We start from the raw sequence: 118,929 nt of genomic DNA, 5'->3' as shown, positions 1-118,929 counted from the left end.
GACAGGAAGATGTAAAATAAAGAAGAGAATATAATACATACATAACATTTTTATATGTAATTTATATAACAATATATAATTTATATATTTTATATATACATACACACATATGAGATAAGTGGGAAAAAAGTTCAACATAGGCATAAATGGAGTTGCAGAAGAATAGAAGAGAGAGAGATAATGGAGCAAAGCCACACTTGGCCAGGGAATAACTCATACTTTTCCATTAAAACTGCCTAACTTAGTCCATGGAACTTTTTATGTACTCAAAAATGTCAGCTATTATCATTGCCATTCTTTTATAAAATGAATTAAAATGTTATTCTTTTGCCCTACCCCGGTCCTGTGAAAAACTTACACTACTGGCAATATCACTGGAGTCCAAGTGCACTAGGCTATTTTTTCCCCAAAGACCATTCCTGAGACATTCTTTTTTTTTAAATTTTATGTTATTCAACAGCTTCACTGAGATGTAGGTTCCAAACTATAAAATTTCCCCAATTAAAATATGTAATTGTGCTTTTAGTATATTCACAGAGTTGTGCAACCATTACAGTAACCAATTTTAAAACATTTTCAACACCCCTACCTTCTAAACTCTGCTCCCCTTAGCTTTCAACCTCTGACAACCCAACCCTAAGCCGCAGGTGACCAGTATTATACTTTCTGTCTTTATAGAAGGATAAAAACCACATGATCATCTCAATAGATGCTGAAAAAGTATTTGACAAAATTTAATATCCATTCATAACAAAAACTCTCAACAAAATGGGTATAGTGGGTACATACCTCAACATAATAAAGACCATATAGGACAAGCCCACAGCCAACATCATACTTAATAGTAAAAAGCTTGAAAGCTTTTCCTCTAAGATTGGGAACAAGACAAGGATGCCCACTCTCACAACTTTTATTCAGCATAGTATTGGAGGTCCTAGCCACGGCAATCAGACCAAACAAAGAGATAAAAGGCATCCAAATTGGTAAGAAAGATGTTAAACTTTCATTATTTGCAGGTGACATGGTACTATACATAGAAAACTCTAAGGACCGACCAAAAAACTACTAGAACTAATAACTGAATTCAGAAAAGTTGCAGGATACAAAATTAATACACCGAAATCTGTTGCATTCCTCTATACTAATGATGAACTAGCAGAAAGAGACATCAGGAAGACAACTCTACTTACAATTGCATCAAAAAGAATAAAATAACTAGGAATAAATCTAACCAACGAGGTGAAAGGCCTTTACTCTGAAAACCACAAGACATTCATAAGAGAAATTAAAGAAGACACCAAAAAATGGAAATCTATCCCATGCTCATGGATAGGAAGAAAATTGTCAAAATGGAAATCCTGCCCAAAGTATTTTACAGATTCAGTGCAATCCCTATAAAAATACCAACAGCATTTTCTTCAGGGAACTAGAACAAATTGTTCTAAAATTCATATGGAACCATAAAAGAATCCTCAGAAAGAAGAACAAAGCAGGAGGAATTATGCTCTCTGATTTCAAGCTCTACTACAAAGCCACACTAATCAAAGCAATTTGATACTGGCACAAGAACAGACCTATAGATCAATGGAACAGAATAGAGAGCCTAGATATAAACTCATGCATATATGGTCAATTAATATATGACAAAGGAGCTATGAATATACAATGGGGAGCTTCTTCAACAGCCCGTGTTGGGAAAACTGAACAGCTAAATGCAAGAGAATGAAACTGGATTATTGTCTAATCCCATACACAAAAGTAAACTCAAAATGGATCAAAGAGCCAAATGTAAGTCATGAAAACATAAAACTCTTAGGAGAAAGCATAGGCCAAAATCTCTTGAATATAAACATGAGCAACTTTTTCCTGCATGCATCTCCTCAGTCAAGGGAAACAAGATAAAAAATGAACCAGTGGAACTACATTGAACCAAAAAGCTTCTGTTCAGCAAAGGACACCATCAGCAGAACAAAAAGGCATCCTACACTATTACACTATGAGAGAATATATTTGTAAATGACTCATCTGATCAGGCGTTAACATACAAAATATGTAAGGAACTCATATGCCCCCACACCCAAATAATAAAAAACCCAATCAAAAAATGGGTGAAGGACCTGAACAGACATTTCTCCAAAGAAGAAATTCAAATGGCAGACACATGAAACAATGCTCCACGTTGCTAATCATCAGGGAAATGCAAATTAAAACTACAATGAGATATCATGTCATACCAGTTAGGATGGCCACTATCCAAAAGACAAGAAAAAACAAATGCTGGCAAGGATGTGGAGAAATGGGAAACCTTCTACACTGTTGGTGGGATTGCAAATTGGTACAACCACTGTGGAAAGCACTATGCAGATTCCTCAAAAAACTAAAAATAGAAGTACCATTTGACCCAGTAATTCCATTCCTAGGAATTTACCCAAGGAAGACAAAATCCCTGATTCAAAAAGGTATATGCACCACCATGTTTATCACTGCACCATTGCAATAGCTAAGATATGGAAGCAACCTAAGTGTTCATCAATAGATGACTGGCTAAAGAAGAGGTGGTACATATTCACAATGAAATATTATTCAGCCATAAAAGAAATCCTGCCATTTGTAGCAACATGGATGGATCTAGAGGGTATTATGCACAGTGAAATAAACCAGGTGGAGAAAGAAAAATACCATATGATTTCACTTATTTGTGGAATATAAAAACAAAAAAAACAGAAGGAACAAAACAGCATTAGGCTCATAGACACTGATAAGTGACTAGTGGTTACCAAGAAGGAGGGGAGTACGAGAGGGGAAGGGGCAGGGGGACTGTTAAACAACTGTGATGTACATTTGATAATAACAAGTGAATGAATGAATGAATAAAGTACTGTCCAAGAAAAAAAAAGATGCATTCTGTTACGGATCAAATGTTTTTCTCCCCCACAAATTCATATGTTGAAGGCTAACCCCCAGTTTGAGGGTATTAGGCAGTTGGGCCTTGGGAGATAATTAAGTTTTGATAAGTTCATGAGGGTGGAGCCCCCATATAGGATTAGTACTCTTATAAGGGACTATCCTATGTGAGGATAGAGCAGGAAGAACATGGCCATCTGCAAGTCAGGAGGAAGGTTCTCACCAGACATGGAATCTGCTGACCATGAAAAGGGATCACGTAGGCAGCTGGATGTAAGACTTTTGAGCTCAGAAGACTGGAAGGCCTCATGGTATAAATTTGACACAAGGTTTGTACTTTGTTATCACATCGGTACCATTTAAAGCCATAGGCATGGATAAATCCATCCAGGAAGAAAGATGAGAAGAGGGTGATACCCTGAAGCATGCCAACACTTAGGGCTGGCTGGAGGAGACAAACAGTAAGGCAGAAGAAAGAGCATGGCAGGCCATTTTATTGAAGTCCGCAGAGACTTACTACGCGTCCAAGACAAGGAAGTAGTAACTACAAAATACCACTGAAAGAAAGGACAAGGAAGATGAAGAATCGAATGGAAACAAACAAAAAAGTCTATTTTTTGGCACCTTGAAAGCATTTGATCACTGTTTGCTCAGAACTCAAGCTCCAAGAGTAGTGTTTCTCCTCCCTACGTATAGTTTCCACATGTCCTTTTACACACACACATCCTTCTAAGTGACTAAGTCTGGGGATGTTTCAATTGTTACTCCTTTTGCTTATCTGTGTTTTCTTATCTCTCTGCAACAATCGGTATTATGTAGTAATTTAAAAAACCCATTGGGTTAGAGGATAACATCTGCCTGTTGCTGAGCACATCATGGCCAGCAGGGCAGCATCACTTAAGGGCCCGTCCTCCCCTCCCTGCGGTGGATGGCGAAGCAAAGGCAGTCGTAATACTGATAATTTGTGCTGCTTATTCTGCATTGCTTTGTGCCGTGCTACCGAGCTGGGAGTTTTGACGGAGGCTGAGGCCCTGTGGTGTAAATCCAGGGGCAGAAAGCATGAGGGCCCTTTACCATATTCACCTGGAGGCTGCCTGCAGGCTTCGATTGCTAAGTGTGCTTTTTCATTTAGAAGCGCTTTTCATACTGCATCTTTGTCTCTCTCTCTCTTTCTTAAAATCCTGGATCTCTTGACCAGCCAAAGATGAGTTCACTGTTCCCATCAAGGACTGGGAGAAATAAGGGGTGGGATTAATTGGGCCTGGGGGCAGGGCCCGGGGGGCGGAGCTAAGGTGGAAAAAAGGAGAGCCCTCTAAATAAAGGGCCGGCGCTGGCTGCCCAGGAGCACACCTTCGTCCTCGTCCGTGTGTGTCTTGTGAGGAGCAGAGCCTGACCCGGGGAGGTGATGGATCCCGAGGAATACAGAGAGCGAGGTGAGCCAAGGGGTCCTGGCCCTCTGTCCCACAGCCACCCCTGCGGGAACTGCTGCTGGCGTCAGCCCTTGGCTTCTGCGGGGTCATTCGGAGCCTTAGATTCACCTGCTGAGAGGTGACTCCAGCAAAACCTGCCCTGAGAGAGGAATGTGAGGTCAGTTCAGAACTCCTGTCGCCCTCTCATTCTCTCTCCCGTCCCGCTGTCACAGAGGCTGTGCTGCCGAGTCACGCTCCCCCTTTTTCCCTTCTCACACAGAACAGGCGACTGGATTCCTGATCTCCTAAGTGGCAAGAGGGGGGTGATTCATATTCTGTAATTGAAAAGCACTTTCCCTTCATATTCTGTCATCACTGAGAAATCTTTTATTTCTTTGTATTCATTTCCCTATGTGTGAATCTCTCAGTGGGGGTCTTTCATTTACTCATTCATCCCTTAAATGTTTAGCAAGCAGCTATTATGTCTCAAGGCTTTTGTGATGAGCAAAACTAAATAGTTAACTTATTTTCAGGCATGGCTCTCCTAAGAGGGGAAGTATATAGTTGCTTAATTTCTCTTTCTATAACTTTCTATATGCTCATCCCTACGGGTAGCTTATATTGCATAAAATTCCTTTGCTGTAAGTTATCATCCCAAGTCTAGTCCACCCAGATGTAACTCTCTAAGTAGTTAGCAGCCTTTACACTTAAGTGTGTATTAAACATTTCACTGCTTTCCAAAGGTACTTTTGGCTGAGAGCAGGTTCCTGTGGACATTTATCCTGTATGAGGAACACAAATCGATTTCATCCGGCCTCTGGATAAGTGGAGCGCTCGCATGGGTGCCGAGCCACTCACTGGAGACATGGGGCTGTGGGGGTGGGGGCTGGAGGGGTGCTGAAAGACTCCTTTACGGTTGTGTTTGGGGCCTGCCCTGCTGGTGCGAATTTTGCACAAGCTTGTGCAGAGGAAAGAGATCTGGTTCCCACTCCTCTTCTCTCTTTTACTGTCATTATTATTATTTTTGCAGCAGGGAAAGGACCACAGGGAGTACTGAGGAGGAATTAGAGATACTGAGAGAGACAGAAAGAGAGATGAAGCCACAGACACAGGAAGGGAGAGAAAGAGAGACTCCAAGCAAGAAACAGAGGCACTGAAGCCAGACCCTCCCTGCAGAAATGAAAGAATAATAATGTGCAGTGCCTTCAGAGTATTTGACCTGGCTGTTTTTCTTCCTTATTCATTTAATAATGTTTTTCTGAGCATCAAAAACATGCTCTAGGCACTGGGGTTTTGGTAGAGGCAGAGGCAAGGAAATCAAGGGATTAGGCCGTGGCTTTGCGTTTTCCCAAGAAATACTAATTGGTGCAGGGTTCTTAGTCTCAGTCTGTGGTTGTGCTTTAGGGATTCCATAAACCTTGGAAATTTTGAACGAAATTTTGTGTATGATTAAGCCTTGGGTTTAAATCAGATTCTCAAAGAAGTCCATGGGTCAAAAAAAAAAGGCGAGGAATTACTGGCTCAGTGGGAATGGTGAACAAATAGCTTTTCACCTTTTATCAGAGGCTGGCCTGGGAGCCTGCCATCTGTGCTAACAAGAATAGGTTGGGGGTGTGCATGTGTACGTGGCACTTTTTCGTAAAAAGAGCCACAGAGTTTCTACTGAACGTGTAGATGTCATAGGTGTTCTGTTTTTGAGAAGAAAAGAAAGGAAAGAAAGATGATCACGGTTGATATGGAGAAGGAGAGGGGAATATAAGGAGATACCTTACTTTGGTGCTGGCGTTTTATGCTTTGAGATCACGCCCTGTTCATCTGCGTGCTCCACACCCACCATCAGTCATTCACTCCCTCACTCAGGTTTTACATTCCGAAGATGAGGCTTATGGGGGCATCAGACCCTGCACACCTCAGCCATGAATCATCTCCTCCCTCACCAGTCTCCTGGCTGACCCGAAGGGGACTGGCATGCATTGGCCAGGCCCACTGAGGGCACATGAAGCTGGCTTCTCTGCCTTCCTCGCAGGAAAAGAGATGGTGGATTACATCTGCCAGTACCTGAGCACAGTGCGGGAGCGGCGGGTGACTCCAGACGTGCGGCCTGGCTACCTGCGAGCGCAGCTGCCTGAGGCTGCCCCTGAGGAACCTGACGGCTGGGACAGCATCTTTGGGGACATTGAGCGCATCATTATGCCTGGGGTGAGAGACAGTCACTGCGACAGTGATTCTGGCCTTGGGGGCATAGAGAATGGGATGTAGGCCTGAGGAAAGACCTGCCTTAGGTAAGCCAGGGGTGACCCTGCACCACCTCACACCAACAGCCAAGCCTGTCTCCTGGGCATGTAGAGAGAGGATCGGGACTGTGACTGAAGTTAGGTTTGTGACGCCAGGGCTGACCTGCAGTGGTAGTTAGGGAGCTGGAGGGGAATCAGGACTGTATCCCAGGGCCTAGTCTGACAGAAATGTGGAAATCTAATGGGATGAGGTGGGAAGTGAAATTTGGGTCTGAGGGGAAAGGATAACTGGAGAGCAAGATGGAGAGAGGAGGCTGGAGAGAGTCGCAGAGCCCCAGTGGGCAGAACCAGGGACTCTTCTGCAAATCCTGAGACACACCAAAGGTAGGGAGGAGGCTGAGAGCACATTCCCCCGTGGGCACCCTACTGTCAGCTTGGGAGGCTCAGGAAGCTGGGCGAGTCCCTCTCCCCCATAAGGTGGGAGCCATGTCCATCCTCTCCTGGGGGAAGTCTCATGATTGAGCTGCTTTGCAGCAGCAGGAAGGGGCTTTCCCTGAATCATCGTTACTCTCAGTGACAAAGGGCACATGTGGTGACAGCACTGGCAGGGCCAGAGAACAGACAGAAGCTGGCTGATTCCTGAGGCTTTAGCTGGAGCCATCTGCCATGGGCTGTGCCGACGTACCTGGCCACAAGGGATGAGGAGCTGTGCCTCAGCACTTGGGCTGTGAGTGCACCGGTCATTCTGCCACAGCAGGGCTGCCTTTACCGACCTCCATGCCATGTGCCAGGCACTGTACTAGCTGCATTACAGGCTAGATTGTTTTAATCACACAGTGACTCTATGATCCCTGTTGTACAGATGAGGAAACTGAGGCTCAGGGAAGTTAACTGTCTTCACAAAGTCACAGATCCAAGATCATAACCTAGGCCAGTCTTCCTTGACAGGCTCTGCTCTTTTTACTGCACTGATGTTCTACCAGTGAGGGACTAAGTCCCCTAGACTGAGCCACGCGCCCAGGCTCTGCCCCTTCAGCTGCAGCCCCATCCCACAGGCTGTGCTCCCTCTCCCTGCTTGGGGCGCTGGTGTCCTGACTGCATGTCCAGAGGCTCCTCCCCGGGCCGACTTGAGATTTGCTTCCAACTTCCCCAGAGAGCTTTGGACCTAAATGTGACAGAAATATGCCTGGGGGCAGGGATGAGAAGTTAGTCAAACTCAGAAACTGGTGGCAAGTTTGTCCAAAGCCAAACACTCATCTCTGTGACCATGCAGCCTATTTCACAAGCGTCTTTCGGAAATTTCATAATCGTAAAGCTTTACCCAGAAGGCGGGCTCCCTGATCAGATTATCTCCTGGATGTCATTCTGTAAAATGTAATCTGCTGATGGGCTAACTGTAGTTGGTAGTGAGAACCGGAAGCAACTGTCAGAAGAGGTGGAAATGAGCCGATTCATTGGATTGAAAGAAAATCCAGCAGTTGCTGGGGTGCAGTGAAAGGGGCTCATTGCTTGGCAGAGAGGCCTGTCTGCTTTTGATAAGTGTTCATCTAGCTTATCTTATCATATTTATCTTACAAGAACAGATAATTGTCTCTCAATAGGGCCAGGAGGTGGAAGCCCTTCTCGGGGTTTCCTAAATACTGTCACTAAGCACCTCGATAATGAAGACTCAATCCTCTATTTCATCTCACAGGCTGCACCAGGCTCTGAGAGCTGGCCTGAAAGCAGTGGGCCCTTTGCTTTCACATTTGGCCAGCACCTCACTGAAATCTAGATTAATTTTTCCTTCCTGCCACCTCCTAGACACACAGAGAGGAAAAACTGTGCACTATTTCCAACCCTGCTTAGAAAAACCACATCAGCTCTGCATGGGGGAGAAGGCAGCACGCCATCCTGCTGGGGGCTCGAGCTCTGGACTCAGACAGCCTGGGTTTCTCTCTTGGTGCTGTCATCTGTCCTATAAGACATGCGTGATCATGGGATGCCGCCTCTCCCTGACAGCCCCAATTCTCATCTCCAAAAGAAGGATAATGGTAGACTTACTTCATTGGGGTGCTGTGAGAATTAAATAAGGTATAAAGCATGGAAAAGTGGAAGATACTGTTATTACGTATGACACATTCTTCCTGGTGCAGATTCAGGAAGAGATCTGATTATCTAATCATCAAGTCAGCATATAGGATGTGTCTGTCACCATGTGATTAACTTGCCATTCTCACAGCTTTACGTTTTGCAAAATTTCCTCCAGGCTGATCCACATAATAATCCCGGGAGACAGGATTTATTATACAATGAGGAACTGAGGTCAAGAGTGGTGCAGAGTTGGACCCTGTTTTTATGGGGTCTGAATTGTATACACATTTTGAGATCCCCTGTAAGAAAATAAAAGTGTGTATCTCAACAGAGACCTATGCAAATACGGGATCTAGTTGCTTTAGTTCATTGGCTTCACAGTAAATCTACAAAGTCACACTGGAACCTGTCTCCGTGGGTTTAAATGTTCTGCTCCTTCTACCATACACAATGTCCTTGCTGATGAGGGATAAAAGGAATTTGTGCGCACGGAATGTACCTTGATGATACACTAAGATGCTATCTAATGAGTTCTCAGTAGGGCTGGAGCACTTAGAAAGATAGTGAGTGGGTGTTCCATAGGCTTGGGGACAGGATCAAACGGGGCTGAGGAACTGGGGAAAGGCTCATGGAGAAAATGAATATTTGGTAGCTTTCTCAGAATTAACAGCTTTGGGAGGGCCATGTCTGTATGAGAAGTTCTTCCTGTCAGGGAAACAGCATTGCCCAAAGGCATGAATGCAGAAATGACCAGGCCATGCTTGTAGAACAGTGAGATGAAGCTAGATTAGATCATCAGTGAAGCCAGTGAGTCACTGAGGGGACTTCAGAGACCTGTTATGGAAGGTCCTCTGTGTCCATCGGGCTCCTCCTTACAATCAGTTTAATCTGATTATGGGTTCAGGGGTTAATTTGGAGGTAGGGGTCTTGTGCCCTTGGCCTACCCCTTCTGCTCTCTCTACTTTTTTCTTCATCCCTACTGGGGAGCTAAAGACAGCTTTGAACCCTTTCACACTGACTGTCTACAGGAGCTGCTTGCCCAGAGAGCTCATAGATCCATAAAACAAAGGATGCTTTTTGCAAGAAACTGGATGAGGCAAGCAGCCTACTCTTCTGGAGCTCATAGTCTCCCCTTCCATTTATTACTGGGCTTGGGTGGCATGGGGGATAAGCACTGGAGCCTAATGTGAATGCTACCCAGAATCCACAATCCTAATTACTACAGCAATTGTCATTCTGCATATTCCCTTCTGGTCTTTGCATACATGCCAATGTTCCACTGATCAACAAGCTTAGAATAGGAAACTGTGGTCGGCAAGAACACCATGAATATGTCTTATTTGTATGGAGTTGTGTAACTTATTTGCCTGTCTTAAAACTGTCAACCCATCTCTAGAGTGGGTGCTCCCCCTTGCCAGGGAGGGTCTCTGGTGGAGGAAAGCCAACTGCCATGCCTCTTGGTGCCATCTGTGTACATGCTCTGCCTCCAGGTGGTACACTGGCAAAGCCCCCATATGCACGCCTACTACCCAGCTCTCACCTCTTGGCCATCGCTGCTGGGAGACATGCTGGCTGATGCTATCAACTGCTTGGGGTTCACCTGGGTGAGTAACAATGGCTGTAGCTGTAACCAGTGGTGATGGGGGACATAGCAGGAAGTGACATATCTGGGGCAGACATACTTGTCCTGGTCTTTGAACAGGGTTCCAAGTTAAATATCAACAATGACTACTTTCTTGGAGCTTAGGCTCTATATAAATTATCTCTTCTTATCCTTTAACCCTATGGATTCATTAGTATCAGCCCCATTTTGTAGGTGAAGAAATTGTGCCTTAAGTAGCTGATCTCTCCAAGATCAAACAGATTATAGAGGCAGAGATGAGATTTGGACTGTGATCTGGTTATTGCTACAATTTGTGACCCTAACTAAGCACTTGGGCTTCTATGGGTACAACTTCCACCGTGGTCCTGTCTTTGAGAGGTTAGGGATATGCCCTAAGACTTCCCTTAATAACTAATCAGCTTTAAATTGTGTCAGAAGCCTCCTAGAACAGCTTTATATATTTCACCTGAATTGTTATAGGGTGTGGGAATGGGGGTTGGGAGGATTGGGGGTGAGTAAAATTGCTGTTTCTTCCAGGAAGTAGTGTTTTGTTTCTTAGTCCTTGCGCTTCCCCTCTGGCCTTTAGATTGCTTCTCGGCCGGTACTTCAGGGACTTGGGAGTCAGATGAACATGACCACTTCTTGGGCTGTTTCTCCACAGAGCCTTGGGGCCCAGGGGAATCTACCTCACTGAGGGCAGTATGAATCCAACGCCCCACATTCTTTTCCCCTTTTTGGCTTGGCAGAAGATGGGGTGGAGATGGGGCAAAGGGCCTGTCAGTGACCCTTCTCCAGGGATAAGATAGGTCAGGTTCCCATTGATACCGTCAGGGCCTGGGCAGGGCCAGGGCACAGACACGATGTATCTCCAGGGCTGGCGTGGCATGTTGGTCCCTGGGGCTCCCAGGATGAAACTGCTTTCCTCCTTTAGGCTTCCAGCCCTGTGTGCACGGAGCTCGAGATGAATGTCATGGACTGGTTGGCAAAAATGCTGGGACTCCCAGAGTACTTCCTGCACCACCAGCCCGGCAGCCAGGGGGGAGGCGTCCTGCAGGTGCCTTCACGAGCAAAGCTCCTTCTAGCGTGGTGGATAAGTAGTGACAGATAAGCCAAACCCTTGCCCGGGCAGTTCTGTTCTCGGGGGATCTGCCCACGCCACTCACACCACCACCATCCCATCGCCACCATCACCATCACTAACGACACCAGTCCTGAGAGCTGGTAGCTCTGCCGCGCCCCCATTCCCACTGCTGCTGCCTCTCCTCTCTCCGTTTCCACAGCTGCCCCTGCCATCGCCACTCCTCCTGTCTTTTTTCTCTGAAGAAGATTAAAGAGTCAACACATGATCACATTTCTGGTATTACTTGACTCGGGTTCTCACTTTATAATCTGACAACTTCCCTTCTGTGTTCCATTTCACACCTTGTGGTAAGCAGATAGGAGAGGCAAGTAGGCCCAGGACATCCTTGGCAGTGAGAGAAAGTAACTCCAATTAATTTGGGTATCTGTCAAATGATGGTTCTTCCAATATTTCTTCTTTTGTCAAGGTCAGGCCGCCTAATGGGGCTTGCTGGGTGCCTCCCGTAGCCTGCGCGTGTTGCTAGGTGCCTTTGCATCTCTAGATCTTGACGAGCAGGAGGGCTTGATTCTGAGACTCTCCACAGTATTGAATTTTACTGTAATGTGTAGTTTTCCTGGTTTTAAAATCAATAAGGTAGAGATAATAATAATATTTTTCTCAAAGAGTGGATGTGATGACTAAATGAATTCATCTATTAGATGAAAATATCCATGCTGCCCTGAGATGAGAACTGGTAAGTTTGCTGGGCCCGTCTGCTAGCTAAGTGACCACTCGTCTCACTCGCAGCAATCCGACAGCAAGATTAAACTCTGAACCTCACAAGGAAGACAAATCACTGCATATTGTGGCCACTTCTGGGTTGTTTGTTAGCAAATAGTTGGGACTTCAGATATTATATCTGGAAGGACATAGTAAATGTCTGCTATACATCATCTGGCTTTTCATCTCAGTATCTCCAGGATCTTGCAGGTAAATACTATCACCCCCAATTTTGAGAGGAGTGCACTAAAGCTCAGATAGGTTAAAAATGGGCCCCAGGTCACACAGCCGGTAAGTGGAAGAATGAGGATTCAAACCCAGGCCTGTCTAAGTCGAACTGTGCTTTCTCCTGTACTCATCCGCCATGCAAACTTGGCTTAGTCCTGTATCCTCTCTGAACATCACCATCCTCATCCGTAGACCGATACTTTTATCGCAAGTATCTCCGAGAGGTTTCATGAGGTGCAAAAGGGATGACTTACTATGAATTGCTATATAATTGGCAGGAGGTACTATTGTTATTTCTGTTCTGCTGGCTTCCGTTTTGTGGAGTAATTTCCAGCCACTGAGTATCTTGTGGAATCTGGCCTGTACCCCAAGCTGTGATGCTTATTGCCAGGCTTTAGAGCAGGGGACTATCAGCTGCTGGTCACCTGGAGATTTCAAGAAAGAAAAGCACCACAGACTGAGTGAATGATGAGAAACCATTGAGATTCCCACGAGGCGGCTAAGGTGGCCCCCAGGATTCCCATACTCATGGCCAGAGTGAAGTCCTTTCCACTTCTCATTTGTATACTTGATACTCCCACTTGAAAGGCAGCTAAAGGGATGTTCTCCATTTTCTAAATGAATATTTATATTATCTTATGTAATATTATAAATGTGATCCCAAGGGCTCAGGAGCTATTGGTAACAAAACAAGACCAGAGTCACTGGGTTCTCAGATGGGGCAGGACCAGCTGTCACTGGGATATGCCTGTGGGAACAGACTCCGTTTCCATACCAAATAAACTGGAAGTTCGTTAAAGGAAGTTGTACATGGGGAGCAGGCATACAGATAAACACACTTATATCTGGCAGGGACCGAGCATTCTCTTTTTGGTCCCTGTGGCTTCTCTAATAAAGATGCTGCTCTTAGGTGAAAATCTGCTTCCATGACTTCCCTGAAAAATTAGGGAGAGGGAAGTGTCCCATGAATGCATAGGGTGTAGTGAGTGGAGAATTCATAGTAGGCACTTGAATTTGTGAGGAAGAACACTCCCCTCTGCAGGAGCTATTCCTTAGGAATAACACACACACACACACACACACACACACACACACACACACAGACACGCACGGAGGTTGCCACTGGTAATCCTTGTTCCACTACAGAGTACAGTCAGTGAGTCCACCTTGATCGCTTTGCTGGCCGCAAGGAAGAACAAAATCCTGGAAATGAAAGCATCTGAGCCTGGGGCAGACGAGTCCTCCCTGAACGCCCGGCTCATTGCCTATGCCTCTGATCAGGTGAGTTGCCCAACACAGACCAAATCTTCAGGCCAGGGCTTAGCTTATGGAGTCTTAGTCCTTGAATAAGTTTCTTCTAGACACAAATAAGTTGGGATTTAAGGCAGGTCATGCTGTGGAGGTTGTCTCTAGGAACCACGGGGACGGACAAATGTAAATGTTATGTTTGATTCACTTAGTTTGGCTTCAGCAGTTGCTGTGGAGTTCTCATTCCAGGATGAGTCGACTAGCAGGTCTCTGTGTTCCTTCTAGGCTCACTCCTCAGTGGAAAAGGCTGGTTTGATTTCTCTTGTGAAGATGAAATTTCTGCCTGTGGACGACAACTTCTCACTCCGAGGGGAAGCTCTTAAGAAAGCCATCGAGGAGGATAAGAAGCGGGGCTTGGTGCCTGTTTTTGTAAGTCGGAATGTGTTCTGTGCTTAAACAATAGAACGTGGAGGTGAGGAAGGAATCTGGGCAGAATCCAGGCAAGTAACATGCTGCAAACAAAAGCAGAGAGATCCTCAAACACGATGTGTTACGATTTATGAGTTGCTATTCATTGGGCTAGGCAATCAATTTTGTGGGTCGTAATAAGCATTACAAAAATAAGTAGATCAGAAAATATCAGAGGGTATTCTTGTAGCACAGAGTATCTATTGTTTTGTGGAACTTTTATTTCAAATACACATGTATATATATATGTACTAGGTTACTTACTATATAGAATGTGTTTCTTACTGTGGGTCATAAAAAGTCTTGTGTGAAATGCAGTGTTCTAGTGGGATGGGCAGGATAGAAAATATCTGTGGTTAAGTCTTTTTTTTCTGGCCCAGTGTATCTCACGAGCCCACCTTCCCACGTTAACTTCCTTTATTTTCCTCCAGGTCTGTGCAACACTGGGGACCACCGGGGTGTGTGCATTTGACTGCCTGTCGGAGCTGGGCCCCATCTGTAAGTGTCTGCCCTGTCTGGCTAGGAAGACAAGTAATGAATGTGAGAATGTTCCCCAGAACAAGAACCTGAAACTAGCTCTGTGGAATTTGCTCACCCTTTCTTGGTCACAGCAAAGGCTGAGGTATGGGAAGAGCCACCAAAGGTCACAGGTGCTTCGCCCAGGCAGCCAGGTCAGTGCTTTCCCCAGCACGGACCAAAGGTTAGAGCTGCTCCTCTGCATCCTGGCCTAGTGGGCAGCAGTGGGAGACTTGTAGCTTTTCTGCCCTCTCTCCTGTATGTCAAAGTCTCCTCGCAGACTGTATGAAAAGCACAGGGTGAATGAGGCATAGTGGAAGATTGTCTACTCTAAACTAAGACAAGGAAAAAGGCAGGGGAGGGGAAACCATAGGGAGAGACAAAGACAGAGAAGAAACCCAAGTGTTCAAATTCCCCAAGCACCAGACCCACTAGAAGAGCCATCCCCTCCCACTGTTTGTTTGTGTTAGATTCATTAGCATTGCTCTCTGGACCAGTGGGAAGTTGGTTTTTTGCCAGGAAGTTCTAGCTCGAGGCCTTAACCCTCACGTCAGTGAGAGAAAGAGGCCAGGGTGCAGCTCTGTGGACCTTCTCTTTAGGAGGTGGTGAGGCCTCATTTAGCCCCAGCCCTCACATTGCCATGGCCCACCCCCCAACGCCCATCTCCACATACCTGGACATCTCACTTAGACAGAGCAGGCCCACCATTCCCAGCTCTGCTCTGGCAGCCCTCCAGCCAGCGGGGCCAGGTGAGAGGCGCCTTGCAGCTGGGTGGCGGCAGCCACATCCTACCCCTAGTCCCATCTCCCGGCCGGGTGACGTTTGCCTCCTCAGGTGCCAGTGAGGGGCTGTGGCTCCACATCGATGCTGCCTATGCAGGCTCTGCCTTCCTGTGCCCTGAGTTCCGCGGCTTTCTGAAGGGCATCGAGTATGCCGATTCCTTCACCTTTAATCCTTCCAAGTGGATGATGGTGCACTTTGATTGCACTGGGTTCTGGTGAGTGTGGCAGCCCAGCTCCCAGCCTGTGGGAAAGCCATGCTTCCTCTGTGAGGCCTCAGCTGCTAATGCCCATTTGGAAACCCACAGGGTCAAGGACAAGTACAAGCTGCAGCAGACCTTCAATGTGAACCCCGTCTACCTCAGGCATGCCAACTCGGGTGTGGCCACTGACTTCATGGTGAGTGGCCAGAAAGGGGCAGCCTAGTGGTCTCTGAGGTGGAAACTGGCTTCCTCTTGACCCCAGCATCTCCTGTACACTGGCTTCCACCAGAAATGGGCACGCTGTGAGCCCAACACATCATACTGCCACTGTATACCTTTGGTTTCAAGATGTGCCTAAGGATACAGAATGAAACCCAGAAAATTGTTAAAAACCCTAGAAAATGAGACCCACCTCTGAGGCAGTGTGCACGCTGAATACTTGTGGCATTGTCTACCGCCTAGAAATGCCTTCCCCACCCCGAGTGGGCCAGTTCCCTTCTGCCTCATCTTGGATAATCTTTTCTGCTTACTACCCAGCGGCAGGGCGGGGTGGAGAATTTCCTTGGATGGGGAACGAGGCTCCTTGGTTTAATCACTTTCTTTTGTTCCCAGAGAGGCACTGCGTGGGTGCGGGTGGAGCGTGGGTGCTTTCCCTGGCCTTCTGGGTGCCTTCTGGCAGTCCTAGCCTTCCCAGCGAGCTCGCTGCACCCCATTCTCAGCCTGTACTACCTCTTGGGGGAACAAATTCTTCAGATTTACTCCTCAGTTTGAGGACGAGCCTTCCTTTTAATTGTAGGGGAGACAGGGATGTAAACAAGTTAAATCCACGTGGCCAAGGGGCCGCAGCAGAGCAGAGTGAGAGGAGCCTGGTCTGGAGTGCTCGCCAGCCTTCGTCCTTCGGGAACTCAGTGGGCTGCCCTGACCTCGGCTTCCTCATCTGTGAAGTGGACTCAGTCACCCTGGTTTCACAGGGTATTGTGAGGCTGACATGGGAACATGCCTATAGATCATTAACATAATACTGGGAATGTGGCAAATGGTAGGAGTAATATTCGTAAAAGTTCTTTTAACTGCTGAGATTTGCTATAGCGAAGTGGTTAACCATTTAGGTGCTAAAGCCAGACAGCTTGGGTCTGAATCCTGGCTCCTCCATTTATTATATTTGTGCAGCCTTGGGAAAATGGCTTAAACTCTGTGTCTAAACTTCCTCATTTGTCCAACGAGGATGATGATAATAATACCAGCTTCTTAGGTTTGCTGTGAGGATTAAGGGAATCAGTATTGAAGTACGGAGAGCAATGCCTGAAGTGTGTGAGAGTCACTCTTTGGGAAGAGATGTTTCTGTCTTTCCTCCTTGGGCAACTGAATTGTCCTGCCGTTTTAGTCCTAAAGTAATATCTCCATTATCTCTTCATTTTATTGGTTATTCTTCTGTAGACCAGCTCAGACTTGCTTTAGGTTTTTGCAGCTTTTGAGTGGCATTGCAAGCAGCAAGCTTGCAGTGGTTGGGGGATGCTCCAAAGGTTGATACAAATAGAATATTTCATTCATCTCCACTGCCCTGTGTGGTGGGCTTTCAACAATTTCTTAATTTAAAAAAAAATGTCTACACCTTCCCAAGGGGCAGACATCTTTAGGAGTAATTCTAGCTTTCTTTCCTGAGTGTAAAATGGTGCCCATTTTCCTGTAAGTAAATTAGGATCTCGGAAACATAAGAGCATTTCTTACCTAAGTCTGTTTTGGATTTCATGTTTCTTTTTGTGTTTGGTGTTTTTTTTGGTTCACAACAGTGTCTCAATATCTTCCTGTGGTTCATTCCCATAAGTTTGGAGATTTTTATGGTGCTTTCTCTCTTCTAGATAACTTATAAAATATTAAATTAAGCTTAGCAGTGGTCCAGGGGAGCCTTACTCTTTGTACTTCTACATCCAGAAGGTGCTGCTGTCTGCTTTTCCTTTCCCTCCCTGTAATCCTAGGGGCTTAACTGTCAAGTCTCCGAGAAACTTCTACAAAACTGAAGTCGCTATCTCTGGTGTTCCTGGGGGTCTTCCCTGTTGCTCTGATTGTATCCCAAGGTCTTTATCACCCAGGAGCTGGCTGTAGCTTTAAATAGAAGCCCAGCTACATTGGAGATGAGCCAGAAATAGAGGCCCATCCTGGGAGAGAACCCTTAGGGACTTCACCCACGGCGCCCTGGAGCCACCTAGAATCAGGGCTTGATTCTTAGACATCAATCAGGGAAGCTCCTTGCCCTCCCCTCCCACCTTTCCCAAGAAAGGGGCACTGTCTTGTCCTTGGCAGGGGAGACCTGCAAAACCTTGAAAGGACACAGAAGGGGCTTGGGAATGCCTCGAGTTAAAGAGCCATGTCACCCTTTATAAGACGAAATCTCCCATTTCAACAGAAAATATCACCTAGAACTACCCCGCTGGGTCAGTGTGATCTGGTTTTGGAATAGTGACAAGAGAAACAACTGGGGATACAGACAGAGTGTGAAGAAATCAAAATTAAAAGCATCTCTGCCTCTCATTTTAGTTTGTTGGGCAAAATAAAGTAGTTAGTTGGCCACAGCCATGTAGAAAACCCTGTTTTCAGGGAAGGCCCCTGTTATCCAGTCATTCTCCCAGAGCAGCCAGCTAACTAGGGTGGAGTTGCTTGCCTTCCCTGTTACAAGGATTTTGTCCCTCGTTCAGGTTTTGATGCCCTCTGCTGGTAAAGGAAGCCCCCAACTGGTCCTCGCCACTAGGGTGTTTGCTTGGAAATCACACGCTTAGTGCTTCATGTGGGAGAGGCACTGTGCACCAGCAAAGGGGTAATGTCATAACTGCTGGGTGTGGAAACTAGGGTGAAGGATGAAGGTGAGCACATTCCCGAGGATTTAGCAATCCTGTGGGTGAGTTCGATGGGACAAATATTTATTTCCAGCCAATGACATTGTAGTTAAGCTTTCTGACATGTGAGGAAGAGGTCACTAGAAATCACATTGCTTATCAGGATGACTGCCAATGTTTTCCAAAACTTTTGCTCTGGTTTCAGATCTGAGAAATTGCTTTGAAATTTTCAGATCTGTGGTGCCCACAACCTTGAATTTTGAGGTCTGTTGAATTTGGTCACCAGGAATGAAGGGCCAATTTAGTCTGGCAGGGGCCGAAATGCAGATGCTCACTGGAAATCTGAAAGCTGAAGGGATGCCTCCTGAGGGCACAGGAATGTCACAGGAAAAAGTCAGTACAAGACAGTGAGATTAAAGAATGACCATCTTGGTTCTAGGCAGAAACACCACTGACATTAGTAGCTCACATTTTTATCACCTCAATAGCCAACTTCGTGTGAAGTGCTTTGCATTGGTCCCACTCCCGCCAGGTCCTGGGCGGTGCTGTTCTGTGTCTTGATGCGCCAGTGAGGCAGCAACGCCTAAGGCCACAGCCAGTAAGGGGGGCAGCTGGGGGACAAACCCAGGTTTGCAGGTCCAGCATCTGGGCTTTTGATTACTAATAAAGGAAGAAAGAAAATAAATGAAAGGGCAGCGTGTGTGTGCAGGGTAGGAGCATACCCTTTTTAGAATTATGCTGATTGTCACAACTGTCTAAAAATTTTAGTCATTCTTACGGTTATGCCTGATTACTGTACTTTATATTTTGGGGGCAAACAGAAATAGGACTTTATGTTATGCTGTTCAGTCTAGCCTCTTTCAGAGAAAAAAGTGTATTGCTCCCATCTTGAATAAATATTAGCCTGAGATGAAATGCTTAAAGCAGCATTTAAAGCAAAGTGTCTTCTTCTCGGTTCAGGGTCTGGGCTTGGTCTCCCCTTGCACTCAAGGGCCTATTGGCCACCGTCGCCAATAGGATTTGGTCTCATGATGGGGAAGCCTTTGGTAACTTGCTTTTTGGCTGCTCCTTAGCAACAGCTTCAGGAGTCATGGTGATACTGTCCATCCCTGGAGGGCTGTGCAGGCAATAGATGATGAATAAAGCCCAGGAGTGAGTGAGGGAGTACCTTGTTAGAGACAATGCCCCTTGTCTCTAACCGCGGGCACTGTGTTCCTCTGTTCTAGCACTGGCAGATCCCCCTGAGCCGGCGGTTTCGCTCTATTAAACTCTGGTTTGTGATTCGGTCCTTCGGGGTGAGGAATCTTCAAGCGCACATCAGACATGTATGTAGTGTGCAGGCGGTGGGCTGAGCCCATGCTTGCATTGTGTCTTAGAGGGGAGGAAGGCTGGTTTCTGTTTGCAGACCAGCCCAGGGCACCTGCAGTATGGGCTCAGGTGTCTAGGCCTGTTCTTGGCCTCTGGGACTTGATGATTACTCAGGGCGGCCATCTGTTTGTTAGCTAGAGGATCAATGAGCAGCAATGGCACTGAGAGCTGTCTGGGGTCTGTCCCCCTTGCCTGAGTGTCTCACCAATCCTTGGCTGTCATCGAGCACTGAGGAATGATGGCCCAAGAGCTTGACTAATAGAGGAAGAAAGAAAATAATGAAAAGGGCAGCGTGTGTGTGCAGGGTAGGAGCATATCCTTCTGAGAATTATGCTGATTGTCACAACTGTCTAAAAATTTAAGTCACTGATATGGTTATGCCTCAAACATGGCTTTCCTGGCTTGGACATGTAGACCTACCAAGTCTGGAACAAACATTGTTGCATTGTGTCAATAGGTATTTACCGGAGCGTTCTTGGGGACGTGGTTGGGCACAGTCTAAACAGACCATGCAGTGGAGAGAGAGAAGGGCACGGGTGAGGTTTGTCCCACTTGTCTCAGCATGGTCAAAGACAGGATTAGCTAAGTCCTTTGACTTCTCTTGAAATAGAGGATTGAGTCTGAGAACCAGATGATAGCATTACTTAGCAAAATATTTCATTGGATGAAGAAATTTTTAAAAAGGTGGAAACAAAAAAGGGATAGTCCTGTCCTTGTTAAGTTAATGATCCTAGGTAAGAAAAAAAAAGGAAATAAAAAAAAATGATATGACTTCAGTGAAAGATTAATATGATACAAAGCTCAAACTTTAAAAAAAATTAGAATGTGTGCAAAATCAAACGGTGAAGGACATTTGGCAGAAGCCAATCAGAATTCTGTTTCAAAGGTGTCACTGGTTTAAACCCATTTAGCAGTGGGAAAGTTAATTCATAATTGTCCCTTGCCTGATTATTAATCTCAGTTCTCTTTGTATTTACAATTCCAGGGTACTGAAATGGCTAAATATTTTGAATCTTTGGTCAGAAATGACCCTTTCTTTGAAATTCCTGCCCAGAGGCACCTTGGCCTGGTGGTTTTCCGTCTAAAGGTGATGCCGTCTCCCATGGCCTGTGGGTGCTGTTATCTGGGGCTTGGGCGGCCTTTGGAGGTGCAGCTGCTGGGCTTCTGGGGATGCTTCTGGAGGATCTGATACCGATTTCAGTTCTCTTTATTCTTCAAACAGGGTCCTAATTGTCTCACAGAAAGTGTGTTGAAAGAAATAGCTAAAGCTGGCCGTCTCTTCCTCATCCCCGCCACTATCCAGGACAAGCTGATTATCCGTTTCACCGTGACATCCCAGTTCACCACCAGGGATGACATCCTGAGAGACTGGACTCTTATCCGAGATGCTGCCACTCGCATTCTGAGTCAGCATTGTACTTCCCAACCTAGCCCTCAGGTCGGGAACCTCATCCCCCCACCCGGGGGCCCCAGGGCCTTGGCCAACGGAATGTCCTTTCAGTCTGTCGGTGAGGCAGGGGGTGACCCAGCCCAGGCCAGGAAGATCATCAAGCAACCTCAGTGTGTGGGAGCCGGTCTTGGGAGAAGGGAAGACAGCTGCCGTCCTGAAACCCTGCTGGACCCACGTGATGACTGCTTTGCAGAAGAGTCTCCAGCGGTTACCAAGCACACGCTGTCCTCCTTCCTGTTCAGTTACTTGTCCGCGCAGAACAAGAAGAAGGCAGTGCGTTCCCTCAGTTGTAACAGCGTGCCTGTGAGTGCTCAGAAACCACTGCCCACAGACGGCTCTGTGAGGAATGGGGGCTCCTCCCGGGTCAGAATCTTCTCTAGGTTTCCAGAAGAGATGATGATGCTAAAGAAAAGTGCCTTCAAAAAACTCATCAAGTTCTACAGCGTCCCCAGCTTTCCCGAGTGCAGCTCTCAGTGTGGGCTCCCGCTGTCCTGCTGCCCCCTGCAGGCAATGGTTTAGGCCGGAGGTTTCGGCCAGGATGTGTTTCAGGGAGTCTCTGAACCCCTCCGAATTGTGTGCTGAATTCGTGTGCTTATGTGTGTGTGTGCGTTTTTCTTGGGAGAGAGCCCCTAATTTTTATCAGGTTCTCATAGGGGTTCATGACTTATAATGGCACAGAAGGTTCTGGCAGTCTGGTCAGAGAGAAAAGGTCCAGGGTAGTGTACTGACAGGCAGCTTCTGTGGTGCAGCTTGTGATATTCAATATAATGTAGCAATAAATTGTGCTTGTCCCAAAAAAGCCTCTCTTGTGTGATTTCATTGACCACTGAAATATTGATTAATTAACAAAAGCATATCCTGCAGCCTAAATGCATGTACTATGGATTCTGATTTTCAGGATGCTGCAGGTTTGAATTTAACGGTGAGGAAATGAGTTTGGAGGAGCTGTTGGTACGAAGAAGGCAGGTGCTTGAGTCAGGCACTGTGGCTTAGCACTGATAAATGAGGACACTGAAGCCCTAGGTCACTAAGCTTGTAAGTGGGCAAGCCCAGGTCTCCTTGTCTTCAACAATGCCCATGCTATTTGCACCATGCTGTACTATTCAAGGTGGTACTTGAGCAGAAGCTCACAGTCCAGCAGGACCCTCTGGCCCTTAGAACATGTAAATGTGGCCCTCCTTAGGTTTGGAACTCGTGCATTTTTTTTTCCTGGACTCTGTAGTCAAATAAAAGCTGTACTCATAGCCTGCCCATAGTTATTTCATAGGCCCCCAAAATGATTTTCTTCAGATCACAGTTTTATAGGAAGTGCACTTGAAGTCGGTTATAGTAACAGTGTCAAAGGTAAACAAAGCTGGGCACTAGTTAACAGTGGTAAGGACAGATACTAATCAGTAACGTACTATTGCAGCAGGGAAAAGAGTTCAGCATAAACTGGACTAAACTTTGATCTCTACAAAGGTGACTGGACATTTTGAAGGGTGAATGGGGGAGTGGGGAGGGGCCAGCAGGGGCCCAGTAGAGTTGGGAAGTGAAAAATTACAAAGCGTGGGAAGGGGGAGTTGGTCGATGTGAAGCCCATGTAGGTTTGCTAAGTGGTGCTGACCAAAGTCAGGCCCCCACCTCCCCCAGAGGCTGGGGGACTGCGGGCAGCCTCAGGTGTCAGCTGGAGCCAACAGTAAATTCGTTTGGCAGCCTTGCGTTTTCACAGGCAGGCACTTAAAGGGGCACAAGAGTCATGCATGCTAGGGTCATCGTCTTGAGCCATTAGAGACTGTGTGAGCATCTATTCATGTTTCTATGGGCTGAGGTTGAGGCCTAGTTAACAAGAGGGCTGGGAGGAGCCTGGCTACAGTTTGGTCAAGGAGAGAATCTTTGTCAAGAGCTTCAAGTTTCATGTTGACCCTTTTTGTCTATGAGTGGTCCCCAAACTTATCTGCATACGGGAATCACCTGGGAGTCTTAAAAAATACTGATGCCTGGCCTACTCCCAGAAATCCTGATCTAATTGGTATGAGGTGTATCTGGGCTTTGGGATTCTGACAGCTCCCAAATAAGTCTAATGTGCATCAGTGTGTGGAACCACTGCTCTAGGGTCGCTTGCTTCTCAAAGGGCGGTATGTGGACCACAAGCACTGGCACTCCAGGTGCTTCTTCCGCACATTTAGGGTTAAGAAACACTGCTCTCAGCTGGTGGTTCTCAAACTGAGCCGGCACCAGAATCACCAGGAGGGCTTATTAAAACATGGACTGCAGGCCCAGCCCCAGAGGGTCTGATTCAGTTGGACTGGGGTGGGGCCCAATAATTTGCATGTCTGACAAGCTCCCAGGTAATGCTGATCCTGCGCCTCTGGGACCACAGTCTGAGAACCACTACTCCATGAATATGTTCTCTCTTCTCGTATGTGCTAGGTGGGAGGTAGTGATGCAGTGAGCTGCGTGACTTTGTGACTTAACCCCCTAGGCTATGTTTTTTAATCAAATAAAGAGGTTGGACTAGACACTGTCTAGGACTGTTTTTACTTTTGCTATACAGCAAAGGATATGTGTGTATGTAGTAAATAGAATGTTCAAGAACAATTGCAGGCTAATGATGAGACAAAGGGCTGCTTGATGCTGGGACTCTCCTGGGGTCTGCACTTGGTCACTCCAGATCTAAGATCTGAGCCTTAAGAATTAGCGATGATACAGCTCTGAGGCACTGAATTACACTAAATGAGAACACATGATGTAACTCAGGATGATTTTTCTCTCTGTCAGTGGTTTCCAAAATGAGGCCCCCGACCAACAGCATCACCTGGGAGTTTGTTGGAAACATAAATCTCAGCTCCAGTTCCAATTGTGGGGAATAGGTCCCAGCAGCCTGTGTTTTAACATGACTTCCAGGTGATTCCAGTGTTCAAGCCTGAGAATCACTGCTCTGTGTGAACTAGAAGACTCAGATCATCTGTTTAGCTCATCCTTTCCAATCCTCTACCACCCATAAAAAAGATTGCATGGGGAACCAGATGGTTATCAGGGTTGCTTGATGAAAAAGCAACAAATAATTATTGCCTCCTATGTGCCAGGCACTGGGGTTATAATTATAAGCCAGGACAGAATCTCTGCCCTCATGGAGCTCACAGCTTCACAGAAGCATGACATCTGTGTCAAGGAAAATTGACGTCCACAATGGAACATACTGTATATACATACATCCCACAACATGGTACTTTATGCACTCTGGGGAGACAGCACCCATGTCAACTGGAAGACATATGCTGGCCAGGCAGCCCATCTCCCCTTGAACAGTGCTAGGGTGATGCTAAGTGGCACCTTCTTCCTTCTTTGCTGATTCTTTACAGAGTTCCTGCAGCCCCACCAATAATGACAAAATATTATTGTTGAAAAGTGAAACCACATGGAGAGGACTCTGGCCTCCCTTCTAGAGCTCTTTCCAGTTGGCTTTCCTTGAAGTTCTGATCTGACTTCCTAGACACAGGCTTGGAAAACTCCATCACACTAGTGCTGAGTTCATCTCTTGGTCCATAGCAGGCACCTGCTACATGCTTGGCAGAGTGGATGTATGAATGAGCAACACATTAATAAATCATCGCTTAGGCTGGGTCACTGCACTTGGTTAACCTTGTCCATTTTTATACTGATTCTCATTAACCTCCATGTCAGATGTGACATTTCCTAGTTTTAGTCCCAAGTTATTTTGGTCTGTAGCATCAGATCTGTGCATTGATTATATATTTCCAAATAATACATTTGTAATCAGAGAACTGTTGAATGATTCACATGTATATCTGCATATGTTTTAAAAAAATATCCATTTGTACTTTCAAATGATGAGTTGTACCATTTCATATGTTGGCATTTACCTATTTTACTATATATTTACAAAAAATAATGCCCTCCCTCTAACAAGCTTAGTTTGAAAATACAAACAGTAAGTGCAAATTGAAAAATAATTATCTCTAAATCTTTTCACTTGCAAAGGCTCAGGTGTAATTTAGAAAAGTCTCCCCTTTTGGGAAGCATGAAGAAAAACTGCATCTCACCATCTTCAACCACATTAGAGTTGGATTATATCAAAAGACTTTACTAGGTCCATTAAGTTTTGTCTGGAAATATGTGCTCTCATGGGCATATTCAGAGTTTCAGACTTTTATTACTTATGGCATTGTAAATATCCTCAGTCATAGGCACATACATTGCTGCTTTGTCATCCAAGAAATACAAGGAGTCTTTGATGACTTCAGGGTTAAAGCCCTCCTCCACGAGGGTCACTTTGCGGTATTTAAAAGTTCCAGTGATATCAATTGTGTCCTGAAAAAACATCAAACAAGGCACATTGCTGTAGTGTTTTGCAAACAGATTATGTTGCAGGGCAAGAGGCGGGGCAGGGAGGCAGGGAGCCCACTGGCATCTCTGGTTCACAGAGCTCTGAAGCTAAGTTTTGTACAGTATCCACACAGCTTGTTTTCAGAGGCACTCCTAGGGGCCTTCTGCAGGGTTTTTTTTCATTCCCTTAAGGTTTTAGGATCACCTGTGGGCAGTGAGGGGCAGCTGACAGTGAAATACAGAGCAGAGGAGTCTGTTGCTTGGTGAGCTTCAGGAATTACTGGAATACCCTGATTAAGGGTGCGATGGGGATAGGATCATCTATATACTGACAGCTCTGTTTTCTCAGTGTGTTTGTCCATTAGACTGAAGATTTGCTTTTTCTTCAGTTAACAGGTGATGATCTGAGGGTATCTGAATTTTCACATCCCTCAACAATCTCACTGTTAAAAGAAGTGTGTGCTATGAACATCAACAGAAATAACTCTACCTCAGGAATACTGGTAATCTGATGCTTCTTTTCTCAAGTTTTCAGCTATAGAATCATAGATCTCAAAGTCCAAAAGTGAGAGTGTAAAGCTAACCAATGGGTTAATGTTTGAGAAATAAGAAAAGCATCTCTCTAGTGGCAAAAGTTAAACCTTTGGCAGTTTCAGCTGGCTAATGATGCCTAGTTAAATTTCACACTATACAAACGTGTAAGACTTCAGTGGATTTTTCCATTATTTAAAACCAGAAACAAGAAGTAGAAAGGTGAAAGCATTTCTATTTTAAGTGTCTGTCATACCTCTTCAAACACAGATTTTGTGAGTTCTTGGCTAATTCTGTTGCTGAATGAACTGGCCAGTTCAGGAAGAAAGAGATTAGATTTTGGTTTCTGCTAGCTATAATTTCTGATATCTCTGCTGCTTTATTGAGCTCCCTGGAAAAAGTAGTGAAAATGGCCAGTGTGGTTGCTATGGTGTAAGGGGAATTGTTCGTAATGACAAGGGTCTCTGAGAGAGGATAACTGAACTCGATAGCAAGAGGTTGCACCTGTAGTCTTAGAAATCGGGGCCTTGCGTAACTGGGCAGATAATCAGCAACATGCTTAAAGAGTTTCTTTCCATCAAATTCATGGTCATCCTTCATCTTGATGGAAGCCATGCCGATTCGACCCTCGTGACCTAGAAATAAATGAGATAAAATGAGACATGCTGTAGCTATTTATTTTATGATGTTCTGCTAGTTCAAAGAAGTGTGGACTGGGACAGCAGTACGGTATGGGTTTCTTTTGGATAGTTGGAGGTTTCATTTCAAATATATGTTGAAGCTATCCTAAAGTGAATGCAATAATAATAAAAATAATGATAATGATAATAATAATAAGTATACATCAATTGAATCTGTGACATGCCAGGCCCTATATTAGCACGCTTTATGGACCTTCTCATTTAAGCTTCCCAACAACCTTATGAAGAGGTATAAATGTTAACTCCACATTAGAGATGAAGAAACTGAAGCTTAAAGGCATTAAGAGACTAGTTCAAGTTCATGCAGCAAATACCAGGCAGGATCAGGAATCGAATGAAAACAGCCTGGTTGAAAACATCTGAGGGGGAAACAGGACAAACTGGTGGCTAACAGAACTTTCTTGTCTTTGTTATATTTGTTTATTTTTGACGTCAGTGAAAAGTCCTTGCTCCGCTGTCCTGAGTGCCTGAGTTCTGGTCGCTCTTTGCATTGCAATATCAGGTGTGTTGTGCTTCTAGGCACAAAAACCACCTTTGGGACTTACTTATTTAATCAAGGTTCCTAATAGCTTGGCCTCTGTATTACAGAGAAGCCGTGGGACAGGAGGGTGAAGGCAAGGTGCAAAGGTGAGCTGCTCTGTGCCTTCCCACTGATGCCCTTAATCCCGAGGGCACATGCTCTCCTCAGGGAAAACAGATCCCAACAGCTCTTTCTTCCCCATCAGGCAGTGCCTTTCAGTGAAGAGAAAAATTACCAGTTTTCTTGTGAGGAAAAGGTAATTAGGTATTAATACGTCTTCTACCTGATCCAGCAGACCCAGCGGGAGTCTATATCCACTTCCCTAAACTACTAAGCTGTAACCACAGAGGGAGAAGGAGCAGCCCATGGTCACCTGGGTCCCAGGTTTCGAAATCTCTCCCATGGTGATTGTGTGTTTATCCCTCACTCTAAAGAAGGCAGAAAACAAGAGGAAAAATTAAAAGAAAGGAAATGCATCCTGATATGATTTGCCCCTTATCTGAAGGAGCGAGGCAGGGCACTGGACCCATTTTCTTAGGGGTCCCTGGTAGCTCTCTAGCAGGTACCTGTCTCAGGAATCTGAAATGTCATCAATAAGCTCCTTTTAGAATTACATCAGAGGCTGATGCAACAGAAAACCTTAGTGTCAACTGGCTCCTTGTTTCTGGCTCTGGCAGAAGCAACCAAAAGGCTAGTGGGTCCTGTTGGGTCTCAGGCCTCTGCCCTGACTCCCAGAGGTTAGTTTAGGGCTATTTCAGCTTCAGGAAGAAGGTTCCAGTCTACAGAGGTTCTGGCCAAGGGGTTCCCTAAAGCTGCACTGTCCAATATGGTAGCTACTGGTCACACGTGTCTACTGAAATTAATTATAATCAAATAAAATGAGTATTTCAATTCTTCAGGTGCATTAGCCACATTTCAATGGTTAATAGCCATGTGGTGGCTATTGGCTACACATTCTGGTCAGTGCAAATATGGGACATTTTCATCATTGCAGGAAGTTCTACTGAGCATAGAAAGTTCTAGGTAGTAGCGGGACGGTTCTGATGTGACACCTAGAAAAACTGAACTCCGCTGTAGGCCCAGACCTGTAAGTTCCTTCCTGATCCAAAGCTGAGATCTGGGAAGGTCTTGCTCAGCCCTCCGTTCCTAAAAATCACCCTGGCGGCTTGATGCTTTACTTTAGATAGACTTTCCATATTTCTAGGCTGGAGTGGGGCTGGTCTCTGTGCATGGGAGGCCAGATGGCAGCAAGTGTAGCTTTGAGAATCACAGAATCCAAAAGCTGGGAGAAACTTTAGAGTTCACCTCTAACCTTTCATTGCTGCAAGAATTCATACAGGATCCCAGGTGGACATCCAGCTTCTTTACGGGCCTCAGTGGGACATTCCCTATCTTAAGAGGCAGCCCATTCTATTGTTCACCCCTTTGGTTACAGGAGAGCACCAGGCCTGGTCATTTCACTGCCTGGCCATTTCCACCCGTCGGATTTTGTCCTGCTCACTGGAGCAACACAAGCGTATCGCCTTCTTGCCCCACCTGTGTCCTAATCATTTGCAAACTGTTAGCCTCCTCTCTGTTCTCTATCCGTGCCTCCCAAAACTTACTTGTCATTAGACTTATTTGGGAATTTAAAAAGACATGAAGAGTCTGAGGCCCAAACCCCAGAAGTTCTGATCCTTTAGATCCAGAGTTTAAAAAGTTTTCCAGATGATTCTGATGATTGGCCAGATTTTCAGAATCACTAGGTTTCAGTGCTTCCCAGACCTTAGTATTTTTTAAAAAATCGTGTTAAGACACACATTAAACTCGTCATTTTAACCATTTTACAGTGAACAACTCAGTGGCATTTAGTACATTCACACTATGGTACAACTACCACCAGTATCTACTTTTAGGTATTTTACCCCCAAATAAGACTTTGGTGTTTTTAAGAATCATTGGAGGGCTTGTTATAACACAGCTCCCTGGGTCTACCCCACAGATTCTGACTGAGCGGGTCTGGGGATGGCCTGAGACTCTGACTCAGCAGGTCTGGGGATGGCCTGAGATTCTGACTCAGCAGGTCTGAAGATGGCCTGAGATTCTGAATCAGCAGGTCTGGAGGTGGCATGTTAAACAAGCTCCCCATGATGCTGCTGAAGCTGGACCAGAGACCCCACTTTGAAAAGCCCTGGATTAGGCCCTTCCATTCCATTACCCAGGTTCTCTCACCTTCTCATACATATTCTTTTCTGTTGTTACCCTTTTAAAATTCAGCACTGAGAAGTACATGCCAGGTGGGGCCTGAGAAGCTCTGCAGGGCATGATGGCTGACAAACATGACATGGACCCTTGTATTAATTCAGCCTAAAGCCCAAACACAAGAAGTATTCTGCACTCCTCACCCTCTGCGACCTGAGAGGTGGCTACACTTCCTTTGTACCATTGTCATAGGGTTCGAGAGGAACAGGCAAGACAAAGTCTCCAATATTCTTTAAAAAACTAAAAAATTGGATATTTAAAAAAAATGAAAACAAGGTCATGTGAAACCATCATAGCTCAGGGAAAAGGGACTTGAGTATTTCATGTTGATTCAGGGTGAGAATCCCAAATAATGAGTTCTGGGGGGAATAGCAGTGTCCCTAGCACCTTATATTTGAAAAGTGATGTGGAGGTTATAATCCTGGCATCTATAATTAAAATGATTTTTTCTCTTGACTGTTCTCATATATATCTGGTGCACACAAAACATATGCTTAGTATTTCTGTAACTGAAATGAATTAATTATCTTGACAATCTTAACTGCAGGACTGGCAATAACACTAGTTTCAGTGATTTGCTTGAAGTCAAACAGCCAGAGGTGTAAGAACCAGACCTGAAGTCAAATGCTGGCACTCCCCATTTGGCAGCAGCCTTGCAGACGACAGCTTGGTGACGCTACTCTATATGACGATTCTGAAATTCAGTATGCTGGCCTCGGGTAAAGGACCTGCTTTAAAATAGGAGTCTAGACAAAGTCAGCTCCTTCCCTGGTTTTTCTTCTTGCAACTGCACTTGGTCATATTTGTGAGGCCAAGATACCATTTCCCAGCTATCAAGTGTGACACGTATTTTCAGGAGGTGTGCCCAATACAGCACGGGACCCTGCATCTAGGAGAGATCTGGCTTGCCCAGGAGCCCAAGAACAGCTGGGGAGCTGAACTACAGATCAGGGCCATGTTCAGACGTATTGACTTGGCTGACTTATAATGGAACATAAGCCAGACTCTTTCTCCTAGGTGTCTGACAGTGATTTTTCAGTTGGCAGGAGAAAGTGATGACAAACTCTGCCGTGGGGTTAAAATTATGACCAGTTGCTGTCTGAGTTTAGGCATAGATTTATAACCTCCTGTGCCTACCTGGCACGGGCACGCCGTAAACATTCACTTCTTGGACAAAATCAACCAGTCCCACAACATCAGCAACTTCAGTGGTGGCCACGTTTTCCCCTTTCCACCTGGAAGAAACGACAAAGTTCGCAAAGGTCACTGGTGGTTGCTGGCCCAGGCTGTGTGGGGTGGCTGCACTCATCTTCTTCACCCTGGGCCTCAGCCTCCCCAACTTAGTTGTGGGGGAGGCACCCCGTTTATGGAACAAAAGACAAAGGCATAGACCTAAATAATAAGATGTGGAATTTCAATCTTACCATGTGAAACATGATACACAGACTGATGCTGTTCTAATGTGAAAATACAGGCTTGGCCTAAGACACGCAATGGGAATAAAAATTAAACACCTGTGACTTTACGCTGTGTTAAGGTCTCTCACTTTCTCATTCACTAAGTTTGGTTGCTATTTAATTCCATCAGTGAATTTCTATTTAATAGAATTTTATATGTCTACTTGAGGTTCTCATGGCATTGAGGAAGCTTTTCATAAGAAATAACATACTTTCTATCCAGGAGCTACTTTTCCACTTAAAAAAGAGTTAAAATATCTTACATTAAAAAATTCTTTAGTTCTCCTAATAGTATTTTTTTATATGATGGCTGACAACCAGGACATGGCCCCTTATATTAACTCAGCATAAAGTCCAATATGAGATGTATTCCACACTCCTCATGCTGTGTGACTTGAAATGTGGCTACACTTCCCCTTGTGTCATTGTCATAGAGTTGGAGAGGAAGAGGTAAGAGAAAGTCTCAAAATTCTTTTTAAAATAAAAAAACTGGGTATTCTTTAAAAAATAAACAAGGTCATGGGAGACCAACATGGCTCAGTGAAAAGGGACCTCCGTATTTCTATTTTGATTATAGTTGAGACTCTATAGTAACATGAAGTCCACATAATAATGATATGAATCCTGAGTCATGGAATATTTAGATGGAAGGGACCCCGAGGGTCATCAAGATCCTCATTTCATGGGTGAAGGAATCAAGGTCAAGCAAGGTCCCACGACAACACAGCTGGTCAGGGGTAGAGGAAAGCTTGGGGCTTGGTTTCCCTTATTCAAATCCATGCTTTCTACTATTGCCAGACAACTTCCATCCCTTCCTCTTTCATTCATGCAAAAAGTAATTGTGGGTGTCAGGCACTGTACTAGGTGCTGCAGGGGCTGAACAAGCAGACACAGGGCTTGGTCTTGGTGGGCGTCTACACAGGAGGGAAGCATTTAAACCAAGTGTCATGAAGCTGGAGGGCTGTGCTGTTGTAGGGACTTAATTTCAGGGTCTATTACAATGACTTTCTCACTTCATCGTGCTGACCTGAGGGTTCTGTGAGAAACCCTGGATGGGGCTGGAGAGTGGGAGGGAGGGGACTGGAGGGGCCTCTGAACCCCTCCTCTCCTCTTCAACTAGATCAGCTCCGTGTTAATTTGCATTTGGTTTTATCTGATGAAAAGCCCCATGATTGGAAAGAATGTGAAAATCTCAGACTGTCCTATGAGTGACCAGTAATAACTGAGGATAAATGAGAGGATTTGGATGGACTGAGCTTTTTAGGCTCCAAAAATCAGACACAGATTTTCTGCCTTATTCTCATCTGGTGTTGCTCAGCGAAGTTAACTGCGTTACAGAGTGACACCTCATGCATTTTGCTCCTTATTTTCTGGGGACATAGGAGGTTGAATTGGCACACCAAAGAGATAGAAGGAAATGGAGCACCATGACCGAAGTGGAACGCGATTCCAATTTAGAAGTAAGCCAACTTGTGCACGTGTTTGTTTGGCTCTCTAATTCAGAGAAACCAACCGGAATGTATCTCCAACTCTGTCATGGAAGTGGATGAAATTTTCATGGTCAATCATTAAGAGATCTCCACTGTTGAAATAGAGGTCTCCTTTCTTAAAGACGTCTCTCAGCTTTTTCTTCTCTGTCTGAGTCTTTCCTCCACTATAGCCACTAAATGGTGTGAGTCGTGTTATTTTGCAAACCAGGAGTCCAACTTCGCCTAAGACATAAGAAAGCAAATTGTTATTTTATGTGCTAGCAGTAGGCAAATTTTATTACTAACCTTCTCTTAAAACTGATGTCATACAACCCACATGACAAGGTGGCTGCAAGAAGTGGCATTTTCCACACACATGTACGTGCATATCCATATACATCGTATACCACATATTACACAAAACACAGAGGACCTTATTTTATATGGCCACACATTTGTAATTTTTTTAATGCTAATTCTTTACTGAATAATGATTTACATGCATAGACAAATGCACAGTAGTTTAAGCTTAAAGGTAAAGACCCTCTAAAACTAACGATAGCTTTGGAACCATAATCACATATCCCTTTCCGCAAATCCGCCTCATAATCAAGAAGTTGTTAAGCCAGGTTTCAAACTGTAATCTTCTTACATGTGGTGGTAAATTAGCATCTTTTGGAACTTCGGTAATTATTTCTGAGGATACTTAAATAAACCTGTTTTCTCCCACTCTGATAAATTTTACCAGGTATTCATGTTCGCAATGCTGTTAGTTCTTAACAGTTAGTTGGTCAAGGTAAGAAAAGGCACATGTTAATTGAACAAAAATCCACTGTACCTTTGGGAACTTTGATGCAATATCCATTTCCATCACGGACAGGTTCATCCTTCTCCACGTCATATTTAATAAGCTCATATGTTATGACTTTCTGACACAATTAAAACATACCATTTTGAGTACAAATTTTTTCACTTTTTTATTGTGGTATAGTGTACATAGAATATACAAAGTACATATACCTAAACCATATAGCTTGGTGAATTTTTACATATATACACACCACTGGAACTACCGTCCTGACCCAGATAGAAAACATTGTCAATACCTTCCAAAGTTTCCTCTTGCTTGCACCCAGCTTCCTTCCCTGGGGCTCTGAACTGCACCTAGCCTGGGTCTTCAAGGTTCGGGGTGGTACTGGTTAGACGGAAGCCAACTAGACAAGGCTGACCGCCTCAGCAGCGGTTCCAGTGGGCAGGAGGAAACTGATCTTCAGTCTGGAGCAGTGCTGCCCAGAGTTCTCTCCAATGGTAGAAATGCTCTCTGTACTGCTCAATAGGGCAGCCGCTAAACAAGTGGCTACTCAGCACTTGAAATGTTGCTAGTGCAAATGAAGAACCAATTAAAAAATTTTATTTATATAATTTAAATTTCAGTAGCCATGTGTAGCTCATGGCTACCATATTGGACGGCCCAGGCGTGGAGGGAGCTGTGAAGTCTGTATAGATTTGGCTTTCATTGCCAGAGATTCCTTGGACTTGAGAAGGCCTGGAGATCAGGCCAGAATATAAGGAATGGAACGGCAGTAACTGCTATAGCTAACAATTACTCAAGGCTATTATCTGACAGGTATTGGGCTGTATCCTCTAAGGATTTTCTCATGAATTATTTAGTTTAATCATTCAATAACCGTTTTCTCTCATTAATACTGAGTTTGGGCCAAGTATTGGCCTATTTCTTTTTCCTATCTCTGTTTCATAAATGATGGAGCTGAGGCCGAAGGAACATCAGTGACTTGCCTCAGGGCATTCGGTTAGGATGTGAAGGTCCTGGCACATCCTCCCTGGAGCCAGACCTCTTATGCGCATGGACTACTGTCCTCTGTCTGCTGCCAGTCACTCCCTGGGGACATGGACTGCCTGGGATCTCTGGTGTGACTGTTTCCTGGCCAGGCAGGATGGGCTGCCAGAGGCACAATGACAGCGGTACCTGCTGAAGCCAGTGGAAGCTCAGCACTTGCTGGATATTACTGGAATTTGCAGGCCAGGTGGTCATCTGGAAGGCTGACTGCCTGAACACAGAAAATGCAGAGATATTGCCCAGAGTTCCTAGGTGATAAAATGACTGAGAGGGAAAAGAGACTGCTGTGTGAGCTGGTTTAAAAATAAGAACTGTCTTTCTGGAAGAGGTATCAGGTGAACACAAATGTTCACAAGATTCTAGAATCTGGATGCATCCCAGATCTCTTGAAGGTCTTCATAGTGGTTCTTCACCTTGGCTGCACAAGCTTTTGAGAAACACTGAAGCCTGGGCCCTGCCTCAGCATGAAGCTCAGGGGGTGGGACCCTGCACCTGTACCTGTGACACCTCCCTGGGTGATCTGAGGCCCAGCACAGCCAGGGGCAAGCACCACGCCTCACAGCACAGCCAGGGGCAAGCACCACGCCTCACAGCACAGGGGAAACTTAGAGAGCTGGAAGCCTTCAGGCGTTTTGTCATATAGGAGTATAAATGGGCTCAGGAAGACTTCCCATAGGACTTCACTTTGCCGAGGGCCAAGGTATAATGGATTGTTATTAATAGAAATTAAGATTTTTAAATTAGGAGGACCTCTGTCATCCCAAGCTAATCACAGAGAATGAGCAAAACCTCTTGGTGGATGGGCCCTGGCTGTGATGCTGTATGAAATTCTGATGAGAATTTTAGTAATAACATCATCATGACACAGCTTTTGGGAAACCTCTGTATTCTGAACACTGGGTACATGGGCTCTCCTTTTTCAAGGTACTTACTTTCTGTAGGTAGTTTACTCTTCCAATAGCCCCGATTTTTCTCGTATAATTCATAAAGCCAATATTGCCTTCAGTGGAACCATAGCCCTCATAAATGTGAATGTCCCCAAATCTCTTGATGAATTCTCTCCACACATCTCCTCGCAAGCCATTTCCCAATGCCAGTCTCACTTTATGATCACGATCGTTTGGTTTCTGTGGTAGGAGGAGGAGGGGATCAAACAGAACCATCACTGGAGCCTGTACTTATGTATTAATAACTGCCTTTATGTTTGTGTGTTTATGTTGGTTACACATTCTCCCTAGTGCACCCCTTCTCTGTCACCCACACACATGACCCCTCGTCCCCACCAACACATGTAGTATGGGCTGACAGCCAGGACTCTGAGTGAATAACCAAAGGACTTGGCTTCCCATTTTGATTTTTAAGAGGCAAAGTGCGATAACTCGGCAGAAACAAGAGATGCCAACATTTAATCCACATCCAATCTGAAGCTAAAATAATGTGTTGATTATTTTCTTGGTGGGGCAGGTGAGTATCAGGGAATAGCCAGAAAGGAAGGGCCACAGGGGAAAGATCAGACCCAATCTGAAGCAATCATCTTCAGTTACCAACAAGAGAACTGGGAACCCAGTGCAAGGAGAGAGAGACAATCATTTTCTACAGTCATTACAGAGCAATACTGGTGGGGCCTGGGGGACGGGAGAGAAGACTCTTATCATGTCCTCATTTAGCAAATAGGCCCAGAGCTCACAAGGGCAGTGGCTGAACCAAGACAATGAAACTGTCCCAGTGGGGTGGGAAGGGGCAGAGAGGGAAGAAGCCGGCTCCCAGTTGCCTCAGGTGGCCTGGGAGGAAAATGCTTTGTTACACATAAAAATCACAAAGGAGAAGCTTCAGTGCAAGAGGGAAAGGAGTCCTGTGTCAGCACGAGAGATGCAGTCACATCCAGGTCGCTTTCCCTCCTTTATGAGGCCTCTACAAATACGTCCAAACCTATGATGATTTTAATGATATTTGTTATTAATAAGGCTCATTATGCCCTCTAGGAGATCACAGCCTGGTGGGAGAAAAGGGCAAATAAATAAGTATAATGTTACTTTATAAATTCTGAAATTCCATGACCTTTAATAGGAAACAGAATGGAATGGGGTTAAGAGCCTGGTACCTGGGCCTCTCCTCTCATATCTGTGTTAGTTTGTTTGAACAAACTACAATTTGCTTAAAAGGGTGAATGATCTAAAGAGCATTCCTACTCTGTGAATCACTGTGAAGTGATGTTCAAAAAGAACTGCTTGAAGAGAGAGGCTGGCAGGTCTCTGACAAGGGGAGGACCTTTGCTGTGGCCGCTGGAAAGCAAACCAAAACAAACCTGGAACTGGCTTCCACGTAGGAGCCCAGGGGCCAGTGGAGCAGCAGATAGGCATTTCATTTCTGATTAGGTCTTGAGTCAAAACTCAGGTGATGAGGCTCCTCCGGGAGGCCTAACCAGAGAGGTGGACAGATACTGGCCACTGGTAAAAGCTGGGCCCCTTGCACAGTCTTTCTGAGGAGGAAACGTAGAGAAGGACTGCTGGCCTCTAGCCGGTGGTTCTTAAGCAGGGTGCTCACGGGCATACCTGAGGAGCCTTTTGAGCCTAAACGAACCTAGGTATTCTGACTGGGTGGGAAGTAATCAGCTCCCAAGGTCCATAGATCACTGATTGTACAAATCTTTCTCGACTTACAGTGGGGTTAAGCTCTGATAAACACATCATAAATTGAAAACATTTAATCCATCTAACCTGCCAATAGCATAGCTAAGTCTGGCCTACCTTAAACATGCTCAGAACATTCACAGTAGCCTACCGTTGGGCAAAATCATCCATCACAAAGCTTATTTAATTATAAAGTGCTGCACAGCTCATGTAATTTATTGAATACTGTAGTGAATGTGAAAACCAGAGTGGTCGTAAGTGTACCTGTTATTCACCCCTGTGGCCGCATGGCTGGCTGGGGGCTGGGCTCCCCGCGGCTGCCCAGCACCACGACAATCTCCTGCCACAGCATGACGCTAGCCGGGGAGCAGATCAACATTTAAACTTCACGGGATAGTTTCTACTGAACACATACTGCTTTGACACTATCACAAAGTCAAAAAATTATGAAGTTGAAATGTTTTATGTCCAGGACTGCATCTGTATTCCCTTTTATAATTGCCACGTACGTCTAAGCAGGGAGATACCTGTCTGGCTACGAAGGCCAGTCCTGCTCTGTGCTTGTTGTCCTGATGTGCTTATTAATTCCACCCCTTTCACCTGTAAGTGTCTCCATTTGGATTATGTGGATTACGTACTGTAGGTTCACCCAGTCAAAGCACAGGTCCAGGCCCTGCAGGTGATGGAGGGAACCTGGCCTCTCAGGAATTTACAGTCTAATTGGGAAGATAGAAGTTTACTACCCAGGAGACGAGGAAATCACCTAAGAGGGGGTCTTAGGTCACCCTCTATGACCTAAGAGGTTCCTTCTACATGGAAACCAGTTCAAGGTTTGTTTTGTTTTGGTTTCCAGTGGCCCCAGGGAAGGTCTTCCCCTTGTCAGAGAACTGCCAGCCTCTCTGTTCAAGCAGTTCTTTTTGAAAATCACTTCAGAGTGATTTCACAGAGTAGGAAATAACAGACAATGTTCTTTAGATCATTCACTCTTTTAAGCAAATTGTTGTTTGATCAAACAAAGATGGTCAAACAAAGTGAGAACCGTCAGCTTTTCAGAAACACCCTTGCCCCCCACACTCCCATCCCTTACTGCCACTCTGGGAATAAAACATCACAAATATTTGAAGAATACTTACTTTCACTTAAAAAGTAACCACCTGGCCTGGGACTTAGCTGCCCCCAGACCTGTGTGTGAAGCTCCAAAGCACTCCAATGTGTAAACCCACGACCTTACTTATTCTATCTGAAGCCCACAAACACCCTCTTAGGTCATTTCCTTGTCTCCTGGGTGGTAAGCTTCTATCTCCCCAGTTAGACTGTAAATTCCTGAGAGGCCAGGTTTCCTCTGTCACCTGCAGGGCCTGGACCTGTGCTTTGCAGGTAGGGCAAGTGTGGCAGTAAAAGAAGACATGACCTCCACCAGGAAGCCCTCAAGGTCTCTGCTCAACAGTTAATGGCTGGGACATTGGCACAGGGCAGGGCTTAGGGCACAGGAAGCTGCAGGTGCCCCGGGTGACTGGGCAGCAGGCCAGCCTCACAGGTGCAGCTGTCACCTGGGGTGGTGGGGGCTGTGCTCAGAGGCACAACAGCATGGACTCACTTTTCATCATGAACAGAAGTATCTTATTACACCAGCAGGAGGGATTAAGGCCCTAAGCTGGACATGTTTGTGGACACAAACTGGGAGGACCTTCTGAGATGTGTCGCTTGCCAGTGGCTGGGAGTTCTGGTGCGACTAGAGTTTTCCTTTCCCACAGGGGACACAGTGTCCCTCATCACCAAAGCCAGTCCTCGAGGGAACCGTATTTTAGGATGAGGGTCGCCTGCTCAGTTTTCTTTAACAAGGATTAAACCTTCTATTCCACAACAGGGGTGAGGTGCAACACGTGAGTGCACCTCGGAACTTACATGACTGGGATTTACTGACTGAGGAAGGGTGGGATGTCGGGGTGTCCGCGGAGAAATGCAGGGCACCAGGTAATTAGGGTGAGCAGCTTGAGAACAAAATGGGAGCTGACTCCTGCACACTACGGGAAATGAACCAGAACCTTGCATTATAAACAGGCACCCTGGGAACCAAGGCTCAGCTGTAACAATGGAAGACACGTGAAATGGATAAAGGGTATTTGTCAATAATACTGTAAAATCACTTAAGTCAATAGCTTTGCTACCTAACCCCTCACTCAGCCTTAAATGAGAGTGACTGACTCACTGGAATGTCTTCTCTTACTTCTTCCTTTGTGCACAAGGAGCAGAATTTTCATCGATTCACTCAATGACATGTATGGAGTGTGTATTATGAGCTACACATTCTGAGCGCTGAAAATAATGATAATAATTTGCTGATTATCCACTAAGTGCCAGGTACTTTGTCACATGCTTGATGTACATTATCTTGTTTTGTTTTGTCCTGAGAGCCCCCTATGAGGTAGGTACTATTATTTCTCCTGTGGCTGATGGGAATCTGATTTGGACAGGTTCACTATCCTGTTCAAATGGCAGAGATAGGATTCAGGCCTGCTGACCCGAATCCCTGCTCTTAAGCCCTACATTATATTCCTTAAGCCAAATCTGAACAGCTGCCCCAAAGGTAGCTGGGAGTATTCCTCTCTCTGGTCCTCTGCTGTACCACAGGGGCTATTAAATATGGTTAAGAAGAGGAAGGAGAAACATAGCGGCTTCCCCCTCCCTAAGCCTGCCCTCGAGCCTCCTGGTGAGCAGTGCGGCATCTGTGGATGGGTGTCATTTGGCTTACCTGCTAACCCAAGGCAGGAGCTGCCTCCCTGCAGCCCACCACTTGGGGATGGAGGGTGTCAGCCTCTCCAGGGACAGCCTGCTTAGGCAGCTCTGAGGGTGACCCAAGTTCCTGATTACACTGATCCAGAACCACTAGTTCTAGTTTTCATTCATACTTTTCATTCATACTTTCCTTTGAGAAGTCATTCTGATACAATCTTTCTTGAAGCTCCCTTTAAATTCATTCAATCTGGGCTTCCTATCATGGCTTATTTTGTTTTAAACTGTGATAAAATATACATAACACAAAATTTACCATCTTACCCATTGTACAGTTCGGTGGTATTAAACATATTCACATTGTTGAGCAACTATCACCATTATCATCTCCATAACTCCTTTCATCTTGGAGAACTGAAACTCTATACCAATTAAACAGTACCTCCCTATTCCCACCCTTCCTCGGTCCTGGACATCCCACCATTTTGCTGTCTCTGATTTTGACTACTCTAAATACCTCATATAAGTGGAGTCTACAGTATCTGTCTTTCTGTGATTGGCTATTTCACTTAGCATAAGTCCTGAAAGTTCATCCATGTTGTAGCACGCTGCAGAATTTCCTTCCTTTTCAAGGCTGAATAACATTCTATTGCATGTATATACCACATTCTGCTTATCCATGCATCCATCCATCCATCCATTCATTCACCCATGGACACTGGGTTGCTTCCACATTGTAGCTATTGTGAATAATGCTACTATGAACATGGATCAACAAACATCTCTTTCAATTCTTTTGGGTATATACCTAAAAGTGGAATTGCTGGATCTTATAGTAACTTAATTTTTAAATTTTTGACGAACTTCCATACTCTTGTCCCCAGTAGTGGAACCATTTTACATTCCCACAAACAGCACACAAGTCTTCTTATTTTTCCACATCCTCACCAACACTTGTTTTGTTTTGCTTTTTATGTATTTAGTTTATTTTTTATAGTAGCCATATAAGTGGAAGATAATCTCACTGTGGTTTTGATCTGCATTCCCCTAATGATTAGTGATGTTGAACGTCTTTTCCTGTGATTATTAGCCATTTATATAACTTGGAAGAAATGTTTATTCAAGTCCTTTGCCTATAACTGAATTAGGTTGCTTATTTTTGTTGTCTGTTGACTTTGTGTGCTCTACTTTGATGAATTCACTTATTTTAACAGGTTTGCTTTTGTCTTTTTTTTTTTCTACACTGGTTACAGTACCTTTGTAGTAAGTTTTGAAATCAGAAGTGTAAACCCTCCAGGTCTGTTCTTTTTCTTCAAGATTGCTTTGACTGTCTGGGGTCCCTTGAGATTCCACATGACTTTCAGGATGGGTTTTTCTATTTTTGTGAAAAAGTCTTTGGGATTTTGATAGGGTTTGCATTTGATAGTGAATGTGTAGATCACTTTGGGTAGTAGGGGCATTTTAACAACATTAAGTCTCCCAACCCGTCAGCATATGTCCATTTATTCAGTCTTCTTTAACTTCTTTCAGCAATGTTTTGTAGTTTTTATTACTCAAGTCTTTTACCTCCTTGGTTAATTCCTAAGTATTTTATTCTTTCTGATACTGTTGTAAGTGGAAATGCTTCTGTAATTGTCTACTCAAATTATTCAGTGTTAGTGTATAGAAATGCAAGCGATTTTTGTATGTTTTGTATGATTTTTGTATGTTTGTAGGTTTTGTATCCCATGACTTTGCTCAATTCATTTCTTCATTCGAATAGATATTTTTGTCTTTAGGGTTTTCTCGGTATAAGATGATATCACTAAAAGAGACTTTAACAGAAGGTTTTCTGATGTAACTTTCATCATTTTTGCAAGTATTTTTGACAGGAACCGGAACTCAGGGTGAGGGAAAGCAAGGGAAAATGACTTCCAAATTTACTTTTAGATTAGAGGTCAGCCATGAATTATACACCAAATCATGATATATTTTGAACGTATATAACCCCCACAAACTGTCTTTGTCTTCCAGCATCTCAGAAAACATTCTGAGACAGTAGAAAGGGGTAGAAGGGCGTGTATGTGTGAGTGTGAGAGCCAGAGAGAGCGAGACACAAACATGTTTACTTTCCTCAAGTCTAAAGGTAGCTCCCGTTAGAATCAATAGAAGTAACACATGCTCCCAGGAGACTGCTAACTGACAAGGGGGTGCCTGTACAGCAGAGAGGAAAAGCCAAACAGAAGGGCTCCATATGGATCTCTGGGTTTTAACAGACAGGCATGCAATCTTGAGGACCGGACGGAATAATAATGTGAAAACAGATTCAGTAATGCCATCAAGAGAAAGTGCTGTGGAAAAGCACTAAACCCGCTCATACATAATTAGCTAATTGGGACCCTCATTAAGCTGCTGAATCTGCCCCCCCTAAGTCAGAATAATGTATGCTAAGCCCAAACATCTTGGGGGAACACACTGCCTCCCTCAAATGACTTATACACCTTTCAGGGGCAAGAATTTAGAGGGTCATTCAGCAAAATATGTTGATGCCTGGAATGTGTCAGATATAGATCTCAGTGCTGGCAGTCTGGCAGGAACAAAACCCCTGGTACATGGCGCTTTCATTTAACTGGGAGAGACAGACAATAGTCATATAAACCTGCACTACATCCGGAGTAACCCATGAGATGGATGGTGAGAGGCAGAGTGATATACTTAATAATTATAAGAAGGAGCCCTCTCAGATGAGGTGACCTGTGGGCAGAGACTGAAGGAAGTGAGGAGGGAAAAAACTGGGGTGAGAGCATCTTAGACTTCTTTATACACCACCTAGCAACTGTTATGTAAGTTGACCATAACAAGTGCTTAGAAAGAGTGATTTACCAACTTGGTGATCCTCTAAGTCTGTTACTTATGATGACTGAAAAGATTAATGGAAGCAGAATCCGAGTGCTTACTGCATTATCTAGTTGAGTGGCTCTCAACTGGGGCTGATTTTGCCTGCCAGAGGACACCTGGCAATGTCTGAGGACATTTTGATGATCAGGACCTGGGGGAGGGGGAGGGTACTACTGGCACATCCTAGGGAAGGGCCAAAGGTGCTATTAAACATCCTACATTGGGCCAAAGAAGTCCACATGGCCAAGAATGAATGGGCCCAAAATGTCAGCCGTGCTACTGCTGAGAAACCTTGATTTGGTGCCCAGACACGGAGCCAAATCTCTGATGAGAGCTGAGGGACCAGGCAGGAGCAGCTCTTCCCAACAACCTCGTCAAGCCTCCAGCGATCAGCAAACAGCATAGATCCAAGGCCCCTGGGGTGTCCTTGGAGCATCCTTCCAAGCTTGGTGACCAACTGAGTTGGGTGGTTTCAAAGCCACATGGGGGATTTACTCATAAAGCAACACTTCCTGCATGCCTTTGGTATGACAGGGCAAGGAGACACGATGTGGGCCCGGCCGTCAAACACTTTACAGCCTAGGGAGGATGGGAGGCATGAAGACAAACACCTGCAATCTGACAAGGGCCACAGGGGGTACAAATGCAATGATGTACGGGGTGGGAGTAATGCCTTTCATTGAAGTGACCCAGATCGGTTTAATATACGAGGTATTGTCTGAATGGGGCTTTGACAGTGTGTAGGCTTTAGACAGGCAGAGAGGGAAGTAGAGAGGATCTTCTAAGTAGAGGGTAAGATGTGAAAACAGATGAAAAGGTGTGGAATAATAATAACAGTATTAAGAGCAACTGCCCTCTACTAAATCCCCTCTGCAGGACAGAGGTGGTGCCAAGTACTTTATCATGACAATTGGAGCCTAAACTGAAAACTGATACATATAAATCAGACGAAGCCTAGCATGACCCAAAGTGACTTGAATTTCGCATATTATCCATTTCAAAAAGATACTGAAACATGGGCAGTGTTACCTGGGGAGAGTTGCATAAATACCGAAGCAGTTCACCAATATACTGAATGACAGTGACGTTATATTTTCTGCAGTCATCCCAAAACTGGCTGGCTGAAAATTTGGTCCGCAAAACAAGAGTAGCACCTACAGAGAAGTATATGTAAAATGTTGATAACAAAATGGTACAAAAAAACTTCCTTGATTATATTTGTCATTTTCGAAAGGTAGAAATTTAAATACCGACTATATTCGCAAACGAATGTTGGGTACCAATAATGTTCAATTCAAAACATTAATAGGACATGGTTTGGTCCTACAGAAACTTCCAATCTAGTGGGAAGACAGGTATAAGAGTCTTCCTAATAAAAGTCAGTGCACAATAAATAAGAGGTTCAAATGAAGCCCTAAGGTAATGTGAGCTTGGGAGAGTACGTGTACATGTGTGTGCATGTAGATTAATTCTGCTTGGGAGCGAGGGCTGAGTAAGGCATATTTTGGAAGAGTTAGGATTTGAATTAGGTCTAAGAAGTGAATATGGAGAAAGAGGAGGGAATTCCAGAGAGAGGAAAAAGCAGGAACATCAAGACAGGACAGTCCACAAAGTGTTGGAGGGTAGCCGAGACTCAGCTGGCCTATGACTGGAGTGGTACAGAGTGGGCGCGTCATGAGAGGAGAACCTGGTGAAGCAGTGAGGGGTGCAATCACGGACAGCTTGGAAGTACCAGGTGCAGGAGCCAGATGTAATTTTCTAGGCAATGGAAACCAGGGTCTTGAGCAAGCAGGAGGATTCTTCTTTGATAGGTGAGGTATGAATGCTTCCCAAAGATGCCCATGTCCTAATCCTCAGAACCTGTGAATGTGTCACTTTACATGGGAAAAGGACTGTATATGTGTGACTAAGTTAAAGATCTTGAGATGAGAAGATCATCCTGGATTATGTGCGTGGGCCCAATTCAATCACAAGGGTTCTTGTAAGAGGAGGGCAAGATGGTCAAGAGCAGAAAGAAATGGGATGATGGCAGCAAAATGTTGAAGTGACGTGTTTTAAAGACAGAAGAAGAGGCCAGGAACCAAGGAATGCAGGCAGTCTCTAGGAGCCAGAAAAAGCAAGGGAATGATTCTTTCCTAAAGCTTCCAGAAGAAAGGCAGCCCTGCTGACACCCTGATTTGAGGACCTCTGACCTTTAAAACAGTAAGACAATAAAATTGTGTCATTTTAAGCCACTAAGTTTGTTGCAGTTTGTTACAGCAGCAATAGAAAGCTAATACAATGGGTAGAAATAATGTGTTGATCATACGCAACCTAACTATAGGCATGAAATGTAGTCAAATAAAAAAACTCACAAATATTTTTCATGTTATTACATACAAAAGCCCAATGTTTTAGAAGAGGAAACTTGTTTAAAATACGATTTTTTTTTAGCATGTATCTGTGGCGCTTCAGCAAATAGGTGAGTGATGATTTGTCCGTTTGGGAGCCTCAGAGTCACCTGTTCCTTATGCACGAGCACCCTGACCAGGCCCAGGCACTTCTTGCTCATTTGGAGGTTGCTAACTGATGCCAGGTTACGTATTTTACAGCTGATCAACAAGCTAATGAGGAACAGAAACAGAGGCTTGGGCAGTCATATGTAAACATGCATAGGCATATGTGTTATGACATGTACATACACAATTATTTTAAATGAAATGCCACATGGGAGAAAAAATAAGTTGTTGTTGTTTTTTTTTTTTTTTAGCTCAGTTAGTTAAAGAGAGAGCTTCCGGGAAGAGGTGGCTGTTGGACTGAGCCTTAATGTATACAAGTAGCACAAATCCTACTGAAAGGACAGAGGATGGCAACTTAATTTGAATGGTAAGGTTTCAGAAGGAAAGAGAAGAGATGGAAAGCCTGGTATTTTGACATGAGCTGAGGAGCTGTGAGTTCAGGGGAGGGTAAAGTAGAATGGAGACAACTGAAAGAGAAGTTTAGGGTGCTGACGAAGATCAAATGCAGATTTCTGAAGATGGAAATGACACAGAAGAATTATCTATGGACCCTAAGAATCAAGGGTCCTAACCTGGATAAAAACTGAAAACATCTTAAAGTTTCCTCCTTGATAAAGCAAACAATTATAGCATTATATACCAGACAAGCAGGCAGGAGAAAATGTAAGTTATTTTAGATACTTGCAGTGGGTGAACCAAATAGCCTTGTTAACATTGAAATAAAGGTGCCTGGCACACAGGAAAGTAGCCAAATTTTGTCTTATTTTTCCTGATGAACACATGTGAAAGTGAGCTGAACTACAATGCCTTATTGAGAGAAAAAGCTTACCAGTTACCAGACATCCGTGTAGGCCAATCATAAGTGCAGCACCGTGGTACAAGGGGAGCGTCGTATAGATTATATCACTTTCTTTGATTCCAGTTACAGTAGCAGTGGCGCATCCGTACCACACGCGAGAATGATTGATTATTGCAGCTTTTGGAAGACCTTTGCAAAGATACAAGAGAAAGCGTGAGTGAGCCAAGAGCCATCATTTAGATATGTGGTCTGGGAGAGAGATCTGGCTCAGGAAGATTCAGCAGCTGGGAATTTGCACAGCAGATGGCCATGATTAGTCAGACTAGGAGTTGGCGCATTTTTTTCTGTGAAGACCTAGATAGTATATGTTTTAGGCTTTGCAGGGCCCTACATGCTCTCCTGCAACTATACAACTCTGCTATTATAGCAGATAGAGGCCAAACACATGAAAGAATGAATGTGGCTATGTTCTGATAAAACTTTATTTTAAAAAACCAGTGAGGGGGCTGTATGTGGCCCACAGGCCATAGTTTGCTGACTCCTGGATTAGATGGTTATTACAGTAGTAATTTGAAGAGAAAGGAATGTCTATAGAACTTCTGCTCCGTGCCTACCACTATGCAAGGTATTTTCAAAATTTCATTTAATTCTCAAAATTTGCTAATCCACATATGAGAAGGCTGAGATTTAGAGAGATTAAATAGCGTATAGAGCCCATCACCTTCATAGCCATCTTTATGAATTTCTTACGTATTCTTCTAAAGCTTCTTTGAATATAAATACAAACAAATATGAACATTTGCTCATATATTCTTGGCCTGCCCCTATTTAAAAAAATGTGCACATTCTTTTGAGCTTTTTTCTCCCTAAAATAACAGTGTATCTTGGAGATGTGTTCATATTTGTACACAGAAATTTCCCTTACATATTAATTCATTTATTCTTTTTCGTTAAGCTGCATCAAGTCTCTTATATGCAAATTCATTAACATTATTTTGCCATTTCACATGATAACACAGTGAATAACCTAGTCCACATGGCAGTTTACACTATGAATGATGCTCTATCTGTAGGATAAAATTTGCTGATGTAAGATTGTGGGGTCAAAAGATATAAGTCTTTCAAATGCTGGGCATAGAAGCCACAGGGCATAAATCTGCAAAGAAGTAAAAAGCTAACCTTCTCGAACAATATGGGTTCTCTGTCACTTACCAACTTTACATTTCCCTGTATGGCCCCGGAAGATGACTGGTTAGCCAGAGACGGGTAAGATTCCTCAAGGGAGGAAGAACCCAAGACAGGCACAGTCGCAGGGGGGCCATCAGGTGAGAAACTGGGGATCAACAGACGTGAGGCTTAGAACCTCACCCCCCCTGTTTTGAGAGAAATCTTCTGCATCCGTGGATGTTTTATTGCCCTTGTCTAGCTTGGATTAACACATAGTCTACAGGCACACACCTGATCATCTACATTTGCTCTCTTACAGCACTAAACTATGTTTTCTACCTTTATCTTGCATCTACCTACCACTTCAGCATTTTATTAAAAAAAAAAATAATAATAATAATAATAATAATAATAATAATAAAGGGAGAAATGTGGGATCCACATATAAATCAAGTATAAAAATCAAACAAATATTCATATTTGACCTGATTGTTTATAGTTCATAATGAGTGATCAAAACCGAAAGTTTCTGTGATGACTGCCCTTGTACTGTTCACCATGTAAGAACTTATTCACTATGTAAGAATTTGTTCACCATGTAAGAACTTGTTCGTTATGCTTCCGAAGATTGGAGACTGACGAGAATTGGGCTTGGGATGGATTAATGATTGTGCATTGAACATTGATTCCCCTATACAGAATTTTATTGTTGTTAACAACCATTTGATCAATAAATATGAGAGATGTCCTCTCAAAAAAAAAAATTATAAGTTTTTGTAATTTTGATAGCTACTGCCACATTGCCGGCTTTAAGGGCTATCCCCCATTCATTCTCCCACTACCAATATGTGAGTGTACGTTTTCCTCCAAACACTGAGAGTGTGCTCTGAAATGCTGGGATTTCTGCCAATTTGAAAGGTGAAAAATGGTATCTCAGTGTAGTTTTAGTAGACTAGACTAAATACATTTGCATTTTCTTTACCATAATTTACGTAAGTGTTTTTTGTAAGACTCTGTTAAAAGGGTATGCTTCTATTATTTCCCACAGAAAGTCAGTTTAGTTGGGGAGGGCATGAAGCAATTACTAAGGGGCTTGGGCTGGAGTTTAAGTTCTGATTAGGTTAACTGGCTTTATGAAGAGGAAGACAGTTGGCTGGGGACTCAAATCCTGCAGTACTTGATGGTACCCTAGCTGGGCATTGGCAGAAAAACAGCAATTCCCTGTAAGGCAAAGCAGTATGGCCAGTAAACTACCATCACTGTAAACACAATTCAAAGTCCATTTTCTCTGGCAGTGAGCCCGTGGCACTGTGTTAGTATGAACACCTCATTCTACACTAATATCAAGAAATAGAAGAAAGTATCAATAAGTCAGTTGTATTCACCACGGAAAGGAATCATTCGGAGAGTGAAAGCTCTGAATTACACTTTTTAAAAAAGAAATGCACATTCTTTGCTGCTTTGAAGTATTTTCAGATATTTCCTAATTTATGACTTTGTATCAATGAGGAAACAAGAATAATTGGTAACAATTATATAACTTTGTGCTAATGACTGTCATGGAGGAACAGGGAAAACATCTTGTTCTCCAATTGCTGAAATAAGTTCTTTTAATTAATTCTTCTAATTAATGTGTATAAGAGTAACAGCAAATATTACATTCAGAGATAAGGAGAAAGGTAAAATGAAAATCAAGACATTTATCTTTCTATTAAACATAAATTCTGAATTAGAGGATTAAATGAAGAAATGTTCATTCCTTTTTTCTCCCTAAAATGGGCTTTACATTTGACTGCCAAAATCTGCATTGTGAAGAAGTTCTATACTTGTCTCATTAGCATTGAGACTAGAATTTCCTGTCACTAACCAAGGACTCATTTCATCTCCATTATATCCCAAAGTTTACAGTTTGATTTTACCACCTTATTAAGAAATGAGGGTAAAAATCCCACACATTGAGGTGAATCTGTATTAGTGGATGCAGTTGATTAATCATGTCATTCCACCATTCTGTTCACATGGCAATAAACAACTTTTGACACATCAAAAAATGATAGCCACTATGCTTCGGGCAACAGTTTTAATATGTGTCAGAATTCCCTCCTCATTTATTCCCAGCCTCGCCTCATTTACTTAATGAAAATGCTCAGCAAGAGTGACTGTACGAGAGGAAGTTAAACTCAGGTCCAGGAACCAGGCGATCAGATGGGTGCGGAGGGCCTGTTGAGGTGAAGGAGAGAGTGCCTATAGTCTGGTGTGGAGAAAAAAGGTGCAAAGGAACCGTTAGTCTTATCTATAATGTTTGATTATTTTACAAGGAGATGGCATGCCATGCATGTATTACCTGCTTAAATTAAAATTTAAACCAAAAGAAAGATTCACATGTTGCTTTGCAATATTAATAGTAACAATTAGCATGCTGGTGCTGGCTTCCTGTCTTCCACTTAAATATTATTACATCTGCTAACATTTTCCCTGGCCTAGAGCAGCAGACACTAAAGATGTGTTGAATGGGAGAATTCGGAGGAATTGGGGCAAAGCGATCAGTTGTATGAGCTGTGGTATCCGCCAAAAGGTGAGTCCTGACACTTCTACTTATCTTGGGAAGTTCTTAACCTCTCAAGCATCAGTTTCTGAGTTTGCAAAATGGGAATAAGGTTCGGATCGATCTTAAGGGTGGTGGGAGAATTGTAGGAACCAATGAGCACATGGGAGAATGCCTAGGACAGCCTATCTTTAATATTGCCTGGCTCATATAGCAGCATTCCAGTAACCCTTAACTGGCCGTGGTTTTCTTAGTGGCTCATAAAATAAGAGTGCCGCTTACACTGAAAGGCATGCTAGATTTGGAAAAATATGATACTAAGCTCTGAGCTAGACTGATCCTACACCCATAGCACCAAACAACTCCAAGTCAGCCTGCATGAGAAACCAATCATCAAAACATTTATATAAACATAGCCCATTATTGCCCTATAGTCTGTCATTTCCATTTGTTATAGGTTACACTTTATATGAACTGAGGATATAATATAATGAAAATACAACAATCACTAAAAAAATTCCAACAACCTATTCAGTGCCAATTTCATCCATCAATATAACTATTTTTGTAGTTCTTGGTTAACCTCTTTCTCTACACACCAACTAGGGGGAGATAAATGTGACTTGGAGAAACCCAAATGGGATCGTATGCTATGAAATAAGATCAGTTCCCTCAGGCAAAGAGTTAAATCCTCTGAAGTATTAGTTTTCTGATAAGTTTTGTCAAAGAAAGAGAACATGTGAAAACCTAACCCAACATTTAACTCCTTCAGTAGAGGTCCATTTCTTTGAGAATCCTCTTTCTTTTTACCTGTGGTTCCAGAAGTATAAATGTATATGGCAGGAGTGGATAAAGTGACCTCAGATCTCCATGACTCGGGGATAGGATCAGCCGACACTTGGTCCACTTTGTCTAGGAGAGAGCCGACCCCATCCGTGTTGGAAGTTCTGCTCACGTAATAGATGGCTACATCATCTTTTTGCAGGCTGGGCAGCACCTCTTCAATAGCTGCTTGGAGTTCTTAGTAAGAACAAAAATCCAAACAAATTAAATTGGCCATTAAAGTTATGTAGAGCAATGAGCTTCATGGTAATTTTGTTTTCACCATAATTTTGCCTAAAATGTGTGAATTATAAAAAGTGATGCTTTTAATTATGCACATTTAAAGACGGAATTTGCTACATATGAAAATATTTGAGGGATGGTTGAGTTTTGATGATTTCATGAGCAGCAGATGGTGGGTTGACATCTGTACAAATGGACATATTAGTAAAAACCAGGATATTTAAGTTTATAACATGTGCAAACCAGTATGCATCTCAAATACTTCAGAAATGAATTTGTTTATTCCTAATATGTGCCCCACAAAACTACTGATGAAAAAAATTTTTAAGGGAGGAAACGACAAACAGAAGTAAGGGAGCCAGGGTAACTAATAAACATAGAAGCAACTTGCTATAACACATTTTTAAAAGCTTATCAGTAGTATGTAGTTCCCTAAGGAGGTTCAGAAATTCTGAGAAGTTCCAAACTTCACAAGCCCATTCTCTGGTCTGAGGAAAAAAAAGGACAGATAAGCATGTTTTTCAAACTGTGGGTCACAATATAGCGATGGATTGTTAAAGACATTTAAAATGACCAGTATTTTAAGAAATTAAAATAAAATGCAGTAGAAAATTTCAGAGCATACACACGTACTAAGAGGAAAGCACTGTTCTTTTTTAAAACTGTTGTTTCAGTTACATGGGTGTGTGAGTACTGGGTCATATACAAATGTATTTTTTTATTGTAGTCAAGGTCAAAAAATTTTAAAGGCACTGATTTAATAGGCAAACCACATGTCATGCTCACTACTTGGATTTTTGTGCCCCTAAACCATAAGATGAGATGGGCTTTAAGCTTCCTTGTCTTGAATTGTGATTACTTGTATTGTGATTATTTGTAACAGGTAACTTTATAGCCCAGGGAATTACCTTGGGGAGGCTCTTCCTAATTCATCTTATATGCTTTGTTTCTCTGATGTGTGCATATGATGAATCAATCAAGACAAGAAATAGCACCAGGGTAGATGCATTAAATTTTTTTAAATCATTTGAACCAAAGGACTCATTCAATTGGTAAAATATAGTGCAAAAGAGTTTATTAGGAAAATCAACAACCCTCACCCCACCCTCCTCACAATTAAACCTTCTGCCTAGGGTCAATCAATTTCAATTATTTTGGCTGCTTCTTCTAGCAAACACCTCTACATTATGAAATAACGTGTTTTTCCTGCTACCTCGTGACCTATCAATTTTGTTCCCATCCCCCATTTTACCCCTGTCCACCCCCAACAGTTATTATCTTCACTTTCTGCTGACTGGGTTAATAGTATTCACATCTATTCTGAGACCATAACTGTCTTCCCAGCTTTGTTTATGGGTTTGCTCCAGAAACCCTAAACCAATAATCATGATCAATAAGATTATGATTATGTATCATCCACTGCAGAGCCAAGTAACACACTTTAATCATAATTTCTTTCATGAACAGTTTGCTCCTGGAGTTTCTACTGGCTATCATTCTTTAATGGACCATTTGCCCCAATTCTTTTTTCAACCTCCATCAGATCAGCTTCTCTTCCTTTTTGCCCCAGGAACTTCGGTTCTCCTCTACTCTTTTATTCTGAAGGGTTGTTCTCTAGTCCTTCAGCACTTTGGTAATGTTAGAAAGCACCATAAAACCTAAATGTGATTTATTCCCACCAGGAGGTTTAAAACATTTTAATAGTAAAGTATTAACAAAAGGCCATGTGGTAGAAGCTGCTCAGGCTGAGGGGGTGTCAATTGATAAAAGCCTGGCTATACCTATATGAGTTTTTTAAATGTACCAATAAGATTAAGACAAATGTAAGGAAAAGATATTACTGGCTTAGGCGACATCCTGGCAAGAATGTGAACCCTGTAGTACTCAGCCAATGAGGAATCAGGGGAGGGACTCAAGCACTAGGAGATAAATTATTGGCTCCAAACTCCGCAGGTGTGCCTGTCCACCAGACACCCGATCTTATAAGACCGTCATTAAAGTCTCGCTCCGTTGTTCTCTCCATGTTTTTCAAACTGTGGAGTTTGCATTAGGACCAGTGAGTGTGTTTCTCACAATTTGGGGGCTCATCCGGGATTCTCTTGCCTGTGCGAGTTGAGGGCCCAAGCAGAGTGGGAAGAGCTGGCCCGCTCTGGGCATTTCACCTTTGCACGGAAGCCGAGAAGACCTGAGACTTGTGCGAAGACAGTGTGACCGATGCAGGGGAGAAAACGCAGGCACCGCAGCAACTAGGCAACCTCGTGCACGAGCCAAGGTAGGAAAATTGGGCTGTAAGTACTGCCTTGGTGGTTGGGCATTTTTCAGAGGTCGAGTGTGTGTGGCTGAGACGTGTCCTAGATACCAAGCGAGTGTGGAGTCCAACGGTGCGGTTCTCCCGCGAGGGAAATGGCTGGAACGAATCTCGGGGTGTGTGCAAGAAACTTCCATTCTGAGGGGTTGAGTACACAGGGAATTCAGACACAGGGACCTCTTGAAAGATGGAAAATACAAATCCTAGGCCTAGAGAAGCAGGGGAAAAGAACCAGACGAGATCCCTTGAAATTCCCCCAGATAGCCTCCTGGGGTGTAGGTTAAAGTACTGGGGAGAAGCCTCCTGTATCAGGTTAAGGACAAACAAGGTAATCAAATTTTGCTGTTTTGTCTAGATTAAAATTAGATCAGATGAAAACTGGCTTTGCCAGGTGTAAGTTATTTTTTGATAGCAATAAAGTCTCCAGTTCACCTAAGGAAAGGGACTACGCACTCTGTTGGTTACCAAGGGCGCTTCCCATATTTCCCCTCAACACCAGAGAAGGGAAAGCTAGGGAGGAGGAACTGCAAGAGACTTCCCAGGACAAGTCCAGGTGTTGAGGGAATGTTGTGTATTTTCCTAGATCCTTGTCCCAGCTGCAGCGGAGAGTTGAGGGGAGGAATGAAAGTTTTGTTTGGAGTTACTTGGAGAGAGAGAAAGTGCCTCGGCAGGGAGAGGCGCCCTGGGAGGTTGAAGAGAAAAAGTTTTAAGTTAACAGGTTGCATGCTTTGAGGGTGCCAGCGGCCTCAGAGAGAGGAGTGACCCAGGGGTTGGAAGTTCCCCTTTTTAAGGATTCTTTAAGAGTGTGGCTGGGGGCTGGGGGTGTTATGTATTCTTTGATGAGACATTAAATTTCTTATCAATTCTCCAGGTAATTCTGCAAAATTAGCTTAACACAAGAAATTTACTGCTTTAGTCTCCTTCCAGGATAGCAGCTTCCTGGTTCGGGAGCATATCAGAACTGTCTGCCCTTCTTCCAAGCGGGGCAGAGTTATTGTGTGTTTGCTAATGAATTAGTTGAGAATCTTGCTTTTTGACTTCCTGGGTATTAAAATGCAATCTTTGAGATAGAATCCTTCCTGCCTTTTGCTATGTTGTTTACTGGCTGTGCCTGCATGCTGAATTAATTGCCTGGGTTGCTGACTACTTGATTGGGGTCCGAAGGAAAAAAAAAGAAAAAGAAAAAATTCATATAAATAAAGTTAAAGAAGAAAAGAAGAAGCTGGCCCTGTATGATTAACATAATAAAGACAGGCTATGCTGAGGTACCCTTCTTTATTTGGGGAATATTCAGACATTCCAGGCCAAGTTGCTCCTGTCTTTTTGAGCTTTAATTAATTAATTCTGAGTCTTTTTAGTGGACTTCACTGGCCTTTTTCTCTTTCCACCCCACTCATATCCATTTAACATCGGGACCCACTTTCTTGGTTCCCTCCCTGTGGGTAAAATTGTAACATTTCCAGAATATCCTGCCTGGCTTTGGTACATCTACATATCAACAGGCGTTCAGAGGTGGAAAGAAGTATAGCTTTCGTTCATTTGCATCTTTCCTCAGGGGTGGAGAGAAGTTCATCTCCATATCAATGGGTAATTACCTTAGCAATGAAGGGCTTACGTACCTGAGAGGTGAGGGGGAGGGCCGGTTTTTGGCTGATGCTAGAGCCTGAAAGAGAGAAATGGCCCCAGACTACAGCTTGGGAGCAATAAACGGATTTTAAACTTTATATCTCCCTTTAAGTGATTTCAGTTTTTAGAGGTATTTTGCCCCAGGATTTCCTCTCCCCAGACTTAACCATATAAGAAGGACTTAGAGTTTCCCCTTGCCTTCTGGGGAGTCCACCAGGAATCCCAAGGTGTTTCCATTGAGAGAGGTCCCACTAGGACAAGGGGAAATTTGTTAACGCTCCCCTCACGGGTACTGAGGTGAGAAGTTTTAAACATTGCTAGTAGATCCTCTTGGCCTAGTGGATCCACTAGATCAATTCCTGGGACGTAATATATATACTTAGGTTAAACTGATGTACATCATGAATATCCTATTCCCTGGTGGTGAGGGGGGGGGGTGATCAGGAGAGCTGCTGTGTCCATTTTGGGAACAAAGACACCCACTGGGCCAGGGTGTCCAGCCAGCAGAACAAAAGTTCCCAAATGTAGATCCTAGATAAGATAATTATCTGGAGGATAGAACTAAAGTGCAGGATCTTTGAGGGCTAATTATAAAGGGAATTAGAGAATCAGTCCCAAGATGTCAAAATGTTTCTAAAGTGTTTGAAGTCCAACAAGAAAAAGAAGAGTCCCCAACTGCATTTTCACAGAGATTCAGGGACCAGATGAGAAAGTATTCAAGACTTGACCCAGAAGCTCAAGTAGGACAGGGTCTTTTAAAAACCAATTTTGTAACCAAAAGTTGGCCAAATATTGCTAAAAAATTACAGAATTTAGATAGATAGAATGAGAAACCTATAGAGGAATTATTTAGAGAAGCTCAAAAAGTGTTTGTTAGGAGGGAGAGCCAGATCCTCTCCAATGGACCCCAGGGGAACTGCAAATTCTAGAAGAACTGAAAGCAATCCTTAGTCACTGCCCCAGTCCTGGCACTCCCATTTTTAGAGAAGCCATTTCACTGGTTTGTTACTGTTGAACAAAGTTCCCTGTAGAGGTTTTGACCCAAGCCTGGGGAGGAAAGAAACAACCAGTGGCCTGTGTCTAAACTACTGGACCGTGTCTCTTGAGGATGGACTGAATGCGTTCAGGCCATTGCAGCCACGGCCTTACTGGTAGAAGAAAGCAAAGTAGGAAATTAACTTGGAAGAACCCTCACAGTCAGTACTCCTCACCAGGTTCGGGTCATACTTAATCAGTAAGCTGGGCGCTAGTTAATAGATTCTCAAATTTTAAAATATGAAGCCTGATCTTAACAACAGACACCTGTCTCAATCCAACCAGCTTCTTATGTGCAGGGGAGGCTGAAGGCCAATCAGAATTGAAGCATAGTTACATAGACCTCATAGAATATCAAACTCGGAGTAGTCCATACCTTTAGAAAAATTTGGACAGAAAGAGGTCTCATAAACAGTAAAGGAAAAGAATTAATTCATGGGAAATTAATCAAGGAGGTTCTGGAAAATCTTTTACTTCCAGCTGAAATATCTATAATGCATGTGAATGATCACCAGAAAGGAAATTCTTATGAAGCAACAGATAATAGAATTGCTGATGAAGCCACTGAAGAGGCTGCATCTGAAGATGAAATTAGACTTTTAAAACCTCACACCTAATATCCCTAAAACTTCCTTTATCCCAAAGTTTTCTTAATAAAAACAAACAAACAGAAATTAAGAAGCTACAGGAGGTGGGGGCATCTTGAGATGAGAAAGGGAGGTGGACTTTACCAGATGGGAGAGAAGTGATCAGCCGACCTATTATGAGACAGCTGATAACATGTCTTAGAGGAAGCCACTAAGGTCCCCAGGCAATGTTTGATGCTTTGACACCATTGCTAAAAAGATTTGTAGGCGTTGCGTGCCAAAGAATTAAGAAGTGTATGAAAAAGTCAGTACCTGGAGAGAGACCCCGCCCAAGCAAGACCATTCCAAAGTATCCAAATTGACTTTACTGAGATGCCAGAAGTGGGGATGCTTAAATATTTATTAGTGACTGTTGACCATCTCACTGGATGGGTGGAGGCCCACCCATTAACAACTCCAACAGCAAGATCAGTGATAAAACTACTTTTAGAGCAAATAATTCCTAAGTTTGAGTTAATAGAAAATGTTCAGATTTTACTTCATTTTACTTCAAAAGTACTACAAGGAATGATTATTATATGAGCTACCATATCTGGGAAGGGCAACAGACTTGCCCACTGTAGAAACAAATGATCAGTTTTTAAGAGAATATGTGCTGGCCATGTCTTCTAACTTATCTTCTCTCAGGCTGAAAGGACTCCTCGCCCAGACTCCCCCACTTGACTTCTTCACTCACTGCATCCAGCCTGGGGACCTGGTGTTAGTAAAATCCTGGAAAGATCGACTCCAGCCCAGCTGGGAAGGCCCCTACCAAGTGCTCCTGACCACAGAGACTGCAGTGAGGACAGCTGGAAAGGGTTGGACTCACTACATCAGAGTAAAGAAACTGACTGAGGGATCTGGGGACAAAACAGAGAATTGACTGGTGTCCCAGGTGGCTAACCAACCCTTAAGACTGAAACTAAAAAGAACCTAAATGTTAAATTTTATCCTCCTAACTCTATTTCACAGGCAAGTCACAGAGAGCCCTAGAATAGGAAGGAACTCCTGGTTATCCTGTCAAACTCATAATCAATATTACTAAAACATCAAGCCCCCAAACCATTAGGTTTGATGCTTGTTAGGTTCTCTCTTGTGGTGACCTAAATGACCAAAGACAGCTTTCTAGAGATAATAAGTATCTCTGTCCTGAATGGACAAATGTTAATAGAATAAAAAAGCAAGTGGGCCCCCATGTCCAGGGTGGCGCAGTGTTTGGTGGACTACCCAGTTTCAAGGGTGGGCGGACCTTCATGCAGCAGAGAAATCTTTAATAAGAAAGCTCCGCTTAGCTAAAGGAATTCCTCCTGATTATTGCCAGGACAGACAGTGTAACCCCCTCTTATTAACTATACATAAACCTCAAGACTTAGACTCAGACCCTGTGGAAAGGTTGGATCTTAATTTAATCAAAGACAAGACTTCACCCATAGTGGCCACCCCTGATCCTGAGGGAAATAATGAGCCAGAGCCTCCCCATAATGACCCTAGACTAGTTAAAAGATCTAAAACAGATTCTTGAAATAGAGATAGATTATGGAGACACCAATGCCTGGGTAGAATGGGTTAAATTTTCAGTCCTAGCTTTAAATAAAAGTGATAGTTATGCATGTGCTGCTGGATGGCCACAGGTGTAGGCGGTCCTGGTCCCTTTCTGTTGGGACACAGACCCCACTGAGATGAACTGCGTGTTGGCCCTGTACCAGGACAAGGACGCTTGAGGAAATGAGACTTGCAGGGGCTTGTCTTTACTCTTTCATGCACTAAAGAAGTCAGACCCGAGGGCAATCCCCTCTTTTTCCATAGGGAAGATGAATCACTCCTCATGCCTCTCTAGGCAAGGGGAAGGTTTCACAACTCCTATGGGGAACTTACTGACTTGTCCCACATCCTAAATGTCTTTAAAGAGGGCAACTTCTTGAAATTCCTCATCCCCTGAGTGGATGTTTGGTGGTACTGTGGAAAGGGGAACCTGCGCTGCTCATTGCCACCCACCTGGGCTGGGAATTGTGCTTTAGTCCAATTGGCTATTTCATTTACCCTGGTATTCCTCTCTACACCCAACGAAAAAAGTTTTCATAGAAAATTGCAAATCCTTACAAGGATTATTTGATTTGAATGTATACATTGACTCAATAAGAATCCCTAGGGGAGTCCCTAATGAATTTAAAGCTAGAAACCAAATAGCCGTAGGGTTTAAATCAGCACTATTTTAGTGTTCCACCATCAACAGAAAAGTAAATTTGGTCAGTTGCATTTACTATAATCAACAAAAGGTTTTTATTAACTATGCCAGGCATGCTCTTCAAGTAGTAGCTAGCCAATTAGACAATACCACAGGATAGCCTGAGAAAAGAGGATAGCATTAGATGTGATGTCAACAGAAAAAAAGAAGAATCTTATGTTGAGAGAAAAATGTATTTTTATCCCAAATAATACTGCCCCTGATGGGCACTATTACCAAAGTCCTATAAGGACTCATCACTTTAGCTAATAAAGGAATTAGCTGCAAACTCTGGCATCATGACCCTTTTACAAACTGGTTAGAAGGGTAGTTTAGAAAATAGAAAGGTATGGTTGCCTCTGTTTTAACATCCCTTGTTACAGTTGCAGGAGTTGTAACTACTGTAAAATACTGTATAACCCCTTGTGTGAGAGGCCTGACTCAGCAGAGGCTTATAGATGCAGTCATAAACAAATACCTATGACATACACCCGAAATAATCTTCTGTTATTACAAGATAAATTTGATTATGAAGAAAAGAGTAAAAATCTATTAGAGAAATTTGAAAAAAGACCAAGAGTGAGCTGAAATACATTAATGAGAATAAAACCAGAAATTCTTAACTAAAGAGGGGGAATTGTTAGAAAACACCATAAAACCTAACTGGGCTTTATTCCCACCAGGAGGTTTAAAACATTTTAACAGTAAAGTTTTAACAAAAGGCCACATGGTGAAAGTTGCTCAGGCTGGGAGGGGGTAGGAATTGATAAAAGCCTGGCTATACCTGTTTGAGTTTTTTAAACCTACCAATAAGATTAAGACAAATGTAAGAAAAAGATATTACTGGCTTAGGCGACGTCGTGGAAAGAATGTGAACCCTGTAGGTCACAGCCAATGAGGAACCAGGGGAGGGACTCGCACACTAGGAGATAAATTATTGGCACCAAACTCCACAGGTGTGCCTGCCCACCAGACATCCCACCTTGCAAGACCGTCATAAAGCCTCACACCACTGCTCTCTTTGTCTCCATGCCCACTTATTGAATTTGGACCAGTGAGTGTGTTTCTCAGAGGTATAAAAATAATTACTGTTATAAAACTGGACTGATAACATCCCATCCCATGCTACTGCCTTGGGCCAGGTCCTCATTATTTCCCATCTTGACCATTGCAATTACCTCCTAACCAAGCTCCTGCCTGTAAGTTCTCCCCACTTACAATTTGTCAGCTACACTGCTTCACAGCTACATCACTGTCCTTTAAAATCCTTCAATGGCTTCTCATCCTCTGTGATAGAATCCACTCTCCTTATGCGCCATGTGAGGTCTTGGGCTCATTCACAGTCTAACCCCTGTGGACTTTTCTGATGTCCTCTCCTACTGTCTACCCCTTGGCCCCTTTCCTCTAGCCACACTGATCCATGTGAACTGAATATACCTATACGCTCCCCTCTCATTACCTTTGTCCAGGGGGGGTACATGAGATTGGAATGCCACCTCTCCCCCCGGTTACTGGGAAAACCCTGGTTCACCCTCCTTGTACTAGTCACTCAGGTTCAAGTTTTGGTAAAGTGCCTCCCTTTTTAGAAGATGCTGTCTACTCAGTGCCTAAAGCATGTGGATCTGCCTTTTAAGAGTAACAGGGACAATCTCTTATTCTCCTTGATGAAGAGCATAACCTTGGGCTTTAGTAAGAGCTTGGGTATGAAAAATAATACAGAAAGTTGTCTGAAGGGTGTAGATTAGACCTGTCAGTTCCTCATTAGTCTAGGTTTAAATTGTGGATTGAAATAGAACTTTAGAGAAAGCAGTACATACTTGGGTGATGGGAAATCAAGTGATTACAGCACTTTCACACTCCTAGGCCTTAAAATCTGTCTTAGTAAAAAGAAAAACCAAATGAAGGTAGTTTATGAAGCTTCTATCCTTTGTTTGTTTTTGATGAAGGGAAGAAGGGAAATTTCTGAACACAAAGATCCATTTCTAGAAAGTAGGGAGAGAGAACGAGTGGTGAGCTGAGTCAGTCTTTGTTACCAAGGTGTCAAGATGCTACTGACTGAGAAAAAGAGAAATCCTGCCATTTGCAACAGCTTGGATGGACCTAGAATGATGCTAAGTGAAATAAGCCACGTGGAGAAAGGGAAATACCGTAAGATTTCACTTACATGTAGAATCTAAAAACAAAACAAAATGAACGAAACAGCAATAGACTCATAAGGACTGAGAAGCGACTGGTGGTTCTCATGGGGGAGGGGTTGGATGCATGGGTGAAACAGGTGAGGGGATAAAGAGGCACACAGTGTCAATCATAATATAAATTAGTCATGGGGTTGAAAGCACAGCATAGAGAACATAGTCAACAGTTCTGGAACATCTTTCTATGTTGAGAGCAACTACACTAGTTGGGGTGAGGATTTAATGTAGATGAACTGTTGAATTGCTTTGGTGTATACTTGAAACCAATATAATATTGTGTATCAACTATACTTCAATAAAAAATTTTTTTAAATATAAAAAAGATTCTATTGGCTGAATGTGCAGCTTTAACAGGAAAAGCTTTGAATCTAGTAGCTTGTTCTCCTACCAGGTTGCCTCATTGAGGGGGTAACTTAGTTAAATAGAACACCCGAGGATTGTTTACAAATAAGTTCTGAAAAGGAGGCAGTGAAAGGAAATGTGTTTTGATAAAAAATTCAGGCTGACTGAAATGGTTGGTAGATGAACAAATCAAGATTGAAGGCTCATCTTTCCTTCATAGGGAAAGACAATTGAAACACAAACTGGTTCAAACAGCTCTTGGAGACAGGCTGAAAATAAATTTTTCAAATTTGTGACTGGGATTTTGCATTTCTATCACTGACAGTTTGGAATTATAGTATTTAACAACCTATTGCCTATTCTGTACACCAGCACAACAGGTGTTAGAATATCCTTCAGACAGAGGCGTGCATATGCCCTCTCCTCCCTCCACACAAGTCGCCCCGAGGTCAGGAAGATGCTTTACCAAGGTTAAGTCCCACCAGGAGTAAGTAAATCTTTAACAGGTAAATACATATATTCATCTTAATTTTATGGAGTTACATAATCTCTTAATACTATTTTTCATTTTTCTCAGTTAAACTTCCTGCTTATGTGAACTTTTGCTTTCTGAAGAATCTTGGAATCAAGGATAATTCCTAGTCATGAGTTTCCCAGGTCCCACCAGGCCTTACATAATTTTATCAGTTGACATCCATAAGCAACCATGTTGCCTATGTATCAAATATCTACTTCCCTATTTCTCAGAGGCTGTGTGAAGGTGCTTTACAAATACCAGCCCCTTACACTCATTATGCAGAATGATCCAACTCTATTCTTCTTCAGATTCAATAATATTAACAGCTGATTTAGAGTTTATTTTGTTTTTACCTCTTCCCTCCCTTCTTGTTTCTAAAGAAAATGAACCATTGGGAATTTCCAAATATGCTAGCAAAGGACTAGTTTGTTTCTGAATGGAGATGTACGACCACACTCCTCCCTTGGGAACCTTCAGTTATGAGGACAAGAAAAACAATGTTAGAGACTATCTTTAAGCTAGTTCTCTATTCAGACCTCCGGCTACTTGGCTGGGATCCCAGCCCTGACTTCCCACCCACTCACTTGATGTGGGTTTCTGTTCTCCATCCTAGGCATAGATCCCCCCACATGGTCCCCACCCATCCTGGGCTTGTCACCAGCTCCCTCTTTGGCAGTGACATCTGGAGAGACCACAGCTCTCTCCTACACCCCCTGCCACAGGTAAACTGGGAGGTAAACAAGTCTGTGGTAGGGTGTGGTGGGCTTGAGGGAGATTGGGTCTAAATGGATTTTCTCAAATAAGGTATATTCAAATTTTTTCCACCATTTTTCATGCCTGCATGCCCAACCCAATGGCTCTTAAGCTTCAGAAAGAAAAAAAAAAGCCTGCTACAACCAACCTGGAAGGTGGAACTCATTAATTTGATAAACATTATTGAGTGACTACTATGTGCTAGAAACTACTAGGGCATTATTCAAAGATAGAGAATTCTAAGCCTTAGAGACAAAGTGTTTCTGTCACAACTCATCTCAGTTACTGCCTGGGCTAGAGCTGTGGAGGTGAAATTATCTCTGTGCCTCCACCCTTGACTGGAGTTGGCATTGGAAAATTCTCTCCTTCCACAGAAGTGAGGCCACGGCTGTGGGCATTCTTTGGAGTCTCTGAGTCCCTGTTTTCTCTACAGTAGAGTCCCTTCAGTGAACAGCTTAAAAAAATTACCATTTCTTAGGCCCAGTCTGCTGTTGTCTTACACAGTAAAACTCTTTAAGGAAGCATCTCACTGTGTTACGAAGCTGATGAGAACTGCCTCCCTGCCTCCGGCTCCTCTTGCTTGGAATGCCACCTCCCCCATTGCACCTGACCAGCCCAGCGGTCAATGGCCTAAGAAGGAAGCCTTCACCCTCTGCTCTTTTTCCCACAGCCTTTTGCACATCTCTTAGCACACTTACCACATTCTTCTGGCTGTCACAGTCATGTGTATGTGGCTTAGTTCTTTTACTGGACTGTGAGATCTTTGAACTAATTCATCCTGTACCTTATGAGGACACTCTAAACATTTCTTGATGTGGAATTACACTGTCTGCTTTTCTCAATCTAACCTCCAAGGTTTGTATGACAAGAGTTTGCCTTGATCTGACACTAGTTTTATTATGAAGTTCTCCTGTTTTAGAACTTTCCATGATGTAATACTTTAGAAAAGTTATTAGAAGCATTTTCATTTATCATCTAAATGCTTTCCAAATGTATAGCCTTTCTCAAAGGTCAGTTTACTGCTAGAGTGCCAGAGATCCACTGCAAAGTCTGGTTTAAATTAGACTTCAGTGTTGGAATTCCATTATACCCTTCACATATACTGACCAAACATAATGGTCAGTGGCAGAGGACTCTTGTCTGGGTGGGTTGTATTTCTGACTTGATTACAAAACCAAAGTCTATTATAGTCATTTAAACCAAATTTTCTTTGTCAATAAAACTCCCAGTCTTTGACCTCCCTCACAGGGAGCCTGGGATACTGTGCAGGTAAACAGTACTTAAACCCTCACCAGTGGTACAAAGATCACTATTCTAACAACTTTTCTCCAAACCAACTTGTCATGAAACGGGTTTAAGAGTCTTCTAGTTACTAAGCAGTGTAGTTGTCTCTTCCCAGGCAATTGGAAATTGATAGGAATTTTCTTGAAAGGATCATCACCTTCAAATAACTTGGCTGCCTTTAAAATTGTCCCCCTGCTTGTAGGCTTTCATAAAAAGACTTCATTTTTTGGATTACTTAATCCATGTAAGTTTCCTGATTTCCCACAAGTGGCCAGACCTCTCATCTTTCTGTGACACTAGGCAAACTGCTCAGCTTGCTCCAGTTTCCTCTCTTATGAAGGGGTGGGGGGAGCTGATGGGTGCTTAAATCCCTCCAGCTTTAACACTTGACGTTCACGTAGAAGTAGCATGTTGTAGGGAAAGTCATGGGCTTTGAAGCTGGACAGACTTACGTGGGAATTTGAAGCCACAGTTTCCTCAACTGCTTAACAGGGAGTAATGATACGTTATCTCTTAGGGTAATAAAAACATCTAGCATAGGGCATGGGACAGGAGGGCATTACAGAAAGGTGGGCCTTCCTGGCTCCCTACTCCTTGATGTCCTTCAACCCACACCTGGTCAGGCCTCCTTTTGTGACAGCGAGAAGCATCTCCTGGCATTTATTCAAGAGTTGAGACAAGCTTTCTGGGAAGTGAAAAACAGCAGCCGTGTGGGTAACAGGTTCTTGGTTTCTTCGTTTCTTCCTGACCTGGTATTCACTAGAGTATGAAGTTAGCATTTCAGGCTCCCTGGAAAGTGGCAGGAGGTGACTACAGAACCAAAGGTCACTACTGATATTGATGCAATGGGGGCTCAAAAGGGCACTGCAGCAAATCCCTGAAGTCTTCTCCTTGGAGATCAGGTGGGGTCACCTTCTCTCTGTTAGTGAGAATCCACGGAGGCTAACAGCACTCGAGAGCTGGAAGCAGCCTTGAAGACCTTCTGTTACAAGGGAGGAAACCAAGGGACAGAGAGGGAAAATGACTTTCCCATGGTCAACAGCCAGTCAAGCAGTCTCCCTGGATCCTCTGTAGTTCACACTATAGACCCCTGCTTTTTAATACAGATGTCAGTATTGGTTAAGAGCTCGGCCTCTGGTGTAGATATCCCTGGTTGAGCCCCGTCCTCCCAGCTCTGAGACTTGGGGCATAAGGGCAGCACCTCGCTGGTCTCAGTGGTCTCATCTATAAAGTCCAAAAGTAAACCCTACCTGTTGAGGATTTAAGACACTATGTATGCTGCTTAACACAGTGCCTGGCATGGTCAGCTTGCACAACAGGTGGTTTTAGTGATCATGTATTAGCGATTGGAGAAAGGGTTCCACCCCCTTCTACTACACACTCGTTCCAATCCAAACTTTCCTCTCCAACCCCCTGTGGCGGGTTCTGTGAAGAGCGGAGGAGACCAATGCGGGGGAGGGGGGGAGCGAAGGGGCGAGGGAGGCGGACGGTCCCCGGGCTCACCTGGTGAGACCAGTAGCACCTTGGCGCCGCAGCACTGGAAGCAGTGCAACAGGGACTTGGCGCGGATGTTGGAGTTGAGGCAGGCCATGGCACAACCCAGCTTGGCCAGGCCCAGCCACAGCCACACGTAGGCTGGTTCATTGCCCATGAAGAGCGCCACGCAGTCTCCCTGGCGGAGGCCGAGGTGGTCGCGCAGAGCCCGCGCCACTTGGTTGCTGCGCCGGTCCACCTGCGCGTAGGTGAGCGTCTCGTCCTGGAAGAGCAGCAAGGGCTTGTGCGGAGTCTTGCGCACTTTCTCCAAAAAGACCTGGAGGACGGTGCGCACCGGCCGCCGCCGCGCATAGCTGCGCACCCGCCGGGCCAAGCCAGCTACCCGTAGGAAGTAGCCCATGTCTTGAAAGAAGTAGGGGCAGCAGAAGTTCACCAGCAACGGTAGGAGCAGGAGCCCCGCCAGGGCCGTGTAGACGGCGGGCAGCATGAAGGTGGCGGGGTCCCCTGTCCCCAGAGGGGCAGAGGGCGCACTGCGGGCGTGCAGCGCGGCGGCGTGGCGGGCGACGAGCGGATGGCGGGCGGGCTGCGCGGGGACGCGCGGCGAGGCTGGGGCGACGGCGGAGCGCCTGGACTGCCAGCACCGATGCGGGCTCTGGGGCAGGTGGAGTGGCGCGTGGGCTGCTGGGCGTTGCGGGCGGGACCGGGTGGCTGATCCCGCCCCCTCGTGGGGTGCCGCCACCTGCGCCCGCGGCCCGCCCCTGCGGTCCTCCCGCGGCGGGGAAGGCTGCTCTGCGGCTCGCCCGGGCCCCGCCTCTGCTCTGCGCGGGTCCGGAGGTCTGGGGTCAAGTGTGGACGCTCCCCTCTTGTGCCCAAGTACTCTAAACCTTGGAGCCAGTTTCCTTATCAAAATGGTGATGATAAAACTCACTTAGAGGATGTTGAGATCAGTGGCGATGGTGCTGGCGTAGGGGTATTGTTATTGCTAACGCTAATAGAGTTCTAGAGATGACTTGTTATTGTTAATAAAATGCGTTATGAATGCAACACGGTCCAATTATTTATTATAGCGGATACCAGGCGCCACTGCCAAATCAGAACCCCATCTCTCCTTCCTGGTCCCAGGGGTTTTCGCCTCTTTGTTTCTCAGATTTGCATATCCTCCCCGCGTCCTGCCCAGCCCCAGCCTCCTAGCTAGGCGGCCTCCTATGGCAAGGATTTCAAGGTTGAGCAAAAAGCACCAGCGATTGTGACCTCCAGCTCATTCCAGCCCCCGGGCAGCGGGTAGGGACTGGGCAGCGGGTAGGGACAGGCCGCTCTTGTCTGCGTTGGTCCTGTCGGGCCCAGCTAGCCCAGATTTGGCGTTGAGGTAGACGAAACTTTGCCTCCTGATCAAGCTCTGGCGATATTTTGATTTGTGTTAATATTTTATTCTAAGTGATTTCCCTCCTTGTATGTTGAAGATTCTCAACTATTGTCAGCCCAATTCAACATACATTTACTAAATGGTGCCGTCAGAGAAAAAAAAAAGTACAGCACAGAGAAAATAAACATTACTGTCATTTCTCAAAGTCTATTTCTTTTATTGTGATCCTTATTTTAATTTCTCTTGATACTCTGTGTATATAGAGCGAAGAGTCGCTGCTTGCAGCTAAGGAGGGTCAGGATCTAAGTACAGCAGTATTTTATTTTTTTGCTCTCCTGTCTTCCTGTGTCTATTTACCTTCTTCTTACGCTGTAACAGCCAATAATGACTGTCTATTCCTTGCCAGACACTCTGCCAGGGACTTCTCTGTATTATACTTTTGGAGCCTCACAGTCACCTAAGGGTGACACTTTCATACTCATTTACGGACAGGAAAGGGATGCTTAGGGATGTGAATTAAGACAGTAGTTAAGTGATGCGCGGGCTTTGAAACTGGCATCTGTGGGTCTCAGGGCCCACTCTTAGCAACAGTGTTAGACTGCCCTCCTATTCCCTGAATTTCTATCCATGTTCCCTTTTTCCATTAGCAATGTTCTCTTTTCCGTCTCACAATCTTACCCTCCCCCATTTTCTCAGCCCTCTCTTTTTATCCCTGGGACCTGCTCAAGCAACCCTTTCTTCCCCTTTTCAGGACTCATGGTCCATCCAGCTACCACCTAGCAACTGGTTGCATCATTTCCCTGGGGAGGAGTTGGGGGCCCTTGTTATCCCTAGGGGGAAGTCTGCAGGGTTAATTAAAATAGGGGTCAGGAGAGGAACTGTTCTGGTGGGCACCTGTTCTTTCAGGTTGAAGCTGGGAGTCAGCCCTCCCTTTCCACCCCACAGCCACCCCTTCATGGCCAGTCACTTCAACAGCCTCCTAGACGCTCTTGTCCTGTCCCTAAACAGCTACTCTCCAGAGTGCTACATTCCCCAAAATGCCTACTTTGTTCTCTCTTATTCTGAAGGCATCAGACTTGTGTATCAGCTGTTTTCAGTCGCAAGCCAAAGAAAACAAAACCCAAGCCAGCTTAAGCAGAACAGGAATTTAAGCAGTGACTGTGCAGTCCCGGGGTAGCAAAGGCTTCAGGTGAGCCTTCCTTCACGTGGCTTACGTGCTGCGGCCTGGACCCAGTTTCCCTTTCACCGTTTCTCTGCTCTATCTCTTCTTCTCATGTAGGCGCTCCCATCACGATCCAGAGATGGCTGCCAGCCCTTCAGGGTTACATGCTTCCTGCTTCAACTTCAGACAGAATGTAAGAATATTTCTCTTAGGAGTCCCTTATTAAAAAAAAAAATCTTTGATAAGGCGGTGTGCCCATTCCTGGACCAGTCTTTGTGGCCTGTGGAAAAGAAATGCAGATTGCTTTAAACCAATTATGCTCAGCCATGGAGCTGGGTGTAGAGTCAGTCCCATATTGTGGAAAATTTCAGGGTATTTAAAAAAGTGGTGGGGAAGGAAGGGGGGAAAAAAACAAATACTTTTGGGGAGTCAATTCGGAAATATTTGTTATCTACCTACCTACCTACCTACCTACCTACCTGCCTATCTTGGAACTCTTCTTCCCAGTGGTTCTAGCTTAGGCTTATCATCTTCCTGGAAATATTGCTGTCATCTTTCATCTCTGCTGCTCAGTGATCTTTAGTGCCTCCCCATCGTTTCCTATGTCCTTCCACTGACGACCTCTATAGACAATCGTTGCATTTGTACAGCATACTAGAACACACCTGCGCTGGCGCTTATAACAGGTGTTGGGTCCTGCCTGGCTCCCTTGTGGAGGGAGCAGGTCAGTAGCTTCGCACATTGGTTGTCCATTTTATGAACATTTACTGGGAAGCTCTGGTTTAAAACATGAAGTTCACACTTTATGTTCTGGTTCTTCTGAATTTGACTTGAACTCAATTAACAAATATTTGTTGAATTTCTACTATTAACGGAATATCATCAGGCACTAGATATTTTAAAATGAACCAGAACTTAATTCTAACTACTTCTTTTCAAAATGCTTTGTTTTAAAAGATGGGTCTACACTCCTGGAAAAATTCTCTGCACATTCTCTTCTCTATGGTTTTGTTCTTGTGTCTCTCAGACACCCCTGACCTCTCCTCCTCTGAATCCCAACTCCCCTTTGAGGCAGTGGTTCATAGATGTCTGGATTTCTCAGCCAAGCAGCATTTAGAAAAGTTAGGAACCCTACATAAAGTACCAACGTTAACATTTTTCAAGTAAAAATGGCTCTCCCTAACCAACTAGAGTGACATTTTTAGACCTAAAAAGGAAAGTATAACTCAACTTAAAAAAGGTTAAAAAGGTTAATTTTGTTATGTGTATTCTACCACACAAATATGTAAAAGGCAAAAATACCAGAAGTCCTTTTCAAGAAATTATAGTCCTTTTCAAGAAAGAATGAAGAGAAGATTATACCAAATATAAAAAGACAGAAATTAAATCATTTTTGAGTGCAGAAATAATACATTTTTGGTTTAGTATTGTATAGAAATGGTTTCTATGCAACTTTGTCCACTTAGAAATATAAATTTAATTCTGAAGCATGAAGTAATCCGAATCTCAGGCTTTGATATAACTGAGGATTGTTTCAGCACTAGTGTTTCGGAAAATACTGAGAAAACTTGGACTGGATCACTGACAGAAGAACCAAGCCCCACTCGGAGGTCTTGCAGTGTTGAGGCTTTTATTTCACACCGGCGGGCTCAGAGGGGAGTAATCTCCCAAAAAGTCTGAGCCCCGAACAAATGCAAAGGGAGCAATATATATCTTTCTGCTTCCTTTTCTGTAACATTCCTGCGTGCCCAGCAAGTGAGCTGGCAAGGGGGAGGGAGTGAACCTTGGGAACAGGTGCTTGGCAGAGCAGGAAACCTAGGGTGTGTTTTTTTGTTGTTTGTGTTGAGGAGGGGTCGAGACAGAGGGGAGCCACCCCCTAGCCCTCCTAAATTGCTGTCCTTGTAAATCTCTATCACTCCACCCTGTGAGGCCCCTTTAAACACTTTGTTTTAGGGGGCATCATCTCCCTGGTTTATGACAGGGTCATAGTGGCTCCGCATATACATGAGCTGTATGGAGGAAACGCGTTTTCTGATAAAGTTAATGAGCCAGTTAAATATGCAGGGTCTCACTAATAGTCTAAGGAACAGCAGAACCGCTGGCCCAGCAAGGCCAGTTAGAAGAGTTGTTAACCATGGGTTCTATTCAAACTATCCTTGGAACTAAGACTTTTTATTTTCTAACATTTTATTTTTACCCTGGATGTTCTTTTTTCCTTTGGCCACAGAGCTCCTAACTATGCCAGACTTATTTGCATAAAAACAACAATCTTCTTTAAGGGCTATACATAAGCCTCCCTGTGACATGAACAGAAGGTCCAGTACTTTAGGATTTTGCAACACCACTTCAGCCAGGGAATCAATTTGATCTTGCAGCTGAATCATGGTGGTTTCAAGGTGCTCTAAATCTTGATCAACTTCCTCTGTTAGGGCAGCGAGCCCTAAGTCTCCTTTTATTAGCGCCACTGTGCCTACTGCAGCTGATCCGGCTACATTGAGCTCAACTAGAGCAGGGATCAGCAAAGAGGCAGCCTGTTCCTCCTAGGAAATCTCACCGGGGGGAAGGAGGCAGCTCCCTTCAGGCCTACTATGTACTTTATAACTTTTGTACAGTTAAACATTGCAGAGAGGTACTTTGGAAGTGCAGGCTGAGACGAGTTCAGCTAGGAGAGACAGGTAAGCACAGCAAAACAACTTAACAATTACTCAATAGACAATAGAAAGGGTAACTTTTTGAGAAATAGTCCAGTCCAGGGGTGCAACAGCAGAGAGTCTAATGCCTAGAATAAAAGACACCACTCCGACGAGAGCCAGGATCCATGGTGCACAGGTGTCCATTAGTCAGAGGGCGATCGTCGGGTGTGGAGGCAGAGAGGATCTGGAGGTCTGGCTGGGCCTCCCACTGATATGCCTCCTCGTAGGCCCTTTCACTCTGGAATGACGGACCCCTGGAGAGATGCCTGCAACCTTGAGGGCAGTAGAAGTAGTTAGAACAACAATGTGGGGGGCCAGTCTACTGAGGTTTGAGGGGGTCTTTTTTCCAATCTTTAACTCACTCGGACTGAGTCCCCAGCCTGCAAGGAATGTACTGGGGATCCTGGAGAGATCAGGGCTCTTCCTATGGTGTATTGTTGTAGTTTGTTTAGGGTGGCTTCCAAGGCTTGGAGCTGTTCTCTTGCTCTCTTATCTCCTATTTGGTGTAGGTTCCCTGGGACATCTCCTAGACATGGGGGAGGGCATCCATACACTAATTCAAAAGGGGAAAAAACCTTGAGTTCCAGGTGTGCAGCGAGCACTCAGGAGCGCCAGGGGCAGTGAATCTCTTGGCAAAATTTAGCTAGGTTCCTTTGAGGGTGCCATTCATTCACTCTACTTTCCCTGAACTCTGTGGCCTGTACGCAGTGTGAAGTTTCCAGGTAATGTTTGAGGGATTTAGTTAACATTTGCACTACATCTACTACAAAGGCATTGTCACTGTGGATGGTGGACGGTAGGCCAAACCGGGGCACAATTCCTCTCAGGAGGACTTTGACTACTTTCTGGCTTCATTTTGTTCTGGTTGGGAAGGCTTTGACCCAGCAGAGTATGTACACACAGCAGAGTATGAACAGAGTATGTTCCTAGGAGGTATCTGGGTCCCCTGCTTCGCTGGACATCCGTGAAGTCAATCTCAAGGTCTTCAAAGGGGGCAACTCCTGTTCTTTGGACACCAGGTGGGAGTTGTGGCACAGATCGAGCATTATTTCTGGCACAAGTTACACAGTGTCCACTCACTGCTTGGCACAGCGCTGGCAACTGGCTCATGTAGTATTGCTTTTTGAGGAGGGCAGGGGCTCCAGTGCAGTTTTTCCCAGGTGGGTGAGCTGGTGGTATTTGCTGACAAGGTGCCTCCTGGTTGCAGTTGGGACAAAGATACGTCTGTCTGGCAACATCCACCATCCGTTTTCAGTTAAAGTGGCTCCTTCAGTTATGGCCCAATCTTTCTCCTTTTCAGTGCACCTGGGTGGAGGGGCCTCTACCCAGGATGTTAGGGCCACAGTGAGGGAAGGAGCTCTCCCTGCCTCCTTACTGGCTGCTGCTCTGGCAGCTTCATCTGCCATTTCCTGTGCTGTAGGGTTGTTTTCCTTTTGATGTTCTTTGCAATGCAGAATTGCTACCTTTATTATGTACGAAGAGATTGAAGGGCTTTTTTATATCTGGCAGGCCTACGGCTGGTGCCTGTTATGAAGCAGTTTTTATTTCCAGGAAGGGGGCTCTTGCCTTTTTTGTCCAGACAGTGGCTTTCAGTCTGGTTCCCCCAGGAGGATGCAGAAGGGCCTTGCCATCGCTGAGAATCCGGGAATCCAGATTTTTGCAGAACCCGGCGGCTCCTAGGAATTCTTACCTGCCCCCACCTTGTCCTGGGCTGGGGCAAGGAGTTAACGACCTTTTTCTTCTCTGGCTTTAGTGCCCTTTCTCCCTGGGTGAGGAGGAAGCCTTAGTACTGGACTTGCTGTTGGCAGATTTGTGCCTTTTTTCATGAGGCTCGGTATCCTGAGTCTGACAGGAGTTGCAGGAGGCCTTTTGTGCCTTTTGCACAATTTTCCTGGATGTCACTGGCAAAGAGGAGGTCATCTACGTACCGCAGGAGGGCGCAGCATGTGGCATCTCTCAGAAAGCTGGCAAGGTCTGCGGCCGATGCCTCTCTAAAGAGAGTGGGTGAGTTCTTGAACTCTTGTGGAAGCCGCGTCTATGTTAACTGCATCTGCCACCCCGTATCCAGTTCAGTCCGTTGAAAGGCAAATAAGAGCTGGCTTTGTGGGGCCAGCCGGAGGTAGAAAAAGGCATCTTTAAGTCTGGGCAAGTGAATCATTTGGTAGACTCTGGGATCTGGCTGAGGAGGGTATACGGGTTTGGAACCTCTGGGTGTAAAGAAACAGTCACTTTATTAATGGCTCACAGTTCTTGAACAAGTTGGTACTCTCCTCCTGACTTTTTGAGTGGTAGAAGCCAGGTGTTCCAGGGTGACAGACATTCAATTAGAATGCCTGCCTCTCTGAGTCTGATCAGGTGTTCCTGGATGCCTGCTCTCACCTCTTGTGAGAAGGAATACTGCCACTGTCTTTGTGGCTCCAGAATAGTTGCAGTCTTTTTCACTGAAGGGGCCTACAGAGAGAGTGACCACAGAGTGTTCTGCCCCTATGTCAACTATAAAAGTCATGTTTTGGCCCCCCACTTTCATTTCGACCGTGGGCTCATGGGGGCCGAGTGTGAGAGAGCCCGGTCCTAATCTGAGTCTGCTCCTGCCAGGCCAGTGAGCCTTTCCCCGTGAGGCTCCTCCCGCCAGAGACTGGGCCTCGGGGCTTTGCCTCCGTTGGGGCACTCATTCTTCCAATGCCCTTTTTCTTTACAGTAAGCACACTGGTCTTTGGCTAAGGGGGACCTGGGCTTCCCCCCTCTTGGTGGCTGGCTTCTCTCTGCCTTCTGCCCATCTCTCTCTTTCAGGGCAGCTGCCAGGAGGCTGGCCTTTTTCTTCATTCTTTTTTTTCAGCATCCCTGTCAGCTTGAACTTCTCTGTTCATGTATACTTTGTTGGCAATTTCAATCAGCTGAGGGATATGCATCCCAGCAAAGCCCTCAAGCTTTTGGAGCTTTCCTCTGATGTCTGGGGCAGCTTGGGCTACAAATGAGGTATTTACCATCTGCTAGCTTCCTAGTGACTCAGGGTCAAAAGGGGTGTAGATGTTTTAAGTTTCACACAGTCTTTCATGATAGTCCCCAGGAAACTCTCCTGGTTGTTGAGTGACTGAAGAAACTTTAGCATGTTCATAGGCTTTTTGGACCCAGCTTTGATCCCCTGGAGGAGGGCATCCTGATATTGGTGGATCTGGTGCTGTCCCTCAGGGTGGTGAAGTCCCTCTTGCGGTGCTCCTCAGGGGCAGCAATTTCAGCCTATGCACCCCCACCAAGGACCCTGGCTGCCTCCTCTCTTCCATTGTGAACAGGGTGTGGAGAATCTGTTGACAGTTTTTTGATAGATTGGCTGATGAATTTGGAAGAGGGATTACATAAGATCAACCAGGGCTTGTGGCTTTTCTGACAGGGTGTCAGTTGTGAAGAAGGGTTGATAGTAAAACACGGACTGGCCGAGCTGGATGGTCCCATATTTATTATGTCTTTCAGGCTCCCGCATCTCTTGCACTGGCATCTGAAGGGCACCTGCTCCCGGCTGAGGGTGCAGTCTGGCTGCTGGTCCGGGGCGGGTGGGTTCACTGGTTCTAGAGTTGGCAGGGAGGCTGACGGTGGTGGGGTATCAGGGACCCGGGGATGGGTGCTGATGGCCTTGGAAGCAAATAAGGCGGGGGCAATATTAGCTCTTCCTCTGGGTCACCAGTAAATTTTGCAGAGGCTCAGGCTTCTGTTGATTCTTTGCAGGGTTCTTTGTTGAGGCAACTAAGACTCTACCCTGTCCTTGCCTGTTGCAAGCGAATCGCACTCAAGGGGGAAGAGTCTGGGCAACTTCTAACCAGGAGTTAAAGTATGGGACCTGATTAGGATGACCTGAATCTCTAGGGATGACCCGCCAGGCTCAGAGGATTGTTAGGACATCTAGGGTTCCTTCTGGAGGCCACCCTACAGTAAAGGTGGGCAATACAGATTCACACAGGTTTTCAACCTGCCAGGAGTTAATTTTACTCAGTTGTTTTCTGAAAATCTCTTCCTGAAATCCTTGATTATAGTGTCATGGACTGTTGGTTTACTATGCCCTGACCCCAGGACGTGTTCGTGGGTGGCACAGCGACAACAGGCAAGGGAGAGATGCCTCCTCTAGAGAGCAGACCAGCCAGATGCCCGTCCGTTCACGCTCCTCACGGAGACTTTGGCCAGCCTTTGGCTAAGGTGCACCTGTGTAAGTCCCGGGCCAGGTCAGCCGAAGCTGAATCACTGATATGCCGTGACGGCTGACCGTGAGAGCGGTTGAGAGCCCACGCAGATTCTGTAGCACAGGCTGTGGAAACAGATTCAGGGCAGGCTGAGTGACGTTAGCCACCTTGAACACCCACACACCCACACACACACACACACACACACACACCAGAGTTTAAGCATTCCTCCCCTGGGAATGTCTACCTGTGACACTTCTAAGAAGTCTCCGGGAGGAGATCAGGCTTCCCTTTCACCCCAACAGGTGGGACTGGCTGGGTCAGGTGCCCCGGGGACTTACCGGATTTGATGTCGGAACTGGGTCCTCACTTGCCAAGGCTCCCTGAGTCCAGCTGGAACAGCGGAGCGGGCCGGCCCAGGGCAACCAGCGGGTGGGGGTGGGGGTGGGGGAGACTGCTGAAAGATCAGGCAGGGCGCGCCATCTCCGTTGCTATTTCCCCTTCCATCACCGCCCAGCCATTGCCCCAAACTGGTGGCAAAAAAGGGCCACTGTGGTTGGGTTTCCTGGTCAGGGAACCAAATGTTACAGAAAATACTGGAAAACCTGGACTGGATCACTGACAGAAAAACCAAGTGGCTCTCAGAGGTCTAGGAGTGTTGAGGCTTTATTTCACACCAGTGGGCTCAGAGGGGGGGAGTCATCTCCCAAAAAGTCTGAGCCCCAAACAAAGGCAAAGGGAGCAATATATATCTTTCTGCTTCCTTTTCTGTAATATTCCTACGTGCCCAGCAAGCGAGCAGGGAAGGGGGAGGGAGTGAACCTTGGGAACTGGTGCTTGGCAGAGCGGGAAACCAAGGCAGTGTTTTTTTGTTGTTTGTGTTGAGGAGGGGTTGAGACAGAGGGGAGCTACCGTCTAGCCCTCCTAAATTGCTGTGCTTGGAAATCTTCTCTATCACTAGGATCTCTGATATGGAGCTTCTCCACCCCTGTACCCTTAGTGAAGCTGCCTGACCTTCACTTCCCCCATGCCCCACCTCCACTGAGGCTGTTACCGTCAGGATTCGAGGCCCTTCATGGCCAGTCACTTCAATGCAGCCTCCTAGATTCCTCTTTTCCTTAAACTCTGTAGGCTAAGGAAACCTAGGTCACCTCAAATGCCCACTCTCTCCTGCCCTATTTGGAAACACTGTAGAAGTTCAGGGGGTGCATGTGGTTACTGGGAGTGTACGCTGACACATTCTAGCCTTGGCAGCTTCTTCACCCCTTATCCATCTCTGCTTTCTTAGGGAAGGCCTCCCAGTGGCAGTTGCCAACTCCCTTCAAAGTCCCCAATCCAACCTCAAGTGTTCTTTCAAAGCAGGTGGTTCCCTTCCTATATGGAGATGAAGTAGGCTGCTGGTCTCAGACTTTACAGGCATCAAAATTACCTGGAAAATGTACTAAAACACAGCTTGTTAAGCCCCACCTGCAGAATTTCTGATTCAATGAATTTTGGGTGGGGTCAAAGCATGCATATTTCCAAGAGGTTACCAGACAGTACTGATGCTGCTGGTCCAGGGATTGCACTTTTGAGAACCACTGACTTAGGCCAGCATTTTCCCAACTGCTCAGTAGAGCCCTCAGGACTTCTGAGGGGCGATGGAGAATTCCTTGCAGAGCATGGGTAAGGGGCTCTGGGAATCCCTACCCTAGCTCTAGTCAAAGCAGCTCCATGTGTATGTTTTACATAGTGAATTTGCAAGTAGGTTTCACAGAAGAAGTGTTCCAAAAACCTTAAAAAAAAAATCCTCTAGCCCATTCCAATCTATCCCTTGTACTGAATTTATAAACCCACTCATCTCTTGATTATTCTGTGCCTATTAGTTTCACCTTCTCAACTGGCATTCAACTTCCAGGAATGAAGTAATGGAAAAGAGGAGACCAAGTCAGAGGATCGGGGTTCAAGTCCTTGTTTGTTACATATTGGTTAAAGACCTTTAGGAGTTACCTGAGCTCTTACAGGCCTTGTGTTAATTTTTTAGGCCTTGTGACACCTGGTGCATAGGGACTTATTGTCAACAAAAATGTATAGGTTATGAAGCCTACTGGTTTTTTTTGACATTATTTAGTACAAATAGGAATTTTGTGACTGATTCATTCAGGTGTTTCTAGGAAGGTTTATATTTGTGCTGTCTGCTGTGAATCACATTTCTTGATATATGGGTGGCTGCTCTCCTATGGAATGGCTACCACAGTGACATTTAGGTTTAGATGTACAGACTGTATAGGTGTTCAGTGAGAGGCACGGTTAGAGTTTGGTAGGATGCCACAGGCTGAGATTGGCCTTGCTTTTGGAGAAGGAAGGACAGGAGAGGCTGGCAATGATTGGTTGTTGGCATCAGACATGAAGGAGCAGGGCCCCCTTTTTTGGGGATCCTCTTGTGCTTGGCAACTAAACAATGAAAACAAAATATGATTTAAAAAAAGGTGTTGGCCTCTCACTGGTTCTGATCAGAATGCCTGTGATTTGGTGTTGAATTCTGAGGGAAAAATCCTAGTGACATGATCATTGCTTTTAGTGCATATATGTGTGTTCTCTACTTGTTCAACAGCCCTCTTCCCTATCAACATTCCACTACAACCCACAACTCCCAGACTCACAATGCACCCTTCTTCATCCCTGAACATGTTGCTTAGCTCTTGTACCTATGGGTGGAAAAATCCTGGGGTGAAATACCTCTGAAACCTAAATCAGTCAAAGGGAGAAATAAAGTTAAGAAACCCATTTATTTCTTACAAGCAGTCACCCCCTGACCAGGCTGCAGCAGAAGAGAGCTCCACCCAACCTCTCCAGTCTAGATAAACCTTCTCATGCCCCTGTAATTACCTATTGATATGCAGATGGCCTAAAACTTTCCACCCTTTGGAAACACTGATTGATATGCAGATGCTCTAAAGCCAGGTGAGAGATTCTGGGAATACTGCAGTTTTACCCATAGCCCAAACCTCCAGAAATCTCGCCTCACAATCTACATGTTCTCCATCTTCCGCAATGGCCCCTGTGCAAGAAAACTGGAGCATTGTACCCAGGTAACAACATAAAAAAGCAGAAGCAGAAAAATCATGGTAATCCTCAAGCTGGAGGCTTCAGCGAGGTTCCGAGTCCTACGCAGATTAAGTCCATAGCTCACGCATTCCATAGGCAGACAGTAGCTGAACAGCTGGGGAGTTCAGAGCAATCATCATGTGGTGGCTGCAGCCAGGGGGTGCGTCCAGGCCCCTAGGACTGTAGAAGAAAATAACTTTAAGGGCGATATGATACATGTTTTAATGACACCAACATAGGCAAATGTTGATCAGGTACATGCAAGAGGGTGATCCTATGGTAGGACAGTGGCAGGAATGAGATGTCGTCCTGGTCTAGTATACCAGACTTTTACCCCCTCCCTGTGGGAGTTACAGATGGGTCAATATAAAGGGCTTCAGGGGGCACATGCACTGGTCATAAATATAAAGGGAAACCTACCTATAAGATGCTTTTAACTCCTGGATGTTTTGGGTACACTACCATGATCTTTGGGGCTACACTGGTGTTACTCCAGGACTACACACGAGGCCAGCTTCCAGGTCTTTTCCCCAAGGTGCCAGGAGGACCAGCTATCACTGGTCTATGAGTTGAAATGTTCAGGTCCATGAGTTGAAATGTTGAAAAGCCATGTCCACTCAACAGTGTCTTCAAGGTTTAATGCAGTTGGGGCTGGTAGCAGGATGTTGCTCTCCTGGCCATATCCTGGCTTCAATAACGCCTCTTTGGTTTGCACCTACAGTTGTATAGAGGCGGCAAAGTGTGTCAGTATATCCACAAGGTTCAGGGCTCCTTTTTGGGGCTTCTCATTCAAATGCCATAGCACTGCCCTTAAGCAAATTGACCAGCCCTGTAGACTGCTGCTGTTTGACTTCAGGCCAGATTTCAACAAACCATTGTACCTCTCTATCATTCCTGGCCCAGTAGGGTTATATGGTACATGAAACTTCACTTAATTCCTAACTGCTGTACCCATTCTTGTAATGCATGTACAGTAAAGTGGGTGCCTCGTTCACTCTCAATCACACATGCTGGCCACAGGCTGCAAAGAGGTACTCTAGACTCCTCTTGGGGGTTTGCTGATCTGCCCGATGTTCAGGAAAAGCAACCAATAGGCCAGTAGCTGTGTGCACATGTCATGTTATACTGATATCCTTCTCCTATGGGCAGAGGCCCAATATAGTCTATCTGCCACCTGACAAGGGGTATTGGCTACTTTGCTATTGTCCCGTGTTGCTGTGGGGCTTGGTCTAAGTTCCTCTTAGAGCACACAGAGCCCTCACCTGGGCTCTGCTGACTTTTTCAAAGGTCAACAGCAAGCTCTACCAATGGGCTACAGCCCACATTGTCTTTGGCTCTGTGTGCAACAAACACTGATATAACCATTGGGCTACATCAGAGGCAGGCTTTCCTTCTAGCCATGCACCTGGGTCAATGTGTCTGCTTCATCATTCCCTGGAGATGCCAAAGGATATACGGTGACAGTCTTAGTCTCACCAGAGGCCCACAGGTCTTGACACAACTCTTGCCCTCAAAGGGGCTGGTGACCAACCATCCAGTTGGCATGGTACCATATTGGTAGCCACAGGGTCAAACCCTGATAGACAGCCCAGCTGTCAGTGCACACAACTATAGGGGAGGGCTCTTGGGTGATCATGAGCCATAGTGCCTGCAACTCAGCCCATTGGCTGCTGTTGCCCTCTCCATCCTCCATCCATATTGTCTCAGTCTTAGGATGGAAAGCCACAGCCCTCCACTACGGGGGCTGCCCATGACTGGAGCCATCTATGTACAAAGCATCTTCAGGTCTAGGAGCTTTTCCCTCCTGATAAGTACTCACGGCTACCAATGGCTCAAAAGCAAGTTCTTCTTGCTTTCCACTGGTATATGTCACTGCCCCTTATGAGCATTGGAGTTCTCCACTTAAGGGGCTGGTAGAGCGAGCACTACACTGCTGGAAATCACCCTGTATAGGCCAGTGTAGGTGTCTGTGCCAATGGTTGGTTGCAGTAAATCCTTACCTGTCAAGGGGCCATAGTCCTCTGTCGACCACCTCCTGTCTTAGGTTGGTATTTACAATTCAACCATATCTTACCTGTCATTGGCTGCCATATTTGATGTTAAATCTCACGATTTATAAGTGGGGGGCTGTCTGCAATTTCAAATGATGCAGGTCTCTTAAGGCTTGTTGGATGAGTTTCCACATGCTGCAAAGGACACAAGGCCCTAGTAACAGCAATAGAAGACATAAAATGCCTAGGGTTACGAGAGGTGTGACTGTGCCAGAGACTATTCAGGGGCTCTTTGAACATGTCTTTTATCTGATTTAATATATCAGATGCAGTTTTGGCTGCAAATAAGATATGATTTAAATGGTTCTGTGGTGACTGGGGATAGAACTCCCCCTTTTTTGTTTTTTCCAATTGAGCTTTAAGGGTGCCATGGGCACGTTCCACAATGCCTTGGCCTTGTGGATTATATGGTATCCCAGTTTTGTGTGAAATATGGATTACATGGCTGAGATCGAACATGTCAAAAGATAGACATAACTTGAATATATATATAGGTTTTAACAAACTACTAGTTAAATTGCATACACACATTAACAGAATAGGAATACAGATGCGTAACAAAGGCAGACTTACAATTACTAGTTATATCTAATGAAATTAAGAAAACCAGTTAGATAGCTCAGGCATTTGTAAAATTTTATTGACAATATGATGGATATCATCTAATTGATTTTGAAGAGTTTGAGAAAAATCAGACAAATTGAAACAACACATTCTTGGAAACTGTTCACATCCTACATGCTCTTTTAACAGCAGACAGTCCACAGCAGCGCGATTCTGAAGCACTGCAGCTCACACTTCTCCCAGTTCTTGGTTGAGTTCAGATAATACAGAAGCAGTCAAATTTGTTGTTTTGCTATAGCACAGGCCAGCTTAGATATCTCTTTCTGCATTCCAATGAAAAGTCCAGGGACCGGCAGGAGGAATGCAGCTGCAACTGCAACTCTGAAAGTTTCAAGTTTTCATGACAATCAGATGGCAGAGCTCGGGGACGCCTCTTGCTCTTATATCCAGAATGTAGAGCAGGAAGAATGCGTCCCACCCCACAAACACCTCAATAGTGTGAAGAAATGGCTTGATATGTTTTGTCATTACACAAAAATACCCAACCATTTGGAAGTCTGTACCCAGAAGACCATTTTACATTGATTGTAGAGTTACAGTAAGAGGGTACATGAGTACAATCAATACATACACAGTCAGTAATTATAGCAGTACTAACAGGTAAATTTAATTGGGCATCAGGAGTAAGCGTCTTAGGGGGAAGAGTGATATTTCTGTAACATAAACCATTCAGTAATAAAGTTTGGCATTATTCCCTTTGATAGTGCTTTCCAAGTAAATATACATCAGGTAAATAAGCCAAATTAGTCAAATAGTTTCCTTGATGAGGAGAAGAAATTCCTCTGACATGTTCCAGGGGCCCTCTGGAAAATATCAGAGTTAATTAGAGGTAAAAATACTTTTTAAAATTTGGTCTTGGGAAGTTGTCAAAAGTTTTTAAGGCACTTGCCTAAATAGAATTATAGTTATTAAATAACACTTGTTATTTAACTAGAATGATAATAGAAAGTTTAAAAGCAAATGCAGAAGGTTACATAGTTGTTAACACTTAGCTTAGTCTTTTTAATATTAAGATCTCATTTTCTTAAATACTCAGACAATTCATTGACTTTAAGATAAGAAACTGTTTTAATAAACAATTAGAAAACTTTTTGCAATCTTTCAACATTAAAGGTAGACTAATAAACTTTTGTTCTTTTAACAAACAAAAATTCTAGTCTTGCTATGTACTTGATACCAAGATTTCTTTGCTTTAATCTCACATAGCATGACTATATCAATCTTTTATAAACCTTTTACGATTTTCCTCTTACATTCAGTGTTTTCTTTCCTTGAACAAACAGCTGTACTTTTGAATAGTTATCTTCTTTTACTTTCAACACAATGCATTTTTATTCCTTATACCTTCTCTTATTAAAACATACATTCTTTAGCATACAGAAATGTTTTCCTTATTATATTAAGTAGTTTCACTTAGAACTTAAAACCATTTGGTAACTTAACCTTCAGTGAGCACTGAAAAATAGACCATTGTAAACTGTTACATCAGCAGTCTTCAGATTGATACATTTATGAACATATTTTATCATTTTTGAAAATGTGACTTACAGCACAATTTCTCATTAAGCACAAAATATGTCTATATAACTTAGCAAACTTTAAGAATTTTGGTTACCGCAAAAATTCTCAGGCTGTTTGCAGATATATACACTGTTTTACATTAATACAGTATTATTATTAAGATGTTCATTTGCTACACTTGTTTACTTATTTTTAGCAACCATGCCAGATTACTTATAAAACTTTTACTAAACATTAGACAAAGTCAAGCTTTTCTTTAAACATCTTCTTGAAATATTTAACAGGTAATATCAAATTAAATGACTTTAAGTAAACTTTGGCAGCTGATAACTGTAAGGACATGTCCATTTCACTTAAACTTAAATAGTATTCATGCTTAATATTTTTTATTAAATTTTATGGAAGTTTTAGAATGCCCAATTTTCACAAGCACTTGTTTTTAAATCAATTTTTATTAATACCATCTGGAGGTAGAAAATATTTTTTATTTACACACTTAGACACACAAACATACAGACTGAGACATAATGACTACAGTTAGCAACACTTTTCATATAAAAACAGATACACAGACAAAATGACATAAAGATTTGAGTTACTAATATTTAATTGCCTTCTTTCTTCTTACTTTATTTGATTAAAAGTACTTCAGTTTTCAAGAATACACTCTAAGGGCAAGCAGTTTACATTACTGGGTTAAGGTTTAGACAGCCCCAGTCTGGGGGGCTGGAAATAAAATGCATGTACAATTCTAGCACAAGTTATTGAAAGCTAGGCTGTATTGCAAAAGAGCTATTCTATCTCAGGGACTCTAGTTTAAAACTTGTCAATTTTCAAAGATAATGATGAGCCTAGTAAGTAGAATAGATTTTCACTAAAAGAATTTAGAAAACTAGTTCTATATTGTAGTAGTTCACAGGACTTTTAACTATTTTCCTTGTGGCAAAAATATATTTAGCTGCATAACATTATATTGCATATCTCTTTCAGGGGCTAAGCCTCTCTAATCAGAGAGTTTGTATTGAGGTTAGGTTTGTGTGCAGAAGACAAGACACTTCTTTTTTAGAGTTTAGGGATTGAATTACTCTCAGTTTTCCTAGTTTTTTCTGCCTGAGCTTTAGTCATTTCTTGAGAGCCCCCTGCCTGTCTGATAAGAGTAGGGACTGTGTGACCTCTCACTGCTAGAGCCTTGATTCTGGTTACAAGCTTATTTCGCTTCCTTGGGGCTGCGGACAAGGAAATTCCTAGCTCTAGGATGACTGCCTCTAAGGAAAGGAGATAATAGAATAGAGCTATTTACATGTTGGTTTGAGGGTGTAGCTTGATTATTTTAAGGGCTCTATTTACATCGTGTTAGCTGCAGGACTATCTCCTAAGCTGCGAAAAACAGCATCTTTTAAACGAAATACCTTCTTTGGGGAACCAAGGACATACTTGTTCTATGAATTCTAAAAATTTTGTTAACTGTTGTCCTACTTTTGTGCCATGCGTTCGCCAGCACATGCTTAAGTATCTGTACAAACAGGACTTGGTTGTTTCCGGCTCCCATGATACTCTCAGAGGTTAAATGATTCACCGCCCCTTACCCGCTTCATGCGCGCTGTTATCTCCGGCGGCTCTCACGTTCTCCTCCATCCATACTTCAGGTCCCTGTTTGGGCACCACTTGACGGTGCCTGCCATCGAAGTCGAACAGTCTGAAGGGGAGGCGTGGAGCTGAATAAATGTGCAACTCACTCTGAGAGGATGCCCTGTCAAGCTGGAACGAAACGTATAGCTTTTATTCTCCTCTTTTTATACACACTCAGGAAGGGCAGGTTAACCAGGGATCAAGGAACATGTGCTTGAGTGTTGACATACTTTTTTACAAAACAAGCAGACTCTGTCCTCAGGATAGATCCTATCTCAGCACACTCAGACTCAACATCTAGGACTCGTTATTATTCTTAGAGAACTCCCTAATCCCTGACCGTTCTTTCACCCCAGTCTCTCAGCTGTCCTCTCTCAGTTCCCTTTGGGTTTCAACCATTTCCAGCACACAACATAATGATACATCCCCAGTTCATGGCTTAGTGTGTCCATAAGTGCTGCTGTTGAGGGCACAGCAGCATGCAAAGGGGGTGTGACTTTATTCAATTCCCTGTAGCCCACAGTCATACTCCAGGAGCCATCTGGCTTTTTTACTGGCCACACTGGGGAATTAAAAGGACTATGAGTGGGCTTTATGATGCCCACCTTCTCCAGCTCCGGTAGAATTTCTCCAGTTTCCTTGTGCCCTCCAGGCAATTTACACTGCTTAGTATTTGTCACCCACTGAGGTACAGGCAGAGGTACAGGTGGGTGCTTAGCATGTCCCCTCAGAACTGCCTTTATCACACGTACTCTCAGTCGAACTCACCTGCATCAGTCTGTAACCATAGGCCCTACAGGATATCCACCCCCAAAATATATTCAGGGTTGGAAGAAACGTACACAGTATAGTCCTACGGTAAATGCCCCATCTCCAATGGGATTTGGGCTTTCTTCATTCTAGTTGCCTTACCCCATAGCCATCTATCACAGCAGGGGTCCCAGGAAAACATTCAGGGTTGCCCTAAATCAGAGAACATTCAGCTTCTGTGTCCACCAGCACAAGGACACATTGTACATTCATGGGGGACCAATGAATTGTTAATTCTACATGTGGCCTCTGGTCACCACCACATCCACCAAGGTGGGGGCGTTCACCCAGCTCCGCAGTCAAACTGCAATGCTCAGTCATTCTCCTGTGGGGGTGAGGCCCAGGCGGAGCCCGAGTGCTGTCCCCCAGGAGGTCTTGCAGGGACACAGGCAGGACATGGGCTTTGCCTCTGGCTTCTGTGTCCTGGAGTTACGCAGATGGAACTGCTGCTCTGGCTTTAATTGGTGCCACAGTTCTAACAAGATCCTGTTGGGCTGCCCATCAAGTTTTCCTTTTACTACCCCTGCTTTTATCAAATCAACCCCTATCTGGGTCCTTGAGACATTCATGGGCCTTTTGTGCCTCTCCTTCCAGTCGTACCCCATACTTCCTTCCATGCTCTCATTATTTCAACCTCCCCCAGATCTGCTAAAGCACACGTAGCTTCACTTGTGGGTTGCCCTGTGTGTGGGGGACAAGAACAGTCACTAGGGACCCGAGGAGAGATGGGGGAGCTGTATGCAGGACCAGATGTCTCATTCCTATGGTGAACAACTCCTCATCGGGGCCCTGGGTGTCCATATTATAGATGATATCTTTCATGCCCCATTCCTGCAACACCTGCTGGAGCTGAGCATGTTTTCCAGCTAGTGGGTTAGTATGGTAAATCATCCTGATTAGGCCAAACTGCCCTGATGGCTGCTGTCAGCCAATCCAGAAGCACCCAATTCCCTGAGGTGTGATAGGCACTTCGCAAGCCCTACTGGAGAGAAGGGTGCATCGTCAGGGAAGCAAGTCTACTCATTTCAGAATTTGACAATACAATGTTTTCTGCCCCAATATCCCAGAGATGTGCAAAAGCCATGTAGGCAGAGATTCTGATGGCTTCTGCTGATACCAGACGCTCATGTCCTCCAGCTCATCCTGGGTATAGGGGTGGAGACAAAGTGCTCCACACCCTGGGGATGGGGGTTGGGGGGGGGCGGCTCCTCTCTCTCAGGAGTCAGCGGTTGTTGTGTTTTTACTTTCTTAATTATAACAGAAGGGGCCTTTAGTACAGGAGAGGCTGGTGCCTCAGGTGGTGGCCTTGGCAACAGATTGGCCCTTGGCCCTCGGACCCCCCCACCCACTCAGACTCTCCTGACACCTCCTCCACCATCTCTGGAGCTGAAGGCACCGCTCTTTTCTCCCCCTCCCCCACAACCTTCTGCAATAAGGACTCTTCTGCTGCCTCCCTCCTTGCTGCTGCTAAGGAACTTTCCAGGGGCGCAGCCTATCCTCTCTAATTCTCTTCCTTAAGGGCATCCCAAAAGTCATTGCCCAGCTCCTCCAAGTGATGCTGAAGTGCGTCTCTCTTCTGCCGAAGTCTCTCTCTCTCCTCAATAACACTTTCCACTATTTGGATGAAAAGAGATCCTACAATCCCAGGTACTCCACGGCCACTCAGGAGCTCTAAGCAGTCTTCTGTCTGATGGAGGGCTAATTCTGCAGCTTCCGGTGTCTCCATTCTTCCCCAGGTCTGGGGAAGGCTCCACCCCTCTAGGAGGTGCTTCACCCTAGACCAGTTCCTCACTAGGGGCTCCCCAATTGGAAGACCCACATATAGGGGGTTCCCGAGTAAAGCTGCACCCTGTACCTCTACAGCCATTGTGGCTTCCCCATCATCCCCAGGGGCAGGCTGCCCAAGTACACCTATTAAACAGATTTTGGGTTTAGAGGTCCTGCCAACTACCACCAGATGTAACTCCAGGTGAAAGAATCCTGGAGCCAAATACCTCTAAAACCAAAATCAAAGTTAAGGAACCCATTTATTTCTTACAAGCAGTTGTACCACCTCTCTCCTGACCAGTTTGCAGCAGAAGAGAGCTCCACCCAACCTCTCCAGTCCAGATAAACCCTCACAGGCCCTTTTGATTACCTATTGACATGTAGACCGACTGATTTTATCCACCCCTTGGAAACACCTATTGATATGCAGATGCATTAAAGCCAGGTGAGAGATTCTGGAATATTACAATTTTACCCACAACTCTTAACTCTTTAGTACATTTGCTCCTATTTTCTTCTCAGTATCTTCTTGTTCAGTTCTTAAATGTAAAAGTTTCTTAACATTGTGTCTTCAATTTTCTTTCTCTTTCTCTTTAGGTGTCCTCATCTATTCCTATTAATGCTGAGGATTCCCAAGTGTAAATATTCAGCCCTAACCTCTCTCCTAAGTGCCAGCCAGGTCTGATATGGTAAAGGTGTACAGAACATTTCTAGAAGATTCACTTATTCAGTCACTCATTTAGTAATTCATTCATTTATTAGCATTTATTTAAAGTGTAAATAAGGTACAGACTACTTCTCAGTGAAGAAGATAAGGGAGATATTATTATTTGCATTTTCAGATGAGTGAATTGAGATTCAGGGAGGTTAACCAATGTGCCAGAAGTCACACCTGGCATGTCAATTGTGGAGTGAGGATTATAACCCAAGTATTCTGATTCCTACTTAGGTGTCTTGGGTTGAATGGGCTCCCCCCACCACCCACACCAGAAAACAATATCTCCACCAGAATCTGTGAAAGAAATCTTCTTTGGAAAAAGGATCTTTCAAATACAACCAAGTTAAAGATTTCAAGATGAGGTCATCCTGGATGACGGTGGGTCCTGAATCCCATGACAAGTGTCCTTAGAAGAGAAGAGAAGGGAGGAAGACACACAGAAGAGTTGATGTGAAGATGGAGGCAGAAATGGGAGTGATGTCTCTGCAGGCCAGGGAAGGCCAAAGATCCCCAGCAGCCACCAGATGGTGGGTGTGAGGCCTGGAGTGGATCTTCGCCAGAAGCTCCAGAAGGAACCAGTCCTGCCACCACCTTGATTTTGGACTTCTGTCCCCCATAATTGCGAGAAAATTAATTTCTTTTGTTTTTAGCCAATGAGTTTGTGGCAATTTGTTCCAGTAATGCTAGGAAACTAATGTACTATGCCACATTGTGTTTCAAATAATTTCAAGATTGGGATGCAGAGTGGACCAGAAAGTCCAGCAGTTCACAAAAGAGAAAAAAGTCAGAAAGATCTGAAGTAAGCTCTGCTGGGTTCACTGGAACGATAAGAATCCTATGTAATAGATCTCATGGAGAGTAAAATTGTGATCTGGGAATCTTAAAAGTTTCCCATGCAGTCTAGGGTTACCTTGCTGACCCCAGTACCTAAAACTCATTCATTATTCACTGTTTTGGTGATTAAACTTTTCTCTCTCACTGTTTTGTAGTTCCTGCCACAAAGCTCACCCTCAGTTCTGTAAATCATTCCCTACCACCAGCTCCATAGATTCTGCTAAAAATCATATCTTCCATTACCTAATGGCATGTGATTACTTCCTTTTCCCTGTATGTCTTTCAGCTTTGGCACTGTTCTTGCTTAATTAGATTCCCAAATTTATATTATTTTTGAAATTTTTATTTATTTTTATTTTTTATTTTGGTGTCATTAATCTACAATTACATGAGGAACATTATGGTTACCAGCCTCCCTCCATCACCAAGTCCCACCACATACTTCATTACAGACACTGTCCATCAGCATAGTAAGATGCTATAGAATCACTACTTGTCTTCTCTGTCTTGTACAGCCCTCCCCAGGCCCCTCCCCCTACATTATGTCTGCTAATAGTAATGCCTCCCCATTTTTTACCCTTATCCCTCCCTTCCCACCCATCCTCTGCAGTCCCTTTCCCTTTGGTAACTGTTAGTCCATTCTTGGGTTCTGTGAGTCTGATGCTGTTTTGTTCCTTCAGTTTTTGATTTGTTCTTATACTCCACAGAGAGTGAAATAATTTGATACTTGTCTTTTTCCACCTGGCTTATTTCACTGAGCATAATACCCTCTAGCTCCATCCATGTTGTTGCAAATGGTAGGATTTGTTTTCTTCTCATGGCTGAATAATATTCCATTGTGTATATGTATCACGTCTTCTTTATCCATTAATCTACTGATGGACATTTAGGTTGCTTCCATTTCTTGGCTATTGTAAATAGTGCTGCAATAAGCATAGGGGTGTATATGTCTTTTTCAAACTGGGCTGCTGCATTCTTAGGGTAAATTCCTAGAAGTGGAATTCCTGGGTCAACTAGTATGTCTATTTTGAGCTTTTTGAGGAACTGCATACTGTTTTCCACAATGGTGGAGCTAGTTTACATTCCCACCAGCAGTGTAGGAGGGTTCCCGTTTCTCCACAACCTCACCAACATTTGTTGTTGTTTGTCTTTTGGATGGTGACAACCCTTCTGTTGTGAGGTGATATCTCATTGTAGTTTTAATTTGCATTTCTCTGATGACTAGCGATGTGAAGCATCTTTTCATGTGTCTGTTGGCCATCTGAATTTCTTCTTTGGAGAACTGTCTATTCAGCTCCTGTGCCCATTTTTTAATTGGATTATTAGCTTTTTGTTTGTTGCGGTGCATGAGCTCTATATAGTTTGGCTGTCAAGCCTTTATTGGATCTGTCATTTATGAATATATTCTCCCATACTGTAGGATGCCTTTTTGTTCTATTGGTGGTGTCCTTTGCTGTACAGAAGATTTTCAGCTTGATGTAGTTATACTTGTCCATTTTTGCTTTTGTTTACCTTGCCCAGGGAGATATGTTCATGAAGAAGTTGCTCATGTTTATATCCAAGAGATTTTTGCCTATGTTTTTTTCTAAGAGTGTTATGGTTTCATGAGTCACATTCAGGTCTTTGATCCATTTTAAATTTACTTTTGTGTATGGGGTTAGACAATGATCCATTTTCATTCTCTTACATGTAGCTGCCTAGCTTTGCCAACACCAGCTGTTGAAGAGGCTGTCATTTCCCCATTGTAAATCCATGGCTCCTTTATCATATATTAATTGACCATAGATGTTTGGGTTAATATCTGGACTCTCTATTCTATTCCACTGGTCTGTGTCTCTGTTCTTGTGTGCTGTTGTATTTTAAGCACAGAATGATAAAAACATGTTTGTGACTGTGGAATCTACTTCTCATAACCCCTGGATGACTCCCTCCTAACTTGGTTTCATTCTAGCTCTCAGCTAGTTCAATTCTCCACCTTGAGGCTAAACAAGAGTAAAAATGCAAATCTGATCTTGTCACACCCTTAATTAAAACCATAAACATTTCAATGATTTCCCACTGGCCTGTGGGCAAATCAATCCTTAGTGGTCCTTCCTAGCTTTGTCCTTTCCTACCTCTCCGGCTGCACTGGTACCTGGCTCTCTATTACTCTCTGCTCTAACTTTACTAGGGTCTGTCTAACCTCACGGCCTTTCCATAGGCTGTTTCCTCTGATCACCTTTTCACACCCTTCTTCATCTACCTTTATGTGTCATTAGGCTGGTGTTCTGCTATTTTCATAAGGAGAAATGGTAGTTGAGTATAGGTTTAAGTTGATTTTCTCAATTACAGGTTTTATATTTCCCTTTCTGCTAATTTCTCTTGCTATTCTTTCCCCATTTTTCTATTAGAGTGCTGGTCTTTTTCTTCTCGCCCTTGTGCTATGAATTCCAAGTATTTGTTTCTCAGTTTGTCATTATCATTTGACTTCTATTGTGATTTAAAAAAATATGGTCAAAGTTATGGTTTCTAGCTTTTGAGTCATACTTAGAAAGATAATCTTCACTTTGAGATCAATCATCAAAGCTCCTAAAATTTCTTCATGGAACTTGAAGGGGTATCTCGCCATGACCCTCCTTACCCCAGAATGACTCAGGAGTCATGGGCCCATGCAAGAGATTTTATTATCTGAACGAGAAAATGGCTGCCCCCAGAGAAGAGGGAGCAGCAGTTCGTGGGTAAGGAAGTGTGTTTTCAAGGAGTAGGGGTAGGGTGTATTTTGTGTTGGTGATTGGATCTTAAGGGGTGGGCAACATAATCGGTGGTGATTGGAATTTAATGGGTAGGGGTTTTAGTGTGCCAGGATTTACCTTCAGAATTTTCATCTTTATTTTTTTTAACAGTTTTATTGGTACAAAAATTTTACCTATTTATTTATTTAGTGTATATAATTTGATGAGTTTGGACATATGCACCTGTGAACCTGATTATCTTGATTATATGATGGTTTCATATAATTTTATGTTCTTATTTTGAAAACTTGAGTATTTGATTTAAGAAAAAAGATTATCCAAGTACATGGTGTGAGGAATGACTCCAACTTATATTTTGTTTCCAGATGTCTGTCCGCCCTTGTCCCAGCACAATTTATTTCCTTTTGTTTCTTTTCTCTTTTGTAAGGTTGGAGGCACTGGAGGGATGGGTGAGCACTTCAGACACTGATGACGTGCCAAAGTCCCCGGCTGCTGCCCCCTCCCAAAATGTGCCTTAGGCTGGCCAATCCTCATGCCGCTGTAAATCTAAGCTCTGCCTCCCCCTACCTTCTTTAAAAAACTCGCTGCCTGCCCTGCTGAGCATGACTTCCCCGGCCTGTGACTAGCCAGACCGGGGAACATCGCCCAGGATTGCGCTCAGATAAACTGCCTGGCCCGTTGTTGCCTGTTGTCGCCTGCTTATTTCAGTTAGAATTTATCTTACATTTGGTGCCAAAAAACCCGGGAAGGAGCGTGAGCATGGGGCCCCGACCGGTCTTTGGTGGCCTTGCCCCCTCCTTCCCCGACCTGGGACCTGAGCCTGCTCTCCACTGAGTAGACTATTTTCTGGTGTGTCCCTCAGTTTCACTCAGTCTGTTTCCCTTCGTAACTCCATTTCACCTGGTCCGTCCGAAATCAGCTACGTCCAGGTTTGGGCATCCGGCCCATGTGCTGCGGGCATCTGGGATACCCGCCCCTGGCCCTGTGATGTGGGAGACGTCCCTCACCCAGGCTCCCAGGCCGTCTCCCCTGACTTGGCGTGCTTGGGACGCTGGGCGCTCCTCTCAGTGGGATTAGTTGGGAAGTAGCGCAGACATGGGGAACCAGCCCTCGAAAGCAGAGGCTCAGACCCCGCTGCGGTGTCTCATTTCTAATTTGGCTGCTCTATATTTGTCCCGGGAAGTTCACATATGGAACCTGGTCTTCCTTTGCTCTCAGGCTTGGCCTCAGTATCCCTTAGACAACCAATCTTGCTGGCCCCCTGAGGGAACTTTCAATTTTGGCCTCTTCACTGACTTAACTAATTATTGCCACTGGAGCGGAGAGTGGGGTGAAATCCCATATGTGCAGGCTTTGGACTTTGCGCTCCGGCCCAGACCTTTATGTTAAGTGTTCAAGGACCCAGGTTCTCCTGGCCCGATCTCCAGTTAAGGATTGTCAGCCTCTTACTCTGCCCAGTCCTTCCTTTTCAGATCCACCAGAGGACTTTAGTCTCCCACCTCTCTCAGCCTGCTTCCCCCACCCCTCTCCGCCACCATCTTTAAGTTCTTTGTCCTCCCGCGTGTTGCTGCCATCTTAAAGTCCTACATTCTCAACCATGCTGTCTTTGTGCTCCTCTCCTCTTCCAGTGGCTGCAGCACTTCCTCCCCCTCTCCACCTTCACCACCCTTTTCCCCCAATGGAACACGCTCCTCCCACCCTCCAGTTCTGGAAACCATGGACAAGACTCCTCCCAGCACAGACCTGCCTCCTTTCTCTCCCAACCCTACACCCATCCCCACACCTGCCATTTTGTAAGTGGTCTGGCGTGGTTGTTGGGAGTGGGTGAGCTGGGTGTAGCAAGTGAACATCTTAGTGACTGTGTATTGCAGTGTGTGTGCCTGCCTGCAGCCTGAAAATTTTTGTAGTGACCTAGAATCTCAAAGTGTTGCTACGTAAAGTAGACATATTTTGTGCTTAGAGATTATGCTGTAAAGCACATGGTGTCAGGAATTATAGTGTGTTCATGAATTTGTTAATCGAAAGAATGCTAGTGCAATAGTTTACAATGGCCCACTTCTCAATGTTCACTGAAAATTAAAGTTCCTAATGGTTTTGAGGTCTAATTAAAGCTATTTATTTAAGAGCACAGCACAGAAAAAATTAGAATTTTGTTTTCAGTTAAAAAGAAAGTTTTCTTAACTGTTAATCTGCTCTTAATGTTAAATGATTGCAAAGGGTTCTCTAGTTGTTTTATCAAAACAGTTTCTCATGCTTAAAGTCTCAATGAGTTGTCTGAATATTTAAGATAATGAGATCTTAATACGAAAAAACTAAAAGCTAAGTTTTGCTAATAACTGTGTGACCTTCTGTATTTGCCTTTAAAATCTTTTATTGTCATTCTAGTTAAATAGATAAGTATTTTTTCATAGTAACTTATGATTCTATTTAGACAAATGCCTTAAAAACACTCTAACAGCTTCCCAAAATCAAATTCAAAAAGGTGCTTTTATCTATAGTTAACTCTGATATTTTCCACAGGGCCCCTGGAACATGTCAGAGAAATTTTTTCTCATTGGAGAAAGTATTTGGCCAATTTAGCTTATTTATCTGATATAAAATTACCTGCTAAATTACCTAGAAAGCACTGTCAAAGAGAATAATGCGAAACTTTGTTACTGAATGTTTTGTGTTAGAGAAATATCCAGATTTCCTTATATCAACTGTCTTACAGTAAGCTCTCATCAGATCTTTAACCATTGTCATTTGTAAGTCTTTTGTCATTTATAGTCGCTTTTATTACTCCTAAACTAGTAAAGAACTAGATTTCACCAGAACAAGTATTAGTTACATAAGAAGTAAGTTAAAAAGGGCAGAAGAGGGACCCCAAACTCCACTCCATGACCTGGTAACCATGGCCTTTAAAGTCTTTAATAACCATGTTGAAGAACATGAGAGGAGGACAGTGTCCCAAACCCGAGCCTTTGCAGCGGCCCTGCGGCTGGCAGGACAAGGGTCTCATCACACCACAGACTAGTCCGGAGCTCGTGAGCCTCTGGGACCCTGCTTCCGGTGTGGCCAAGAAGGCCACTGGGCAAAGAGATGCCCCAACGTGACCAACAAGCCGACTAAACCCTGCCCAGTTTGTGGTAAGAGAGGTCATTGGAAAGTAGAGTGCCCAGTTGGGGAAGGTCATCCTCCAGCGACAGAGTCTCATGGGAGGCAGGACCCCCTGAGGGACTCCCCTCCAAACCTGATGAGCCTACTCAAAGACTGAAGATGCCTAGACTCGAACACCCCTATCACCCTTGCCGAGCCCAAGGCCATGCTGTGGGTAGCGGGTAAGTCCATCTCCTTTTTGGTGGACATGGAGGCTGCCTACTCTGTTTTACCTTCCTTTCACAAGATTTACATCCTTCCCAGGTCTCGGTTGTGGGTGTCACGGGAACCCCATCTAAGCCTCTAGAGACAGATCCAGTAGCCTACACATTTGAGAGCCATCTTCTTACCCACTCATTTCTGGTCATCCCGTCCTGTCCCTTCCCTTTGTTAGGGAGAGATCTCCTCTCCAAGCTTAGTGCCTCTATCTCCCTGCCTCTTAGTCATCCCCAACTGAGCTCACTCATCATCTTAGCCAATATAAGTTGTAGCCCTGAGCCCTCCAGAGACCCTCCTGTACCATTGACTGGCATTAACCCGAAGAGTCTGAGACACCTCTACTCCTGTAGTGTCGAGCCATCATGCTCCCGTCCTCATCTTCCTCAAAGACCCATCCTCCTCTCCTTCTAGATCCCAATTTCCTATTTCCCAAGCCCATTGCAAGGGCATCCTACCTATCATTAACCATCTTCTTTCCCAAAGGCTTCTGGTACCAACTAATTCTCCCTGTAACACTCCAATCCTTCCAGTCAAGAAGCCATCGGGGGCCTACCAGCTTGTTCAAGACCTGCAGATAATCCACGAAGCTGTAGTCTCTCTTCATCCGGTCATCCCTAACCCTTATACTTTCTTATCTCAAGTTCCCCTGAACACCTCTCCTACCTACCTTACTTCTCACTCCTAAGAGAGATACCCCTTGTCCTGCCCAATGCTCGTCTTTCCATTCTTTCATTCAGGCTGCCGGCTATGAACAAGCCTCAGTCTGTCTCTCATTGTCCGGACAACAGTACTAGACGGGGCAAAGCCTGGGTGATCACGCTAGATGTATCTGTCCTGAGAGACGAAGACAACATATCTGCTAGAACCTCCGGCCCCCGATAGAGAGGTCAGACAGTAGAAGTGAACAAGACCATGTGGGTACATCAGTACTTGCCCCTTCCCTCCAATCCTCCTCTGGCCTCCCTCCAGCCTCAACCCTACCTGCACCGCCCCTCCTCAGCCGGAAGTAGCCAGATCGAGTCGGTGCCCATTATAACCAAAAGGCTGGAATGTAAGGTTGGAGGCACTGGAGGGAGGGGTGAGCATGTCGGACACTGATGATGTGCCAAAGTCCCCGGCTGCTGCCCCCTCCCAACCTGAAAAATGTGCCTTAGGCTGGCCAATCCTTGTGGCGCTGTAAATCTAAGCTCTGCCTCCTCCTACCTTCTTTAAAAACTCACTGCCTGCTCTGCTAAGCGTGACTTCCCCAGCGGGTGACTAGCCAGACCGGGGAACATCACCTGGGATTGCGCTCAAATAAACTGCCTGGCCCTTTGTTGCCTCTCGTTGCCTGCTTATTTCGGCTAGAATCTGTCTTACATCTTTCTTTCTTTCTTTTTTGTTTATAGCTATGTCATTTATTAAATAATTCATTTTTTCCCTCCAATCTGAGAAGCCATCTTTATTATATGCTAAGTTCCTGTATGTATTTGAATTTATTTGTTCATTTTGTCCCTTCATACAACAATATCTCATCATTGTATTTATTTAGGAATCATGAAATATTTTAACACCTACTTTGTGGGAACGGAACATTCTCATTTTTCTTCTTTTAGAGTTTTCTTCATTATTCTAGTATACTTTTCCTTCTAAACTGTAAAAGTAACTACTGATTTCTAAAACCGAACACCCAAAAAGCTTTTTGGTGTTTTCACTGGGATTGTGTTGTTTATAAATTATTTTAGGGAAAGTTGATATCTTTGTGATGTTGAGTTTTGCTCTCTGAGAACATGGTATGGCTTTCCATAAACAGGCCTTCTTTAATATTCAGTAGCAATTTAAAAAGGAAGTTTATTATGTTCAGGGAAATAAGAGTCAATATTTTTAAATTTGGTAAAAAAATTGAAAAGTATAAGAAAACAAACCAAATGAAAACTCTGCAACTGAAGAAAACTACAGTAACTGATATTAGGAAGTCAATAAACAGTTTTATTATCATATTAGATACTTCTGAAGAAAGAACTCAAGAAAAGGTCAGGAAAAAATTTTCAACCTCAAACTCAGAGAGACAAGAAGATGTAAAATAAAGAAGAGAATATAATACAGATATAACATTTTTATATATAATTTATATAACAATATAATTTATATATTTTATATATACATACATATGTATGAGATAAGGGGAAAAAGTGTTCAACATAGGCATAAATGGAGTTGCAGAAGAATAGAAGAGAGATAATAGAGCAAGCCAGACTTGGCCAGAGAATAACTCATACTTTTCCACTAAAACTGCCTAACAGTGCTTGGAAGTTTTTATATACTCAATAAATGTCAGCTATTATCATTGTCATTCTTTTATAAAATGAATTAAAATGTTATTCTTTTGCCCTACCCCTGTCCTATGAACAACTTATACTACCAGCAATATCACTTTAGTCCAAGTCTGCTTGGCTATTTTTTTCCTCAAAGACCATTCCTGAAGCATTCTATTTTTTAAATTTTATGTTAATCAACAACTTCACTGAAGTGTAAGTTCCAAACTATAAAATTCCCCCAATTAAAATATGTAATTGTGCTTTTAGTATATTCACAGCATTGTGGAACCATCACAGTAACCAATTTTAAAACATTTTCTACAGCCCTACTTTACCTTCTAAACTCTGCTCCCCTTAGCTTTCAACCTCTGACAACCCAACCCTAAGCCCCAGGTGACCAATATTATACTTACTGTCTTTATAGAAGGATAAAAACCACATGATCATCTCAATAGATGCTGAAAAAGTATTTGACAAAATTTAATATCCATTCATGATAAAAACTCTCAACAAATGGGTATAGTGAGTATGTACCTCAACATAATAAAGGCCATATAGGACAAACCCACGGCCAACATCATACTTAATAGCAAAAAAGCTGAAAGCTTTTCCTCTAAGACTGGGAACAAGAAAAGGATGCCCACTCTCACCACTTTTATTCAACATAGTACTGGAGGTCCTAGCCACGGCAATTACACCAAACAAAGGGATACAAGACATCCAAATTGGTAAGAAATTAAACTTTCACTCTTTGCAGATGACATGGTACTATACATAGAAAACTCCAAGTAACCATCAAAAAACTATAACTAATAACAATTCAGAAAAGTTGCAGGATACAAAATTAATATACAGAAATCTGTTGCATTCCTATATACTAATGATGAATTATCAGAAAGAGAAATCAGAAAGAGAACTCCACTTACAATTGCATTAAAAAGAATAAAATACCTAGGAATAAATCTAACCAAGCAGGTGAAAGGCATTTACTCTGAAAACTACAAGACATTCATAAGAGAAATTAAAGAAGACACCAAAAAATGGAAATCTATCCCATGTTCTTGGATAGGAATAACTAATATTGTCAAAATGGCAATCCTGCCCAAAGTAATTTACAGATTCAGTGCAATCCCTATCAAAATACCAACAGCATTCTTCAATGAACTAGAACAAATGGTTCTAATTTTCATATGGAACCACAAAAGACCCCAAACGGCCAAAGAATTCCTGAGAAAGAAGAATAAAACTGGGGGGATTACACTCCCTGTATTCAAGCTCTACTACAAAGCCACACTAATCAAAGCAATTTGGCACTGACACAAGAACAGACCCATAGATCAATGGAACAGAATAGAGAGCCTAGATATAAACTCATGAATATATGGTCAATTAATATAAGACAAAGGAGCTATGAATATACAATGGGGAAAAGAGCTTCTTCAACAGATCATGTTGGGAAAACTGAACAGCTACATGCAGGAGAATGAAACTGGATTATTGTTTAACTCCATACACAAAAGTAAACTCAAAATGGATCAAAGACCTGAATGTAAGTCACGAAACCATAAAACTCTTAGGAGAAAGCATAGGCAAAAATCTCTTGAATATAAACATGAGCAACTTTTTCTGCATGCATCTCCTCAGGCAAGGGAAACAAAGTAAAAAATGAACCAGTGGGACTACATCGAACCAAAAAGCTTCTGTTCAGCAAAGGACACCATCAGCACAACAAAAAGGCATCCTACACTATGGGAGAATATATTTGTAAATGACTCATCTGATCAGAGGTTAACATCCATAATATGTAGAGAACTCATATGCCTCCACACCCAAATAATAAAAAACCCAATAAAAAATGGGTGGAGGACCTGAACAGATATATCTCCAAAGAAGAAATTCAGATGGCCAACAGGCACATGAAAAGATGCTCCACATTGCTCATCATCAGGGAAATGCAAATTAAAACCACAATGAGATATCATGTCATAAAGTTAGGATGGCCACTATCCAAAAGACAAGAAAAAAACAAATGCTGGCAAGGATGTGGAGAAATGGGAAACCTCCTACACTGTTGGTGGGAACGCAAATTGGTACAATCGCTGTGGAAAGCAGTATGCAGATTCCTTAAAAAACTAAAAATAGAAATACCATTTGACCCAGTAATTCCATTCCTAGGAATTTACCCAAGGAAAACAAAATCCCTGATTCAAAAACATATATGCACCCCCATGTTTATCACTGCACCATTGCAATAGTTAAGATACGGAAGCAACCTAAGTGTTCATCAATAGATGACTGCTAAAGAAGAGGTGGTACATATATACACTGGAATATTATTCAGCCATAAAAAAGAAATCCTGCCATTTGCAACAAAATGGATGTATATAGAGGGTATTATGCACAGTGAAATAAACCAGGTGGAGAAAGAAAAATACCATATGATTTCACTTATTTGTGGAATATAAAAACAAACAAGACAGAAGGAACAAACAACATTAGGCTCATAGACATTGAGAAGTGACTAGTTACCAAGAAGGAGGGGAGTATGGGAGGGGAAGGGGCAGGGAGACTGTTAAACAACTGTGATGTACATTTGATTATAATGAATGAATGAATGAATGAATGAATGAATAATGTCCAGTCCAAGAAAAAACAAAGACACATTCTGTTATAGCTCAAATGTTTTATCCCCCACAGATTCATATGTTGAAGCCTAACCTCAAATTTGAGGGCATTAGGAGGTTGGGCCTTGGGAGACAATTAAGTTTTGCTAAGTTCATGAGGGTGAAGCCCCTATATACCATTAGTACTCTTATAAGAGACTATGATATGTGAGGATAGAGCAGGAAGAACATGGCCATCTGCAAGTCAGGAGGAAGGTTCTCACCAGACATGGACTCTGCTGACCATGAAAAGGGATCACGTAGGCAGCTGGATGTAAGACTTTTGAGCTCAGAAGACTGGAAGGCCTCATGGTATAAATTTGACACAAGGTTTGTACTTTGTTATCACATCGGTACCATTTAAAGCCATAGGCATGGATAAATCCATCCAGGAAGAAAGATGAGAAGAGGGTGATACCCTGAAGCATGCCAACACTTAGGGCTGGCTGGAGGAGACAAACAGTAAGGCAGAAGAAAGAGCATGGCAGGCCATTTTATTGAAGTCCGCAGAGACTTACTACGCGTCCAAGACAAGGAAGTAGTAACTACAAAATACCACTGAAAGAAAGGACAAGGAAGATGAAGAATCGAATGGAAACAAACAAAAAAGTCTATTTTTTGGCACCTTGAAAGCATTTGATCACTGTTTGCTCAGAACTCAAGCTCCAAGAGTAGTGTTTCTCCTCACTACGGTATAGTTTCCACATGTCCTTTTACACACACACACCCTTCTAAGTGATTAAGTCTGGGGATGTTTCAATTGTTACTCCTTTTGCTTATCTGTGTTCTCTCATCTCTCTGCAACAATCAGTATTATGTAGTAATTTAAAAAACCCATTGGGTTAGAGGATAACATCTGCCTGTTGCTGAGCACAGCACGGCCAGCAGGGCAGCATCACTTAAGGGCCTGTCCTCCCCTCCCTGCGGTGGATGGCGAAGCAAAGGCAGTCGTAATACTGATAATTTGTGCTGCTTATTCTGCATTGCTTTGTGCCGTGCTACCGAGCTGGGAGTTTTGACGGAGGCTGAGGCCCTGTGGTGTAAATCCAGGGGCAGAAAGCATGAGGGCCCTTTACCATATTCACCTGGAGGCTGCCTGCAGGCTTCGGTTGCTAAGTGTGCTTTTTCATTTAGAAGCGCTTTTCATACTGCATCTTTGTCTCTCTCTCTCTTTCTTAAAGTCCTGGATCTCTTGACCAGCCAAAGATGAGTTCACTGTTCCCATCAAGGACTGGGAGAAATAAGGGGTGGGATTAATTGGACTTGGGGGCAGGGCCCGGAGGGCGGAGCTAAGGTGGAAAAAAGGAGAGCCCTCTAAATAAAGGGCCGGCGCTGGCTGCCCAGGAGCACACCTTCGTCCTCGTCCGTGTGTGTCTTGTGAGGAGCAGAGCCTGACCCGGGGAGGTGATGGATCCCGAGAGCGAGGTGAGCCAAGGGGTCCTGGCCCTCTGTCCCACAGCCACCCCTGCGGGAACTGCTGCTGGCGTCAGCCCTTGGCTTCTGCGGGGTCATTCGGAGCCTTAGATTCACCTGCTGAGAGGTGACTCCAGCAAAACCTGCCCTGAGAGAGGAATGTGAGGTCAGTTCAGAACTCCTGTCGCCCTCTCATTCTCTCTCCCGTCCCGCTGCCACAGAGGCTGTGCTGCCGAGTCACGCTCCCCCTTTTTCCCTTCTCACACAGAACAGGGGACTGGATTCCTGATCTCCTAAGTGGCAAGAGGGGGGTGATTCATATTCTGTAATTGAAAAGCACTTTCCCTTCATATTCTGTCATCACTGAGAAATCTTTTATTTCTTTGTATTCATTTCCCTATGTGTGAATCTCTCAGTGGGGGTCTTTCATTTACTCATTCATCCCTTAAATGTTTAGCAAGCAGCTATTATGTCTCAAGCCTTGTGTGATGAGCAAAACTAAATAGTTAACTTATTTTCAGGCATGGCTCTCCTAAGAGGGGAAGTATATAGTTGCTTAATTTCTCTTTCTATAACTTTCTATATGCTCATCCCTACGGGTAGCTTATATTGCATAAAATTCCTTTGCTGTAAGTTATCATCCCAGGTCTAGTCCACCCAGATGTAACTCTCTAAGTAGTTAGCAGCCTTTACACTCAAGTGTGCATTAAACATTTCACTGCTTTCCAAAGGTACTTTTGGCTGAGAGCAGGTTCCTGTGGACATTTATCCTGTATGTGGAACACAAATCGATTTCATCCGGCCTCTGGATAAGTGGAGCGCTCGCATGGGTGCCGAGCCACTCACCGGAGACATGGGGCTGTGGGGATGGGGGCTGGAGGGGTGCTGAAAGACTCCTTTACGGTTGTGTTTGGGGCCTGCCCTGCTGGTGCGAATTTTGCACACGCTTGTGCAGAGGAAAGAGATCTGGTTCCCTCTCCTCTTCTCTCTTTTACTGTCATTATTATTATTTTTGCAGCTGGGAAAGGACCACAGGGAGTACTGAGGAGGAATTAGAGATACTGAGAGAGACAGAAAGAGAGATGAAGCCACAGACACAGGAAGGGAGAGAAAGAGAGACTCCAAGCAAGAAACAGAGGCACTGAAGCCAGACCCTCCCTGCAGAAATGAAAGAATAATAATGTGCAGTGCCTTCAGAGTATTTGACCTGGCTGTTTTTCTTCCTTATTCATTTAATAATGTTTTTCTGAGCATCAAAAACATGCTCTAGGCACTGGGGTTTTGGTAGAGGCAGAGGCAAGGAAATCAAGGGATTAGGCCGTGGCTTTGCGTTTTCCCAAGAAATACTAATTGGTGCAGGGTTCTTAGTTTCAGTCTGTGGTTGTGCTTTAGGGATTCCATAAACCTCGGAAATTTTGAACGAAATTTTGTGTATGATTAAGCCTTGGGTTTAAATCAGATTCTCAAAGAAGTCCATGGGTCAAAAAAAAAGGCGAGGAATTACTGGCTCAGTGGGAATGGTGAACAAATAGCTTTTCACCTTTTATCAGAGGCTGGCCTGGGAGCCTGCCATCTGTGCTAACAAGAATAGGTTGGGGGTGTGCATGTGTACGTGGCACTTTTTCGTAAAAAGAGCCACAGAGTTTCTACTGAACGTGTAGATGTCATAGGTGTTCTGTTTTTGAGAAGAAAAGAAAGGAAAGAAAGATGATCACGGTTGATATGGAGAAGGAGAGGGGAATATAAGGAGATACCTTACTTTGGTGCTGGCGTTTTATGCTTTGAGATCACGCCCTGTTCATCTGCGTGCTCCACACCCACCATCAGTCATTCACTCCCTCACTCAGGTTTTACATTCCGAAGATGAGGCTTATGGGGGCATCAGACCCTGCACACCTCAGCCATGAATCATCTCCTCCCTCACCAGTCTCCTGGCTGACCCGAAGGGGACTGGCATGCATTGGCCAGGCCCACTGAGGGCACATGAAGCCTGCTTCTCTGCCTTCCTCGCAGGAAAAGAGATGGTGGATTACATCTGCCAGTACCTGAGCACAGTGCAGGAGGGGCGGGTGACTCCAGACGTGCGGCCTGGCTACCTGCGAGCGCAGCTGCCTGAGGCTGCCCCTGAGGAACCTGACGGCTGGGACAGCATCTTTGGGGACATTGAGCGCATCATTATGCCTGGGGTGAGAGACAGTCACTGCGACAGTGATTCTGGCCTTGGGGGCATAGAGAATGGGATGTAGGCCCGAGGAAAGACCTGCCTTAGGTAAGCCAGGGGTGACCCTGCACCACCTCACACCAACAGCCAAGCCTGTCTCCTGGGCATGTAGAGGATCGGGACTGTGACTGAAGTTAGGTTTGTGACGCCAGGGCTGACCTGCAGTGGTAGTTAGGGAGCTGGAGGGGAATCAGGACTGTATCCCAGGGCCTAGTCTGACAGAAATGTGGAAATCTAATGGGATGAGGTGGGAAGTGAAATTTGGGTCTGAGGGGAAAGGATAACTGGAGAGCAAGATGGAGAGAGGAGGCTGGAGAGAGTCGCAGAGCCCCAGTGGGCAGAACCAGGGACTCTTCTGCAAATCCTGAGACACACCAAAGGTAGGGAGGAGGCTGAGAGCACATTCCCCCGTGGGCACCCTACTGTCAGCTTGGGAGGCTCAGGAAGCTGGGCGAGTCCCTCTCCCCCATAAGGTGGGAGCCATGTCCATCCTCTCCTGGGGGAAGTCTCATGATTGAGCTGCTTTGCAGCAGCAGGAAGGGGCTTTCCCTGAATCATCGTTACTCTCAGTGACAAAGGGCACATGTGGTGACAGCACTGGCAGGGCCAGAGAACAGACAGAAGCTGGCTGATTCCTGAGGCTTTAGCTGGAGCCATCTGCCATGGGCTGTGCCGACGTACCTGGCCACAAGGGATGAGGAGCTGTGCCTCAGCACTTGGGCTGTGAGTGCACCGGTCATTCTGCCACAGCAGGGCTGCCTTTACCGACCTCCATGCCATGTGCCAGGCACTGTACTAGCTGCATTACAGGCTAGATTGTTTTAATCACACAGTGACTCTATGATCCCTGTTGTACAGATGAGGAAACTGAGGCTCAGGGAAGTTAACTGTCTTCACAAAGTCACAGATCCAAGATCATAACCTAGGCCAGTCTTCCTTGACAGGCTCTGCTCTTTTTACTGCACTGATGTTCTACCAGTGAGGGACTAAGTCCCCTAGACTGAGCCACGCGCCCAGACTCTGCCCCTTCAGCTGCAGCCCCATCCCACAGGCTGTGCTCCCTCTCCCTGCTTGGGGCGCTGGTGTCCTGACTGCATGTCCAGAGGCTCCTCCCCGGGCCGACTTGAGATTTGCTTCCAACTTCCCCAGAGAGCTTTGGACCTAAATGTGACAGAAATATGCCTGGGGGCAGGGATGAGAAGTTAGTCAAACTCAGAAACTGGTGGCAAGTTTGTCCAAAGCCAAACACTCATCTCTGTGACCATGCAGCCTATTTCACAAGCGTCTTTCGGAAATTTCATAATCGTAAAGCTTTACCCAGAAGGCGGGCTCCCTGATCAGATTATCTCCTGGATGTCATTCTGTAAAATGTAATCTGCTGATGGGCTAACTGTAGTTGGTAGTGAGAACCGGAAGCAACTGTCAGAAGAGGTGGAAATGAGCCGATTCATTGGATTGAAAGAAAATCCAGCAGTTGCTGGGGTGCAGTGAAAGGGGCTCATTGCTTGGCAGAGAGGCCTGTCTGCTTTTGATAAGTGTTCATCTAGCTTAGCTTATCATATTTATCTTACAAGAACAGATAATTGTCTCTCAATAGGGCCAGGAGGTGGAAGCCCTTCTCGGGGTTTCCTAAATACTGTCACTAAGCACCTCGATAATGAAGACTCAATCCTCTATTTCATCTCACAGGCTGCACCAGGCTCTGAGAGCTGGCCTGAAAGCAGTGGGCCCTTTGCTTTCACATTTGGCCAGCACCTCACTGAAATCTAGATTAATTTTTCCTTCCTGCCACCTCCTAGACACACAGAGAGGAAAAACTGTGCAGTATTTCCAACCCTGCTTAGAAAAACCACATCAGCTCTGCATGGGGGAGAAGGCAGCACGCCATCCTGCTGGGGGCTCGAGCTCTGGACTCAGACAGCCTGGGTTTCTCTCTTGGTGCTGTCATCTGTCCTATAAGACATGCGTGATCATGGGATGCCGCCTCTCCCTGACAGCCCCAATTCTCATCTCCAAAAGAAGGATAATGGTAGACTTACTTCATTGGGGTGCTGTGAGAATTAAATAAGGTATAAAGCATGGACAAGTGGAAGATACTGTTATTACGTATGACACATTCTTCCTGGTGCAGATTCAGGAAGAGATCTGATTATCTAATCATCAAGTCAGCGTATAGGATGTGTCTGTCACCATGTGATTAACTTGCCATTCTCACAGCTTTACGTTTTGCAAAATTTCCTTCCAGGATGATCCACATAATAATCCTGGGAGACAGGATTTATTATACAATGAGGAACTGAGGTCAAGAGTGGTGCAGAGTTGGACCCTGTTTTTATGGGGTCTGAATTGTATACACATTTTGAGATCCCCTGTAAGAAAATAAAAGTGTGTATCTCAACAGAGACCTATGCAAATACGGGATCTAGTTGCTTTAGTTCATTGGCTTCACAGTAAATCTACAAAGTCACACTGGAACCTGTCTCCGTGGGTTTAAATGTTCTGCTCCTTCTACCATACACAATGTCCTTGCTGATGAGGGATAAAAGGAATTTGTGCGCACGGAATGTACCTTGATGATACACTAAGATGCTATCTAATGAGTTCTCAGTAGGGCTGGAGCACTTAGAAAGATAGTGAGTGGGTGTTCCATAGGCTTGGGGACAGGATCAAACGGGGCTGAGGAACTGGGGAAAGGCTCATGGAGAAAATGAATATTTGGTAGCTTTCTCAGAATTAACAGCTTTGGGAGGGCCATGTCTGTATGAGAAGTTCTTCCTGTCAGGGAAACAGCATTGCCCAAAGGCATGAATGCAGAAATGACCAGGCCATGCTTGTAGAACAGTGAGATGAAGCTAGATTAGATCATCAGTGAAGCCAGTGAGTCACTGAGGGGACTTCAGAGACCTGTTATGGAAGGTCCTCTGTGTCCATCGGGCTCCTCCTTACAATCAGTTTAATCTGATTATGGGTTCAGGGGTTAATTTGGAGGTAGGGGTCTTGTGCCCTTGGCCTACCCCTTCTGCTCTCTCTACTTTTTTCTTCATCCCTACTGGGGAGCTAAAGACAGCTTTGAACCCTTTCACACTGACTGTCTACAGGAGCTGCTTGCCCAGAGAGCTCATAGATCCATAAAACAAAGGATGCTTTTTGCAAGAAACTGGATGAGGCAAGCAGCCTACTCTTCTAGAGCTCATAGTCTCCCCTTCCATTTATTACTGGGCTTGGGTGGCATGGGGGATAAGCACTGGAGCCTAATGTGAACGCTACCCAGAATCCACAATCCTAATTACTACAGCAATTGTCATTCTGCATATTCCCTTCTGGTCTTTGCATACGTGCCAATGTTCCACTGATCAACAAGCTTAGAATAGGAAACTGTGGTCGGCAAGAACACCATGAATATGTCTTATTTGTATGGAGTTGTGTAACTTATTTGCCTGTCTTAAAACTGTCAACCCATCTCTAGAGTGGGTGCTCCCCCTTGCCAGGGAGGGTCTCTGGTGGAGGAAAGCCAACTGCCATGCCTCTTGGTGCCATCTGTGTACATGCTCTGCCTCCAGGTGGTACACTGGCAAAGCCCCCATATGCACGCCTACTACCCAGCTCTCACCTCTTGGCCATCGCTGCTGGGAGACATGCTGGCTGATGCTATCAACTGCTTGGGGTTCACCTGGGTGAGTAACAATGGCTGTAGCTGTAACCAGTGGTGATGGGGGACATAGCAGGAAGTGACATATCTGGGGCAGACATACTTGTCCTGGTCTTTGAACAGGGTTCCAAGTTAAATATCAACAATGACTACTTTCTTGGAGCTTAGGCTCTATATAAATTATCTCTTCTTATCCTTTAACCCTATGGATTCATTAGTATCAGCCCCATTTTGTAGGTGAAGAAATTGTGCCTTAAGTAGCTGATCTCTCCAAGATCAAACAGATTATAGAGGCAGAGATGAGATTTGGACTGTGATCTGGTTATTGCTACAATTTGTGACCCTAACTAAGCACTTGGGCTTCTATGGGTACAACTTCCACCGTGGTCCTGTCTTTGAGAGGTTAGGGATATGCCCTAAGACTTCCCTTAATAACTAATCAGCTTTAAATTGTGTCAGAAGCCTCCTAGAACAGCTTTATATATTTCACCTGAATTGTTATAGGGTGTGGGAATGGGGGTTGGGAGGATTGGGGGTGAGTAAAATTGCTGTTTCTTCCAGGAAGTAGTGTTTTGTTTCTTAGTCCTTGCGCTTCCCCTCTGGCCTTTAGATTGCTTCTCGGCCGGTACTTCAGGGACTTGGGAGTCAGATGAACATGACCACTTCTTGGGCTGTTTCTCCACAGAGCCTTGGGGCCCAGGGGAATCTACCTCACTGAGGGCAGTATGAATCCAACGCCCCACATTCTTTTCCCCTTTTTGGCTTGGCAGAAGATGGGGTGGAGATGGGGCAAAGGGCCTGTCAGTGACCCTTCTCCAGGGATAAGATAGGTCAGGTTCCCATTGATACCGTCAGGGCCTGGGCAGGGCCAGGGCACAGACACGATGTATCTCCAGGGCTGGCGTGGCATGTTGGTCCCTGGGGCTCCCAGGATGAAACTGCTTTCCTCCTTTAGGCTTCCAGCCCTGTGTGCACGGAGCTCGAGATGAATGTCATGGACTGGTTGGCAAAAATGCTGGGACTCCCAGAGTACTTCCTGCACCACCAGCCCGGCAGCCAGGGGGGAGGCGTCCTGCAGGTGCCTTCACGAGCAAAGCTCCTTCTAGCGTGGTGGATAAGTAGTGACAGATAAGCCAAACCCTTGCCCGGGCAGTTCTGTTCTCGGGGGATCTGCCCACGCCACTCACACCACCACCATCCCATCGCCACCATCACCATCACTAACGACACCAGTCCTGAGAGCTGGTAGCTCTGCCGCGCCCCCATTCCCACTGCTGCTGCCTCTCCTCTCTCCGTTTCCACAGCTGCCCCTGCCATCGCCACTCCTCCTGTCTTTTTTCTCTGAAGAAGATTAAAGAGTCAACACATGATCACATTTCTGGTATTACTTGACTCGGGTTCTCACTTTATAATCTGACAACTTCCCTTCTGTGTTCCATTTCACACCTTGTGGTAAGCAGATAGGAGAAGGCAAGTAGGCCCAGGACATCCTTGGCAGTGAGAGAAAGTAACGCCAATTAATTGGGTATCTGTCAAATGATGGTTCTTCCAATATTTCTTTTTTTGTCAAGGTCAGGCCGCCTAATGGGGCTTGCTGGGTGCGTCCCGTAGCCTGCGCGTGTTGCTAGGTGCCTTTGCATCTCTAGATCTTGACGAGCAGGAGGGCTTGATTCTGAGACTCTCCACAGTCTTGAATTTTACTGTGATGTGTAGTTTTCCTGGTTTTAAAATCAATAAGGTAGAGATAATAATAATATTTTTCTCAAAGAGTGGATGTGATGACTAAATGAATTCATCTATTAGATGAAAATATCCATACTGCCCTGAGATGAGAACTGGTAAGTTTGCTGGGCCCGTCTGCTAGCTAAGTGACCACTCATCTCACTCGCAGCAATCCGACAGCAAGATTAAACTCTGAACCTCACAAGGAAGACAAATCACTGCATATTGTGGCCACTTCTGGGTTGTTTGTTAGCAAATAGTTGGGACTTCAGATATTATATCTGGAAGGACATAGTAAATGTCTGCTATACATCATCTGGCTTTTCATCTCATTATCTCCAGGATCTTGCAGGTAAATACTATCACCCCCAATTTTGAGAGGAGTGCACTAAAGCTCAGATAGGTTAAAAATGGGCCCCAGGTCACACAGCCGGTAAGTGGAAGAATGAGGATTCAAACCCAGGCCTGTCTAAGTCGAACTGTGCTTTCTCCTGTACTCATCCGCCATGCAAACTTGGCTTAGTCCTGTATCCTCTCTGAACATCACCATCCTCATCCGTAGACCGATACTTTTATCGCAAGTATCTCCGAGAGGTTTCATGAGGTGCAAAAGGGATGACTTACTATGAATTGCTATATAATTGGCAGGAGGTACTATTGTTATTTCTGTTCTGCTGGCTTCCGTTTTGTGGAGTAATTTCCAGCCACTGAGTATCTTGTGGAATCTGGCCTGTACCCCAAGCTGTGATGCTTATTGCCAGGCTTTAGAGCAGGGGACTATCAGCTGCTGGTCACCTGGAGATTTCAAGAAAGAAAAGCACCACAGACTGAGTGAATGATGAGAAACCATTGAGATTCCCACGAGGCGGCTAAGGTGGCCCCCAGGATTCCCATACTCATGGCCAGAGTGAAGTCCTTTCCACTTCTCATTTGTATACTTGATACTCCCACTTGAAAGGCAGCTAAAGGGATGTTCTCCATTTTCTAAATGAATATTTATATTATCTTATGTAATATTATAAATGTGATCCCAAGGGCTCAGGAGCTATTGGTAACAAAACAAGACCAGAGTCACTGGGTTCTCAGATGGGGCAGGACCAGCTGTCACTGGGATATGCCTGTGGGAACAGACTCCGTTTCCATACCAAATAAACTGGAAGTTCGTTAAAGGAAGTTGTACATGGGGAGCAGGCATACAGATAAACACACTTATATCTGGCAGGGACCGAGCATTCTCTTTTTGGTCCCTGTGGCTTCTCTAATAAAGATGCTGCTCTTAGGTGAAAATCTGCTTCCATGACTTCCCTGAAAAATTAGGGAGAGGGAAGTGTCCCATGAATGCATAGGGTGTAGTGAGTGGAGAATTCATAGTAGGCACTTGAATTTGTGAGGAAGAACACTCCCCTCTGCAGGAGCTATTCCTTAGGAATAACACACACACACACACACACACACACACACACACACACACACACACACACACACACACACACACACACACACACGGAGGTTGCCACTGGTAATCCTTGTTCCACTACAGAGTACAGTCAGTGAGTCCACCTTGATCGCTTTGCTGGCCGCAAGGAAGAACAAAATCCTGGAAATGAAAGCATCTGAGCCTGGGGCAGACGAGTCCTCCCTGAACGCCCGGCTCATTGCCTATGCCTCTGATCAGGTGAGTTGCCCAACACAGACCAAATCTTCAGGCCAGGGCTTAGCTTATGGAGTCTTAGTCCTTGAATAAGTTTCTTCTAGACACAAATAAGTTGGGATTTAAGGCAGGTCATGCTGTGGAGGTTGTCTCTAGGAACCACGGGGACGGACAAATGTAAATGTTATGTTTGATTCACTTAGTTTGGCTTCAGCAGTTGCTGTGGAGTTCTCATTCCAGGATGAGTCGACTAGCAGGTCTCTGTGTTCCTTCTAGGCTCACTCCTCAGTGGAAAAGGCCGGTTTGATTTCTCTTGTGAAGATGAAATTTCTGCCTGTGGACAACAACTTCTCACTCCGAGGGGAAGCTCTTAAGAAAGCCATCGAGGAGGATAAGAAGCGGGGCTTGGTGCCTGTTTTTGTAAGTCGGAATGTGTTCTGTGCTTAAACAATAGAACGTGGAGGTGAGGAAGGAATCTGGGCAGAATCCAGGCAAGTAACATGCTGCAAACAAAAGCAGAGAGATCCTCAAACACGATGTGTTACGATTTATGAGTTGCTATTCATTGGGCTAGGCAATCAATTTTGTGGGTCGTAATAAGCATTACAAAAATAAGTAGATCAGAAAATATCAGAGGGTATTCTTGTAGCACAGAGTATCTATTGTTTTGTGGAACTTTTATTTCAAATACACATGTATATATATATGTACTAGGTTACTTACTATATAGAATGTGTTTCTTACTGTGGGTCATAAAAAGTCTTGTGTGAAATGCAGTGTTCTAGTGGGATGGGCAGGATAGAAAATATCTGTGGTTAAGTCTTTTTTTTCTGGCCCAGTGTATCTCACGAGCCCACCTTCCCACGTTAACTTCCTTTATTTTCCTCCAGGTCTGTGCAACACTGGGGACCACCGGGGTGTGTGCATTTGACTGCCTGTCGGAGCTGGGCCCCATCTGTAAGTGTCTGCCCTGTCTGGCTAGGAAGACAAGTAATGAATGTGAGAATGTTCCCCAGAACAAGAACCTGAAACTAGCTCTGTGGAATTTGCTCACCCTTTCTTGGTCACAGCAAAGGCTGAGGTATGGGAAGAGCCACCAAAGGTCACAGGTGCTTCGCCCAGGCAGCCAGGTCAGTGCTTTCCCCAGCACGGACCAAAGGTTAGAGCTGCTCCTCTGCATCCTGGCCTAGTGGGCAGCAGTGGGAGACTTGTAGCTTTTCTGCCCTCTCTCCTGTATGTCAAAGTCTCCTCGCAGACTGTATGAAAAGCACAGGGTGAATGAGGCATAGTGGAAGATTGTCTACTCTAAACTAAGACAAGGAAAAAGGCAGGGGAGGGGAAACCACAGGGAGAGACAAAGACAGAGAAGAAACCCAAGTGTTCAAATTCCCCAAGCACCAGACCCACTAGAAGAGCCATCCCCTCCCACTGTTTGTTTGTATTAGATTCATTAGCATTGCTCTCTGGACCAGTGGGAAGTTGGTTTTTTGCCAGGAAGTTCTAGCTCGAGGCCTTAACCCTCACGTCAGTGAGAGAAAGAGGCCAGGGTGCGGCTCTGTGGACCTTCTCTTTAGGAGGCAGTGAGGCCTCATTTAGCCCCAGCCCTCACATTGCCACAGCCCACCCCCAACGCCCATCTCCACATACCTGGACATCTCACTTAGACAGAGCAGGCCCACCATTCCCAGCTCTGCTCTGGCAGCCCTCCAGCCAGCGGGGCCAGGTGAGAGGCGCCTTGCAGCTGGGTGGCGGCAGCCACATCCTACCCCTAGTCCCATCTCCCGGCCGGGTGACGTTTGCCTCCTCAGGTGCCAGTGAGGGGCTGTGGCTCCACATCGATGCTGCCTATGCAGGCTCTGCCTTCCTGTGCCCTGAGTTCCGCGGCTTTCTGAAGGGCATCGAGTATGCCGATTCCTTCACCTTTAATCCTTCCAAGTGGATGATGGTGCACTTTGATTGCACTGGGTTCTGGTGAGTGTGGCAGCCCAGCTCCCAGCCTGTGGGAAAGCCATGCTTCCTCTGTGAGGCCTCAGCTGCTAATGCCCATTTGGAAACCCACAGGGTCAAGGACAAGTACAAGCTGCAGCAGACCTTCAATGTGAACCCCGTCTACCTCAGGCATGCCAACTCGGGTGTGGCCACTGACTTCATGGTGAGTGGCCAGAAAGGGGCAGCCTAGTGGTCTCTGAGGTGGAAACTGGCTTCCTCTTGACCCCAGCATCTCCTGTACACTGGCTTCCACCAGAAATGGGCACGCTGTGAGCCCAACACATCATACTGCCACTGTATACCTTTGGTTTCAAGCTGTGCCTAAGGATACAGAATGAAACCCAGAAAATTGTTAAAAACCCTAGAAAATGAGACCCACCTCTGAGGCAGTGTGCACGCTGAATACTTGTGGCATTGTCTACCGCCTAGAAATGCCTTCCCCACCCCGAGTGGGCCAGTTCCCTTCTGCCTCATCTTGGATAATCTTTTCTGCTTACTACCCAGCGGCAGGGCGGGGTGGAGAATTTCCTTGGATGGGGAACGAGGCTCCTTGGTTTAATCACTTTCTTTTGTTCCCAGAGAGGCACTGCGTGGGTGCGGGTGGAGCGTGGGTGCTTTCCCTGGCCTTCTGGGTGCCTTCTGGCAGTCCTAGCCTTCCCAGCGAGCTCGCTGCACCCCATTCTCAGCCTGTACTACCTCTTGGGGGAACAAATTCTTCAGATTTACTCCTCAGTTTGAGGACGAGCCTTCCTTTTAATTGTAGGGGAGACAGGGATGTAAACAAGTTAAATCCACGTGGCCAAGGGGCCGCAGCAGAGCAGAGTGAGAGGAGCCTGGTCTGGAGTGCTCGCCAGCCTTCGTCCTTCGGGAGCTCAGTGGGCTGCCCTGACCTCGGCTTCCTCATCTGTGAAGTGGACTCAGTCACCCTGGTTTCACAGGGTATTGTGAGGCTGACATGGGAACATGCCTATAGATCATTAACATAATACTGGGAATGTGGCAAATGGTCAACAAATGGTAGGAGTAATATTCGTAAAAGTTCTTTTAACTGCTGAGATTTGCTATAGCAAAGTGGTTAACCATTTAGGTGCTAAAGCCAGACAGCTTGGGTCTGAATCCTGGCTCCTCCATTTATTATATTTGTGCAGCCTTGGGAAAATGGCTTAAACTCTGTGTCTAAACTTCCTCATTTGTCCAACGAGGATGATGATAATAATACCAGCTTCTTAGGTTTGCTGTGAGGATTAAGGGAATCAGTATTGAAGTACGGAGAGCAATGCCTGAAGTGTGTGAGAGTCACTCTTTGGGAAGAGATGTTTCTGTCTTTCCTCCTTGGGCAACTGAATTGTCCTGCCGTTTTAGTCCTAAAGTAATATCTCCATTATCTCTTCATTTTATTGGTTATTCTTCTGTAGACCAGCTCAGACTTGCTTTAGGTTTTTGCAGCTTTTGAGTGGCATTGCAAGCAGCAAGCTTGCAGTGGTTGGGGGATGCTCCAAAGGTTGATACAAATAGAATATTTCATTCATCTCCATTGCCCTGTGTGGTGGGCTTTCAACAATTTCTTAATTTAAAAAAAAATGTCTACACCTTCCCAAGGGGCAGACATCTTTAGGAGTAATTCTAGCTTTCTTTCCTGAGTGTAAAATGGTGCCCATTTTCCTGTAAGTAAATTAGGGTCTCGGAAACATAAGAGCATTTCTTACCTAAGTCTGTTTTGGATTTCATGTTTCTTTTTGTGTTTGGTGTTTTTTTTGGTTCACAACAGTGTCTCAATATCTTCCTGTGGTTCATTCCCATAAGTTTGGAGATTTTTATGGTGCTTTCTCTCTTCTAGATAACTTATAAAATATTAAATTAAGCTTAGCAGTGGTCCAGGGGAGCCTTACTCTTTGTACTTCTACATCCAGAAGGTGCTGCTGTCTGCTTTTCCTTTCCCTCCCTGTAATCCTAGGGGCTTAACTGTCAAGTCTCCGAGAAACTTCTACAAAACTGAAGTCGCTATCTCTGGTGTTCCTGGGGGTCTTCCCTGTTGCTCTGATTGTATCCCAAGGTCTTTATCACCCAGGAGCTGGCTGTAGCTTTAAATAGAAGCCCAGCTACATTGGAGATGAGCCAGAAATAGAGGCCCATCCTGGGAGAGAACCCTTAGGGACTTCACCCACGGCGCCCTGGAGCCACCTAGAATCAGGGCTTGATTCTTAGACATCAATCAGGGAAGCTCCTTGCCCTCCCCTCCCACCTTTCCCAAGAAAGGGGCACTGTCTTGTCCTTGGCAGGGGAGACCTGCAAAACCTTGAAAGGACACAGAAGGGGCTTGGGAATGCCTCGAGTTAAAGAGCCATGTCACCCTTTATAAGACGAAATCTCCCATTTCAACAGAAAATATCACCTAGAACTACCCCGCTGGGTCAGTGTGATCTGGTTTTGGAATAGTGACAAGAGAAACAACTGGGGATACAGACAGAGTGTGAAGAAATCAAAATTAAAAGCATCTCTGCCTCTCATTTTAGTTTGTTGGGCAAAATAAAGTAGTTAGTTGGCCACAGCCATGTAGAAAACCCTGTTTTCAGGGAAGGCCCCTGTTATCCAGTCATTCTCCCAGAGCAGCCAGCTAACTAGGGTGGAGTTGCTTGCCTTCCCTGTTACAAGGATTTTGTCCCTCGTTCAGGTTTTGATGCCCTCTGCTGGTAAAGGAAGCCCCCAACTGGTCCTCGCCACTAGGGTGTTTGCTTGGAAATCACACGCTTAGTGCTTCATGTGGGAGAGGCACTGTGCACCAGCAAAGGGGTAATGTCATAACTGCTGGGTGTGGAAACTAGGGTGAAGGATGAAGGTGAGCACATTCCCGAGGATTTAGCAATCCTGTGGGTGAGTTCGATGGGACAAATATTTATTTCCAGCCAATGACATTGTAGTTAAGCTTTCTGACATGTGAGGAAGAGGTCACTAGAAATCACATTGCTTATCAGGATGACTGCCAATGTTTTCCAAAACTTTTGCTCTGGTTTCAGATCTGAGAAATTGCTTTGAAATTTTCAGATCTGTGGTGCCCACAACCTTGAATTTTGAGGTCTGTTGAATTTGGTCACCAGGAATGAAGGGCCAATTTAGTCTGGCAGGGGCCGAAATGCAGATGCTCACTGGAAATCTGAAAGCTGAAGGGATGCCTCCTGAGGGCACAGGAATGTCACAGGAAAAAGTCAGTACAAGACAGTGAGATTAAAGAATGACCATCTTGGTTCTAGGCAGAAACACCACTGACATTAGTAGCTCACATTTTTATCACCTCAATAGCCAACTTCGTGTGAAGTGCTTTGCATTGGTCCCACTCCCGCCAGGTCCTGGGCGGTGCTGTTCTGTGTCTTGATGCGCCAGTGAGGCAGCAACGCCTAAGGCCACAGCCAGTAAGGGGGGCAGCTGGGGGACAAACCCAGGTTTGCAGGTCCAGCATCTGGGCTTTTGATTACTAATAAAGGAAGAAAGAAAATAAATGAAAGGGCAGCGTGTGTGTGCAGGGTAGGAGCATACCCTTTTTAGAATTATGCTGATTGTCACAACTGTCTAAAAATTTTAGTCATTCTTACGGTTATGCCTGATTACTGTACTTTATATTTTGGGGGCAAACAGAAATAGGACTTTATGTTATGCTGTTCAGTCTAGCCTCTTTCAGAGAAAAAAGTGTATTGCTCCCATCTTGAATAAATATTAGCCTGAGATGAAATGCTTAAAGCAGCATTTAAAGCAAAGTGTCTTCTTCTCGGTTCAGGGTCTGGGCTTGGTCTCCCCTTGCACTCAAGGGCCTATTGGCCACCGTCGCCAATAGGATTTGGTCTCATGATGGGGAAGCCTTTGGTAACTTGCTTTTTGGCTGCTCCTTAGCAACAGCTTCAGGAGTCATGGTGATACTGTCCATCCCTGGAGGGCTGTGCAGGCAATAGATGATGAATAAAGCCCAGGAGTGAGTGAGGGAGTACCTTGTTAGAGACAATGCGCCCTTGTCTCTAACCGCGGGCACTGTGTTCCTCTGTTCTAGCACTGGCAGATCCCCCTGAGCCGGCGGTTTCGCTCTATTAAACTCTGGTTTGTGATTCGGTCCTTCGGGGTGAGGAATCTTCAAGCGCACATCAGACATGTATGTAGTGTGCAGGCGGTGGGCTGAGCCCATGCTTGCATTGTGTCTTAGAGGGGAGGAAGGCTGGTTTCTGTTTGCAGACCAGCCCAGGGCACCTGCAGTATGGGCTCAGGTGTCTAGGCCTGTTCTTGGCCTCTGGGACTTGATGATTACTCAGGGCGGCCATCTGTTTGTTAGCTAGAGGATCAATGAGCAGCAATGGCACTGAGAGCTGTCTGGGGTCTGTCCCCCTTGCCTGAGTGTCTCACCAATCCTTGGCTGTCATCGAGCACTGAGGAATGATGGCCCAAGAGCTTGACTAATAGAGGAAGAAAGAAAATAATGAAAAGGGCAGCGTGTGTGTGCAGGGTAGGAGCATATCCCTCTGAGAATTATGCTGATTGTCACAACTGTCTAAAAATTTAAGTCACTGATATGGTTATGCCTCAAACATGGCTTTCCTGGCTTGGACATGTAGACCTACCAAGTCTGGAACAAACATTGTTGCATTGTGTCAATAGGTATTTACCGGAGCGTTCTTGGGGACGTGGTTGGGCACAGTCTAAACAGACCATGCAGTGGAGAGAGAGAAGGGCACGGGTGAGGTTTGTCCCACTTGTCTCAGCATGGTCAAAGACAGGATTAGCTAAGTCCTTTGACTTCTCTTGAAATAGAGGATTGAGTCTGAGAACCAGATGATAGCATTACTTAGCAAAATATTTCATTGGATGAAGAAATTTTTAAAAAGGTGGAAACAAAAAAGGGATAGTCCTGTCCTTGTTAAGTTAATGATCCTAGGTAAGAAAAAAAAAGGAAATAAAAAAAAATGATATGACTTCAGTGAAAGATTAATATGATACAAAGCTCAAACTTTAAAAAAAATTAGAATGTGTGCAAAATCAAACGGTGAAGGACATTTGGCAGAAGCCAATCAGAATTCTGTTTCAAAGGTGTCACTGGTTTAAACCCATTTAGCAGTGGGAAAGTTAATTCATAATTGTCCCTTGCCTGATTATTAATCTCAGTTCTCTTTGTATTTACAATTCCAGGGTACTGAAATGGCTAAATATTTTGAATCTTTGGTCAGAAATGACCCTTTCTTTGAAATTCCTGCCCAGAGGCACCTTGGCCTGGTGGTTTTCCGTCTAAAGGTGATGCCGTCTCCCATGGCCTGTGGGTGCTGTTATCTGGGGCTTGGGCGGCCTTTGGAGGTGCAGCTGCTGGGCTTCTGGGGATGCTTCTGGAGGATCTGATACCGATTTCAGTTCTCTTTATTCTTCAAACAGGGTCCTAATTGTCTCACAGAAAGTGTGTTGAAAGAAATAGCTAAAGCTGGCCGTCTCTTCCTCATCCCCGCCACTATCCAGGACAAGCTGATTATCCGTTTCACCGTGACATCCCAGTTCACCACCAGGGATGACATCCTGAGAGACTGGACTCTTATCCGAGATGCTGCCACTCGCATTCTGAGTCAGCATTGTACTTCCCAACCTAGCCCTCAGGTCGGGAACCTCATCCCCCCACCCGGGGGCCCCAGGGCCTTGGCCAACGGAATGTCCTTTCAGTCTGTCGGTGAGGCAGGGGGTGACCCAGCCCAGGCCAGGAAGATCATCAAGCAACCTCAGTGTGTGGGAGCCGGTCTTGGGAGAAGGGAAGACAGCTGCCGTCCTGAAACCCTGCTGGACCCACGTGATGACTGCTTTGCAGAAGAGTCTCCAGCGGTTACCAAGCACACGCTGTCCTCCTTCCTGTTCAGTTACTTGTCCGCGCAGAACAAGAAGAAGGCAGTGCGTTCCCTCAGTTGTAACAGCGTGCCTGTGAGTGCTCAGAAACCACTGCCCACAGACGGCTCTGTGAGGAATGGGGGCTCCTCCCGGGTCAGAATCTTCTCTAGGTTTCCAGAAGAGATGATGATGCTAAAGAAAAGTGCCTTCAAAAAACTCATCAAGTTCTACAGCGTCCCCAGCTTTCCCGAGTGCAGCTCTCAGTGTGGGCTCCCGCTGTCCTGCTGCCCCCTGCAGGCAATGGTTTAGGCCGGAGGTTTCGGCCAGGATGTGTTTCAGGGAGTCTCTGAACCCCTCCGAATTGTGTGCTGAATTCGTGTGCTTATGTGTGTGTGTGCGTTTTTCTTGGGAGAGAGCCCCTAATTTTTATCAGGTTCTCATAGGGGTTCATGACTTATAATGGCACAGAAAGTTCTGGCAGTCTGGTCAGAGAGAAAAGGTCCAGGGTAGTGTACTGACAGGCAGCTTCTGTGGTGCAGCTTGTGATATTCAATATAATGTAGCAATAAATTGTGCTTGTCCCAAAAAAGCCTCTCTTGTGTGATTTCATTGACCACTGAAATATTGATTAATTAACAAAAGCATATCCTGCAGCCTAAATGCATGTACTATGGATTCTGATTTTCAGGATGCTGCAGGTTTGAATTTAACGGTGAGGAAATGAGTTTGGAGGAGCTGTTGGTACGAAGAAGGCAGGTGCTTGAGTCAGGCACTGTGGCTTAGCACTGATAAATGAGGACACTGAAGCCCTAGGTCACTAAGCTTGTAAGTGGGCAAGCCCAGGTCTCCTTGTCTTCAACAATGCCCATGCTATTTGCACCATGCTGTACTATTCAAGGTGGTACTTGAGCAGAAGCTCACAGTCCAGCAGGACCCTCTGGCCCTTAGAACATGTAAATGTGGCCCTCCTTAGGTTTGGAACTCGTGCATTTTTTTTTCCTGGACTCTGTAGTCAAATAAAAGCTGTACTCATAGCCTGCCCATAGTTATTTCATAGGCCCCCAAAATGATTTTCTTCAGATCACAGTTTTATAGGAAGTGCACTTGAAGTCGGTTATAGTAACAGTGTCAAAGGTAAACAAAGCTGGGCACTAGTTAACAGTGGTAAGGACAGATACTAATCAGTAACGTACTATTGCAGCAGGGAAAAGAGTTCAGCATAAACTGGACTAAACTTTGATCTCTACAAAGGTGACTGGACATTTTGAAGGGTGAATGGGGGAGTGGGGAGGGGCCAGCAGGGGCCCAGTAGAGTTGGGAAGTGAAAAATTACAAAGCGTGGGAAGGGGGAGTTGGTCGATGTGAAGCCCATGTAGGTTTGCTAAGTGGTGCTGACCAAAGTCAGGCCCCCACCTCCCCCAGAGGCTGGGGGACTGCGGGCAGCCTCAGGTGTCAGCTGGAGCCAACAGTAAATTCGTTTGGCAGCCTTGCGTTTTCACAGGCAGGCACTTAAAGGGGCACAAGAGTCATGCATGCTAGGGTCATCGTCTTGAGCCATTAGAGACTGTGTGAGCATCTATTCATGTTTCTATGGGCTGAGGTTGAGGCCTAGTTAACAAGAGGGCTGGGAGGAGCCTGGCTACAGTTTGGTCAAGGAGAGAATCTTTGTCAAGAGCTTCAAGTTTCATGTTGACCCTTTTTGTCTATGAGTGGTCCCCAAACTTATCTGCATACGGGAATCACCTGGGAGTCTTAAAAAATACTGATGCCTGGCCTACTCCCAGAAATCCTGATCTAATTGGTATGAGGTGTATCTGGGCTTTGGGATTCTGACAGCTCCCAAATAAGTCTAATGTGCATCAGTGTGTGGAACCACTGCTCTAGGGTCGCTTGCTTCTCAAAGGGCGGTATGTGGACCACAAGCACTGGCACTCCAGGTGCTTCTTCCGCACATTTAGGGTTAAGAAACACTGCTCTCAGCTGGTGGTTCT

The 118,929-nt window shown here is 44.7% G+C and overlaps 3 protein-coding genes across 23 annotated transcripts; 2 read left to right on the top strand and 1 right to left on the bottom strand.

Moving 5' to 3' along the window:
- Positions 1-4,181: 4,181 nt before the first annotated feature.
- LOC140843148 (histidine decarboxylase) lies at positions 4,182-21,972 on the top strand. Of its 11 annotated transcripts, none has more exons than XM_073211804.1 (13): positions 4,182-4,337; positions 6,340-6,512; positions 10,111-10,224; positions 11,155-11,277; positions 13,438-13,572; positions 13,825-13,968; positions 14,439-14,505; positions 14,619-14,678; positions 15,358-15,520; positions 15,611-15,701; positions 19,563-19,661; positions 20,690-20,791; positions 20,927-21,970. In XM_073211804.1, the coding sequence occupies exons 1-13, from the start codon at positions 4,310-4,312 to the stop codon at positions 21,671-21,673; spliced, it is 2,046 nt and encodes a 681-aa protein (XP_073067905.1). In that variant the 5' UTR covers positions 4,182-4,309; the 3' UTR covers positions 21,674-21,970. The 11 variants fall into 11 exon arrangements, with proteins under 11 accessions (XP_073067905.1, XP_073067909.1, XP_073067908.1 ...); XM_073211805.1 differs by lacking the exon at positions 4,182-4,337 and adding an exon at positions 4,347-4,491 and having other exon boundaries at positions 20,927-21,971; XM_073211808.1 differs by lacking the exon at positions 10,111-10,224 and having other exon boundaries at positions 20,927-21,971.
- Positions 21,973-25,290: 3,318 nt separating this feature from the next.
- Positions 25,291-65,649, bottom strand: LOC140843154 (long-chain fatty acid transport protein 2-like). Its single transcript, XM_073211841.1, has 10 exons — positions 64,988-65,649; positions 50,320-50,529; positions 45,828-45,986; positions 43,530-43,654; positions 35,193-35,387; positions 33,241-33,331; positions 32,447-32,645; positions 30,614-30,711; positions 26,519-26,649; positions 25,291-25,468 (listed from the first exon to the last, which is right to left on the bottom strand). The coding sequence occupies exons 1-10, from the start codon at positions 65,463-65,465 to the stop codon at positions 25,292-25,294; spliced, it is 1,863 nt and encodes a 620-aa protein (XP_073067942.1). The 5' UTR covers positions 65,466-65,649; the 3' UTR covers position 25,291.
- Positions 51,684-117,545, top strand: LOC140843150 (histidine decarboxylase-like). 11 transcript variants are annotated; one of them, XM_073211828.1, is made up of 15 exons: positions 51,684-52,846; positions 83,295-83,418; positions 86,804-87,371; positions 101,882-102,054; positions 105,650-105,763; positions 106,694-106,816; positions 109,001-109,135; positions 109,388-109,531; positions 110,002-110,068; positions 110,182-110,241; positions 110,920-111,082; positions 111,173-111,263; positions 115,137-115,235; positions 116,264-116,365; positions 116,501-117,543. In XM_073211828.1, exons 4-15 carry the CDS (start codon positions 101,890-101,892, stop codon positions 117,245-117,247), a joined length of 2,010 nt encoding a protein of 669 aa, XP_073067929.1. In that variant the 5' UTR covers positions 51,684-52,846; positions 83,295-83,418; positions 86,804-87,371; positions 101,882-101,889; the 3' UTR covers positions 117,248-117,543. The 11 variants fall into 11 exon arrangements, with proteins under 11 accessions (XP_073067929.1, XP_073067930.1, XP_073067937.1 ...); XM_073211829.1 differs by lacking the exons at positions 83,295-83,418; positions 86,804-87,371; XM_073211830.1 differs by lacking the exons at positions 51,684-52,846; positions 83,295-83,418; positions 86,804-87,371 and adding an exon at positions 99,892-100,034.
- The last annotated feature ends 1,384 nt before the right edge of the window (positions 117,546-118,929 follow it).

This window comes from Manis javanica, chromosome 8 (assembly GCF_040802235.1).
Source record: "Manis javanica isolate MJ-LG chromosome 8, MJ_LKY, whole genome shotgun sequence".
NCBI lineage: Eukaryota > Metazoa > Chordata > Mammalia > Pholidota > Manidae > Manis > Manis javanica.
Note: the sequence above shows the minus strand (reverse complement) of the source record. Positions and strands in the feature narration are given on the sequence as shown.

Bases quoted from the DNA above. Each gene is read 5' to 3' on its own strand.
- LOC140843148 (XM_073211804.1), top strand. From the start codon at position 4,310: ATGGATCCCGAGGAATACAGAGAGCGAG. The intron at 11,278-13,437 runs GTGCCTTCACGA...GTTCCACTACAG, and splicing joins AGGGGGGAGGCGTCCTGCAG to AGTACAGTCAGTGAGTCCAC. The intron at 19,662-20,689 runs GTATGTAGTGTG...TTACAATTCCAG, and splicing joins TTCAAGCGCACATCAGACAT to GGTACTGAAATGGCTAAATA.
- LOC140843154 (XM_073211841.1), bottom strand. From the start codon at position 65,465: ATGCTGCCCGCCGTCTACACGGCCCTGGCGGGGCTCCTGCTCCTACCG. The intron at 30,712-32,446 runs GTTGGTTTCTCT...CGTTTCTTCCAG, and splicing joins AGAGTTGGAGATACATTCCG to GTGGAAAGGGGAAAACGTGG. The intron at 25,469-26,518 runs GTGCAACCTCTT...ATGTTTTTTCAG, and splicing joins CCCGATTTCTAAGACTACAG to GACACAATTGATATCACTGG.
- LOC140843150 (XM_073211829.1), top strand. From the start codon at position 101,890: ATGGTGGATTACATCTGCCAGTACCTGAGCACAGTGCAGGAGGGGCGG. The intron at 109,532-110,001 runs GTAAGTCGGAAT...ATTTTCCTCCAG, and splicing joins GGGGCTTGGTGCCTGTTTTT to GTCTGTGCAACACTGGGGAC. The intron at 116,366-116,500 runs GTGATGCCGTCT...TTCTTCAAACAG, and splicing joins TGGTGGTTTTCCGTCTAAAG to GGTCCTAATTGTCTCACAGA.